Below are 144,179 nucleotides of genomic sequence, written 5' to 3' on the forward strand. Positions count from 1 at the left end.
ACTAAGAAGACTTAGTTTTATATTATTAATATGGTTGGTAACACAGTCAGTCTGATGGTAAGATTGGATCTGACATTTTTGTCCAACTATCAAGTCCTTCCCACAAACCTGGAATAGCAGATGTTGAGGGCGACAACTGCGGGGATGACCCTCCACCTCCACATAAACATAAACATTGTATCATCTTGGCCTTCTTTCCCCACCTGGGTCATTATCTGCCTTTTTTGTCATCAATGGATTTTTTCAGCCGGTTTCTGTCCCGTCATTGTGCCATCTTTTTAACAGCTTGACTAACCAGGACTGGTTTTCCACCATTTCTTGCGGTTTTTATGATATGATATATTCACGGACACAACTTCTTGGTTTACGAGATGCCCCACTCTCGTGGATATGGCCCCCCTCTCTATCGAGGGCCTACCTTGATGACAGATTTTGGAATCCCGAGAGGTGGCATGTGGCTAAGAGGGGGTTAAGGGGTTTTTTAAAAGGTTTTTTAGAGAAATTTTTAAATAATTTAAATAAGGGGTTTTTAGGGGGTCGGAGGGCTGAAAGGGATTTGGGAGAAATCCCATCAGATCCATGGCTAGACCTTATAAAGACTCACAGCAGGGACTCTTTTGATTCGGAGGTGGAAGAAGAGGCAGGAGCTCTATGCCATGCGGGTGGTGTTATCTGCACAGTAACTGGGAGGGGCAGATATGGCGGGAGTGGGGGCCCATATCATGTTCGGGGAGTGCGCGCTCGCTGTTTGCAAGTGATCGCGCCCTCCGATCCCCCTGACTCTTCCCGTTCCCTGAGTGGACTAAGTCCTCAGAGTCTGGGCCTTCGGTTGATGTTGTGCAATGCCAGGTCCATGGTAAATAAAGCCCCCCTCGTTTGTGATCTTATTCAAGAGGGGGGTGCGGACCTGATGGGCATTACGGAGACCTGGTTAGGCACGGAAGGGGGAGTTCGCCTGGTGGAAATGTGCCCACCAGGTTTCCGTGCATTTCATCAGCCGAGGGCCCAGGGTAGGGGGGGGAGTGGCGGTTGTTATCAACAAGAGTTTAGAGCCAAGGGAGACCACTGTACCACAGATAGCCGGATGTGAATCCCTCTTTGTGAAGTGGGGCCTGGGGGGGCAGGGGGGCTTGTTGATCACGTACCTAGCTCCTTGCTACGTGACAGCAGCCCTGCCCGAGCTGCTGGATGTAATCGCCAGGATGGCGGTTGAGACCCCCAGACTTATGGTCATGGGGGATTTCAACCTGCCATTGGTGGGTGAGGAGTCCATGGCAGCTCGGGAGTTCATGGCTTCCATGACGGCCCTGGACCTGACCCAGTTAGTGACGTGTCCCACTCACATCGGGGAAAACACTCTGGACTTGATTTTCGTCTCTGGACAGTGGTTGAATGATCTGGAACTAGGGGATATAGTTATTAAACCCTTGTCATGGTCGGATCATTCTCTCCTTCAACTCGACTTTCGAACCGCTGACCCTCACCGCAGGGAGATGGGACCAGTTCGCTGGTTCCGTCCCAGGTGCCTGATGGACCCGGAGAGGTTCCAGATGGAGCTTGGGCCGCTACCTGAGGACTTGGCCTGCGGCTTGACTGGGGACCTTGTCGCTGCCTAGGAAGGGGCGACGGCGGGGGCTCTGGATTGGGTCGTGCCTTTGCGGCCTCTGACTCGGTGCCGCTCTCGATTAGCTCCTTGGTATTCCGAGGAGCTAAGAGAGATGAAGCACTGGAGAAGACACCTGGAGAGTAATTGGAGGGCCACCCGCTCCGAATCTGACCGGACACTAATGCGGTCTCAAATTCAGACCTATCTGGTGGTGATGAAGGTGGCAAAACAGGAGTATTTTTCCACCCTCATTGCATCTGCAGATAACCGCCCAGCCGCCCTGTTTCGGGTAACCCGCTCCCTTATTCATCAGGGAGCATTGGAAGACCCCCTCCAGGGACGAGCTGAGGAGTTTGTACAGTATCTGCAAGATAAAATCGCTCAGATTCGGGAAGGATGCAGATTGGGTAGGGCCGGGCGAGATGGCGGAGGCTGGTCTTGATGTCTCCATCTGGGATGAGTTCGATTCTGTGACTCCTGAGGACATGGACAGGATACTGGGGAGGCTGAATGCAACCACATGTTTATTGGACCCGTGTCCCTCCTGGTTGGTGCTGGCCATCCGGGAGGTTACACGTGGCTGGCTTTGGGGGATTATTAATGCTTCTTTGTTGGAAGGGGTTGTTCCTTCCGCCTTGAAAGAGGCGGTGGTGAGACCCCTCCTCAAGAAGCCTTCCCTGGATCCAGCCATTTTGTCTAATTATCGTCCTGTCTCCAACCTTCTTTTTACGGCGAAGGTTGTTGAGAGTGTGGTTGCACGACAGTTCCCTCAGTACCTGGATGAAACTGTCTATCTAGACCCGTTCCAGTCCGGCTTCCGGCCCGGTTACAGCACAGAGACGGCCTTGGTCGCGTTGGTTGATGATCTCTGGAGGGCTCGGGACAGGGGTTGTTCCTCTGTCCTAGTCCTATTAGATCTCTTGGCGGCTTTCGATACCATCGACCATGGTATCCTGCTGCGGCGGCTCAGGGGGCTAGGAGTGGGGGGCACTGTTTATCGGTGGTTCTCCTCCTATCTCTCCGACCGGTCGCAGACGGTGTTGGCAGGAGGGCAGAGGTCGACTCCGAGGCGCCTCCTATGTGGGGTGCCACAAGGGTTGGTCCTCTCACCTCTTCTGTTCAACATCTATATGAAGCCGCTGGGTGAGATCATCCGTGGCTTTGGGGTGCGATGTCATCTGTACGCTGATGACACCCAGCTGTACATATCCACCCCAGGCCACCCCAACGAGGCCGTTGACGTCATGTCCCGGTGTCTGGAAGCCGTACGGGTCTGGATGGGGAGGAACAGACTTCAGCTCAATCCCTCGAAGACCGAGTGGCTGTGGATGCCGGCTTCCCAGTACAGCCAGCTTACTCCATTGCTGACTGTTGGGGGCGAGTCGTTGGCCCCCCATGGAGAGGGTGCGCAACTTAGGCATCCTCCTGGATGCACGGCTGTCTCTTGAAGATCATTTGACGGCCATCGCCAGGGGGGCTGTTTATCAGGTTTGCCTGATTCGCCAGTTGTGTCCCTTTCTGGATTGGGTTTCCTTGCGCACAGTCACCCATGCCTTCGTTACATCTCGCCTGGACTACTGCAATGCTGTCTACATGGGGCTCCCCTTGAAGAGCACCCGGAAGCTCCAACTGGTCCAGAATGCGGCCGCGCGGGTGATAGAGGGAGCACCTTGTGGCTCCCATATAACACCTCTCCTGCGCGGGCTGCACTGGCTTCCGGTGGTCTTTCGGGTGCAATTCAAGGTGTTGGTTACCATCTTTAAAGCGCTCCATGGCTTAGGACCGGGCTATTTATGGGACTGCCTACTGCCACAAACAGCCTCCTACCAACCTGTGCGCTCCCACAGGGAGGACCTCCTTGGGGTGCCATCGGTGAAACAATGTCGACTGGCAACCCCCAGGGGTAGGGCCTTCTCTGTGGGGGCTCCTGCCCTCTGGAATGAGCTACCTCTGGGACTTCGCCAACTCCCCGACCTTCGGACCTTCCGCCGTGAGCTGAAGACTCTTTTATTCCATTGAGCTGGGCTAGCCTGAATAAGTAATTTTAAATGGGGTTTTATTTTTTTGAATTACTTACTTTTTAATATTTTTGGCCACTATTTATATAAATTTTAGTCTGTTTTTAATTTGTATTTATTGTATTTTTTAATTGGCTGTGAACCGCCTGAGTCCTTCGGGAGAAGGGCGGTATACAAATGCAATTATAAATAAAAATAAAAATAAATAAATAAAAAATAAATAATGGTGTTAAAGGTAGCCTTGCAAAATGTAAGCAGTTCAATTGTCTTTTGCAATTGACTGATGGTGAACAACAACAACAACAACAACAACGATGGCAAATTCAGTATTCAGTCATCTGATGGAAAACAGTTTGTACCCAGTAGAACAAAAAGGAAATTACAAAAAATCAAGAGGAACAAAAGATCAGCTGCTCATTGACAAAATGTACTAAAAAATGCAAAACGAAGAAGAGCAAATTTAAATATGGCATGGATAGATTACAAGAAGGCATTTGACACATTACCCCACAGCTGGGTTAATGCCTGTCTGAAAAATTTTGGAATCAGCAAAAATATTTGTACATTTTTGAAAGCAAATATTCAAAAATGGAAAACAGTTCTAACAGCAAATGGGGAAAACATTGGTGAAGTCAACATCAGACGAGGAATCTTCCAAGGGGACTCTTTTGACACTACTGTTCAACATCGCATTATTTCCACTGACAATAATCCTATGAAACACAAAACTGGGCTACCAAATCTCAAGCCAACATGGCAAGATAAACCATCTACTATACATGGATGACTTAAAACTGTATGCAAAAATCAATATTCAACACAGTTCAACTGTTCAGCAGCAACATCAGAATGAACTTTGGACTTTGAAAAATGTGCTATACCAGTGGTGAAATGTAAAATTTATTACTGTGGGTGTGGCTTGGTGGTGGTGGGGTAATGTGACTGGGTGGGCGTGGCCAACTTTTTTTTTTTTTACTTTTAAAAGCATTTTTTCTCTGTTTCTCTGAGTTACCTGATCATCAGTCTGATGATCAGGCAACTCAGCTGGGATCACCAGAGGAGCCTTTTAAATGCTTTCAAAGGGTTCTGACGATCCCAGCTGAGTTGCCTAATCGCCAGAACCCTTTAAAAGTATTTTTAACAGCCTCTTTGGCCAAAAAGGTTGTAGAAAAATGCTTTTAAAAGGTTCTGGCGATCCCAGCTGAGCCGCGGGATCATCAGAGGCTTTTTAAAAAAAAATTTAAAAGCATTTTTTCGGTCAAAGAAAAAATGCTTTTAAAAGTAAAAAAACAAAAAATCTCTGATGATCGCGCGGCTCACTGGACATGGGAGGGGGAAAGGCAGGGATTTTTGCTACTGGTTCTCCGAACCACCCACCGCCATCGCTATGAACCGGGTGCATTTCACCCCTGTGCTATCCTATCCATGCAGCGAGAAAAAATGGGAAAAAAATAGAAGGAATAGAACTGGGAAATGAAAGCATCGTGAAAGCATTAGCAAAGGATGATGGTTACAAATACCTAGCATATTGGAAGCAGATAACATCTTGAATGGAAAAGTCAAAGAGTCAAGCAAAAGAACTACATCAAGAGGGTCCCCAAAATATTAAAATCAAAACTGAATGCTGGAAACATAATTAAAGGCATTAATACATGGGCAGTTCCAGTGATACGCTACTCAGCTGGAATCATCAACTGGATTAGTGGCTGAACTGGAAAACCTGGACTGGAAAACATGTAAACTTTTAAATATGTACCACGCTTTACATCCATGAAGTAACACTGACAGGTTGTACCTGCCAAGAACAATAGATGGCAGAGGGCTATTGCAAATCCATCAAACTGTAGAAGAAGAAAAATGTAGTTTGAATGATTATGTGAACCAAAGTACAGAAATATTGCTGTAGGCTGTGAAAACGAAAAACATTATAAAAACAACAGAAACAAAGGCAGAATATAAGGAAAAACAGCTGTATGACAGGTTAAATGAATGGAAAACCAAAACTCTGCATGGACAGCACTTGAAAAATATTGAAGGAAAATGTGATAATAACTTGACATGGGCATGGCTTAAGAGAGGAACCATCAAGAAAGAAACAGAAGGCTTAATACTTGCTGCTCAAAAACAAGCACTACAAACTAATGTTCTGAAAGTGAAGATACAAAAATCCACTGACAATCCAAACTGCCAACTTTGCAACGACAAAGTTGAAACTGTTTCACACTTGATATGTGAGTGCAGCAAAATCGTGCAAACTGATTACAAAGCTAGACACGATCGAGTTGCTAAATTAGTCCACTGGTCATTATGTAAAAAATATGCCTTATCTGTATCCGAAAAGTCATGGGAGCATAAAGTGGAAAAAGTCATCGAAAATGAGATGGTGAAGATCCTGTGGAACTTTTGAATACAGGAGGAGTGTCATTTGGAACACAACATGCCAGGTATCATGGTTGTCGAGGGCTGAAGCATACAGTTTATTGATATTGCTGTACCAGAAGATGCCAGAGTTGAAGAAAAAGAACTGGAAAAAATCATGAAATATCGTGACCTGGCCATCGAAACTACACGGCTATGGATGAAACATGTAACAGTGATACCCATTATCATCAGGGCACTTGGTACCATGTCCAAGAATTTTATAAGATACACCAACAAATTGCAGCTTCCTGCAGTAACACCAGAAGAACTGCAAAAAACTGCGCTGCTTGGAACATCATATATTTTAAGAAGGTACTTGGTTGATACCTAGGACACTGGCAGCAACCCGTATCAACCATCAGCACCAGTCAATGGTATTTGTGATGCTTTTTTGAATGTTCAGTTGACTGAGTTTCATGTTTAATGAATAAAGATAAATAATAATAATATTTATGAAAGGGAGAAAGAGCCACTACAAGGAAGATTTCCAGGTGGCCAAAAGAAACTGGATATCTTGGGCTCCAGTGACGTCACCGCTCCTGCTGGGTGCTCTAATAGAGCACTCCGTGTTAGAAGATTGTAAAAGTCAGTGAAACAGAAAAAATCACTGTTCACTGAGCTTAGCATACCCTCTGGGAAAAAGGGGGTTATGCAGAGTTGTGGAAAAGTGGCAGGTCTGACAGGGGGTTTGCTCTTAAGAGCGAATTTTCCTGGATTTATGATCCCACCGAATTCCACTCCCTCCAACTTCAAACACGCTCCTGTTTTTTATCAGGAAAAAGGAGTGGAGAGTCGCTTCTGCTCAAAAGGACTTATTAAATTGATTGATTTTCTAAGCAGACGGGAATTTCACAAGCGTTCGATCTTTGATGTAGAATCAGCACGGCAAGTACTGACTCCCTTTCTGAAACCTGAAACCTTTCTTTGTCTTTGATTAATTGACTTTTAAAATGGCGTCTGAAAGTGAAAGTAAAATTTTTTTAGTACGATAAAGTAGCGTTATTTGTGGATTGTTACAAGCGGAGTTTTTATACTGAAAGGAGGGAAGGAGAGTTATTAAGTTTGAATTCCTGATTCTTTTGAAGACAGAATGGCAGCTAAACCTTTAAAGCCTTCTGGAAGAAGGGGATCTGAACCAAGTCTTGAGGAAATATTGAAAGAAAGAACAATTAAAACTTTCTGAAGATAGGCAAAAAGAGATGATGGAGAATTTTAATGCAAAAATAAGAGAAGATATTCTCATGGCAGTTCAAGGACTGAGTAAAAAATTGAGGATTGGAAGGAAATGCAACAGATCTCTCAGTCAAATAAGCATTTAGAAGACAAAATGAAAGGTGTTCAGAAAAAGTGGATCAAAATGAAGATCAGGTTGTGATATTACAATATAAACTTATGGAAGGAGCTCTTAGAATTGTGGTATGCAAGAAGAGCGAGGAGAAGACTTAAGAAAAATTATATCAGAAGCATTGGCTGAATTTATTGAAGTGGACCCCAAGAGGTAGCTTACCAAATTGATAAAATATATAGAGTTAATTCTTGGATTGCAAGACAGAGAAAGCTTCCTCGGGACATTGTGGTTTATTTTGTGAAAAGGACTATGAGAAATCAGATTCTGCAAGTTTCATATCAGACAACTTTAAAAATTGGAGAACAGGAGTTGAAGGTGTTGAAAGAGATTCCTTCAAAGATGTTAAGAGATAGGAAGGAATTTGCTTTTTTTACACAAGAACTTAAAAAACATCAGATTCAATTCAGATGGGAGGTGCCAGTTGGACTGACAGTATTCTATCAAGGAAGGAGATATAGAATTGACACTGTTTTAAAGGCAAAGGATTTTCTTTCTACAGTTTTGAAAGTCGAAATAGAAGTGATAGAAAAACTTCAAGAGACTCAAGAAGGCGTGGTGATCCAAGAGCCTTCATTGCTGCCAGTATTAGAGGAACCACAAGAGCAAAGGGTGACAAGAGGAGCTCTTAAGCGTAAAGAAGAGCAACAGTCTCAAAGTAAAAGTCAGGATCCCAGTATGGAAGCTGTGGGAGGAGCTAGACGGAAGATACCGGAGGAGGAGCTTCCGTTGTCTGCTTCAAAGCTTCAGGAGGCCAGTAATGGCAAATAGAATCTTGTCATGGAATGTTAATGGCTTGAATTCAGCTCAGAAAAGAAGGAAAATATTTCACTACTTGAAACAATTTAAAAATGATGTGATTTGTTTGCAAGAGACACATATAAAATTATCAGACCAAAAATATTTAATTAATTCAAAATTGGGTAACCATTTTGTTGCATCAGCTTTGGAAAAGAAGCATGGAATTGTTGTATATATCAGGAAGGATATACCAGCTAAGTTAATTGAGGCAGATATTCAAGGAAGATTTATTGCTATTGAACTGGTGATAGATGCAAAAGACTTTGTTGATAGGTATTTATGCACCTAATCAGCAACAAGAAAAGTTTTACAAAATGTTACATGAGAGGTTGACCCTCTGGGATTATAGTTCGTTTATTTTATTAGGAGACTGGAATGGAGTAATTGATACAAGAAGGATAAGAGAACCTCCTCCAAGAAGATACCTATACATGCAAAATTACCAAAATCCTTTTTGAAATGATGGAAGACTTTGAGTTTAGAGATATATGGAGGTTACGGAATCCAGATGAGAGAGATTTTACTTTTTTCTGATAGGCATCAATCTTTTCACGTATTGATTTTATTTTAATTTCTAATGACTTGCTTTCTAGGGTGAAGAAAATGAAGATATTTCGAGGTGTTTAACTGACCATAGCCCAGTATGGATGGAATTATTACAAGGGAAAAAGGTGGTAGAACATGGAGGTTGAATGAAAATCTGTTTAGATATGAGGATAATGTAACTTATTGTAAGAAACAGTTAAAGAATTTTTGATTTTAATATGTACAAAGGGACACCTATAGGAACTGTGTGGGAGGCGAGCAAAGCGTTTATTAGAGGATATTGATTTACTTGGACAATAGGCAAAGGAATAATAAACAAAGGCAGCGTAGGTATTTGGAAGAAGAAATTCAAAGGAAGCAACAGTTATTAATTCAAAACCCACAAGATCATAAACTTAAAGAGGCTATAAAAATATTACAGAGTCAATTTAATATGTTAATGGCAGACCAGGTGGCAACGAATATACAATATGCTAAACATAATACCTTTTGTAATGCAAATAAACCTGGGAGATGGTTGGCATATAATTTAAGGAAAAAACAGAAAGCACGTGTCATACAAAAAATAGAATATAAAGGTAAAGAGATATATCAACAGGATAAAATTAAAAAGGCATTCTCAGAATTTTACACTGCATTATATGCAAAAGACAAAATATTGAATAGGGACATTTATGATTATTTGAAAGATTATAAGGTTAATATTCTAACATTAGAACAGAGGGAGGAGCTGAATCGGCCGATAGCTACTGGAGAAATAGTGGAGGCAATTAAACAATTAAAAATGGGGAAAACCCCTGGTACAGATGGTCTTACAGCAACTTATTATAAAAAAACACAGGATGAAATATTAGGCCCACTTAAAGAATTATTTAATCAGATACAATTAGGAGTGGGAATACCCCCGTCATGGAAAACATCTTTTATTTCACTGATACCAAAAGAGGAGCAAGACTGCTCTAAACCTGGTAACTACAGGCCGATTTCACTTTTAAATAATGATTATAAGATTTTTGTAAAAATAATAGCAAATAGATTAATGTTAGTTTTACAACAAAGAATTCATACTGATCAATCTGGTTTTATAAAAGGGAGGCAGATGAGGAATAATGTTAGACAGATTATTAATATATTGGAATATTTGGAAAAGAAGAATACTTCAGCAGCACTTATTTTTTTGGATGCAGAGAAAGCCTTTGATCGATTGCATTGGGATTTTTTATTTAAATTAATAGAGAAAATGCAATTTGGAGATTGTTTTGTTAGAATAATCAAAGCGATTTATGGAGAGCAAACAGCACAGATTATAATAAATGGTAGTTTGACAGAAGTTATTAAGATTGCGAAAGGAACGAGACAGGGATGTCCCTTATCACCATTATTGTTTGTTTTGACTCTGGAACCATTATTAGATAAAATACGAGAATTAACGAAAATAGAGGGAATTAAGATTAGACAATATGAGTATAAAGTTAGAGCTTTTGCAGATGATGTAGTGGTTACTTTAACAAATCCTATAAATTCAAGTAGATTTTTGTTGGAAGTAATTGATAAATATGGAAAGGTATCAGGATTTAAAATAAATCAGAATAAAACAAAAGTGATAATTAAAAATATGTCTATACAACAGAAACAAAAACTAGAGGAAATGACAGGATTTGAGGTAGTAAAAAAGGTTAAATACTTAGGGGTTTATATTAGCTCATCGAACAAGAAACTTTATAAGAATAATTATGACTTGCTATGGCAAAAAGTTCAGAATGATATGAGTGTTTGGAAAAAATTGCAGTTATCGTTATTGGGAAGGATTGCGGCTATTAAAATGAATGTGTTACCTAGATTTTTGTTTCTGTTCCAGATGATACCAATAATTAAAAGGATAAAAATTTGGAAGATTGGCAGATTGGGATTAACAAATTTATATGGCAGGGTAAAAAGGCGAGGGTTAAAATGAAAATAATACAGGACTCACGAGAAAGAGGTGGTTTAAGAATGCCTAACTTTAAACTATATTATGAAGCAGTAACCCTTTCAGTAATAAGTGACTGGTTTAACTTAACAGAGGAAAGAATTTTGAATATAGAAGGTTATGACTTGTTATATGGATGGCATGCGTACTTATTTTATGAAAAAAAAGTGGATAGGGCTTTTAAGAATCATGTGTTGAGAAGTGCTCTTTATGGTCTGGAAAAATATTCCTATAAATTAGATTACAAGATTCCTATATGGGCGAGCCCTAGACATGCAATAGAGAATATAAATATAGAACAGAAACAGGAAATGATTACTTATAAAGAACTTTTGTATGCTGAAGGAGGTAGATTGCAATTAAAATCATTACAGGTATTAAAATGAAGAAGGAGGAATTATACTTGGTTTCAATATGGGCAAATAAGTGCTAGATGGAAAGAAGATCAAAAATTGGTATAATACAAAGGAGGAAAATTTAATAAAGCAAATTAGAAATCAGACCCAGGAGCATATAAAGAGATTGTATAATGTGTTGCTTGAAATAGATTCGGAAAAGGATTTGGTAAAGGATTGTATGATAAAATGGGCACAGAATATTCAGGAACCAATAATGTTGGAAACATGGGAGAAAATTTGGGTTAGAAATGTTAAGTTTACACAAGCACAGAATTTAAGGAAAATTTTTATAAGATGTTTTATAGATGGCACTTAGATCCCAAAAAATTATCATGTATGTATCCTAATATCCAAGCGAAATGTTGGAGGTGTGATTGTGATGATGCTACATATTTTCATATTTGGTGGACTTGCAAGAAAATTAAGGTCTTTTGGATAAGAATTTGGTGGATTATTCAAAATGTACTGAAGAAGAAGATAAAGTTCCTGCCACAATTTTTCCTTTTGGGAATTATAACGGATTGTACAGGGATTGAGACTAAACTGATTCTGAATTTAATAACAGCAGCAAGACTGTTGATTGGACAATACTGGAAGAAGAAGAGGTACCTACAATAGAAGAATGGATACTGAAAGTTATTAATTTGGCTGAGATGGCTAAAATCTCAGCTTTTTTAAAAGACAATACGCAGGAAAGATATTTAATTGAATGGAAAAATGGATTGATTATCTACAAAATAGATATCAGATTAAGAAATATCAGATTGCCTTTGAATAATTAGAAAGTTATTTTATGTAATGGGGAGGGGGTTGGGAGATGAAAAGCTTTGGATGTGGTTATTTGGATTGGAAGGGAAAATTTTATTCTATGTTTGGTTTATGTATAACAATACCTTGTGATTGACCCGGGAAGCCGGGGAGGAGGGGGAGGTTTTTGGGAGGAGGGGAAAAAAGGGGGAAAAATGTTTTTGTTTTTTAAAACTCTTTCAATAAAAAAAAGAAAAAAAAAGAAACTGGATATCTTTCCTTATAAGGGGGCGTTTAACTCCATGGATACAGGCACTGAATTTGAGGAATACATAGGCACTCCAGCTGAAACACTTCTCATTTGTCAGCCATTGTGTGCGGTCAGATTGGCTGCCACAAAGAAAACGACCTTTCTTTTTTTTAATCTCATAGTCCCTTTGTATATAAAAGCTAAACATTAAAAAAAAAATCAATTCTATTAGAATTCAGGGAATTTCAGAATTTTTTTCTGATTCACAAATAAAAACATAAACATGTAGAGATATGAACAATCCTTTGTATATCCCAAAGGTGCTTTTTCAAGAGGCAACTGGACTTTCTGGTTTTTCTTTGAAGGCGTTTCGCTTCTCATCCAAGAAACTTCTTCAGCTCAAGATCAAAATGACTTCAAAGAAAAACCAGAAAGTCCAGTTGCTTCTTGAAAAAGCACCTTTGGGACAACTGAGACTCTCCACAGACAAATTCTTTGTATATTGCTCCCTAGAATAGGAAACTAAAATTTAATTTCTCCCAAAGGAAATAAGCATTCAAATAAGAAGCTCATACACCTCCATTTCATTAGTATTTTTAAACACAGATTTAAAAAATCAAAACCATATATGAGAGGTGAATGAAAAGAAATGCCTTCACTGTTATCAATTGTCAATTGTCAATGGATGGTGTTGGTGTGGCCCGCCAGCAGAGCTGGTGGCAAACTCAGACAGTGAGGAGATTGGGGAGGAACATGGGCCAGTCCTGGAGTCTGGAGAAGGCTCTGATGAGGGCTCTGTATTGGAAGCAAAGATGGGGCCAGGGCTGTCTGACAGTTGTCAGCTGCCTTCAGAGTCGGACATCAGTGGGGCAGAAGAATAGCTGGAGCTTGTTCCTAGTGTGCGCATGGGCAGGAGAAGGGAACAGCTAAGGAACAAGGGTCAACTCAGGAGTAAAGCCACAGATGGACGGTGAATGGCTCCTCCCATAGGGAATAAAGAGGAGCGAAAGGGGAGGGGAGTTTGCAGGAGACAATTAGTTCGCTTAATTGGTTTGTGACTCTCAGAGACTTCTTGTCAAGTTTTGAAGATATCAACCTGGCAGCTCCCCAAGCCAGATAAGGTCTGTGACTGTAAATTCTCCCTTGAAAGACTTTGCTGGATGTGAATGAGAGTAATTTACAGTAACTTAATAAAAAGGGTTTTTTGTCAGGATAAGGAGTCTGCTTCATGCTCTTGGGAAACCTAGGTCAGAACAGGTGTTACATGTTCTTTAGCATGTGTTGTTTCATTTCAGTTGGTGGAAAGTTGTGGAGAAAATGTTGGTATTGCTATTGTTCACGAATTTGTTAATAGTGGGTACATACTCATCCACAAACTTTAAGCAACAAGCCATGTTTGAATCTTTGATTGCCAGAGGAATTCTTCCAACTGAAATTCATCACCAAATATAGGTTGTGTATCCTGAAGACTAAGTATTAATGGTCATCGAGCCAAAAAATGTGAAGAGAGTGGACTAGGAAGAACTGATCTGTGTGATTAAGAATGAAATGGATGATTTATGGCAGCAACTGATAGGTTTTACATGAAAAAAGTTGATGAACTGGTTAAGGACAGTTGTGGGATCGCTCAAAGGGAAATTACTGCCAAGCTTGGCATTTTACAGGGACATGTGGTTAATTTATTGAAGTTCTTCAGTCTCGCATTTGTACAAGTTAGGTTCTTCCTATGCTGATGGGAGAAATGAAAGCTTCAAGAGCTGAAATTTGCCAGCATGTGTTGTCATGCTATGAGAAAGAAAGTGGGGAAATTCTTTATGACATTGTAAAATATCTGTCCATTATCACCGCAAAGTTTTATTAGTGGGAAAAAAAAGGCTTCAGGAGAAGATCTTATGGTTACAAATTTTGGGGATGCAGATGGCATTGTTCATCTGAATTTTCTTGAACCTGGCACCTCTATCCATTCAGAGTACTGCACTGCAACACGTAGCATTTTAAAACACTAATTTAATGTAGAGTTTGGATGGACAAAAAGGGAATTTTGCTGCAAGATGACAAGGTTTAGCTTCAAAAACCACTCCAAATGCAATTGGAAAGCTCGATCTCAGCATCTTACCCCACCCCTTGCCATACAGTCCAGTTTCCCCCCAGTTTGGAGGAATATTTTTGTGAGTCAAACTTTGAGATGGAATATATTATCGGAACCTGGTTGAAGAAACTTTTTTCATTACAGTTTTAAGAAGCTTGTCCATCACTGACAGAGAATGGTGGTGTCTATGGGGAAAAGTGAATATAAAAAAAGCTTATTTCAAGGACTGATTTCCTGTTTCATTTATTAAAATATCCTGAATTTAACTAAAGTTAGGAGGGGAGTGGCTTTTTTTTTTTTACATCCAACCCTCATATTTACAACCTTAGCACATCGGCCCAACTATGGTCTTCTTAACTCTGTATTTTCTGGCATTCAAAACTCTATTCAAGTATAATGTGTGAGTAGGTCCGTGTGTGTATGTGCAGGTGCCTTTGAGTCAGTTTTTGATTCCTGGCAACTACCTGGACAGGTCCCTGCAGTTTTCGTGGCAGTGTTTCAGAAGTGATTTGCTTTTGCCCCTATTTTAGGATTGAGAGAATGATTGGCTTAAGATCACCTAACTGAAGGTGGGACTGGAACTAATGATGAACAACCATTTGTCCAGAAAGGTGTATGGTCTCCTGCTCAAGAAGAGGGTTGAACTTGAAGACTTTCAAGGTCCTTCCAATCTTGATGTTCTATGTTCTATTTCCTGATTCCTTAATCACTACCGTACACCAAACTGTATTGTGTGAGTAACATACATAAACCCATATAAAGGACACATGGTCTTGTATGCAACTATAGAACTGGACTTGTGGATAATTGCTTAGAAATTTTTTCAACCTTCCACAACGAGCTACTTCATGAATCCCTACCCAACTTATATATAGTAAATGGAATACTATACTAGCAGAAAGAACTGTTCGGAATTTGTACAGTCTAATTTACTTCTAATGAATTATCTTTAGATATGGATTTATGGGGCAAAGGTTGTTTCATCTTTTTGGACAGTCCTACATACATGTAAGAAATAAAATTATAGATAACTGGTTTAAATTATATGATTATATAAATCACAAGGGTTTGTGAGCCAAACCTAATTGAAAACTATTTAGTAGCTGGATTCATATCACAGAGAAACAGTTTAATTTAGTGTTTGGGTTAGAAAACTGGAGACTGTGAGTTCTAGTCCTGAGTTAGGTGTGAAAGCTGACTGGGCGACTTTAGGCCAGTCCCTCTCTCTTGGTCCACAATGTCAGGCTTGGGGGACAAGATTTTCAGTCAGTTCTTGTCACAACCATGGGATCAACATTTGGTTGCTCTGAACAAGCAGACCCTGCACTTGTGAAGAAAAAAGTTAGGAAGAAAAAGCTGAACTCGTATCACACTCAGATGCCATAGTGCACTGCACACCAGAACAACTAGACACAAGAACAGTTTTTTCCCGAAGGCCATCACTCTGCTAAACAAATAATTCCCTCAACACTGTCAGACTATTTACTGAATCTGCACTACTATTAATCTTCTCATCGTTTCCATCACCAATCTCTTTCCACTTATGACTGTATGACTATAACTTGTTGCTGGCAATCCTTATGATTTATATTGATATATTGACCATCAATTGTGTTGTAAATGTTGTACCTTGATGAACGTATCTTTTCTTTTATGTACACTGAGAGCATATGCACCAAGACAAATTCCTTGTGTGTCCAATCACACTTGGCCAATAAAAATTCTATTCTATTCTATTCTAGTGTGATTTGATTTTTCTTGGTATGTTGAGTGAACCAAACATGATTTGTAAAAGCTTAAGGCTGTGTGCTCTCTCCACTTCTCTTCTCTCTATACACAAATGACTGCATCTCAAAAGATCCCTCTGTTAAAGTATTGAAGTTTGCAGATGATACAACAGTGATTGGTCTCATTCGACACAACGATGAATCTGCATACAGACGGGAGGTTGAGCAGCCTTGTGGCGCGACCGGAACAATCTTGAACTAAACACACTCAAAACCGTAGAAATGGTGGTAGACTTTAGGAGAAACCCTTCCATGCTTCCACCTCTTACAATACTAGACAATACAGTATCAACAGTAGAAACCTTCAAATTTCTGGGTTCTATCATATCTCAAGACTTAAAATGGACACCTAACAGCAAAAAACATCATCAAAAAAGCACAACAAAGAATGTTCTTTCTGCACCAACTCAGAAAGCTCAAACTGCCCAAGGAGCTGCTGATTCAGTTCTACAGAGGAATTATTGAGTCTGTCATCTGCATTTCTGTAACTGTCTGGTTTGGCTCTGCAACCAAACAAGACAGACACAGACTTCAAAGGATAATTAAAACTGCAGAAAAAAAAATAGCTACCAACCTACCTTCCATTGAGGACCTGTATACTGTACGAGTCAAAAAGAAGGCTGTGAAAATATCTATACACCCCTCACCTGTGGACCCTGGACATAAATTAACTTCTACCCTCAAAACGACGCTATAGGACACTGCACACCAGAACAACTAGATACAAGAACAGTTTTTTCCTGAATGCCATCACTCTGCTAAACAACTACTTCTCATAACACTGTCAAATTATTTACTAAAACTGTATTATTATTATTCTTCTCATTCTACCTATCTCCTCCCACTTATGACTATAACCTTGTTGCTTGTATCCCTATGATTTATATTATTTTGTTTCCTAGTATGATTTGATTGCTTATTTAATGACCTATGACTATCACTAAGAGTTGTATCTTATGATTCTTGGTGAATGTATTTTTTTCTTTTATGTACACTGAGAGCATATGCACCAAAGACAAATTCCTTGTGTGTCCAATCACACTTGGCCAATAAAGAATTCTATAAAGCAACATATAGTTTATTCTATAAGTAGCAATTAAGCAAACCATAGATTAGAGATATCTATGGAGAGTCTTGGTCATCCAGATCATAGTTGTCCCAAAGATGATTTTTTTTCAAGAGGCAATTGGACTTTCTGGCTTTAAAAGGCTCCTCTGGCCATCCCAGCTGAGTTGCTCCTCACCAGAACCTTAAAAAACATGTTTTCTACATGTTAAAACAATTATTTTAAGAGGTTCTGGGCTGCTATGAGGGAACTTCAGCTGAGATCGTCAGAGGAGCTGACTTTAAAACTTTTTTCCCTCTGGCGATCCCAGAGGAGTTTCCTGATCCTAGCAGGCTTTTAAAATCACTTTTTAACAGCCTCCACTTACAAGAGCCCCCACCCATGCCCACCCAATGCCCCCTCCTCACTTACCTATAATTACTGCTCCTTTCGGGGTGGCAACGCAATGCTTACTTCAGCTACTGATTACAGCCTGCTTTGACTGCCTGCTTTGCTGAATGAGGAACTCTGGGAATTAAAGTCTACAAACCTAAAGCTACTAAAGTTGGAGACCCCCTGATCTAAAAAAATAAATAAAAATAATAAAATAAAATGTTTGTGCAGCTTTCTGAGATTTGGTGTGTTTCTGTAGTGTTTCACTCTAACTACACAAACACACAAAATCTCACAAAGCTGTATGTGGCATTTTGTGTGTGTGTGTGAGTCTGCTGTGTTGTATGTGTGTAAAGTGAAAGTGTGAGGTTCCTGCTTGTTGCAGGGGCCATTTTGGGTGAAGTGCAGCTGCTTTTACATTGTGTGTGAGTCAGTTGTGTTGTATTGTGTGTGTGTAAAGTGTAAAAGTTGGTTTTTGGTACCGCTTATTGTTTTGTATACTTTCTTAATTATTTTTATTATTTATTGTTATTGACCACGCCCACCCAGTCATCTGACCACCAAGCCACACCCACCAATTAAGCCACACCCACAGTACAGTAGGGAAAATTTTTAGATTTCACCCCGAGTCTTTCCCAATCTGGGCCACTTTGAGACCCGTGGACTTGAACTCCTAGAATCTTCCAATTAGTCTGACCATTGCTGAGAATTCTGGGAGCTGAGGTCAACACATCTTAAAGTTGCAGACTGAAAAACACTGAGTTCGAATGATGTGTGAACAACACCAATTACGTGAATATGAAATAACATTCCCTGGATATCTAAGTGATTGTGGTGGTGATGGTAGTGATTTGGTGGAGAAAAACTAAACTACTAAATGGAACTCTTTGTGCTCAGTGAATCCCACATGTATGTTAGGAAATGTTTTTTAATGGATTGATATCAGCTGGGCTGGGAGTTTCACTTGGCAATGGCAGCTTTGGCCCATTGTGCCCCAAGGACTGATGTAACATACTTGCTGTGGCAACAAGTGAGTTGCAGACTCATTTGATGAGGCCGCACTGGCCTAATTGAGATGCCAATCCTGTCCCAATTTTCATGCTTTGATAGGAGAACTGTAATAATTAAGAGAGAATAAACATTCCATAAATGATTTTTGAACCTATCTCCAATCTCTATCCTGCCCTGTTTTCCTTACTCCCTGTTCCAGATGTGACTCAGGGAATTAATTCCCTTTCCCAAACTTCAAAAGCAGTTTGAGCATAATCAATAGTTGCCTTCTCTTCCAGTGACCTTCCAGTGCTGAAGTGCAGCATAGATTCATCGCCCCAGACAGAACTGAGGGTCTAGGTAACACTAAAATCTTTTCACCCCTCCCCTTCCACACAAAAGAGAATAAAATAAACACCTTCCACGTCCTTATTTCATGTCTTTACATTTGACTTGTAAAAATGCAAAATGGCGCAGCTAATTTCTGGGTGGAGATCTGCTAGATCAGGGGTCTCCAACCTTGGCAACTTTCAGATTTGTGGACTTCAACTCCCAGCTTTGCTGGCTGAGGAATTCTAGGAGTTGAAGTCCACAAGTCTGAAAGTTGCCAAGGTTGGAGACCCCTGTGCTAGATTATTGCATTGAACTGAGGAAAGTTCCTGCAAATGGAGAAAGACACAGAACCATAACATTTAAAATAAATGTGATTCTACTATGATTTCAAATACGCCAGAGCTAAACCAGAAACAAATCAGCTAAGTTCTTAAACGGTGCTGAAAATACAGGAACAGGGTAGTTTGGAGCTGATTTTAAAATGTCTCATTATCCTTGCATAAAAAATATTCAGTTTTTCTGCTTTTAACCCTGGAAGTAAAATTCTCACAGAGAGCTCCTTTGAGAAGCAATGTCATTCTAAAGGGGGAACTAAAATATAAATTAAACAGTACAAAATAAGCAGATAATGAAAAGCATTTGGAAATTGTGGGCTCTTTCCTGAGAATTGACCTGTTCATTTTAGTTAGTTAGGTTTATATCCTGTCTTTGCTCTCTCTCTCTCTCCCATTTTCCGCAACAGCAACCCAATGAAGTAGTTTGGTTTTGAGAATTATGGAATAGGCATAATAGTATTTATTTATTTATTTATTTAATTTATATACCGCCCTTCTCCCGAAGGACTCAGGGCGGTTTACAGCCAAATAAAACAGAGTTACAAAAATTAAAAAACATATTAAAAATCCAAATTCAAATTAGGCTGAAACGGATAAAACAATAATAAAAACATAATAAAACCCACATTTAAAATAAGTTAGGCCAGCCCTGCACGATAAAACAAGAAGGTCTTCAGCTCACGTCGAAAGGTCCAGAGGTCGGGGAGTTGACGTATCCCCGGAGGCAGCTCATTCCAGAGGGCAGGAGCCCCCACGGAGAAGGCCCTCCCCCGGGCGTCGCCAATCAACATTGTTTGATTGACGGTACCCTGAGGAGGCCCTCCCTATGGGAGCGCACAGGTCGCTGGGAGGCTATTGGTGGCAGCAGGTGGTCCCGTAAATAACCCAGTCCTATGCCATGGAGTGCTTTAAAGATGGTAACCAACACCTTGAATTGCCCCCGGAAGACCACCGGAAGCCAGTGCAGCTTGCGAAGGAGAGGTGTTACATGGGAGCTATGAGTCACTCCCTCTATTACCCGTGCAGCCACATTCTGGACCAGTTGGAGCCTCCGGGTGCTCTTCAAGGGGAGCCCCATGTAGAGAGCGTTACAGTAGTCCAGGCGGGAAGTGACGGACGAGGGCGTGAGTGACCATGCATAGGGAATCCCGATCTAGGAAGGGACGCAACTGGCGTATCAGGTGAACCTGATGAAAAGCTCCCCTGGCGACGGCCGTTATATGATCTTCTAAAGACAGCCGTACATCCAGGAGGACGCCTAAATTGCAAACCCTCTCCGAAGGGGCCAATGACTCGCCCCCAACAGTCAGCGATGGTATCAGCTGGCTGTATCGGGATGCCGGCATCCACAGCCACTCAGTCTTGGAAGGGTTGAGTCGAAGCCTGTTCTTCCCCATCCAGACCCGCACGGCCTCCAGACACCAGGACACCACTTCAACGGCATCGTTGGTGTGGGTCGGGGTGGAAATGTAAATCTTGTGCCGACTCCCAAAACTGAAGTTTAATTTAATGATGTCTTGGCCTGCTTCTGCCTTCTTTTTTGTTAGAGTTTATAGTTTGAGTACAGGAAGTCCTTGACCTACAACCATAATTGAGTAAACAGCAAATTTCTGTTGCTGAGCAGCTAGTTGTTCAGCGAGTTTTGCCCCATTTTACCTTTTTTGCCTTAGTTGTTAAGTGAATCACTGCATTTGTTAAGTGAAGGATGTGTGTTTTTGGTTTATTTTTATAGTTTTCTTATGTATGATGTACACTGAAGATGGCATTTAATTTCATTGTACAAGGTGCAATGACAATGAAATAAACTAAAGTGAAGAAAACGGGGTTGTTAAGTAAATTTTGCTTCCCACATTGACTTTGACAAAAGCCAGATGGGAAGGTTGCAAATGGTGACCACATGACCCTGAGACAGTGCAATGGTCATAAATAAATAGCAGTTGCCAAGCACCTGAATTTTGATCATGGAATGCTGCAATGGTCGTAAATATGAAAACGTGTCGTAACTTTAAATAATCACTAAATGAATGGCTGTAAGTTAAGGACTATCTGTATGTTTACACCAGTGATGAACTGCAACCGGTTCACACTAGTTTGGGCAAACTGGTAGTGATAAAAACTACCAGTTCAGGCGAACTGGTAGTTAAAAAAGTTACCGGTTCCCTGAATCGGTATTTCCATCAATCAGCTGTGCTGTGCAATTTAAAATTGGTAGAAAGCAGGAAATCCTGTTTCGGTGAATCTAAATTGCGCGGCACAGCTGATTTTCCACCACCCCGTTGTTCTACTTACCTTCTCAAGCCTTCTTTTGGTGCGTATTGTGCGTGTGCGCACAGAGCACATTTGGTGCACAGGCATGTGCACACAGCACGTGTTTGGCATGCAGCGTGCCTACACATGCATGCAGTGCATGCTTGGTGCACAGCCGCATGTGCGGCCAGCGAACTGGTGGCAAACCAGTTCAGATTTCACCACTGGTTTACACAATATCTAAATAAATATTCTACATATCTCAGGAAACTGAAACAGTATCTGCTGGGTTAAAGAGATCACTTGTGCTTCTCTCAGCCAGTGTTTCACCATCTTTGCTGTTTCCACTACTAGCTTCTGCCTCACTTTTCCTCTTTTCTCCCCTTCTTTTTCCTCTCCCAGTGGATGCAAATAATTTCAACTGAAGGATGCAAATAATTTCAGCTTGCTAAATGTCTTTGTGCCTGTGTTATTTGCAATAGCCTGAAAAGCAAAATACTGTAGGTCAGCGGCTTGGTGGCCTGGTTTGGGGGGTTGAGTGAGGACCTGGGCTGTGCAGAGGGTAGGCTGGTATGAACGCAGCCCTTGTGCAATTGGTGGGCCGACATGCACATGTGCAGCTTAACTTGAATGTGCAGTAGGCTGGGGCACATGCGCACAAGTGCCCACCAGCCCACTGCTCGTGCAAGTTGAGCTGCGCACACATGCATGTACTCCGGCCAGCCACGCATGCGGCCCAATTCCGAATAGGCCACGGCTTGTAGTGGCTGCAGCCTTGGCATTGGGGACTCCTGCTGTATCAACAGACAAGCTGTGCCCTTTCCTTGATCTGTGTGTTATGGATGGATTGGCCTTCAATGTGCTATGAACAATTTGTGAATGTTGCTGTTAGAAGGCGTAGGAGCTGCACAAACTGTTTTTTTCTTTCATTTTTTTAAAGCACCACTGTATATCAATATAATCTCATCTGCCTAACTGCATGATCCCATGAAAGAAACTTATTTTAATTATGACTCAGTTGTTTGGTTTAAAAAGAAAATAAATAGAAAGCATTTTTAGTGCTAATTACAGGGCAAAAATATAAATGTGGTAAGATACCACACATACTGCTACATTTTTGTTAACGTCTTTTTCACATTTTTGTATGATTGAAAATACTTTTTTGGGGGGTCTGTTCATGGAGACTGCCTGGACAAACCCCTGCAATTTTCTTGGCAAAGTTTTTCAAAAGTGGTTTGTCATTGCCTCCCTCCTAGGGATGAGAGAAAGTGACTGGCCCAAGTCACCCAGCTGGCTTTGAGTCAAAGGGAGAACTGGTTCTCCTGGTGTCTCACTTTCTAGCCTAGTACCTTAACCACTATACCAAACCAGCTCTCATTTTAAGTTAAATATGTATGTGGCTTTTAATTCTGTATCAAATCAAGGGTGCCGATTTTCCTGATGTATCAAAAAACAGGCTACAATCAGCTGAATTCCTTAAAAAATCTTTAAGTTTCTTTTGCTGCCCAGCGTTACTGTTGATTGTTACATGCTAATAAACAGCCTGTGCTAAACAGGTTGTCCACGAATTATGACCACAATTGAGTTCAAAATTTATGTTGCTTAAGTGAGACATTTGTTTAAATGAGTTTTGCTCCATTTTACAATCTTGGGAAAGAAATTAGTGAGCAAAACCTGAGTGAATATCATAGCTATTGACTCTGGAAACAGGCTAATAGGGAGCTCTGTTCTTTCCAAGCTGTTGCTGAATTCAAGGAGCACTTTCAGCTCTTGGTTCCATCTCTCCATCTTCTTTGCAATCCCTTTTTAAAAGCCCCACAAACTAATGAGAGGCTTTTCTAGTGTTTAGCTAAGGTGGGAAGTGGACAAGCTTTGCTCTCTTGTCAAGAGAACTGGAAAAAAGTATGACAAATAGTTCATTGTCAGTTTCTTGTAAATTTCTGATAAATTTCTTTAAGCTCATGCTCAGAAAAATTGGATGTGTCCCTTTCCTCTCCCACCCCTCCTTCCCTTGGGTATTTTGTGACTGTTTGTTTCCTAAAGTGCCAGGCACTTTAAAACCATCTGAAAGTTTTGGGGCCTTGCTCCCTTCTTCGTTTGCTGCCTTTAAAAACACATCTCCTTCCATTGAAGTAATTGAAATACAGAATGTCCTCAATGTACTACCAAAACTGAGCCCAAAATTTCTGTTTCGTAAGCGAAAAACATTTATTAAGTGAGTTTTGCCTCATTTTACCACCTTTCTTGCCACAGTTGTTAAGTGAATACTGCAGTTGTTAAGTAAATCTTGGCTTGGCTTGACTTGGTGTGGCTTGGCTTGGCTTGTCAGAAGTTTGCAAAAGCTGATCACATGACTCCAGGACCAGGCCACCGTCACAAATATGAACCATTTCCCAAATTTTGATCATGTGATGGGGGCTAGTGGTGCTGCAAGGGTTGTAAGTCTGAAAAATGGGCATCAGTCACTTTGTTCAGTGCCGGTGTAACTTTGAGCAGTCACTCGATGAAACCATTGTAAGTCGAGGACTACCTGTATAGAAAAGTAATTCAGAATGTCTTCAGAATAGGCGGCCAGGGAGCAGTCAGGGTGATGGAGGGCAAGGAGCTGTAGGCTGTCGCTCTAGAGCCCTGGTGGCCCTTTAAGGCTAACAGCCACCTCCTGGACCTCCTGTACTTCTTGCAGGTACAACTGCTTTGTACCTCGCGGAGGTCCTTGGGCTGCAGCCAGAATCGCTCCGAACAGAGTGCGCCGTTCCAGATAAAGGAAGGGTTTGAAGGCGAGCGGAGGCAGCGGGCGGAGCAGGGCTCGCTCCCAACCTCTAGCTTGGGAACCCGGAGCAGCTCCTTCGGGCTTAGTAGACTGTCTGCTGGCTAAGCACTCGGAGCTGGCAGCCTGCACGCTGTGGCGGAGCCGCTGCCAAAAAAAAGGCCACCCCCTTTTCTCCTCTGCCGCTGCCCTTCCCGGGACAGCCTCGCGCGCCCTCGCATTCTGCGGACGGGCAGCGGCGTCCTGACTGCGGGAGATGGAGCCCCGCTGGGAGGAGGAGGAGGAGGAGGAGGAGGCGCTGGCGAAGAAGCGGGACCCGGGCGAGGTAGAGCGAGGGAAAGCCAAGCGGGCCGGGGAGGGAACAGGTGCCGCGGGCATCGCGGCGCTAGGAGAAGGCGGCTCTCCTCCTGCAAGCCGCCCGGCGGAGGAGAGAATGCCCGAGGAAGGTGAGAGCCAAGGGCGAGGGGATTCCTCGAACGACGCCGTCCGGCGACAACGGCCCAACGGCTACAGCAAAGCAGCTGGACAGGAGGAAGAGCAGGAGGAGGAGGAGGAGGAGGAGGAAGGCTCCGCAGAACAAGGCGCCAGGCCCATCCGAGCTGGCTCGGTCCCAAAGGAAGATGTCAGGCTATCTGCCCCGGGGCAAGAGGTGATCATGTTAAGGAGAAGAGCGGTGGAAGTCCTGCAACCCACTGGAGAGCCGAGGGTCTGCGAAGAAGCCCTGATGGGGGAGCTCTCCGAGATGGTACACAAGGTGGTGAAGAGCAGCAGCTGGTGGGAGAGGCACGGCGTGGATGACACCATTATTGCGCTGAACCTCCTTAGCCTACCCTTAGGTAAGGAAGGGGTTCCCAACGGCCCCCGATGGCCCGTGTTGGGTGGGCGGGAGAGGCGAGCCCTATCATTCCACAGCTCGGTTTCTGTTCTGTCCATCGGGAAATCCACTCTGTCATTAAGCTGCCTGCCACAAGGTGGGTCCTCCTAGGAAGCAGTGGGAGGCTGTCCCTTTTCCTAGCGAAAGCGAGGATCAAATGTCCCCAGTTATCACAGGGAGAGGCATGTTGAAGGCAAGCTGCTTTGCAACAGTTCCTAAGGCAGGGGTGTTACTTCATCCACTGGTGTAGGCAAAAGACCTAGTTGCTGATCCGGTTGGTGTCTGTGTAGTAGATGATGTAACAGGGGAAGTCACTGAGGAACAATAACATAGCATGTGGCAGCATCTTAAAGAGTAACACCTTCATTACTGTACTGCAGAAGTTGGTACAGAAAAGAACTGTGATTCATGCATGGGTACCCTGGGAAAAAAAAGTTTTAGTCTTAAGATCTGACAACAATCTTTGTTGTTTTTGAGGGAGAAAATAAATAACAGCACAGCTACACTTTCGGAAACTAGTATGTAATTTCTGATGACTGATTAGCATCTAGCAGTGAAATCTTGTCCCACTTAAAAATTTCTTTGGAGTGTCTGACCATGAGATGGGCTAGATGAAATGGAAATGTTGTCTGATTCCAACTACAGCAGCCTGTAGCCCCCCCCCCCACCTCTTTTTTTTTTTTTGGCATGCTGACAACAATTTTCACGTAGCAACATGACTTTTTTTTTTTTTTGCATTTATATCCCGCCCTTCTCTGAAGACTCAGGGCAGCTTACACTATGTCAAGCAATAGTCTTCATCCAATTGTATAGTATATACAAAGTCAACTTATTGCCCCCAACAATCTGGGTCTTAATATTATATGATGTCCAATAGAAAAAAGGCTATATCTACACATCTATAAAAATGAGCATAAACACTGCTCCAGTGTTGTTATAATTGACAATGGAATAAAACAGATTCTTTTTAAGAAAATAAATTTTATGAAATATACAATTTAAAAACATTAGACATGATACGACTTGTCTGGTACAAACTTTTCTAACACTTTTTCTTTGTGTAGATTACAATATAACATTATGCATATTCCATATATACTTTTTGTACATTCAATCACACTCCAGTTATATACATATTCCTTTTATATCTATTCAAATCCTGAATAAAACAGATTCTTAAAGAGCTTGTCATTAATATGTGGTATATGTGGTAAAATACATTAAGCAAGGATAATCATAGTGGATGAACTTTTCTTCGGTGTTATAAAACTGCATTACCATGGCTTATTGTACTCATATCCCACAACCTTGTGAAACAGACTAGGTTGAGAATGATTAGCTGGGTAGAGTGTGCCCAGTAAGCTCTACAGTTGAGTGGAATTTGAACTTGGCTTCAACATCTTAACTATGACCCCACCTTTCTTTATTTTTTTTATTTTTTATTTTTTTTAATTTGCATTTATATCCCGCCCTTCTCTGAAGACTCAGGGCGGCTTACACTATGTTAGCAATAGTCTTCATTTTATTTGTATATTTATATACAAAGTCAACTTATTGCCCCCAACAATCTGGGTCCTCATTTTACCTACCTTATAAAGGATGGAAGGCTGAGTCAACCTTGGGCCTGGTGGGACTTGAACTTGCAGTAATTGCAAGCATCTGTGTTAATAACAGACAGACTTAGTCTGCTGAGCCACCAGAGGCCCTGGTGGTTTAAGAGTTGTTCTGCATGATAACACTAAGGTGCTGCTTTCTAGTGTGAGACAGCAAAAATAATGCCAGTTTGAGGAAGTTCTGACTGCATTTCCAACCCTTAATTTGTCTTGGCAATGGAAGAGACCAGGTGTTTTATCCACACCAGAAATAGAGAGGACTGGGAAACACCAGTAACTGGGTGTAGACGGGTCTGCTGGGATCATTTCTTGGAACTGGAAAACTGGAAACAAAGAAGCTTTTCTCCATTCCTCTCTCCCTCTTCTCTTGCTGCCCGGTGGGGAAAAGGGAAAGATATTTTTAGTTTCCTCTTACAGGGAAGAAAGTAGGATTAAAGTGCCATGGAAAAGCTACCCAGGGGTGCTGGCAGAAGAGCTCCAGGGATAGCTTTAATTTGGAAAATTTCACTCTGAGCCTTCTAACAGGTGTTGGCTCCCTGCTGAAGCTGCCTCTGACTTTTTCTATGAAGGAGTTATGGCCACAACTCTATGAAGAAACTGTGGGTCATTTCACTGCAGTTCCATAATGAAGCAGCTCATGGTTTCCTTGAAGATCTGCTAGAAGATCTGGCAGTCATATGAGAAAGACTATTAGAACAGGCAGACCTGTGAAGAACTCAACACAGAAATTTCTTAGCCCTATGGGGAAGCAGTGTTTTGTACAGCTATCAAACATTTTGCGGGTGGACTACTGGACATGTATCAGCTTAACATGAATCTGTGGTGCAAGTGGACCAGTGACACGTCAGGCATGGCCCTCATGACTTCAGTGTGGATGTATCAAAGTTATGGGGCTGGTTCTTTTTTTGACACATGCCCTATATCCAAAACTCTGCTGGTTCACTCTGGACTGATACACTAAAAACTTCTGCTTTAGTGCTGGCTATACTGAGGTGGCAGGCAGTTGTACTGCAGGAGAGCACCTTGCAGGAAACTTCTGTGGAGGGAGGAGTATCAGATCTTTTTAATGCCAAGACAGCTGGCCTCTCAAAGTCTCCTTCTTCTTTCCTGCATCCCGTAAGTTAGGAAGAGAAGTGGGAAACATGGGTGTTTGGCTCAGCAGAAAACCTTGACTGTCTCACTGCCAAAAGGTAAATGACTCTGAAAACCGGAGGCCAGGGCATGGAAGGGAGAATGGCCAATAAGAAGAGGGTAGGTGCCTTTTTCTGAACTTTGCTTAGAATTATTTGCTGACCGCTTGGCTCTGCTTCTGCCAACCGAAGTATGAAAATACTGTTTTCACAGAGGAGCAAGAAATGAATGGATGCAGGCTTCATGGGGGAGGACAATGCAATACCTTCCAGTTGAGAAATTGCACATGGGCAGTCCTCACCCCAGAGCAAGCAGGGCGGATAAGCCCTAAGTATCTGTGTGCTGTGGGAGTAGTACAGTTTTTTTTTTTTTTAATTGAAAGAGTTTAAAAAAAAAAAAAAACATTTCCCCCCTTTTTTCCCCCTCCCTCCCAAAAAAACAAAACAAAACACCCCCCTCCCTCCCCCACCCCTCGGCTTCCCGGGTCAATCACAAGGTAAAGTTATACATAAACCAAACATAGAATAAAATTTTCCCTTCCAATCCAAATAACCACATCCAAAGCTTTTCGTCTCTCAACCCCCTCCCCATTACATAAAATAACTTTCTAATTATTCAAAGGCAATCTGATATTTCTTAATCTGATATCTATTTTGTAGATAATCAATCCATTTTTTCCATTCAATTAAATATCTTTCCTGCGTATTGTCTTTTAAAAACGCTGAGATTTTAGCCATCTCAGCCAAATTAATAACTTTCAATATCCATTCTTCTATTGTAGGTATCTCTTCTTTCTTCCAGTATTGTCCAATCAACAGTCTTGCTGCTGTTATTAAGTTCAAAATCAATTTAGTCTCAATCCCTGTACAATCCATTATAATTCCCAAAAGGAAAAATTGTGGCAGGAACTTTATCTTCTTCTTCAGTACATTTTGAATAATCCACCAAATTCTTATCCAAAAGACCTTAATTTTCTTGCAGGTCCACCAAATATGAAAATATGTAGCATCATCACAATCACACCTCCAACATTTCGCTTGGATATTAGGATACATACATGATAATTTTTTGGGATCTAAATGCCAAATGTCAAATGTAGTACAGTTGATCGAAGATAATAAGTCAGGGATGTTCAATCGCTGAATACTTCAGAGTATTTTGCTGTATGGTCCTAGAGTTAGTGAAACTCTAAAATGTTTCTCTTTATATCAGAAAAGTCTGCAACCGGAATGCAGGGAAGAAAAGCATGAAGCCACAGCTTCCTCAGTGAACCTTCCTAAGGGCAGATTTGAAATGCTTTTCTTTTCTGAAGTAGTCATGAAAACAGAACACCTAAAATGCAATTGATGGGAGCAAGATGTCTCGATGCCCTACCCAATAACAATCCACCTGAATATTATGTATAGTATATGACAGCCTTCTCCAATCTGGTATCAGGCAGATTTATTGGTTCATAGCATCTTTTGGCCATAGCCAACATAACCAAATGCCATGCTGATAGGAATGGCCCAATTCATATGGAAGATATACAGGAAGGTGAAATACAGAATCCCAAACAATTATATCAGTAAAATTAGAACTATTCTTTTGACACAGCCTTCTGGAAACAAGTTATTTTTCTTTATTTTCTGGGGCAAATTACTCAGATTTAGTAAGAGGGCCCCAGTTCTGATTCATTGCTATCCTTTCATGTACCTCCATTGGAGACCTTGGGTTACCACAATCTTTTGGCCTTCCTTATTTATGTGGCATGTTTATTTCAAAGACAAAGTACCGCTGGATAATGCAATAAATTTCTTGAAGAAAGGGCAGGGCAGACATACAATATACATGCTGGATTCTCCTGTCTTTTGAGATAAAAAGTGGCTGCCACTTTCTCTGAGTGTATCTTATATGATTCATTTGATATATGATGAAGAGATTGACAACTAGGGAGAAATGTGGCTGTTTAATAAAATGCTTTGCAACTACAAATATAGCAACGTTATGCTATGCTGCAAGATGAACCCTGGTCCTTCAATTATTCCTAGGCTATACAAATATCCATTGAGACTATTAATAGGACAAGGTGCCTGCTTATACTGTTAATGGATTATTCCAATAACATTGCAATAATCGAACTGGATGCAAGTCATGTCCTGCAGATACACACTGTTTTTGTATTTAAGGTATCAGGATAATGCTTTCAAATATCAGATTAGGACCAGATGTGATAGCAGTTCTGTAAGAGGCTGAAATATGAAATCATCACTGTCATGTCATATTATCTGCTTTCATCCTAGAATGTGACAATGCCACCTTATCTCAAGGAATGGTCCTGCACAGACAGAGAGAATCATACCGAATGTTCTTTAAATTGATGGTTCAGCCAAAATAAATACATCATAGTGCCCACTAAAATGGGCAAAATTGGGTCTTTAGTTATATATTTTAGAGATTGTTTAGCAGAGGTAATTACAAACAGAAAAGGGATATTAAATTAGAGATTATCATACTGCAGCCTTCTTAACTTCTGCCCTGCCTTTCAAATAGGATTTGTGTTTCGAATCGGTTGGGGCTGTAATTCCTGGCAAACCTACCCCTGTTACAAGAGTTCTGGGACTTCAACTGAAATGCCCTGCTGGATCTTCCAAAAACAGGAATCTGCATAAAACACACTATTAGGCAATCATTAAAGCATTAAGCTTTGTTGAACTGTAAATAGCAACCCAGTCTCCTATCTCATTTTATTATTTATTATTTCCACCATCAAAATCCTACCATTTTCATCTGTATATACTAAATTAGTTTCAGTTGTGTCTCTTATATATAGTGCTATTCCTCTCTTCTTACATTGTGGCAATGAGGTAAAGATTTCCTCTAATTTTGGCTGAATCAAAAGATATTCCTGTTGTTTTTTAATGTGCACTTCTTGTAAACAAATTATGTCTAATTTTAACTTCTCTAATTTATGAAATATTCTTTTCCTTTTAATAGCCGAGTTAAGACCATTTATGTTCACAGTTATCCATTTCCTCTCTTCCATCTTTAAACTTTATAATTAGGATTTTTAGCTCTGGTTGATCGCACTTCACGTTGTGGCTTAATTTCCACCCACCGCGCCTTGTTCCTTTTCAATCATTGCTAACAACTCTGATTCCTGTAATTCAACCAATGTGACTTCTCCACTTGTATCCATTTCTTTCTCTTTAAGATATTCTACATAAAATTCTGGTTCTTTATCTATTAGTCTCCTATCTCATGACTATCTATCTAGAGACAACTGACTAAAGAATAGAAAACAATAAGAATAAATTGACATTTTTCACAACGAAGAGATGTAACTAGTGGGGACTCCAAGGCTCTGTTCTAGGACTGTTAATTAGCTTGACACTAAATTGTTCAGAATGGTAAAAACAATGAAGTACTGTAAACAGTTCCAAAAGGATCACTGCACCATGGGCATCAAAATGTCAGATGTTATTTTGTGTGAGTTCAATGAAAATGTTGACACAGAGTCAACATCTGCTATAAAAAAGGACAACAGCATCATAGGGAAAATAAGAAATGAGTTGTCAATATTGTAATGCCCATATCTAGAACATGGGTGTCAAACTCAAGGCTGACGGGCTGGATTTGGCCTCCAAGATGCTTAAATCTGACCCACAGGGCCAGCCTGGAAATATCAAAGGGCTGGCCACTGGTGCCTCTGCCAGCCAAAATGGGCCATGCTAAGGCCCCGTGAGGCCCCCACGCGAACTGTTTTTGGCCTTCCCAGCCTCCAGCAGCACTCTGCTGACCAAAAATGGGCTTCCACACGGAGGCCTCACAGGCCCTGTTTTTGGCCAGCAGAGTGCTGCAGGAGGCCAGGGAGGACAAAAACAAGGCATGAGGGGCCACATGTAGCCCTGTTTGGGCCGGCAAAGTGCTCCAGGCTGAAAACGGGGTGCGGGGAGACCACACATGGCTGCCCCACACCCTGTTTTGTCGAACAGAGTGCTGCAGGAGTCTCCCTCATGCTCCCCGCTGCCCCCCCCCCAGCCCACAGAGGGGAGCTACAGTGCTGATCTAGCCCTTGAAGAAATCCACTTTGACACCCCTGATCTAGAATATTCCTGTTGATGAACTTCAAAAGGATAGAGTGGAATTAGGGAAGATTCAGAGGAAGGCAACTGAGATGATGAAGGGGCTGTAGTAGCTTCCTTATAAAGAAAGTTTTCAATATTAGGTCTTTTTTAGTTTAGAAAGAAATGAATGAGAGGTGACATGACTGAGGTGTACAAAATTATGCATGGTATGGGTAATGTGGATGAAGAAAGCTATTTTCCCATTTCCAAAATACTAAAAACTGAAGTTCGCAGATGACACAACAGTGATTGGTCTCATTTGAGACAATGACAAATCTGCATATAGACATGAGGTCGAATGACTAGCCTTGTGGTGCGACTGTAACAATCTGGAACTGAACACACTGAAAACTGTAGAAATGGTGGTAGACTTTAGAAGAAACCCTTCCATACTTCCGCCTCTCACAATACTTGACAACACAGTATCAACAGTAGAAACCTTCAAATTCCTAGGTTCTATCTATCATGAGATCTAAAATGGACAGTTAACATCAAAAACATCATCAAAAAAGGACAACAAAGACTGTTCTTTCTGTGCCAACTCAGAAAGCTCAAACTGTCCAAGGAGCTGCTGATCCAGTTCTACAGAGGAATTATTGAGTCTGTCATTTGCACCTCTATAACTGTCTGGTTCGGTTCTGCAACCCAACAAGAAAGACACAGACTTCAGAGGATAATTAGAACTGCAGAAAAAATAATTGCTATCAACCTGCCTCCATTGAAGACCTGTATACTGCACGAATCAAGAAGAGGGCCATGAAAATATTTACAGATGCCTCACATCCTGGACATAAACTGTTTCAACTTCTACCATCAAAACGACGCTATAAGCATTACACACCAGAACAACTAGACACCAGAACAGTTTTTTCCCGAAGGCCATCACTCTGCTAAACAAATAATTCCCTCAACAATGTCAAACTATTTACTAAATCTACACTACTATTAATCTTCCCATTGTTTTCATCACCAATCTTTTTCCACTTATGACTGTATGACTGTAACTTTTTGTTGCTATCACTAAGAGTTAAATTGCAACCTATGACCATCATTTGTGTTGTAAATGTTGTACCTTTGATGAAGGTATTTTTTTCTTCTTCTTTTCTTTTATGTACACTGAGAGCATATGCACCAAAACAAATTCCTTGTGTGTCCAATCACACTTGGCCAATAAATTCTATTCTATTCTATTCTATTCTAAAACCAGAGGCTACCCAATGAAACTAAATCCCGGAAGAATCAGAGCAGACAAAAGGAAAAATAGCGATAGCAATAGCACTTAGACTTATATACCGCTCCATAGTGCTTTACAGCCCTCTCTAAGCAGTTTACAGAGTCAGCATATTGCCCTCAACAATCTGGGTCCTCATTTTACCCATCTCAGAAGGATAGGAGGCTGTGTCAACCTTGAGCCGATCAGGATTGATCTGCTGGCAGTCAGCAGAGTCAGATTGCAATACTGCATTCTAACCAGTGCGCCACCATGGCTCTTTGGTGTACACAAAAGCACAGTCAAACCTTGGAATTCATTACTCACAAAATGTGGTGCAGGCTACCAGTTTGGCTGGCTTCAAAAAAGGGTTGGACTTGAACCAATTCATGGAAATCACGGAGATCACCTTTGATGGCAGTGTGGCTGTCTCTGAAGACTTCTACTGGGGTGAAAAATGGGCTTCCTTGCTTGGTTGTCCACTCTGAGAACAGACCTCTGGATGAGATAGCCGGAGATCTCATCCAGCAGGACACTGCTTATGTTCTCATGCCTCTCGCCTGTAGCTTTGAACTAAATCTAGTTATCAAATTATATTTGTAAAGACTGCCATGGAAGATGATAAATGACATGAATTTGGGCTGCATTGTTGCCTTTGCTTATATCTGGAAAGATTCTAAGTGCTTCTTTTCCATTTCCAGGATTCCTGCTTTTACGTTCCAGCAATCCTTTTGTGTTCCTGGTGGGCATTGCTGTCCTGGGTGTGGCCCATTTTACCCTCGCTGTCAAGGCAAGCCACTTGGCTAGCCACAATGCTCTGGTGGAATCCAAATCATGGGGGAAATTATGGAGCATATTCTTCATTGAGGTTTGTTTTTAGCTATCCCATTCTCTGAGAGATATTTATTTATTTATTTATTTATTTATTTATTTATTTATTTGATTTCTATACCGCCCTTCTCCCGAAGGACTCAGGGCGGTGTACAGGCAAGAATAAAACAGACGGTACAATATACAAATTTAAAATGCAGTTAAATAACTTATTTTAAAATTGGCCTGAGAAGTAAAATATATAATAGAAAGATAGAAAGCAGGACAAGACTTCTGTGGGTATGTGATATTCGTCCAAAATGAAAAATGGACACAACCTACATAAATTACATTAGCTAAACCAAACCATCATATACATTTATTTCATTTGCTTTATACACTGCTAAAATTATATAATTTATGAGAGTTTATGATAATATTTAATAAGAAAGAGAACGTGGTCATTTTGAAACATGCCTGTCCTGATTTTCAAGTTTCAATACAGCCTGCTATCAGTGTTTCACTGCAAAATTATTTGGAAATGCTTGGGGATATTGCCAGATTCAGACAACTCAAAGTACAATGCTTTCCAGATTTATTTATTTTTTTCTTAGGTACTGTGGGAGAGAACAACTAGCTTAATGCTATATTGATTCATTGCTTGTGTGAATGCAGTAACGATGAATTAAATTAATTAATTTAAATTAATTAATTGCAGCTACTTAAAATCAAAGAGATGATAGCAGTTGCCAAGTAGATTAAATCTGCATTCTAGCTCTTTTAAAAAGGCATGTTATTTATATTGTGAAGAATATTAATATGTGGCACCTGATGTTGATATTGTAGATGCTGCATAAATATACAGTTGTTATTTGGACATAATCTCTTAGGAACGAAAGAGTTCTTTCTACATTAATTAACTAATTAAATATGTCAATTATGCTAGTCAGTAATCACATGTCTTATCTTAGGTCTAATCAAGTTTTCATTCCCCCTTTTTTGGATCTTGACGGATAATTGCATTAATATATTTGAAAATCCTTTCCTCCTTCCTCTTGTCAGGTCATAGAAAGTAATAACATTAGTGCCACAATTGGCAAAAGCTAGTTCTGTTGTATTATTGTAAGTTAGTAGAATTTGGAATATTTAATGGATTTTAATGTTATTTGCAATTAAGTGTAGGAAAATGTATTGCACATCACAGTAAAATGGAACTAAAATTAGCATTGTTCTGATTAGGGGGATTTCTGCACCACTGAAGGGCAGATGGTTGGAACAGCTTGAACTAAATCAATATCTCCAGTCAACAATCAATAATCTATTTCCTTCTCAGCAGCAGTCTAAGAAAGTCCAGAATATTTTTTTCATGTAGATTATAATTACATTTTTATTCTTTGTCTGAAAAGAATGAGTAGGAAATAGCCAGAATACATACCCCAAGAACAGAATGGGACAACTTGCCGCAGCCAACCGGCCACGGCTAACTCGCCACGAGACAACTCACCATGGCCAACTTGCTATAGGACAACTTGCTGTGGGACAATTCAATTTAATTAGTTAAAATAGTTAAATATATATATTAATTTTCATCATTCACCTTTCATTTTGTCCCTCCATTAGCATCCTTTCTTTAAGGATTCTATTGCACTATTTTTTCCATATTAGTGTAACTCTTGTCCCAGGGCGAGTTGGCCCGTGGCAAGTTGGCCGCAGCAAGTTGGCCGTGGTGAGTTGGCCAGAACAAGTTGGCTCTGGTGAGTTGTTGTAGACCCCTCCCCCCAAATAATGGCACTTCTTGGGGAAAAACAAACGAACAAACCACAGATTCATTGAATTGAGCCCAGTAATGCATTGCACCTGAAATAAATGTACTGAAAGGGAGTGAATGGAGACTATTTATACCTGATCCCCTGATTCATTTTGGAAGCACATTTATTGACATAAGTGAAGTGCTTTTGATTCTGTATCATAAACAGAGAAGAAAATATTTCTGGTCACAATTAGTACAACTGAATGACCTTCAGAGAACCGAAAATAGTTTATATTTCCAAACTTCTTTTATTGTGGATTATTGTGGACTAATATTAAATGCATATATACTCAAACGTATGAAAGTCTGCACTAAAAGAGCAACTTAGAGAGCCGCAATTGAAAAAAAAACACAGTTCTGAATCTGTTTCTATGGCTCTCAGTTGCTGCTTTTCTTGCACCAAGGTGGGTTTTCTGTTTCAAAAATGGCTGACAAGCCCTTGGCTTACAACCATTTGTTTAGCAACCGCTTGAACTTACAATAGCCCTGAAAAAAGTGACTTACAACCAGTCCTTATGCTTACAACCATTGCAGTAGCCTCACAAGCACATGATCAAAATTTGGGTGGTTGGCAACTGGCACATATTTACCACAACTGGATCAAGGGATGAACATTTGTGATATTTCCAGCTTGTTTCTGGCAAGCAAAGTCAACAGGCAAAGCTGGATTAACAACCACATGATTCATTAAACAACACAATTCACTTAACAACTGCAGTGATTAGTTAACTGTAACAAAAGGGTTGTAAAATCAGTGTGATTCACTCAATCGCCTTGCTTAGCAGCAGAAATTCTGGTCACAAACTGTGGTTAGTGATATTATGTTTGAATTCCATAGAATTGTAGAGTTGGGTAGGGATCTTTTGGCCCTCCAGTCCAATCTCCTACTTAATGCAGGAATCCAAATTAAAATATTCAGGACAGATGTCTCTGCTGTAGTCCCCACTTGAGCACATATAGCGAAGGGAACCAACACCTCTCTGCATGATTGGTTCCATTTTTTATTTCCCCCCTACTGCTTCAATAACATTTAATCATAATCTGTAGTGTGACTCCATTATTCTGTGTCTTGCAATCTGGAATGAGAGAGAACAAGCCTTGACCTACTTTGATCGGACAGATTTGTGGATACTGAAAAGCATTATCTTGGCATTTGTCTTTTCCCAAGACTAAGCAAGCCCAACTACAGCGATGTCTCTCTTCATAAAGCTACGTTTGAGTCCTCTCATTATCCGCACATTCTCTAAACTTTCTTTGAATGCTTTTAAAGTGTGGTGCCCAGAACTGGATACAGAAATCTAGATGAGATCTATCCAAACCAGAATAAGGTGGAACAATTACATCTCATATTTTCTAAATTATATTTCTAGTTATACTTCCCTTCAATCCCAACTAGTATGGCCAGTGGCATTTGGATGTGGAAACTGTATCAGAGTATCTAGAGCAGGGGTCAGCAACCTTAAACACTCAAGGAGCCACAAAGGTCCTAACCAGAAGCCCCCTTTCAATTCTGGAACTGACCAGAAATCCAGTTCCCCCATCATAGTCTCTTCCTAGTGCGGCATCCTTTTTCCTCTGCTGATCGGAAGTCCAGTTCCCCAATCATAGTTTTCTCCTAGCACGGTGTACTTTTTCCTCTGCCAACTGGAAGTGGTTCCCCCACCATAGAGTCTCCTTCTAGTGCGGCATCCTTTTTCCTCTACCTGTCCTAACCAAAAGCCATCAATTGTGGAGCCAACCAGCCACAGGGAGCCGCAGCAGGGGGATGAAAGAGCCACATGTGGCTCCAGAGCCGCGGGTTGCTGACTCCTGATCTAGAGCAAGGGTGTCAAACTCACAGCGTTATGGCATCATGTGATGTATCGGGACTTTTTCCCCCTTCACTAAACTGGGCACGGGCATGGCCAGTGCGTGACGCATTTGACCCACGGGCCGGGAGTTTGACAGCTCTGATCTAAAGAATAACAAGTTGAATACGTCTTTGATGTATATTTGTTTTATATGTAATTGGATGACATAGGCTGACTAAATGTCTGCATTGGTACATTATGGACTCCTGAAGGTGACTATAGTGAAACTGTTATCCCATCAATACACCTGTTTAAATCAAATGACTGTTTAAATCCAATTAAATGATTTGAAGATTTATTCTGTTATCAACCTTGTTTTAAAACTGCCACACACTAACAAGCAGCAATCAAATTTAGGAGGGCAACTTTAAAGATCTTCATTTTCAACGTGGTTCCTTCTAGCTGCCTTATTTTGGAATGCAACTCTGATTGTTGAGTATTATGCAGAAGTTCATCATTTTTTGGGTGATGGGAGCTATATTCTAACACATCTGCTGGGTACCATAAGACATACCATGTACATATGTGGGTAATTGCAGTGTTCTTTATTTACCATTTCTTTCTGTCCTAGGTTTGCTCCGCTTTCACAGCAGAACGAGGGTCCTACAACCATGTCAAAATGCACCATGCTTATACAAATATCATTGGCCTTGGGGATTCCAGTACATGGAAGGTTCCTTTCCTGAACCGTTATGTTTATATGTTCATCGCACCTATTGCTGTACCTGTCGTCACTCCTTTTGTAGCCATTGGTATGTTACTGTCCTCCGAATCCCCCTACTAATGAGCATACCCTTCTCTTCATTCGTTTTACAGTGTTAATGTTGAATGCAATTAACTCTCTTTGTTAATATTGTCTGTCAATATAGCTCACTGTATGTGGTATTCTGCCTTTGAAAGAATCAGAGAAGTAGAACGAATAAAGATAAACAGCAGCTTAAACCTTCTTCCATGAGATAAAGCTATTCACCCAGCAGCTTGCAATACAGATTATATGATGTGTTATTGGATAAGAACCTCTCCCAAATCCCTTTGCTCCTGTTTAATTAAAAAAAAAATCTATTCTAAAAAAAGAGAGTAGATTTTGAAAGATTACAATCAGATCCCTGGATTTTTTTTAAAAAAGAGAATTTCAAATTTGATCAGAGAATAAGCACCAGGGAAAGTGGCCTCTGATCCTTTCCCTTGAAAAATCAAAGTATTCCCTCCCACAAGCTATAATGTGTGTCTTAGAAGGGAAAGCCTTTATTTTCTTCTCTTGGGAGTTCCACCCATCAAAAAAATAACCTAAAGGACAATTGTTCACTCCTTCTTTCAAAGCACAAAATCTGTGGAGATTCACAGTCATCCAGTTCATGGTTGTTCCAAAGGCACTTTTTCTGCAGGCAACTGAATTATCTTGTTTTTTCCTCTGAAGACATTTCTCTTCTCATCCAAGAAGCTTCTTCAGCTCTGACAGTACACTGGGGAATGGAAGGATTTATATTCCTTGCAGACAGCTGGTAACCTGCATCCTTTTAGAGGGTCCTTGAATCACTTGGAGGTTTTTCTGTGTCCTCAGGGTCACCTGAGTAGCGCTCCTGGTTCTTGTAGTCTGCATTTTTTTTCTTTCTCGCGAAATCCTTTCAGGCTCCCACACCACTCAAAAGGTGTTCATCCCAAATTGTATAGTTAAAAGTCTGTAGAGATTCTCAATCATCCAGGTCATGGTTGTCCCAAAGGTGCTTTTTCTGGAGGCAACTGGACTTTCCTGTTTTGTCCTTTAAAGACATTTCGCTTCTCAGACTTTTAGCTATACAATCACGTGACAGTGGGGATGCTGCATTAGTCATAAGTGGAAAAACTGTCACTTTTTTTCATGCCGTTGTAACTTTGAACGGTCATTAAGTGAACTGTTGAACGTCGTTGTTGTACCTGTACAAGATATTGAGAAGAGATTAGAGGAAACATCTAGCCATTCCTTATTACTGGTAGTGATTTCTTTAGATAAGGTCTTTGAATTTCCTTTTCCAAGGCTGTGTGCACAATGGGCTAAGTGTCCATTTCTTTGACAAGCCTGTAATGTCCTTTCCCATCCCGATTGTTCGTCTGAATAACTACTCCCTTCCCTTTCTCAATCTCAGACCAATTACTTGTACTTTTTTTTTCCCTACAAAAACTGTAACAAGAAGAAACAGTAGCTTCCCAGTAAACAGAAGCTTAACTTATTGTCGTTTCCATAGGTTTACTCACAGAAGTAGAACTGAAAACTGCCATTCGTACTCTGTGTTGTATATTCATTGGTCTGTATGCCCATTGTTGGCTGCTGATTAATATCTCAGGGTTCCAGTCTATCTGGTCTGCACTCGTCTGTATGTTGATCACCCGTGCTCTCCTTGCCCATGCATACATCCATGTCAATATCTTCCAGGTAAGGTTATCAACCAGTAGTGAAATCCAAATTTTTTTACTACCGGTTCTGTAGGCATGGCTTAGTGGGCGTGATGTGGCTTGGTGGGCGTAACAGGGAAAGGATACTGAAAAATCTCCATTCCCACCCCGTTCCTGGGGGAAGGATATTGCAAAATCTCCACTCCTACCCCGCTCAGGGGGAAGGATATTGCAAAATCTCCAGCCAGAGGTGGTATTTGCCAGTTCTCTGAACTACTCAAAATTTCCACTACCGGTTCTCCGAACTGCTCAAAATTTCCGCTACCGGTTCTCCAGAACCTGCTGGATTTCATCCCTGCTATCAACCCCATGTTGTATGAAATAATCTATTAAATTAGCATCTCTTGGCATAAGTATCCAGCATTGTAAAAGTGCACATTTCCCCTTTGAGTATATTCTGGTTGCCCAGACATGCCATATGTCCAAATGCTGCTTATAGATGAAGTTCCCCTTGTTACAGTGTATTTAGCTAGGTTTTGCCCTTCAGCGCAGAAGATCCATCGAACTCTGATGGGCCATTATCCCTCAATCCATTCCCAGGAACCATAATTTATTTAAATTTTAAATATTACTAGTTTGCTGATATTAGTAGATATTTTTACTTTGGTACAATTTTAGATATTATACTTAATATAAAACACTGTTTATGTTATACACCACATCCTGGGTTTTATATTTTATATGTTAGATGCTAGTGAGGTCGTTTTACAAATGTATTTTAACTCTGTACTAAATTTTATTTGTCAATTAGTGCTGGTCTTCGATTGCAGTAAATCGAATTGAACAATTGATTGGAAACCTAAAGAGATTGAGAAAGGGAGCTTTAGAGACTCTGAAAAGATAATTGGAGCAACTATTTTCAATGTGTCTGCTATTTTTAACTATGTGATTTTTAACTATGTGATTGACTGAGGCTATGATCCTGTGCATAGTCATGCAAAAATAAGGATGCTTCTAGCTGTAGGCTTCTTAGAAGCAACATAATATTGGGCAATCATTTCATCATTCATTCTGAAAGAGGTATTTTTTTTAATTAAAAAATACATACTGGGAAAACATGGAAATGTTTCTGATCGTCCTATAGAAACTTGGTGAGATATAGTCTTAAATAATCTTGGCAAGATTTGCTTCCAGGTATTTGATTGTATTATTATTTTTAATTGAATGGTGAATACTGAGTATTTCTCAGAAAGAGTCTAATTTGTATTTGGGGAACTTGGATCTCCAAAAGTTGCTGAATTCCCAGCATCCTTCTCTACTGCTTCTGCTGGCTGAGATCAGTAACACATAGAGGGCTATAGGTTTTCCATCTCATGATCATACCTGTTCGCTTTTTGTATGAGTTTTTCTGCAAATATTTTTTATTTATTTTTATTTATTTTTATTTTTTATTTTGTCACACAGTATATATAAGCATAAGCATGAAATAATTATACAGTATATAAGCATATATATAAGTATGAGTATGTAATAACTATATTAATTGGATATAATGAAAGGAAACAATAGGACAGGAACGGTAGGCATGCTTGTGCTCTTATGCACGCCCCTTACAGACCTCTTAGAACTGGGGTGAGGTCAATAGTAGACAGTTTTTGGTTGAAGCTTTGGGGATTTTGGGAAGAGACCACAGAGTCAGGTAGTTTATTCCAGGCATTAACAACTCTGTTACTGAAGTCATATTTTCTGCGATCAAGATTGGAGCGGTTAACATTAAGCTTAAATCTGTTGTGTGCTCATGTATTGTTGCAATTGAAGCTGAAGTAGTCTTCGACAGGAAGGACATTGTAATAGATGATTCTATGAGTTAAAGTCAGGTCATGTCGAAGGCGGCATAGTTCTAAATTTTCTAAACCCATGATTTCAAGTCTGGTGGCATAAGGTATTTTATTGTATTTGGAGGAGTGGAGAACTCTTCTTGTAAAATATTTCTGGACACGTTCAATTGCATTGATGTCAGAAATGTGGTATGGGTTCCAGACAGTTGAGCTGTATTCAAGAATTGGTCTAGCAAATGTTTTATGTGCTCTGGTTAGTAGTGTAGTGTTTTTGGAGAAGAAGCTACACAAGATTAGGTTTACAACTCTTAGAGCCTTTTTTGCGATGTAGTTGCAGTGGGCTTTGGCACTTAGATCATTTGACATGAAAACTCCAAGGTCTTTAACAGGGGGTCATCTGTAAGGTAGTGTCCATCAAGCTTGTACTTAGTGTTTAAGTTCTTTTTTCCAATATGTAAGACTGAGCATTTCTGGTTGAGATTTGGAGTTGCCAAGTTTTAGACCATTCAGATACAAGGTCAAGGTCTTTTTGAAGGGTAATTGTATTGTTGGTGGTGTTAAATAGTTTGACATCATCAGCAAAGAGAACACAATTACTTCTGATAGGGTCACAGCGATCATTAATGTATAATATGAAGAGTGTTGGTCCAAGAACGCTGCCTTGGGGAACGCCACTTTTGACAGGAACAGGATTTGATAGAGCACTGCCAATTTTGACCACTTGTTGTCTGTTTGATAGGAAAGCTGTTATCCAATTGTGGAGGGGTCCTGAAATGCCATAGGATTTTAGTTTTAGGAGAAGTTTATCATGTACTACTGAGTCGAAAGCTTTACAGAAGTTTATGTAAATTGCATCCATTGCTTTGCCCTGATATTCCACAGAATGGAATCTATAACATTGCAAATGGCAAAGAAATTGGACAAAACATTCAGATAAGCTGGTGTTGGTACACTGGTTAGAATGCAGTATTGCCGATTAACTCTGGCCATAGCCAGGAGTTTGATCCTGACCGACTGTTGGAAGAGTTAGTCAGCAATACTGCATTCGGCTCAAGGTTGACTCAGCCTTCCATCCTTCTGAGGTCGGTAAAATGAGGACCCTCTCAGCTGGTCTAGGCAAGACCCAGTAAGGGGACAAGTAAGAGTCGGGACAATCATGCAACTGGGCCAAACTCTGCTTTAATTCAACCCCCAACAAAACCAGAGCCTCAGAACACAGCGAGCAGGAAAAAGAAAAGTCCTTGTAAAGTCAGCGCTAGGAGCGTCTGCCTCCCAGTGCCTTTTGAAGTCCTTGGGCCCCGCCCCCTGGCCGGCCCACAGCCATGCTCAGTAAGCTACCATCCGGCGGTGGCTGGTGTATGTCTGGTTGCTGACGCCCACGCGGTTGGGATGGCCCAGCTGATTGCACGTGGTTGTCATGGGAGCCTCCAGAAGCTGCCACTTTCTCAGCTGAGCTGCGCAGCGTTGAGGAATGTTCAGTGGGTGGCTCCTGGCCATCGTGGAGGCTGCCAGAAGCCATCGGATGCTCAGCTGTGTGATGCAGTTTGGTAGGTTGCTGCCACAGCCAGGCGTCATCATCTCCTCCACGCCCCTAGACATGTCGAGCCCTGAGCCAGGGCTCGACAGAAGACTCCCCGCTACCAAGAGTCCACCTGGAAGACAGGAGATAGATGTGTTAGACATGACCCTTATGGCATGCAACTCCACCTCCTTGTTTGGTGGGATACTGTTGGTGGTATTGCTGCAACAAGCATGTGGCCTTAAATCCCGCTCCGCTACCCAGGACGCCTCAGTGGCGGAGTAGCCCTTCCACCATACCAGGTAGTGGAGTTTACCCCTGTGTAGTCATGAGTCTAAAACCCCATCGATCTCATATTGGTCCAGACCCACTGGGCTTGGTGGCTCGGGAAGGGGCCAGACGTTGGTAGCCTCCATGGGTTTTAGCAGGCTGCTGTGGAACATGGGATGCACCCGGCCCAGCAAGCTTGGGAGCTTCAGTTCCACTGTCATGGGGTTTATTACCCGAACAATAGGAAATGACCCTAGGTACTTAGGCCCCAGCTTTTTGCACGGTACACTCAATCTAAGGTATTTCATGGAGAGATATACCTGGTCCCCGACCTTAAAGGGTTTGTGGGCTGCTTATTTTTCATCAGCCTGAACCTTATATAGGCTTCAGCCACTTTGTGCAGTGCTGCTTTTACAGCTCCCCAGGTCTCTGGTATCTTGTCTGCCCACTCTTTCAGGGTTCCTGGGCCCTGGGCCCCCTGGGTCCAGTCTGGAATGGATTAGACTCCACCCCATGCACCACCTGGAAGGGGGTGTACCCAGTGCTGCTGTGCACCATGTTATCGTATGCTACTTCCACGAAGGGAAGTAGGCCTGCCCAGTCTGTCTGTTGATATGAGACGTAACATCTCAGATAGCATTCCACCATGGAATTTACTCGTTCAGCGGCCTTGTTGGTGCTGGATGGAACGCTGAGCTCAAGCCTTGGGAGGAACCTATGAGGCGTGCAAAGTCGTGCCAGAACCTGGTGGTGAATTGCACCCCCCTATCCAAGATGATACATTGGGCACCCCGTGGAGATGGTAGATGTGAGGAATAAACAGTTTGGCTAACTGCCGTGCCGACGGTATCCCAGTGCATGGCATGAAATGTGCCTGTTTTGAGAACAGGGCGATGACTGTCCATATTACGGTGTGCCCGTAATAAGGTGTACTATGTGTACGCTATGTGTACATGGCGATCTCTTCCCATGGTCTGACAGGATTTACAACGGACTGCAGGAGGCTAGTGGTTTTTAAGGCCGTGCCTTCATTGCTGTGCACATCGGACAACTTTTTACATAGTTCTCAATCTCTTCCCTCATGTGGGGTGGAGGAACCCCAAGGAACCCAAAATGGCGGGCCTGTTTGACATTGTGGCATTGCTGCAACACAGTGGGTCTTAGGGCAGGTGGTATATATAGTCTGTCATTCCTTCATCTCTGTGCGTGAACAGTGTTTTGCTCTCCACCAGCCAGGAGTCCTTTAACAATGCTGAGTTAGGGCTAGGGGTTAAGATTGTTGGGGGTAATAGGTTGACATTTGTAAACCGCTCAGAGTATGCTACAAAGAACTATGTAGCAGTACGTAAGTCTAAGTGTTGGTGCTATTGATATTTCACAGATAAAAAATCCTTCATGGCAGACAGCATTGCTATCCCAAGAGTTTTGGTCTCCTGATGTCCTAATAAATTAACATTTGTGGTTTATCTTATAGCATATTGGCCTACCCATGTTTTCACCTGATAAGAAGCCAAAACGAATCCACATGATGAGCTGTGGAGTTCTCAATTTGCCTCGAAATCCTCTGTTGGACTGGACTTTTGGACACTCGCTCATTAGTTGTCATGTGGAGCATCACCTCTTCCCAGCTTTTTCTGATAACATGTGCCTGAAGGTGCGAGGTTGAATGGCAGATGGAATGGAGATTTGGAAGAGTAGGGTGGGGCAAAATAAATACCTGCTGTTTACTTGTAAAGAAAAGGGTACATGATTAAAAGCTGATGAGTTTCATATAGGCCAATTTTTTTACATAATTCAGAATTCTTTGAGATTGAAAGTGGGCACTGGGCAAATCCTATAGGAGGGCTGGACTAGATGACCTAAGGTCCCTTCCAACTCTGTTAATCTGTTATAGATGTCATAAATAAAGACTATAGACCTGAAATCGTATTTTCTAAAGAATAAGTTTCATTTTTGAATGATAAGAAATATATTTCACATTGGATATTGTAATCCTTCCTTCTATATATCATATGTACAGCTACAGTAATTTCATTTTATTTTATGGTACTTTACATCACAAAATTGTTGGTTCCTCTTCAAGAATTCTTCAAGTTCTTTTAAGGGAGCTAAAATGACAAGTATCTCAGAGGTTGCTAAAGCACTCTGTCTATACTGTTTAATTAATACTTATTTCAGTTTTATATATGTTGGGAAGCACCCAATCTGGCAAGGAGGAGGGCTCAAATGAAGAGTTAGCCTAGAGTCACTACACGCCCGTCAAAAGGCTATGATTAATAGCCAACTTCCAAACTTCTTGGAACCTTATCTATTTGTTCCCAAGAGAAAGCTGCCAGTCGGGAGATTCCTGTTTTATAGGTAGAACATAATAGTTAGCTTGAACTCTACATGTGTGGATCTTGTTGTTTGCGCCTGACAAGATTTCTGCCATTTTTAGTGACCAACAATGTTCTTTATATTTGGCTCTGGGCCTAACCTAATAAAAAATAAACATTAGTATTTACTGTAATACTAACGTTATCTTTCCGTTATATTCCAGATAAAACCTGTGGTTTCTCAGTATTTGAAAAAGAAGAAATTACGATACAATGAAGATTCTTACTGGTCCCGCTTGAAGCTATTCCTGGACAAATATGAAGAACTGATGGTCTATGCACCTCCTATTTCTGAACTTGTGGGGATTCAGTAATGGTACTTTTATGGCTAGAGCTAGGGCCTTAAGGCAGCATAGTTTCTTTTTCCAAGATCAATGCATTTAAAGTCTAAGTTAAGTTATCAGGGGAAAATAAGTACGTTATTTATGTCTTCCATATCAGTCAAGCAAAAATGGTCTTTAGGTACTGGATCCCACTGCCCAGTAATGGGTCATAGGGGAAAATCAATAGTTCCAATTAATTCAATTGTACTATCTTTGATTTTCTTCTCTGCTGTAATAATCTTTGCACACTGATAAACTGTATTTTATGGATCATTTCCATTCTGCTATTCTGCAACATGAGGGAGGGAAATCTAAGGGCTATTTAATGTTCTTCCTCTTAAATTAAAATAACTTCCAAGTTAAAAGACATTTGCACAGTACAAACTTTGACAAGTTCTGTATGGCAATTTCTTTTCCTCATCTTGGGATTTATGACAGCAAAAACATAGATCACTGCTGCTAACCGATCTGAAATCCACACTGCAGAAAATGCAAGCCGTCTTCACAATATCTGCATTTTTAGAGTAGCCTTCCTCAACTGGTGCCTTCTAGATATGCAAACTCCAGTGACCAGAATGCCAGTTAGCATCGGAATTTCTGAAATTCTAAAACATCTGGAAAGAACACTGGGAACGAAACTTATTAGAGGAAGCTTTTCCTAGAGGTTAGAAGAAACATGAAAAAGTTGCATTGACTGTTGGACTGATATTCACATAGCTCTAATTCCATGAGAATTTATACAGTAAAGAGATAGCGCCTATCAGATGCTTCATAGATTTTCATTTTTTAGCACCCGCTTAGCAGGTAGCAATCCCCAGCCTACTTTGACTGATCTGGGAAGCTAAGGAAGGTCAGGCCAAGAGTATGCTTAGTAGACCTGCATAGAATATCAGGCTTGAGGGCCAAACTGGGAAATCAAAACCCACCCTGGAAGACGGCAGCAGTAAGCCACTTCTGTACTGTTGCCAACTCCTCACTCCCCTTACATAGATCCGTTATTGCAGTTGCCAAGAGTTGAGCTTGACCTGAAGGAGACTTTACTAAAATTTCCCCTCCTGCAAAAAGCAAAAAAAAAAGGCTTATTTAAATTATGATGCTGAATGGTTGAAGGAAATAGAATTGTCATTACCAGCGGACCTTTTATTAACACAAATGATGCAAAGAAGGACTGTATAAAAGGTCCTGCTGACGAATGTGGTGATATCTATGCAAAGTAATAAATAAAAGTATGAATAAATAAAAATAAAGAGAGAATAAATTATTACCCAATCGACTTGTGTGGAGGGAGTGTGGTTTAATACAGGGGTCTCCAACCTTGGCAACTTTAAGACTTGGGGACTTCAATTGGGAATTGAAGTTTCCAAGTCTTAAAGTTGCCAACGTTGGAGACCCCTGGTTTAATAAAAGAAACAATGTAAATGCAAGCATATTAGCCAAGGAAAAGCAGCAAGTAGATATCCTTGAAAAAATATTTTGAAATAAACTCTAACTGACTTGATGAGCTGGCATGGCCCCCATGTTCTTTAGCTAGTAAAAACCAGTCCACACATTTATGATACAACATACAACTATTATTTACATGAAAATTACCTAAGCAATAACGTGCACTGGAAACCTACGTATTTTGCTGTTGTTTCTACCTAAGGGTCCATTTTTCCCCTTCTGGAGAAGTGCCCAATGATCACTGTTTTCTATTTCTGGAATGAAGGTGCATAGTGTTAGCTTTCTCCAGCTTGTTAGTAGTTTCACTTGAGATATATTCCTAACACTGCTGAAATATGTCTATCAGGAGAACATTCTTTTCAAATATGTGTTTGAATTATGTATTTACATAATTAATTTCTAAAAGCTGGTTTGGAAAAATCTGGAATATTACTAATAATGGAAGGGCTAATTGTGCATCAAGAAGCTGAGCTATGGAGAACAAAGAGAGATCACTTCACTATTCTGAAAATACGAATCTGTGATGGATGCTTGGTGGCGCAGTGGTTAGACTGCTATACTGCAGGCCACTTCTACTGCCTATCGGCTGCCTGAAATTTGCAGTTCAAATCCCACAAGGCTGAAGGTTGACTCGGCCTTCCATCCTTCTGAGGTGGGTAAAATAAGGACCCAGATTGTTGGGGGCAATATGCTGACTCTGTAAAACTGCTTAGAGAGGGCTGTAAAGCACTATAAAGTGGTATATAAGTCTATTGCTATTGCTATTACTATCTTTTGAACAGTTCTCATACTGTACAAGAAAAATGTTTTCTTTAATTACGTTTTAACTCATAGCAAAATGGAAGTGATTTTCCAGTAACTTTTTGTTGAATGCTCTTTTTGATTTTCCAGCTTAGCCTGCAACCTGCTGTGTACCGGAAGAATTCTACCCTAATACTCAACCTTACTCTACTTAGGGCAGTAGATGGACTTCAAGTCCCAGAATTCCCCCAGCCAGCTTGTTGGTTGGGGAATTCTTGAACTTGAATGCCATATGTCTTAAAATTCCTGAAGTTGAGAAACACTGGATTAAGGGTGTTACCTGAATTCAGTCAGTATGTCAAGTAAATCATGTAAGTTTAGCGTAGGTGAATCTAGGCAATTATGGTTTATTGAATAAAACATGCTTAACGAATCTGGTTTAAGTGTGATGTCTGAATCCAGCTATATACCTGAGTGGATAGTAAATGAAAATAAATCATAACTGATGTGTTCCGTTCATGACAAATGAAACAACAGGCATTGAAAGTCCGCAAAGCAAAGTCTATCTCTAAACATTCAGATACATTTCTGGAAATCCGCCTGATCTTTAAAAGGACATACAATTGGGCTTTTTAATTGACACCTTCAATTTGATGGGCACTGAGTGAAATTAAGGCTTTATCATTTCAGATTGGAAGTGAACATCACATAGAGAATAATCCTGAATTGGCAGAGCAGGGTTAGTTGACTTAATTTTCAATCGGTTTACATTTACTAATTTAATTATCAGCATGATTATCAACATGGATTTCTGTGATGGCTCTAAAGACTTCCCAATCTAGCAGCACAAAGATTAAAAAGGGGGAACATTATTCAACCCAGCTTTACTCTGATTTTGTTTGTGTGAAAAATCAATTCCACTCCTACATGCTGCTAACATAATTACAGTTCAGTTTGGAAATGGTAAGTTTGACCAACTCTAGCTTGTCTAGAATAAAAAGCATAACTGTGTGTGTCAACTTAGCTAGAATCAAATACCTTTAGGGCCAACAGACTTATTCATAGTTAAATAATTATAGTATTTAACCCTTAACAAATACTGATTAAAGTTGAATAAAGTATAATCTGTGGCTGGGTTCAGATGTCATGCTAAGCCAAATGGAATTTATTTGAAGCCAGCTGTGCATTATTTAATAAATCATAGTAAAACATATGGAGTCTTAACTAGTACTATATAGAACTGCAAAAATCTAGATTGCCACAAGATGGTAGCAGGCAGATGTAGAAAACTCTAATTCTTTCTGCCATTTAGTGGTTGCTTGTATTTTTGCAGTCCATATATGCTAGTTTATCATAATATATAAATCCACTGAAAGATATGTACTTGTCACACTATTCTGTGCTCTATGTAATGCTTCAGCAGCACATTATGCAGAGCACAAAAAAGGGGTGGAAAAACTAGTCAAAGAAATTAATAGTATGAAATAAAGGGGGGAAATAAATAAATATTTTACATCAGTACCTTTCGATATATCTTTCCATATCTTTTGGCTCTTGAAAATAATCTTTGTGTCTAAATGCTGCTTCACACATTGCTTTTTTTCTTTAAATTTATCTTTTTTCAGATTCTCATTATTTTCCCCATGGCACTTTCGGTCTTCCCTTTCCTGTCAATCCTTCACTCTTCATATAATTGTTGCACAGTGCCCCTCCTTCATGATCAAGCCATCTCAAAAGTATTTATTTCACGCTGATCTCTTATTTTTGCATTTATTTTAATTTCATTCATATTCATTCAGCACACATTCATCATTTTTCTTTTGAGAAACCCAACTCTAATTTCCAGCGTAACAAGCTGGCAGAAGAATACTTTTATATACAGCCATTTTTATTTTTATTTTTTTCAGTAACCATTCCTTTTGCAGAATAGGAACTTCTTTCAGTATTTCCCATGTCCTAAAATTTCTCTGTCCAATTTTCTTACTTTTATTAAATATATTGCAAAGACATAAACACTTATTTACTTGCTCTAGTTTTGCTATGCCATTTATAATTAAAACTAAAGATCTGGACAGAGTCATAAGGGAGAAGGCACTTTTTTTCAAATAGTCTCTTTCCAAGTTGTTTGGGGCCTTGTGGGTTATAGCTGGCATTTTGAATGTTGGTCTGAAACAGGACAAAATTTGTTTACCTTATTACAAGGCAGTAGTAATTAATGGTAAATTAAATGCTTTTTATCAGTAACTTTATCTCAACATTCCAAAAACTTTTCAAAGACAATTTATCCACAAACTGTGTGTTACTGCAAGCCAAGCAGTTGTAATTATGTACTAAAATGGCAATTCCTGGATCTGATTTTTCAAAGAGTGTATAATCCTACTTGACAGAGGCCAAATCCTTTTGCCTGGCCTTCCTTTTGCCTGGCCTTCCTTTTGCCTGAACAACAGCAACTGCTGCTAAAGCAGAGGCTAATTTTACTATTTCTCAAGTGGACATTCATAGAATTCTCTTGAAGATCGTATTGTTTAACACCACAAGGTCAAGGTTTTTGGGGCAAGGCCAACACCCAGGGACACAGTGCCCTATTTTGAGCATGACCCCTCACATATAAAGAGCACACAACGAGGACTTAAGGGAATTGAACAGTGGGGAAACGAAGGCAGATGCAGTATTTCTTTCTCTAGTACATAATCTACTGCCAGAGAATGTATCAGCAATCAATTCATAATTTAAAAGCAGCACTGAATAAAGCTATAGGTGTCAGCTAGTCCTTCACGAAGGAATCAAAGGAGAAAAAAAAGCCTACAGCAATGTTTCTCAATCTTAGCCATTTTAAGAGGTGTTGACTTCAACTCCCAGAATTCCCCAGCCAGTGATTCTTGGCAACTGGCGTGTATTTATAATGTTGCATTGTCCTGGGGTCATGTGATCAATATTTGTAACTTTCCCAGCTGGCTTCTGACAAGCAAAGTCAATGGGGGAAGCCAGATTTGCTTAATGACTAAATGATTCACTTAACAACTGTGGCAATAAAGGTGATAATGGGGCAAAACTCGCTTAACTGTCTTGCTTAACAATGGTAATTTTGTGCTCAATTGCTTATGTTTTATATTGAGGACTACCTGCAATTAAAATTAGTGCTAACAAGGTCAGCAGTTATTTGGTGAAACCAATGTGTGCTTAGCTTGCAGGGTTGCCACAATATTGTTGCAACAAGAGTGTCAAGGTGGTTTAGGAAGCAGACTGTTTTGCTAGAACAGTTTTTTCCCGAAGGCCATCACTCTGCTAAACAAATAATTCCCACAACACTGTCAAACTATTTACTAAAGCTACATGATGAGCTAATCTTCTCATCGTTTCCATCACCATTCTCTTTCCACTTATGACTGTATGACTGTAACTTTTTGTTGCTATCATTAAGGGTTAAATTGTACCCTATGACCATCATTTGTGTTGTAAATGTTGTACCTTGATGAAGATTTTTTTTCTTTTTTTTTATGTACACTGAGAGCATATGCACCAAAACAAATTCCTTGTGTGTCCAATCACACTTGGCCAATAAATTCTATTCTATTCTATTCTATTCTATTCTATTCTATTCTATTCTATTCTATTCTATTCTATTCTATTCTACTTATTCATATAATAAAGCAATGACCTAACAGCCACTTTAAAATGCAAAATCTCTGCCAACTTTTTATTCCTATGAAATTTGATGGGAAATGTAATTATAACTAGTTTCTTGACATTGGCAACTATTACACTCAGCCTGCATCTATCACATATATCAATACTGTCAATTTGGGGAGCAATGGAAACAATCACCTTAAAATGCCAGCTGAAATCCAAGTTCAATCATATAAGATATTTGTGGTTTGCAAAACAAAACGGACTGTATTTAAATAAAAGTTTTCAGTTTTCCCAGCTACTTACGGTAATTGAACAGAAAACTGACAATGTTAGGGCACCACAAACTGTGATACATTTTTCATTATTCCTATGGAAGTTATAAATATTCATAATTCTGCAGATCAAAGACCACCAGATGAAATACGATGTGGCAACTATGTGATATATTTTAAAAAGATAACCTTGCTTTAGTTTTCCATGGATGGCTTATCTAATGGACCTTTTAGGAAGTGGATATTTTTGGCTTCAAGGTCTTCAATAAATAGCATTTTTAAAAAGGCATAGTCTGGAAACAAGAATAGTTCTGAGACGGGTACAATATACTCATCCTTCAATGTATGAATCTACCCCAAACTGGGGTGTCTCAGAAATCTTTAGCTACAATTCCCAGAAACATGGCTGTAAAGGAATGGTTGAAATGGCAACCTCATAACCTCCCCAGGGCATCAAGCTTGTAAAGGTTGATAGATGATTGCCAGGGTGATTTGTTGTTGTGTTATTTTATATTTTTAATTTAAAAACAGAGATGTATTTTCAAAAAATATAATGCCTATAAAGGACAGGTCATTACTGAAGCTATACAACTAATCACTAGAACATTAGCAAAGTTTCCAGGCAGAACACATTTCTTTGTAGGTCTTTACTGTCTGCGATCAGATTTTTCTGATTTAAACATTTTATTAGATTATAGAATAAAATATAAAACACAAAAGCAAATAGTAAGACACAGTGGGGAGGAAAATGGGAAAGAAAAGTGAGGAGGGGAGGAAAAAAAGAAAAGAAAAAGCATTGACTTCCGACTCTCTGTTGCAGTAGAATAAAGCATTAACAGTGAACCTCAACTTTTTACTTTTCCATAATAATATAAACTAGCCATTTCTATAATACAGAATACATTTTGTTTTCATAATTTGAAAAAAAAAGTACATATAAAGGTTTGACGCCAAAATGCCCAGTACATTATTACAGGAAGTCCTTGACTTACAATCATTTGTTTAGCAACCATTAAAGTTACAATAGCTTGATAAAAGTCGCATATGACTGCCGCAGCATCCCCATGTTTCTTCCTGATGTGCACTGAACTGTTAGAAGAATTCCCAGAACAGAACTGGGAGGGAAATGGGAGAAGAGCAGTAAGGAAAGAGCAGAAATCCATTTGTGTGATGACAAAATTCACAGATAGGTGAATTCTGATATAACATTAAGCCAAGACTTTAAACTATAGGTAGTCCTCGACTTATGACAATTGAGCCCAACATTTCTGTTGCTAAGTGAGACATTTGTTTAGTGAGATTTGCTCCATTTTTCAACCTTCCTTGCCACAACTATTAAGTGATTAAATTATTAAATCATTGCAGTTGTTAAGTTGGTAACATGGTTAAGTGAATCTGGCTTCTCTATCGACTTTGCTTATCAGAAGATCACATGACGGCGAGACACTGCAACCATTATAAATATAAACCAGTTGTCAAGCTTGAACTCGTGGGGATGTTGCAAAGGTCAAAAGTGTGGAAAAATGGTTATAAGTCACTTTTTCAGTGCAGTTGTAACTTTGGTCACTAAATTAACTATTATATATTGAGGACTACTTATATTATGATTTGTTGAACAATCCATAGTGATCAGGTTTACAAATAAAGTTAAGCAAAAACAAATTGCATTATGATTTAGCATTCTGTATAAAGCAGAACATAGAGGCTACAATCCTAAATTAGTTAACTTGAAAATAAAATGACAGTTCTTAAGGGAACTCCCAGGTAAATATGCATAAGATCAGAATGGACATTTCCATGAATCTAATTTATTTATTTATTTATTATTTAAGGTTTTGGTTACTACCTTTAAAGCGCTCCATGGCTTAGGGCCTGGGTACTTACGGGACCGCCTGCTGTTACCTCACGCCTCCCACCGTCCCGTACGCTCGCACAGAGAGGGACTTCTCAGGGTGCCGTCCGCCAAGCAATGTCGGCTGGCGGCCCCCAGGGGAAGATCCTTCTCTGTGGGGGCTCCTACCCTCACAGAAAAGGTTGACCAGGTTCTCCACTTGATGAGCTAAGGAGAGACTGGTTAAGAAGTAAACTGCTTCTGTATTTTTCAAGTTGCCAAGGTTTAATATGGAGATTGGAGCCAAGAACCATCTCATTAAAATCATGAAGTATTCACTGAAATTGCAGAAATTATAGAATCATAAAGTTCAAAGAAGCCAGTTGTCTGGTCAAAGCCAACCTGCTACTAAGTGCAGGAATCCAAACTGAAGATGGTTGGCATGTAGCAAATTTCAAAAACCGCTATAGAGATATATGCAACCAAATAAAAATTGAATGCACAAATTACCACACCAAGCAAGAAGAAGACCTTCTGCGCACAAATTCCAATCGTGCTTTTTATAATTTTGTGAATAACAAACGTAATGTCTCAAGATCCATCCCACCACTAAAAGAATCTAACGGTAAAGAAAATAATGATGAAACAGTTAAAGCAAATCTCTTTAACACATTCTTCAGCTCAGTCTTTGTCAACAGCAATGCTCAAACCCAAAATATCCTAACCACACCAACAACGACCTAACTCATATAGATTTCACTGAAGAAAATGTTGAAAAAGCTCTTCGCAATTTAAAACCATCCCTATCTATAGGACCTGATGGACTATGTACATACTTCTTAAAAAAGCTTTCCACTTATATAGCAGAACCCCTAAGCATAATCTTTGAAAAAGCCTTCATGACTGGTTCCCTTCCCAAACTTTGGTCACTAGCCACGGTCATTCCTGTCTTCAAAAAAGGAGACCCCAGCTTAGTTGAAAATTACAGACCAATATCTCTAAGCTGTGTTACCTGTAAAGTTATGGAATCCATCATCAACCAATACATTACCCTCCACCTAGAAACAAACAACCTACTCTCTAATAAACAATTTGGTTTCAGAAAAAAATTATCATGTAACTTACAACTTCTTCATTGCAAAAACCTATGGACTACTAATCTTGATCAAGGTAAAGCAATAGATGCAATCTACATAGACTTCTGCAAAGCTTTTGACTCAGTGGTACACGACAAACTTCTCCTAAAACTAAAATCCTACGGCATCTCCGGACCCCTCCACAATTGGATAACAGCGTTCCTGTCAAACAGACAACAAGTGGTCAAAATAGGCAGTGTCCTATCAATGCAACTACATCGCAAAAAAGGCATTAAGAGTTGTAAACCTAATCTTACGTAACTTCTTCTCCAGAAACACCGCACAACTAACCAGAGCTTACAAAACATTTGCTAGACCAATTCTAGAATATAGCTCGCCTGTCTGGAACCCATACCACATTTCAGACATCAATACAATTGAACGTGTCCAGAAATATTTTACAAGAAGAGTTCTCCACTCCTCTGAATACAACATTTATTTATTTATTTATTTATTTATTTTTCAAATTTATATACCGCCCTATCTCCCTAAGGACTCAGGGCGGTTCACAGGCAGTTAAAATACATATAAATACAAATTAAAAAACAACAATTAAAAAACTTATTCTATTGCCTAATTTAAAAACAATATAAATAATAAAAAACCCCTTAAAACCAATAACTTTAAAATCTAATCCAGTCCCGCGCAGATGAATAAGTGCGTTTTAAGCTCGCGACGAAAGGTTCGGAGGTCCGGAAGTTGACGAAGTCCTGGGGGGAGTTCGTTCCAGATGGGTGTCGCCAGACGGCACTGCCTAGCTGACGGCACCCTGAGGAGTCCCTCTCTGTGGGAGCGCACGGGTCGGTGAGAGGTATTTGGAAGCAGTAGGCGGTCCCGTAAATAGCCCGGCCCTATGCCATGGAGCGCTTTAAAGATTGTCACCAACACCTTGAAGCGCACCGGAAGGCCACAGGTAGCCAGTGCAGTCTGCGCAGGATAGGTGTAACACGGAGCCCCGAGGCTCCTCTATCACCCGCGCAGCCGCGTTCTGGACCAACTGAAGCCTCCGGATGCCTCTCAAGGGAGCCCCATGTAGAGCATTGCAGTAATCCAGGCGAGACGTCACGAGGGCGTGAGTGACCGTGCATAAGGCATCCCGGTCTAGAAAGGGGCGCAACTGGCGCACCAGGAGAACCTGGTGAAAAGCTCTCCTGGAGACGGCCGTCAAATGGTCTTCAAAAGACAGCCGTTCATCCAGGAGAACGCCCAGATTGCGCACCCTCTCCATCGGGGCCAATGACTCGCCCCCAACAGTCAGCCGAGGACTCAGCTGACTGTACCGGGATGCCGGCATCCACAGCCACTCAGTCTTGGAGGGATTGAGCTTGAGCCTGTTTCTCCCCATCCAGACCCGTACGGCCTCCAAACACCGGGACAGCACTTCGATAGCTTCATTGGGGTGGCCCGGTGTGGAAAAGTACAGCTGGGTGTCATCAGCGTACAGCTGGTACCTCACACCGAAGCCACTGATGATCTCACCCAGCGGCTTCATATAGATGTTGAACAGAAGGGGCGAGAGAATCGACCCCTGCGGCACCCCACAAGTGAGGCGCCTCGGGGCCGACCTCTGCCCCCCTGTCAACACCGTCTGCGGCCGGTCGGAGAGATAGGAGGAGAACCACCGATAAACGGTGCCTCCCACTCCCAATCCCCCCAACCGGCGCAGCAAGATACCATGGTCGATGGTATCGAAAGCCGCTGAGAGGTCTAATAGGACCAGGGCAGAGGAACAACCCCTATCCCTGGCCCTCCAGAGATCATCCACCAACGCGACCAAAGCCGTCTCCGTGCTGTAACCGGGCCGGAAACCGGACTGGAACGGGTCTAGATAGACAGTTTCATCCAGGTGCAGAGGAAACTGATATGCCACCATACTCTCTACAACCTTCGCCGCGAAGCGAAGGTTGGAGACCGGACGATAATTACCTAAGACAGCCGGGTCCAGGGAGGGCCTCTTGAGGAGGGGCCTCACCACCGCCTCTTTCAAGGCGGCCGGAGAGACTCCCTCCAACAAGGAGGCACTCGTAATCGCCTGGAGCCAGCCTCGTGTCACCTCCTGAGTGGCCAGCACCAGCCAGGAGGGGCACGGGTCCAGTAAACACGTGGTGGCATTCAGCCTACCCAACAACCTGTCCATGTCCTCGGGAGCCACAGGGTCAAACTCATCCCAACAAATGTCACCAAGACCACCCTCAGACGCCTCATCTGAATCGCCGCAATTTTGGTCTAGACCGTCTCGGAGCTGAACGATTTTATCGTATAGATAACCGTTAAACTCCTCAGCACGTCCCTGCAACGGGTCATCCCGCTCCCCCTGGTGAAGGAGGGCGGGTCACCCGAAAAAGGCGGCTGGGCGGTTATCTGCCGACGCAATGAGGAGGCGTAGCAACGCCTCGCTTCCCTCAGTGCCACTAGGTAGGTCCTAGTATAGGACCTAACTAGTGTCCGATCAGCTTCTAAACGGCTAGACCTCCAGGAGCTCTCTAGGCGTCTTCTCCGGCGTTTCATCCCCCTCAGCTCCTTGGAGAACCAAGGAGCCGGTTGGGATCTGCGCCGGGTCAGAGGCCGCAGAGGCACGACACGGTCTAAAGCCCCAGCCGCAGCCCGTTGCCAGGCTGCGGCTAGTTCCTCTGCCGTGCCGTGAGCCAGACCCTCAGGAAGTGGCCCAAGCTCCGTCCGGAACCTCTCCGGGTCCATCAGGCGCCTGGGACGGAACCAACGTTGTGGTTCCGTCTCCCTGCGGTGTTGAGTGGCGGTCAGAAAGTCCAGGCGAAGGAGAGAGTGATCTGACCATGACAAAGGTTCTATGACTACATCTCTCAAATCCAGATCCTTCAACCACTGACCAGAGATAAAAATAAGATCCAGAGTGCCACCCCCGATGTGAGTGGGGCCATCAACAAAATACCTTATGCCACCAGACTTGAAATCTTGGGTTTAGAAAACTTAGAACTCCAACGCCTTCGACAGGACCTGTGTTTAATTCATAGAATCATCTATTGCAATGTCCTTCCTGTTGAAGATTACTTCAGCTTCAATCACAACAATACAAGAGCAAAAAAGATTTAAACTTAATGTTAATTGCTTCAATCTTGATTGCAGAAAATATGACTTCAGTAACAGAGTTATTAATACTTGGAACACACTACCTGACTCTGTGGTCTCTACTCAAAATCCCCAAATCTTTAACCAAAAACTGTCTACTATTGACCTCACCCCATTCCCAAGAGGTTTATAAGGGGCGTGCATAAGAGCACAAACGTGCCTACCGTTCCTGTCCTACTGTTTCCTTTCATTATATCCAATTTATATAGTTCTTACATGCTTATACTCATATATAAGCTTATATGTTATATAGTTGCTTCATGCTTATGCTTATGCTTATGTATGCTGTTATGACAAATAAATAAATAAATAAATAAATAAATAAATAAATAAAAATAGTTCCACTTGAACACATCCAATGAAAGTGGGTTCACCACTTTTCTAGATAACTGGATCCACTTCTGAACAGTGTTTATTGTTAGGAATAACATTTAACATTCAATAAAATTTGCCTTTCTCTAACTTAAATCCATTATTCCACATCTGGCACTTTGAACTAGGTTATGACCTTTTTTCCATGACATCCAAGTATTTGAAGAGAGCTATCGTGTCACCCCTCTCCAACCTTCACTTCTCAAGGCTAAAGTTGCTCAGCTCAATCTTTTTTCAGAAGCCTTTTTTTCCTAGTCCACTAGTCTTTCTCACGGCTGTTCTCTGAATTCATTTCAGTTCCTCTGAATCCTTACAGTGTAGTGCTCAGAAGTGACTACAGTAATCCAGATAGGATCTAAACAAAGCAGATTTATGTTTTTTATTCAGCCTCAAGGGACTTTTAAACAAAAAGCTCTTGGTACAGTTATATAAATTACAGCTATTTTTCTTTTGAATAGATTCTCGGAAACATTTTTTTTCTTTGTACATTTACATGAAATGTAGCCTAAGATAGTTTTTTTATCTCTGCATGCTTTCCGTGTTTAGTTAAAGTAGAAACAGCAAAATAATAAAGGAAAAAAATAATGCACAAATTGTATGTAAAGTCATGATAGAGTATTATGTTGCACCGGACACAATATAACCATACTCTGGAAAATCGCATAATTTTCTAGCTCACTTTTTTCTTCTGTATTATTCCCTATTGTTGACCCATATTCCCTGGGTTCACCATAGCTCATTAGAAGTTTGGCAAAAGGACATGTCTTCTTTTTTGTCCTCATGTTTTCAGTCTGGGAGGCATAAAATCAAATACTCTCTGGCTTTTTGAATGTCTTGGTTTTGTTTTAAATTGGGCTGTTTCATAGCAGTAGTCATTCAAACATTCATGTACTGAAACCTTATAAATTATCTGTTCTTTCTTTCCTTGTTCATTGACAGATCTGACAGCCTAGATTTATCTCCCCCCCCCCCCCCCGTCAAATCTACAATCATGGTAGTCTGGAAATCATATAATTCCTCATACATTTCCATAGTAAAAATTGAAAGGTAAGAAAGAAAGCACATCCCCATTGATTCTATATTATTGCATCTGTTATTGAGAAAAAGTGTTGGAAAATATTGCAATTGAACAACTAGACTTTCTGAGCAGTAAAAAGTAATTTCATATCCATGTAGACTTAACTACTGTACACGTTTGGTAGCGTTTTGCTATAACTTTGGACACAGATGCCCAGAAAGTTGAACATTCAATGTGTTCTCCTCTATCCCACTTGTTCTCCTTTCCAATTATTCATGTCCACCAGATGTTCAGATATCTGGTAACCCTAGGTTAACTATCAAAGCCATAGTTTAATACTGTATATCATAACTGACCACATATACATAGCATAAATGCTAGGCTAGTTTATAGTTCAATGCATTGTGAGAATCTAATAACCATTTTATTAAATCATTAGCCCCATTTGCAAACCCAGCTTATGAAAATCGAAATACCTAAAGTTACTAAACCTACGCTTTATACTAATTTCATTTATTTCATTTTATTTTATTTTTTATTTTGCCGAGTACATATTAAATAATATATATAAGTATAAGCATGAATTGAATACATAAAATGAATACAATAAAAGAGAACATTAGGACAGGGACGGTAGGCACGCTGGTGCTCTTATGCCAAAGATACACGATAGACTTTAACACCACTACTAAGAACAGAGTACATCCTGCGTTTTGTTTCGTAGACGCTCGATTTCCGGATTGGCCAATAAGGTCTCACGGCAATCGATGCGATAGGCATTTGACTTAATCGCGGGGGCGTGGCAAAAATAAGTTTTCCGGCGACGGGTGGGCGGACCTATGTTAATAATATATACTTTGCCTTCCGTGATTGGCTCCCTTGCGTTCTGATGAAAGCCGGGTAAAGTGGCGGGGTAAGCGCTGTGGTTTGACGCTGTCACGCCGCTCACACGATGAGCCGTACCGGGGGTATCCTCGGCTGCGGCCGGCGTCTTTCTGCGCTCGGGATCTTGCCGCCCAAGGGTCCTCTAGCTGGTGAGCGATCTCTCGTTTTTCTGCAGTTTGTGAATGTAGCTGGGGGGATTGCAGAGAGATTTTGCAGTCCAGGAGGAAGCTAGAGGCAGGGAGACTTAAAAACAGTGAGATTCAAAAGGTGCGGAAGAGCTCGGACTATGGAATGATAGAAGGATATCGAGGGATCCATAGTCCTATCTCCTTGTCTTTGCAAAAAAAGAAAAGAAAAAGAAAAAAGATAATTACGGTGGAAGGAAAGGGTGGGGGGGGGGAAGAGTCTGGTTTTTGGAAAGACTACCCGGATCAATTGTGCCGGCTCTCCCGTTCCCTCTAGAAAAGCACTTCAGGTCCACTTTACACTTATAGTCCAGTTTATTTGAATAAGATCAAGTCGAGGAAGTTGGTCCATATCAGGGGAAAAGATAAATGGGGATAAGCGTGGTGCTGTTGCTGTGTCTTCACACTTATGCATTTCTTCAATGTCATTTTTTAAGCAGAGTGCTTAAGTTGCAAATGTGCAGCCAGCTCTTTGAAGGCTCTGTATTATAATTTTAACTTCTCAGGGTGCCGTCCGCCAAACAATGTCGGCTGGCGGCCCCACACTCTGGAACGAGCTTCCCCCGGGTCTACGTCAAATACCTGACCTTCGGACATTCCGTCGCGAACTGAAGACACATCTCTTTATTCGCGCGGGGCTGGCTTAAATTGGATTTTTAATGCGAAATTTTATTAATTTTTAAACGGGTTTTTTAGTTTACGGTAATTTTAATTTCAGGCTAATTTAAATAAGTTTTTTAAATGGTATTTTAACCTGTATATTTGTATTGTTGGTTTTATCTTGCCTGTACACCGCCCTGAGTCCTTTGGGAGAAGGGCGGTATAAAAATCAAATAAATAAATAAATAAATAAATAAAAATGCCTTCTTCTAATGCTGGCATTGTAGTCCTGGGCCAGGCCACAGTTGTGTAATGCTGCTGATGAGTATCCATGATGTTTCCTGCAAAGGTATAATGCAAACAACTGTTGCACATATACACTTTAGTTTATGAACAGCTAATTAATTTAATAAAACATAGATATAAGTGCCCTTAAGGTAAGGGAAGGAAAAGTCTAATATTGGGTTTAGATCAATTTGGCTGTCAAAATTTTGGTGGGAGTCATTTGCACATGATCTTGGTTGACATCAGACATCAGGTTAATAAAGAGCATAAGAGTGTGATCATTGAGAATTGATTTGTTTCTGGGCACAATGTAAAGCGATGGTTATGCTCTCCAAAGCCATGGATAACTTTGTACAACAATGTTCAAAGATCACATACTTGTGTTAGACCCTGCAAAAGTTTGGGGCATCTTTCACTGTATTACTTCTATAGGGAGTACATTTGGGGAATGTGTAAGAAGTAAGGACTCTTCAGTGTCTGCACTCAGTCTGTGTAAATCCTTGCTGCGGAATAAAATATAGGCAATCCTTGAATTATGACCACAATTGAGCCCAACTTTTTTGTTGCTGAGACATTTGTTAAGTGTGTTTTGCCCCCTTTAACGACCTTTCTTGCCACAGTTGTTAAGTGAATCACTGCAATTGTTAAGTTGGCATCATGGTTATTAAATGAATCTGGCTTCTCCATTGACTTTGCTTGTCAGAAGGTCGCAAAAGGTGATAACGTGATCTCAGAACCATCATAAATATGAGTTAGTTGCCAAGCATCTGAATTTTGATCTCATGACCATGGGGATGCCACAACGGTTGTGTGAAAAATGATGCCATTGTAACTTCGAACAATCACTAAATGAACTGTTGTAAGTTGAGGACTATCTGTATTAGCCTGATCTCTCCTGGTCTCCTGTTAGCAACAGAAGACTGTGCTTAATATAGCAGTGAACACATCAGATGTATAAAGGCTGATATCCCCCATTTGAATCACTCCTGCCAGGATTTAGCCAAAGAAGTATAGGTAGTCCTTGACTCACAACAGTTCATTTAGTGATGTTATAATGGCACTGAAAAAAGTGACTTTTGGCCATTTTTCACACTTATGACCATTACAGCATCCCCATGATCATGTGATTTGCATTCGGATGCTTGGCATCTGGTTAACTTTTCTGACGGTTGCAGTGTCCCAGGGTCATGTAATCACCCTTTGTAACGTTCTGACAAGCAAAAGTCAGGGGGGAAGCCAGATTCACTTAACAAACATGTTACTAATTTAACAAATGCAGTGATTCACTTAACAAACATGGCAAGAAAAGTTGTAAGATGGGGCAAAACTCAGTTAACAAATTTCTCACTGAGTAACATATTTTTCAGAGTATTAAATGCTCTAGACTATAAGATGCACCTATCTTTTTTGGTGAGGAAAACAAGAAAAAGAAATCTGCCTCTGCCTCCCAGCACTTTTGCCTCCTTGCAACAGACAGCAAACAGCCTGCTTTACTTTCATTTTTGTTTTCAGCATACCTTAATTAGCACAAGAAAAAAACCCTGCTCCCAGCAATTTACCTCCTTGCAGCAAGCAGCAGAGGCCTGCACAGCAATAGGCAATGGCAATCCCTGCAGCCTGAAACAGCTGAGAGTCGGGAGGCCGATCCAATGGACAATCAACTTGTGCTAATTAGGCTGTGCTGAAGCTGAAATGGACTGTTTCTTCTTGCTGCTTGCTGCAAGGAGGTAAATTGCTGGGAGGCAGAGGCCATAGGGTGGGGGCCAATGAGTGGGCGGGGCTACATTCGGGGTATAAAATGCACCCAAATTTGCATCCCCTTTTAGGTGGGAAAAAGGCGCATCTTATACTCTGAAAAATACGGTAAACTCTGGGCTCAATTGTGGTCATAAGTCGAAGACTACCTATATTTATTCTTTTGTCTTCTGAAATAATTATTCTCCTGAGAATTATAGCAGTTGTTGTGCAAGCTATCTGAAGGAAACTAATACTTATCCTGTTATTGCCAACAATTTGTGACCCAATGGGCATAATTTCTCCAGGATAGTCTGTCAGGAATGCCTTCTTTGTGTTATTTTAAATTTTTGCTTGTGAGTTCACTGACTGTATCTAGCCATTTTATCTTCTCTCAGCCTTCCATTTTTAGAAGTATCAGGAGTCTTCTCCAATGACTTTAATAAAGCCTTTACATTGTGCGTCTAAAATATTTAAACTTGGTCTTCATTTTAATGCTTCCAGCAAGCACTTTTGGGTTTGCTTTGTCTACCATGGAATAATACGTTCTTGCAGTGCAGGTTTTTCTCAACATTTTTCTCTTTCCAGCATAAAGGTGAATGGAAGAGCTGAAAGGACTTAAACTCAAGTAAAAAGTAAAGATTATGTGTGAGATTATGTTTTTTCTCCCATGGCATCAATTTCTTGAGATCCAGAGGCAGAGAATGAATGATGGAAGCAGTATTTGTAAGATTCTTTTTTTAGCAACGTACTTGGATATTTCTTTGTATGTTGTAGTGCAAAAATAAAAGTCAATAAATGTCAAGGTTGTTGCACTGGGAAAAGGGCTGTCACGTCTAGGCCTTCACATCTCTGATTAACTCTATGATCTCTGGCCTCTGGATTTTTTTAAAAAAAAATTCTGTAATGAATGAAAGATTTTACACCACCGGTAGTGTTAGTGTTAAAGTACAGCATAAGGAATGTGTTTATGAAGGAATTTACTGTCATAGACAAGCACATTGTCAAGGAATCTGCAGTGCACTGGATAATGTAAATAACAGAGAGTGTAAAGTCATACAATGATACAAAATGGTAAGAAGATCATTCAGATGGATTTCATAATAATTAAGTGACAATTGTTGTTCCAAACTTGTACTAACCTTTTATTTGAACGTGTAGATAGCATTTTTAGAGATCTTAGTTTGTATATTTTGATTTCTATTTTTTAATTCGGAGCTTTCATAAGGATTTATAACTAACACCAGATGAATTTTTATCTTATCTTTGTATCTTTGTTTCTTATCTTTTTCATTCCTTGTTTATAATATAAAACTATGCTGAAATATAAATACATTTCAAAAGCCAAACCAATATCTAAATGCTACATGATGGGAAAAGAATAGCAGTGTGGAATTGTCTCTCATTTACTTGTTGCAGAAGTTGTTCCCAGGCTATATTGGTAAAAGCTACTGTAAAGGTAATGCAAAAGCAAGAATTATTGTATAAGACATGATTTTTAGAAAAGTAGTTCTTGACAGACAAATCCGTTGAATTGATGTCTGTTAGGTCACAGAGTTGGGAACCACTGAGCAACAATTGAGCAACAATTGCCAGAAAACAGCTGCATTCAGCTGTGGTAGTGCAGTAGAGTGCAGTACTGCAAGCTACTTCTGCTGACTGCTGGCTGCAGTTCAAATCTCACCAGGCTCAAGGTTGACTCAGCCTTCCATCCTTCCGAAGTGGGTAGAATGAGGACCCAAATTGTTGGGGTCAATATGCTGACTCTGAAAACGGCTTAGAGAGGGCTGTAAAGCACTGGGAAGCGGTATATAAGTCTAAGTGCTATTGCTATTGCTATGGGCAGTTCTTGGGCGTCCCTATGTTGGCCCATGTTACATCGCTGTTCCACCAGTTTTGCTTTCAGATTTAATTCAAGGTGTTGTTATCACCTTTCAGGCCCTTTGTCAAGTGCCAGGGAAATCAGGAGATTCAGCCAGTTCAAATGAGTATAATGATGTATTGCAAGCTTAAGCTCTCTACAGGAATCTGAGCCAAATCATACAAAATCATATCTGGTGCATCACGTTATTAAGCAGACCAAACCCCCTGTTATCTTACCATGGCAAGAGCTTGTAGTGTGTTAGTTTTTTCTGTTCAAGAAACTGAGGGAATTGGTCTCATCAGTTGGCTGGGTTGGAACTGAATTTGGAGGCAGTGGGCCATACCACGAAGAAGGTATCTTCTTCGTGGCTTACTCTTTTCTCTCATTCTCTCAGAGTTTATCCTATTTTTCTGGTAGATTATTCCAGCAGCTTCCAGATTGAACCTGGAGGATTACAGGTAGTCCTTGACTTAACGACAATGATAGAGCCCAAAATTTCTGCTGCTAAGCAAGATAATTGTTGAGCGAGCTTTGCCCCATTTTATGACCTTTCTTGCCAGAGTTGTTAAGTGAACCACTACAGTTGTTAAGTTAGTAACAGTGTTGTTAAGTGAATCTGGTTCCTCCATTGATTTTGCTTGTCATTAAGGTCACAAAAGATTGTGCAATGAGGACAGCAAAATCATCATAAATATGAACTAATTGTCAAGCATCCGAATTTTGATCATGTGACCGTGGGGATGCCGCAACGGTCATATGTGTGAAAAATGGTCATAAGTCACTTTTTTCAGTGCTGTTGTAACTTCAGACAGTTACTAAACAAAATGTTTGTAAGTCAAGGACTACCTTATGTAATTTCTTCTTTTTCTCTGCTCTCAGGTATCAAGCGGCTTCTTTCCACAGCGGAGTTCAGACCTAGAATATGTATTGTAGGCAGTGGACCAGCTGGATTCTACACAGCACAACATCTCCTTAAGGTAATGGGCACATTTACAAGACAAACATGTGGGTTCTTATCTCCCTGCTAGTTTATGGCCATTGAGAGCCTGCAATTAGTTTTGGAAGACAAGAGTTCCCTTATTGTAAGACTAGACAATTTTTGACTTCCTTCACTCCTGTCATTACGGAAGTGGCAAATAATTCTCAGAGATTTATTTTTATTTTATTTTTATTTTATTTATTTATTTATTCGAATTTTTATACCGCCCTATCTCCCGAAGGACTCAGGGCGGTGTACAGCTAAATAAAAACATAAGAATAATACAAATAAAAACAACAATTAAAAAACTTATTAATTAGGCCAAAATTAAAATATCACTAAAATAGTATAAAACCCCATTAAAACTAAATTTAAAACTAAAAACCCTAGGCTAGCCCTGCGCAAATAAATAGATGTGTCTTAAGCTCGCGGCGGAAGGTCCGGAGGTCGGGAAGTTGGCGCAACCCTGGGGGAAGCTCGTTCCAGAGGGTGGGAGCCCCCACAGAGAAAGCCCTTCCTCTGGGTGTCGCCAGTAGGCACTGCCTGGCGGACGGCACCCTAAGGAGTCCCTCTCTGTGAGAGCGTACGGGTCGGTGGGAGGCAATCGGTGGCAGTAGGCGGTCCTGTAAGTAACCCGGCCTTATGCCATGGAGTGCTTTAAAGATAGTGACCAAAACCTTGAAGCGCACCCGAAAGGCCACAGGTAGCCAGTGCAGTCTGCGCAGGATAGGTGTAACATGGGAGCCACGAGGGGCTCCCTCTATCACCCACGCAGCTGCATTCTGAACCAACTGCAACCTCCGGATGCCCTTCAAGGGGAGCCCCATGTAGAGAGCGTTGCAGTAATCCAAGCGAGATGTCACGAGCGCATGAGTGACCGTGCATAAGGCATCCCGGTCTAGGAAGGGGCGCAACTGGCGGACCAGGCGAACCTGGTAAAAAGCTCTCCTGGTCAAATGATCTTCAAAAGACAGCCGTCCATCCAGGAGAATGCCCAAGTTGCGCACCCTTTCCATCGGGGCCAATAACTCGCCCCCAACAGTCAGCTGTGGGTGCAGCTGACTGTACCGGGGTGCCGGCATCCACAGCCACTCCGTCTTGGAGGGATTGAGCTTGAGCCTGTTTCTCCCCATCCAGACCCGTACGGCTTCCAAACACCGGGACAGCACTTCGACAGCTTCGTTGGGGTGGCCCGGGGTGGAAAAGTACAGCTGAGTGTCATCAGCGTACAGATGGTACCTCACCCCAAAGCCACTGATGATCTCACCCAGCGGCTTCATATAGATGTTGAACAGGAGGGGCGAGAGAATCGACCCCTGTGGCACCCCACACGTGAGGTGCCTCGGGGCCGACCTCTGCCCCCCTGCAGAGATACAGTCCACTTTGCCTATTTATGTCTTTTTCTGTGCTGTAATGAATTTAGACATGACTGGAGAGTCTTGAATTATGCCTCAATCATTGACATTAAAAAAAAAACTGGTTCCAAGGCTGAATAATAAGAGTAACCTCTTATTTAAATTTGGATGGCCCCACCCTAAAGTCTTGAAGACCTGGTTCTTCCCTGAACATTGGGCCAAAATGTTGGATGAGCCCATCTTGCAATGGGATGGGAGCATGAAATATTACTGTGCTTTGTTTCAGCTGCATTTATTTTTTTTACTGTTGTTGGTTCTTGTTTTATTCTCTTAAAGTAAACCCTTTGCAAGTTGCCCAGAATGGGTGGGCACAGAAACACCTTGAATGAATGAATGAATGAATTAATCTGTATTTCTGGAAAGGTAGGGTTTGATAAAGGAAATAAAAAGAACGTTTTTTCTCTTGATGATTAGTATGGCAGATTTACAGGGAATATCAGAGCTGTAGACTAAACTGGGAAATTGACAAAAGACACCCCCCCCCTCAAAAAAAAAAGAGCGGCAAAGTACTTCTACATTGTGGCCATTTTAAATTTGGGTGCCAGCAGAAAGGACCTTGGTGAGAACATCATGCCTTTGCACCATGATCCCATCTGTCCTTGGATCTGCCTGTTCTTATCCCAGAAGAAGCCTAACTTGTGTGCACATCGTTTTAAAATGAAGAACAAATAGATCCCATATCCTGTTGGATTGATTAATGATACTCCTATGCTGTTGCCTGCTAACAATGTTGGAGAGGCTTATAAGAACAATAACGGGAAATTATTAACAACGGCAAATATAACATAGCATACAGAAATCTTGTGGCAGAGAATGAAGTTAGTGCAGGAGAGTATTTCAAGCGGCACAAAGAAATATTTTAAGCAAATATTAACCCTGATATTCAAGACCTTAGAAGAAAAGGGTAGAGATTTTAAAAGAGGCATTCTCTGACACCAGAAAAAACACACAGCAGGCCCAGGCAAGTTGTCAATGGATTGGACTATGCTATTGCAAAAGTCCTTCCCCACTGCCTCTTGTGCAGAGATATTGTACTAACTTTTTTCTTTTCTTTTTTAAACAACTTATTTAACTTTTTATTATTAACTAGCACAAAAGAATAAATACTCAAGTACTTTCCCCCTCCCTCCCTCCCTCCCTCCCTCCCTCTCTCTCTGTGTATATATAAAGAGAAGGAAAAATTAGAAGTTTCCCCCTTAAAATAGAACTAAATACTTCCTCATTCCATATCTCACCTTATTTTCTATAAACTCATCTTTAAATCTTCAATCTCCTTATTAATCAGTAAAAGTCCAGTAAGGGCTAACAGAAATAACAACTTTAATGCCATGTCTCCACTTCCATTTAAACAAATTCCCTCTGATCCCTCTCTTCAAATAACCAAAATCCAATTTCAATTCAAATTTTTCATTAATATATTTGTATCCTACCTTTGTTATTTTTACAGGCAGCAAACATATCCAACACACCTACTTCCTCTGTTTTCCTCATAACATCACTGTGAGGTGGGTTGGTCTGTGAGAGAGTGACTGCCCCAAAATCACCGAGCCTTTCTAGCCTGCTGTTACACAAAATACCTTTACAATTTAATCCAGTGAATCCAATTAAACATTGCCAAAAATATATATCATTATCTAATTTCAGTTTTTAAAAACCCTATATACCACAGATAGTTAGCCATTATTTTAACTATAATCAAATAAACCAATTTTGTATTTTTTTCTTCTTTCTGCAAGCAATGTTTAAATCCGACAAATAATATTCTAACATCTTTTTGTCTCTTTTCTCAAAATTCTTATCATCTTTATCAAAGTCCTTTTGTAGTTCTAGTGAAGTACCGTACTATAGTGCCAGTGAATCTTTTATGGTCCAATATCTTTGGTTTATTTGTATATCTTCTTAACTTTTGAGTTCATGAGTCAATTCAATTTGTAAAACCAGCTCATTTTTGTTAGTTGAAATTTTAAAGTCCACCTTAAAATCTGTTTTGATTTTATTCAGCAGGGCTTGTTCCTCTTCAATAATAGTTTTTGATTCCATTATCAAGTTAAATAGTGTGAGACTCTCTTGTAACCAGATGCTAAACTTATCCTTTAAAATAGTCAGCTTGTAAGTAAACATTTTTCCACACCAAAGAGGATCCTTTTAATTAACCTCAAAGTGTTTCTTTAATTCAAATTCATCTGATCCCTTAATCCAGAGCTCCCCAAACTTTTTGGCCTTGTGGATGGGTGGGGGTGGGGGATAAGAGGGGATGGTTCCACAGGTGGGCAAGCACGTGTGCTCAGCTTCATTTGCACGAGTGGCGGGCACGGGCACCTGCCACTCGTGCAAATGGAGTGCACACATGCTTGCCTGCTGCTCACGCAAGTGGGGATAGGCACTAATCTGCCAGTTCAAACATGCAATAGATTTAAAAGCCGAGATGAATTGGGTTGGCATCCTTTGAGATATGTGATAAAGAGGCCCCATCCATGGTTTTTTTGGGGTGGGCGGTGGACCATTTTATGATTAGGCTCAATTATCATCATAATCTGAGGACTACCTGTATAAACAATTGTGCAGCCCTTCGGGTTTGTGTGATAGCAGAGGTCCAAATTTCAGATATATTGCAAAATAACACTCAGAATTTCCAGACAATTCTAAATTCTGGCTGGGAAATCTATGTTCCATTTTATGAGTCTGCTGGGATTGAAAGAGAAGGATGGTGACATAGCCAGTGTCAAAACCAGCAAATAGAGATCTAGAGCCAAAGCCTTAGCCAAAGGCTTAGACGATGGAACTGAAGTGAAAAAGTACTGCTTAATAGAGATAGATTAGCAGAATACTGGAAGTCTAAGTTAAGCTTTTTTTTAATACAAGTTTTATTAATTTTTTTCCTTTCATCATACATATTTTATGAACAGTGTTGACCGGGTCACATCTTATACATCTTATACATAATCATAGTTATAATGTATTTTAATCTTTTCATTTTTTTCCAATATTCATCTTTTTTATATACCGTATATACTCGAGTATAAGCCGAGTTTTTCAGCACGTTTTTTGTGCTGAAAAACGTCCCCTCGGCTTATACTCGGGTCTATACGGCTTATACTCGAGTTTGTTTTTAAGCCCTCGCTTATACTCGAGTATATACGGCTTATACTCGAGTTTTTTTTTTTTTCACATTTTACCGGACGGCTGGGAAGCCCTGCGGTGCAGTGAGAGGCGGGCGGGGCCGCCAGCCTTCTCAGCTGAGGGAGGGAGGGTTTCCCCAACCGGTAGGTGCCTCATTTCCCACCCTCGGCTTATACTCGAGTCCCCAGTTTACCCCAGTTTTTGGGGTAAAATTGGGGACCTCGGCTTATACTCGGATCGGCTTATATTCGAGTATATACGGTAATCCTTTATCACAAATTAGTCATTTCTCACCATATCTTATTATTTCAACTTTTGCCATGTTGTTCTCTTTCCATAATTCTTTATCATTTTCAATTTTACTGACAGATAAGATCATTTTACGCCTTACATTTCTCCTCAGTTTCAATTATTCCAGTTATTTACCATCTTTCTTCATTTCTGGAAGTATGTTTCTAATTCCTTTTTCCCAATCATTAGCATTTGAATTATTCATCTTAATTTACATTGTTATCAAAATTGATAATGTTGTTAAAGTACTTATTTTCACATTTCCATCTGCTGAGATTTATCACAAACAAGTTCTATTCATTCTTTTTTACGATAATAATCACTTGTTATTCTCTTTACAATTGACATTTTAAATATTCATCTCAATTTACATTGTTAGCAAAATTAATAATGGTTTATCAAATTACTTATTTTCACATTTCTATCTGCTGAGATTTAATATAAACAAATTCTATTCATATTTCATCATTTCAAATTCAATGCTTTCACCTAAATAACATCACAGTATATCCTATAATTCTTCTCCCTTACCAATACAATAACAATTAAATTCAAGACTATCAAAATCACTATTTATTGTTATATTGTCTACTTTCCCATTTCCATTCATTAATCTACCATATTATCTATATTTATCTCATCATCATTTATCTTTAACCATCATCTCTCAATCTTTTCCCATTTTCTAATAGTTTTTTGCTTGACCCTTTATCTCGCTCTAACTTCTCAATTCTCTCTCTTTTTTCTTTTTATATATGTTACATTTCATTTTCTGGATTCCTTTTATCTTTTTTTGTTGTACTTTTTGAGCATCCCTTGCCAAGACTTTCCCTTGTTTCTCCCAGATATTTCCCCTTTTCCCTTTTAACTGTTTCTTTTTTGGGGGAAATTTCTCCCCGTTCCTCTTTCTTCTTTTTACATTCCCAAAAATTGCTATAATATTATCTATCTGATTTTTATTTTTTAATATTTTCTCTTCAACATTGTCAACTACTTGCTTCTCGTTTACAATTCCCCCTTCAAACTTCTCTTCACTTTCTTTTTCTATATCTTTCAGTGGATTTTCTGTTTCTTTTTTGCCTAATAAAGATTCACGCATACTTTTAAACATCAAAATTAACTCTTCATATATCTGCAACTCCATTTTGTAGCAATTTAAAAGATTATTAAAAACCTCCCCAATTGTATCTCTTTGCAATTAGCCAAAATTTAAGGTCAATTTAATTTTCTTATATCTCCTCTTCTTTTCTTCTTTTTCTTCTTCAATTATTCCTTTCTCCTTCAAATTTAAAATGATCTCCTCAATTATTAATTGTCCAAATTCAGCAACAGTCAAATCCAATTAAAAGGCTATCTTCCATGAGAGGAGGGAAATGAAATAAAATCTCAGATGTAAAACACAGCCACTCCTTAAATGTTCTCATATTGTCCAAATTATCTTTTTCTATATGGCCAAAGTCGAATTTTCAGCTGCTATTTCTTCTGTTTTGTCTATTTAAGTAGAGTATTACAGTACTTTTTCTTTCCTCCAGCAGATGGCACTCTATTATGGTTTCTATTCTGTTACAAAATAGTCTGTTAATTCCAATTAATTATCAAAATATCCAGAAATTTTTAAAATCCTCATGTAAGTTATTGTTTTCTTCCCAAAATCACTTTTTTCCCTTTTAAAATACGTTGCTTTTCCCAATTTTCCAGATCTAAAACGTCTTCTTAGGCTTTTTGTACTACAGTCCCCGCTTTTTCTTTTTTCTGCGTGTGTGTTTCCCCCCCCCCTCCAAATGCTAGATAGCCGCTAGTCCAAGCTCAGCAATTTCTTTTAAGACTCCAATTTCAATTTTTCCTTAGTATATATTGGCAATTATCTCACCCAGTTCTAGCACTCTCTCCAAATGCCGCTCCAGCTCAATTCTTAGGTCCAGTTGTCCCAGCTTCAAGGTGGCCACCATAAGATGGCTTCCGCCCCTGCTGCCGCTTCGGGAGAGTTGTTTCTGTTCCAGTGAGAAAATTGCCAATTCCTTGCAGTCCACGAAAAGCCTCTCCTTTCTTCATCGTCCCTGCAAGATGGCTCTGGCTCGAAAGCCTCCTGGCAGCGGTTCATCCGGCTGGGTTTCACGCGGCTCATCAGAGCCCGCTATTTTCCAGTCCATTCCCGCTGTAACATCAACGTCTCTAAGTTAAGCTTGATGTATCCAAGAAAGTAGTTCAATCACAGGTTCTGACACAGGTGAAATTGGCAGACAGATTGAAATGCTATATTGTCTCCAGCCTGATTCTGTTTTATAAAGTTTCAAAAAGTTTACTACCATGCCTATTTCCTACCTCAGCTAGCGCTCTTCATAATTTTGATGCTTAGAAAAGCCTGGTCCTGCAGTGTAATAGTCTTCCTTCTACTATTCAAAGTACTCAACTTAGAGACAGGATCTGCAAAATCTGAAGGGATTGCAAGGAGTAGATCTCTTGTTTCATCAATGTGTGTTCTCGGGCTACGCAAGTTAGAACTTACGGTTCTGGTATATTTGGACAGAGCCAGATTGTGGAAAAAGGACTGAAAGAGAAAAGCAAGGAAGAAACCAGTGTCTGAAGGATACATGGTTTAAACATTTGTTTCGATAGAGGTGAGGAACAATTTGGTCTCCTTTCAAGGAGTAAAATACCTTGGGAATTGTAATTGATATCAGAGGGATTAGCAGGCTGGGAAAAGCTGCTTTAATAGCAATAGCACTTAGACTTATATACCGCTTTTACAGTGCTTTACAGCCCTTTCTAAGCGGTTTCACAGAGTCAGCATATTGACCCCAACAATTTGGGTCCTCATTTTACCCACCTCGGAAGGATGGAAGGCTGAGTCAACCTTGAGCCTGGTGAGATTCGAACTGCCAAATTGCAGTCAGCCGGCAGTCAGCAGAAGTAACCTGCAGTACTGCACTCTAACCACTGCGCCACCGTGGCTCTTAATGGAATTTCCCTCAAGAATTACTCTTCTGTGAAAAGTTAATATTAATGAAAGTTAATATTATTGGCATGAAAACATTCCTCTCCTTATATTTACCAAAGGAAAGTAGTGTTGTTAAATTAGGATCTCTCTCTCTCTCTCGCTCTCTTTTTTTCTTTTCTTTTTGAATTTCAAAGCTTGACCTTGGTTCTAGCAGGGAAGATGCTGTTGCTGACTGTAGAGTCATGACAGATAATCCTGAAAGAAACAGGCTGATACCAGGAAAGGAAATGGATGTTGTGGCTCTCCTCCAGCTTTCAAGGACATTGTGTTCTTTGCTCAGGGGGGAAAAAAGCAACATTCTTTCTTATTGTTAACTTGTCATCCCTTTGCAGTGCATTTATAAAGTCTTCTGCATGCATAACCACACATGACTTAGAATATGAATATCTGATGGCGTTCTGAACTCTTATGCATCTGCCCATCAATTAAAGATCCAGTGCAGAGGCTCCCTTGAGACGAATGCATCTGCCAGTGAGATGCTGTGCTCAGCCAAAGAGAGAGTACATGATCATTTCCATCTCCCTGGCTGTGGAATTTCCTTCTCGTTCACTTCAGCTGGACCTGGCTTTTATCAGCTTTCAACGCCAACAGCTATCCCTTCATCCAGATCCCTGTCCAGACTGAGATTGCTGAGCCATCTATTCAATCAGTCGGTTTCAATTTATCATAAATGGCTTTTTTATGCTTCCCTGGGGATGTGCCTTTAATGAGGAAAGAAGACAAAATATGTTACAAATGTAAATAATGAAGGCCTGCCCTGGTGTTTGAAATCATCTTTTCCCACATATTTGTTCAATCCAATGTTTGCTTGGGTCTCGTGGGAAGGACCTGGAGACCTCATATTGTATGGCGCATCCTTCAAAGATGTAATGATTTAAAATAGATCTGGGTATAGCTACATTCAAAAGGTCACATTTTGAAAACTGAATAAATCCACCAAATCTAGTCAAGGTCTGAAAAAGGTACTGTAGTTTTTGGAGTATAAGACATACCTTTTTTCCCCAAAAAAGAGGGTTAAAATCTGGGTGCATCTTATATACCAAATGTAGCCCCGCCCAGCTTCTCAAACAGAGATTTCAGTTTGAAAAAAGTTTGATTTCAGCTGAAAAAAGCATCAGAAAAGAAGCTTCAGAAAAGAAGCCCCCAAACAGAGCTTCAGAGGCTTTTTTTCTGAAGCTGTTGTGGAGGCTTTCAGAGGCAGAAACAAAAGTTTTTTCCGAAACAGAGTTTCAGAAGTTCAAAAGCAGATCTACTTAACTCATATTTTACATCTGTCTTTACACAAAAGGAAAAAACAATCCAACCTATCAAAAACAGCACTACAAAAAACAGATTAGAAACACAAGTTAAAATAGGGAAGAAAATGGTAAGTGAACACCTGTCTACCCTAGACGAGTTCAAATCACCAGGACCGGATGGATTACACCCCAAGGTTCTGAAGGAACTGGCAGACGTGATCTCAGAACCACTGAACTATATCTTTCAAAGATCCTGGAGCACAGGGGAGCTGCCAGAGGACTGGAAAAGAGCTGATGTAGTTCCCATCTTCAAAAAAGGAAAAAAACAGATCCAGGAAACTACAGACCTATCAGTCTGACCTCAATACCGGGGAAGATTCTGGGAAAGATAATCAAGCAACGAATCACCAAACACCTAGAAGCAAACAAAGTAATAACCAAAAGCCAACATGGGTTTGTCAAAAACAGATCATGCCAGACTAATCTTATCGCGTTCTTTGACAAAATGACAAAATTAGTAGACCAGAGGAATGCTGTCGATATAATTTACTTGGACTTCAGTAAAGCATTTGATAAAGTAGACCATAACCTACTACTACATAAAATAGAAAAATGTGGGTTAGACAGCACCACCACCAGATGGATTCGTAACTGGCTGACCAACCGCACTCAGCGTGTAGTCCTCAAGGGAACTACATCCACATGGAGGGAAGTATGCAGTGGAGTACCCCAAGGCTCTGTTTTAGGCCCAGTACTCTTCAACATCTTCATCAATGACTTGGACGAGGGGATAGATGGGGAACTCATCAAATTTGCAGATGACACCAAGCTGGCAGGAATAGCCAACACTCCAGAAGATAGGCTCAAGTTACAGAAAGATCTTGACAGACTTGAACATTGGGCGCTATCTAACAAAATGAAATTCAACAGTGAAAAAAGTAAGGTTCTACATTTAGGCCAAAAAAACAAAATGCACCAGTACCGTATATGTGGTACCTTGCTCAATAGTAGTACCTGCGAGAGGGATCTTGGAGTCCTAGTGGATAACCATTTAGATATGAGCCAGCAGTGTGCAGCAGATGTTAAAAAAGCCAACACAGTTCTGGGCTGCATAAACAGACGGATAGAATCAAGATCACGTGAAGTGTTAGTACCACTTTATAATGCCTTGGTAAGGCCACACTTGGAATATTGCATCCAGTTTTGGTCGCCACGATGTAAAAGATGTTGAGACTCTAGAAAGAGTGCAGAGAAGAGCAACAAAGATGATTAGGGACTGGAGGATAAAACATATGAAGAACGGTTGCAGGAACTGGGTATGTCTAGTTTAACAAAAGAAGGACTAGGGAGACATGATAGCTGTGTTCCAATATCTCAGGGGCTGCCACAAAGAAGAGGGAGTCGGGCTGTTCTCCAAAGCACCTGAGGGTAGAACAAGAAGCAATGGGTGGAAACTGATCAAAGAAAGAAGCAACTTAGAACTAAGGAGAAATTTCCTGACAGTTAGAACAATTAATAAGTGGAACGACTTGCCTGCAGAAGTTGTAAATGCTCCAACACTGGAAATTTTTAAGAAAATGTTGGATAACCATCTGACTGAGATGGTGTAGGGTTTCCTGCCTGGGCAGGGGGTTGGACTAGAAGGCCTCCAAGGTCCCTTCCAACTCTGTTGTTATGTTATGTTATGTTATGTTATGTTACGTTACGTTACGTTACGTTACGTTACGTTACGTTACGTTACGTTACGTTACGTTACGTTACGTTACGTTACGTTACGTTATGTTATGTTATGTTATGTTATGTTATAAGTTTCAGAGGCAGAAAAAAACCAAAAAAAACAACCCCGCAAGGCACAGAGCTCACAACTAAGGAACCTGTTGCTAAAATTCACTTCTGGGAACAGCTGATTGGGGGTATTTGGGAGGCCAATCCACCTGCCAATCAGCTTTTTTCTTATTTTCCTCCTCAAAAACTAAGGTGCATCTTATACTCTGGTGCATCTTATATTCTGAAAAATACGGTAACCATTTGAAATGCTAAATGTTAGCTTCCATGTAAACTACATAGAACCAACATAGAAAAAAAAAGAGAAGCCAAACCTTAGATATGTAAAATTAAAAACAATCAAAAGAAATAATACTAATGAATTCCCCATTACCATAACACCAACTTCCAGCAAACTGAATATAAGCTTGCCCTTTTTGGTTGTCTGCCAGCTAAGTGTTTTAAAGTGTAGGGGGAATAATATGAAAGCTGTATTTTCACAATATTTTTTTTAAAAAAGTAGTTATATATTGTCTATCCTATACAAAAGTAGAAGCTTCAGATCTTATTGCTAGATTTACTGGATTCAGACAAATTAACATTGTTCTGTGTTTTTATCTCTCTCTCATACACACACATATACACACACACACACATACACACACAAACAAACAGAAACACCTCCCTACACAAACACACAGACCCCACACTCATACAAACACACACACACATGTTATGTGACAGCTAGTTTGGTGTAGGTGTTAACTCAGCAGGCTAGAAATCAGGAAACGATGATTCTAGTCTTAGGCACTAAGCCAGGTGGGTGATTTTGAGCCAGTCACTCTCTCTCAGACCTAGGAAGCAGACAATGGCAAACCACTTCTGAAATCTTGCCATGAACATGGCAAAGACCAATCCAAGCAGTTTCCCGGGTTCAAGGCTGACTCAAAGGCATGGAAAAATGGTATATGGATAACCAATATAGTTTAAGCATAGCTGGATACTGACAATAAAAACAATTTCTTTGGGCAGCTTTTTGCTGCAGAAAACATGCCTGTCCTCTGAATAGTCAGGGGAAAAATCTGAGAATGATTGGGATTTTGTATTAAGCTCTCTGTGTTCACAAGCTCATTAAAACTAATTTTTCTTTGTTATACATTTCAAGAACTTAACAGTAAACACCTGAAGGTTCCTACAATTCTGTGAAAAAAATGTGCCCGTTTTTGAATTTTTTGAATTCTTGAATATCTTTGCTATTTTGGTTCATTGCTACTTGTTTGGGTCCATACCCAGAACGAATGTGTTTTGTTTGAAGTACAACTTCTCAAATAGGTTCGGGTAGGAATTTCCTGAAAGCTGTTTCACACAGAAAACATTTTGCCTGTCCCTGATTTTGGTATTTCCTTTGTTGCTACCCTTAATAAATTGCAGGGAGTTCCAAAGAGAAGGAAATAAAGGCTTTGTTTCCAGATTAATGGGCATAACTTTAAACTGACTTATTCTGTTTCAGGAAGCTTTAATGTCATTCATCCAATTGATAGAAAGGAATTCTGTTTTGCGGTTGCCATTTTATCAATATTAGCACATCAAGAAGTTTTATACCCCTAATTTTGTTAAACTAACAAATAGTGCATTCTTTAAAAATATTATGCTCATCTCTGCTTCGTGAGCTGCACTGGTTGCCAGTCTGCTTGCAGGTTTAATTTAAGATGCTGGTGATATACCTATGTGACTCAGGGGTGAAATGCTCCCAGTTCGGACCGGCTCGCGCAATCCGGTAGCGATGGCGGCTGCTGGTTCAGAGGACCGGTAGAAAAAATCCCTGGCCCTGCCCCCTGCCTCTGCTGAGCTGCACCATCAGCAGAGGGTTTTTTTTTTAACTTTTAAAAGCTGGTTTTTCTTCAGCCGAAACATGCCTTTAAAAGTAAAAAAAATCCTTTGAGGATCCCGCCTCTCAGCTGAGATTGGCAGAGCCTTTAAACTTTAAAAAAAAAATTAAAGTCTCCTCTGGTGATCTCACCTGAGTTCCTCATCAGCAGAACCTTACTTGTATTCTTACTTGTAGAAAACATGTTTCTACAAGTAAGAGTAGAGATTCTAAGGCACTTACCTGATTATTGATGAACACATGGCTTTTTTTCCAGCCCGAAAGCCCCAGTTTCACTTTCAGCCAGATGGAATCAATTGCTTAGCTAATCTATTTTCTCAGTGATCAACTAATGCTGGCTGGCTTTGCTGGCTGAGGAACTCTGGGAATTGAAGTCCACAATAAAATAAAATAAAATAATAAAATAAAATATTTGTGCAGCTTTCTGAGATTTAGTGTGTTCCTGTAGTGTTTCACTCTAACTACACAAACACACAAAATCTCAGAAAGCTGTATGTGGCATTTTGTGTGTGTGTGTGTGTGTGTTTGTCAGTTGTGTTGTGTGTGTGTAAAGTGTGAAAGTTGGTTTTTGAACTTTTTGTGGCTGTGTGAAGTATGAAGTGCAGCTGCTTTTACATTGTGTGTGAGTCAGTTGTGTTGTGTTGTGTTGTGTGTGTGTAAAGTGTGAAAGTTGGTTTTTGGTACCTCTTATTGTTTTGTATACTTTGTTTATTATTTTTATTATTTATTGTTATTGGCTGCGCCCACCCAGTCATCTGACCACTAAGCCATGCCCACCAATTAAGCCACGACCTCAGAACCGGTAGGGAAAATTTTTAGATTTCACCCCTGATGTGACTAAAGGCATAGGGCCATAGGCCATGTTCCTTGGAGGTCTGTCATAGTTTGTGTTGGGCTAGTGAGTACCAGCAGAGGTGGTGCGCTCCAGGTCTATTCACTTAAACCGTTCATTCATTCATTCATTCATTCATTCATTCATTCATTCATTCTTGACTTCACGTGACTGCCTGGATTATTCCGTGCAGTTTCCTTGGCAAGGTGTTTTGGAAGTGACTTGCTATTGCTTCCTTATTAGGGCTTATTAGGGCTGAGAGAGTGATTGACCCAAGTTTACCCAGCTAATTTTGTTCTCATCAGGATTAGAATTTAGATTTCTGGTTTCTAGACTGGTGCCATAACTCTGGTGCAGTATCTCTCAGCACCTTTTACCCTGATACCTTGGAACTGTGTCTTCTCTATTGTGGCCTCTGATATTCAGAATGAGATCCCCCTGAAATCTGTGTGGCTCCCACTGCGTTGGTGTTTTGTAAATCGTGAAGATCTGGTTTATCTCCCAGATTGAGACAGATGGGGCCCCTGAGTGTGTTTTTAATTTTTGTTTTTTGTTTGTATATTGTGCCCAGATGCTCAATTCAAACCTTTATTGTCAGAGTACAGCATGTGTACAGTGAGATTGGCTGAGCCTCCCTTTGTGCACCCCCTCAAGCCAATACAACTCACAGTGAAGACAGTAAAATTTATTTATTTTATTTATTTATTTATTTATTGATCACATTTGTATACCGCCCTATCTCCCGAGGGACTCAGGGCGGTTAACAGGCATATAAAAAGAACATATAAATACAGATTAAAACACAAATAAAAAACTTATTCTAACCAGCCTGATTACCAAAACCAATTAAAATCAATATAAAATTTAAAATTTCAAAAATTTAAAAATCTAAAAAACCTAGTCCAGTCCTGCGCACCTAAATAAGTGTGTTTTAAGCTCACGACGGAAGGTTCTAAGGTCCGAGAGTTGGCGAAGTCCTGGGGGGAGCTCGTTCCAGAGGGCGGGAGCCCCCACAGAGAAGGCCCTTCCCCTGGGCGTCGCCAGACGGCACTGCCTAGCTGACGGCACCCTGAGGAATCCCTCTCTGTGAGAGCGCACGGGTCGGTGAGAGGTATTCGGTAGCAGAAGGCGGTCCCGTAAATAGCCCGGCCCTATGCCATGGAGCGCTTTAAAGGTGGTCACCAACACCTTGAAGCGCACCCGGAAGGCCACAGGTAGCCAGTGCAGTCTGCGCAGGATAGGTGTCACCCAGGAGCCACGAGGCTCCTTCTATCACCAGCGCAGCCGCATTCTGGACTAACTGCAGTCTCGGATGCCCTTCAAGGGAGCCCCATGTAGAGAGCATTGCAGTAATCCAGGCGAGACGTCACGAGGCGTGAGTGACCGTGCATAGGGCATCCCGGTCCAGAAAGGGGCGCAACTGGCGTACCAGGCGAACCTGGTAAAAAGCTCTCCTGGAGACGGCCGCCAAATGATCTTCAAAGGACAGCCGTTCATCCAGGAGGACGCCCAAGTTACGCACCCTCTCCGTCGGGGCCAATGACTCGCCCCCAACAGTCAGGCGCGTTTGCACCTGACTGTACCGGGATGCCGGCATCCACAGCCACTCTGTCTTGGAGGGATTGAGCTTGAGCCTGTTTCTCCCCATCCAGACCCGTACGGCTTCCAGACACCGGGACAGCACTTCAATAGCTTCATTGGGGTGGCCCGGTGTGGAAAAGTACAGCTGGGTGTCATCAGCGTACAGCTGGTACCTCACACCGAAGCCACTGATGATCTCACCCAGCGGCTTCATATAGATGTTGTACAAAGGCGAGAGAATCGACCCCGCGGCACCCACAAGTGAGGCGCCTCGGGCCGACCTCTGCCCCCGTCAACACTGTCTGCGACCGATCGGAGAGATAGGAGGAGAACCACCGATAAGCGGTGCCTCCCACTCCCAATCCCTCCAACCGGCGCAGCAGGATACCATGGTCGATGGTATCAAAAGCCGCTGAGAGGTCTAATAGGACCAGGGCAGAGGAACACCCCCTATCCCTGGCCCTCCAGAGATCATCCACCAACGCGACCAAAGCCGTCTCCGTGCTGTAACCGGGCCGAAACCGGACTGGAGCAGGTCTAGATAGACAGTTTCATCCAGGTGTAAGGAAACTGATATGCCACCATACTCTCTACAACCTTCGCCGCGAAGCGAAGGTTGGAGACCGGACGATAATTACCTAAAACAGCTGGGTCCAAGGCAGGCTTCTTGAGGAGGGGTCTCACCACCGCCTCTTTCAAGGCGGCCGGGAAGACTCCCTCCACCAAGGAAGCGCTCGTAATTGCCTGGAGCCAGCCTCGTGTCACCTCCTGGGTGGCCAGCACCAGCCAGGAGGGGCACGGGTCCAGTAAACATGTGGTGGCATTCAACCTACCCAACAACCTGTCCATGTCCTCGGGAGCCACAGGGTCAAACTCATCCCATAAAATATCACCAAGACCACCCTTGGACGCCTCCCCTGGGCCACTGCAATTTTGGTCCAAACCGTCCCGAAGCTGAACGATTTTATCGTATAGATAACCGTTAAACTCCTCAGCACGTCCCTGCAACGGGTCATCCCGCTCCCCCTGATGAAGGAGGGGACGAGTCACCCAAACAGGGCGGCTGGGCGGTTATCTGCCGGCGCAATGAGGGAGGAGGCGTAGCGCCTCGCTTCCCTCAGTGCCACTAGGTAAGTCCTAGTATAGGACTTCACTAGTGTCCGATCAGCCTCGGAGCGGCTGGACCTCCAAGAACTCTCCAGGCGTCTTCTCCGGCGCTTCATCCCCCTCAGCTCCTCGGAGAACCAAGGAGCCGTTTGGGACCTGCGCCGGGTCAGAGGCCGCAAAGGCACGACACGATCTAAGGCCGCAACCAGTTCCTCAGCCGTGTCGTGAGCCAGACCCTCAGGAAATGGCCCAAGCTCCGTCCGGAACCTCTCAGGGTCCATCAGGCACCTGGGACGGAACCAACGTACTGGCTCCGTCTCCCTGCGGTGTTGAGAAAAAAAAATCCCTAACCCAGTGAATCCTACTAACAAACACACAGTCTTATTGCACCATGAGAATTTATTGCAGATTGTGTCAGCCCCGCAAGTCAATTGTACTTTTTTTTTTAATTTGCATTTATATCCCGCCCTTCTCCGAAGACTCAGGGCGGCTTACACTATGTCAAGCAATAGTCTTCATCCATTTGTATATTATATACAAAATCAACTTATTGCCCCCAACAATCTGGGGTCCTCATTTTACCTATGTTATAAAGGATGGAAGGCTGAGTCAACCTTGGGCCTGGTGGGGCTTGAACCTGCAGTAATTGCAGGCAGCTGCTGTTAATAACAGACTGCATTAGTCTGTTGAGCCACCAGAGGCCCTTTGTTGTTGTAAAGTTATTTTCCATTCAGAAGCCTGACAGCCCACTGATAAAAACTGTTCTTCAGCCTGTTTGTGCGGCTGCTTATGCTTCTATATCTCCTTCCCGACGGCAGGAGAATAAAGAAGCACTGATCAGGGTATGAGTCGTTCCTGAGGATTTTCCTCACTCTTCAAAGGCAGCAAGCCCTAGCAATGTCTAGTGATATCAGGAGACAGCCCACAATGTTTTGTGCTATGCTCACCACCCTCTGTAATATCTTTTTATCCGCGGCTATCAAGCCAGCATACCACACCATAATCCACTGAGTGAGGATGCTTTCTATTGTGGACCGGTAAAAGGTGGTCATCAGTTGTTGTTCCACTTTGGTTTTTCGCAAGACTTTAAGGAAGTGGAGTCTCTGCTGGGCCTTTCTGGCCACCTGGGTTGTGTTGATTTTCCAGAGGCCTTCACTGATGCCATTCTTTTGGTTGGTATTGTTTTTTGTGAACTGTCCAATCTCAGTTGGAGTCAGGCAACGTCCAAACAGAATTAAATCTTAAATAGTTGATATATTTGAAGATTGCAAAGACAATAGGAAAAAATGTAATAAACAGTATCGATAGAACTGAATGCTAGAATGTTTGATTTAGAATGCAAATTCTATAATTCTTTCAGAAGAGTCATTTATGTGAGATGGGGGACAAACAGATTGAATAAAATAAATAATCCACTTAAATAATTCAGTATAATATGAAATTATAGCAAAATAATGGTAGATTTGTTACTGCCATATTCTTCCATAAAGTAATCCTGTCTTGATCATATGAAAGAGACTTGGCTGATGTGTAACACTGGGATCACCTAAAGGCTGTGATAGTTTACGAAGGTCAACTGTCTGTCTTACTGCATGCTTGAATTATGTAAGACAGCAAGTTAGTAGAGAGCATTTTCCCCCTTCCATTCAATTGTGTCAGATTCTTAAAGATTGCTGGACAGATCCCTGCAGTTTTCCTGGCAAGGTTTTTTGGAAGTGGTTTGCCATTGCCTCCCTCCTAGAGCTGAGAGAAAGGGATTGGCCCAAGATCCGTTAGCATTATGCTGAAGGTGGGCTAGATGTCACGTATTTTTATTCTTGCCTGTTGCCATAGCTCGCAGGTGTCAAACTCCTGGTGTCATGTTGCCATCACGTGACGTTTTGTGACTTTTTCCCATTAACAGAGCTGGGATGGGCATCAGTAGTGGGTTTCAATTTCGGCCACTACCGGTTTGCTTGTGGGTGCGCGCGACGCTTCTGTGCATGCACAGAGAGTCCGGATGGATGAGCAGAGCCTACCGCCACTGCCACCAGTTCGCCCGATCTGGGGCGAACCAATAGCAACCCACCACTGATGGGTATGGCCTGCGTGTGACGCATCCGGCCCATAGGCCACCAGTTTGACACCCCTGCTTTAGCTAATACACACAAATGGCTGTCTTGAGAGCATGTGTTCATAATTAAAAGTAAAGAGGCCCTCAAAGGATTCATTTATTTATTTTTACTTCCCTGGTTAACTTACAGCCTTGAGATATGGACAGATTGTCTATAGCTATTTTCTGAGGGAGAAATTAAAATTCTAAACATGGCTTATCACCTTGTTTCCTGAACTGTAATTAATTCAAATCATACAACCAAGTTCATAGCAATAAATAATTGCTAGCTAAAATGGACATAAAGCTTTTGATTTCTTTCTCATAGTTGCAACAAGGGAAGGTAGGGAGAACACCTGCAGGTATCTAAGATGTCTGTCTGTCTGTCTCTGTCCGTCCATCCGTCTATCCATCCATCCATCCATCGAAGCTATTTATATAGCTGACCATCTTCTAACCAACTCTGTTTGGCTCCCAATCAAAACAACAAATGCCACCATGTTAAAACTATAAATCTGAACTAATTGAAACATTAAAAACAACAAAAACTTGGTGCCAAGTCAAGCTTCTAATGTGCTGTCATCCAGTCTTGGGGAAAAGCCAGGCAAGGAGGACAGAGGCCTGCCTAATGTTCAGGTAATACTGGACATTTACCACAACATCTAAACTAGATTGCAGTCATTTTGTTTTTGTAATAATGGGGATTATCAATAGAGATGGAAGCATTTGGTAATTCATAGTTCACATCACTGTTGCAAATCTGTCCTATTTAATACTATGATTTTATAATTGTAAATTCAATTACGGTACCTTTCTAAAATGCATTGAACAAATATGTGCACCAATAGGATGGGTATATTTCTCTCTAAACACATTTGCCTTGTTGAATCCTTTATAAGTATGGATTTGGTCCATATTTTTTTTGGTGTGTGTGTGTCTTTTAATGACCCCGTAATCCCTTACATCGGGGTGGAGTCGGGGCAACTGAATGGAGTTGAGTGTTTACTGGCCGGATGCCCTTCCTGTTGCCAATGCAGAGTTCGCAGCAGAACTTTGGTCCATATTTTGGTTAAAACTTGAGGTGATCTCCCGGCTTAATGACGCTGAAACTGCTAAGCAGAAATGATCTGCACTCCAGCAGTTTGAACTCGGCTCCATGAGATAGAGTGAGCTCCTGTTGTTTGATCCCTAGCTCGTGCCACCTAGCAGTTCGAAAGCATGCAATATTGCTAATAGATAAATGGGTACCACTTTTGGTGGGGAAAAACCTAACTATATTTGAGTATGTGGAGAGCGGAAACCTGGACGGGTCCTAGCAAGATACAAGGCACCGCAACACAAGGCAAGGTGAGGGAAGATTGATGGAGAAGCCTGGAAGAGACAGCAACCTGAGTGCCACTAGTTAATTGGTGTAAAGCTACTTCACCCCTCACAGTGCACCAAGGTTAGGCTTGTAAGCGCCAAACAGAATAAATGAGCAATCTAGACTGTCAGGACTGCATTGTGTCTAGCATGTGTAGATTTCCCTGACATTGTGTGCCATATGCTAAATAAACAAGTGCTAGCCACTAGCAGGAAGTTCAACAGTTACTCCTTTGACACTCTGCATCTTCTTGGGGGCTCTGTTGCTTTGCAATTGGCTGCTACAGATTTATTGATGAATATAAGATATGTGCATGAACGCTTTTTATTCATTTATTTGAAATATATTTATGCGAATTTTCTGTGTATTTTTTAAAACTAGAGAGAGAGCCAGGTGAAGGGAAAGCAGCGGCAAATCTTACATCAGTTAGTTGTATGTGGCAGTTTTCTAAAAGCTGAATCAAGAAATCTAGAATCTGTATGCCTGGGACAATTTCTCTTTGTCTTTTAATGTAAGAAATATTTTTTGGTTTCAGCAGAAAAGCTGATGGTAAAATAGCATAACATTCAGGAAAATGTTAAGTGTAAAGCAATAATATTGATTTCCAACAGAAGTTTCTGCTTTGATACGACATCAAATTCAATGATGGTGTGAGGTTCTGTGAATGCTAAAATTGTGGAGAATCTGCTGTGTAGAAATGATTATAGAGAAACCTTCCAGTCTATTTGTGAATATATGCAACTGTGGCAAAATGATAGTCCTACATTCCCTTTTCAGTTGTTTGAAACTTGGAGAGTTAGATTTAAACGTGGGTTTAAATTAAATTAAAGAGTTAAATTCAACACACTCTTTTTATTTTTCCTTAAATGCATTAATGACTTGGGATGTCTTCTCCAGCATCACAAACAGACTCAGGTGGATATTTATGAGAAGTTGCCAGTTCCGTTTGGCTTGGTTCGTTTTGGAGTGGCTCCTGATCACCCAGAAGTCAAGGTTGGTACTAACTTTCTTTTCCATATTAGCAGTTCACAAAAGGGATCTACTAAGGTGGAGGCAGGGGAGGAGCCCCTGAAATTATTCCCTTTCTTCTTCTCTTCACCACCTTCTTTTCATTCACTTTTTATCTTGCCTTTTGATCTGCAAAGAACACTTAGAAAATATGAGATATTTTGTGAGTGATAACAACATACTATTTAAGCAAGATTTGGAAATATGCAATAGGGCTGGGCAAAGCATTTGGAAGAGGTGTTTTATGATGCACAGTACTATAAAAAAAAAACACCCCTCTGAATTGTGAAAGTAGCCTTTTGCACACTTTGTGCAGCTGCTTCCTCTTTTCTCTCAGTACAATACAGTATATGCTTGTGTGCCTACAGCCCCTTTGCTTCATTGGTGGCCTCAACCGAAGCTTATACCGACCACAGGAAACAATTTTGGAAGATGCCAAAAGAGTCTTCCAAAAGACACAGCTGCTTTAACAGTCTGAAAAGCAAAACTTTTATTTTATTTAACACTTTTCGCAAAGTACCTCTCTTGAACGTTTAGCACAGCCCTAATATTTCATGGCATTCTGAGGGTGTTTTTTGTTTTTTTTTAAATGTGTGATGTCTTGCTTTTGCCAGATGGAATGGACCAGTAATAAAGATCACTTGAGTTTGTCCAGGTAAACCTGATGATAATGCGCTGTGTTCTCCCGTAAGCTAGTTATGACCTTGTGTACAACTGGAATGTCCACCACTGGCAATAGGCCATATTACCTTCTTCCTGTGCCTGTATCTGGAAGAAAAATGTGCTATTTTAATGGAGCTGACTGGCCTGGCGCCAGCCTGAACCGCAGAGTGAACTGCTGCTTGAGATGCTGCAAAATCATCAGGCCTGGCCTCATTCCCTTGCTGTAGCCTCCTGCCTGGGCGCTTAGCCACTGGGGGCATGGTGATGGCTTTCAGCGGAACCTCTCTTGACCTCTCTCCCCAGAATGTGATCAACACATTTACCCAGACAGCCCATTCTGACCGCTGCTCTTTTTCTGGGAATGTGACTGTGGGGAAGGATGTCACTGTGGAGGAGCTACAGAAGGCTTATCACGCGGTGGTCTTGGTAAGTGTTCTTGTTGGTGGTTTTAATGGCCTCAAGAGAAGGAATAGTATTTGTGAGGACATGAAGGTACGTCAGGAGTGATACGTCAGAGCAGTGGTGAAATGTAAAATTCGTTACTACTGGTTCTGTGGGTGTGGCTTGATGGTGGTGGGTAATGTGACTGGGTGGGCGTGGCCAACTTTTTTTTTTAACTTTTAAAAGCATTTTTTCTACAACCTCTTCGGCTGAAGAGGTTGTAAAAAAACGCTTTTAAAAGGCTCCCCTGACGATCCCAGCTGGGTTGCCTGATCGTCAGAGGCTTTTCTTTTCTTTTAAAAGCATTTTTTTTTGCCTTTAAAAGAAAAAAAAGCCTCTGACGATCAGACAACTCAGCTGGGATCATCAGAGGAGCCTTTTAAAAGCATTCTTTTACAACCTCTTCGACGGAAGAGGTTGTAGAAAAAATGCTTTTAAAGGCCTCTGAAGATCCCAGCTGAGTTGCCTGATCATCAGAGGCTTTTTTTTAGTTTTAAAAGCATTTTTTCAGCCAAAGAAAAAATGCTTTTAAAAGTTAAAAAAAAAACCTCTGATGATCGCATGGCTGAGCTGGGCATGGAGGGGGAGGGATTTTTGCTACCAGTTCTCCGAACCACCTGCCGCCATCGCTACCAGATTGGGCAATCCGGTCCGAACTGGGAGCATTTCACCCCTGCATCAGAGCATACTGTGTTTTTTTTTAATTATAGAGTAGTCCTTGACTTACAACCATTCGGTTAATGACTGTTCAAAGTTACAACGGTACTAAAAAAAGGTGACTTATGACTGTTTTTCACACTTATAATCCTTGCAGCATCCCCATGGTCACCTGATCAAAATTCGGATGCTTAGCAGCTGACATGTATTTATGATAGTTACAATGTTCCGGAGTCATGTCACCTTTTGCGACCGTCTGTCAATGAGGAAGACATATTCAATCAGCAGCCACATTACTAACTTAACAACTGCAGTGATTCATTTAACAACTGTGGCAGAAAGGTCGTAAAACGGAGCATAACTCACTTAACAACTGTCTTCCATAGTAGTGGAAATGTTGGGCTCAATTTTGATCGTAAATTGAGGACTACCTATATTCCAGGAACGGCTGGAATATATTTCTGTCCAGATATTGGGGCCACTATCATAGACAGTATAAGAAAACAGTCATATTAGGTTTAGCTTGTTTTACTTTGCTTATGGGATATTTTTTTTCTTTTCTGCCATCCATTAGGATTAGGCCAGGTTAGCAATGTTGTTAAATAAATACATAGACCAGCATTGCACAAATCCTGGACCATCATCCCATCAGATGTGGGACTGAGTTCTTCACAGCTCTGCCTTGAATCCTGATGTTTGGATATAGCTGAAATAGACAAACGAACTCACTAAGCCTGGTTCACATACCCTGCTAAGCTTTGATGTGTTTAATTTGATTTAGGCTTAAGAGTTTCTTTGCCATTGAATTTTTGGCTGAGCTCACAAATCTTACCTAAATGTAATTTTTTCACTAATGTTTCTTCACCAAATCATAAGAGATATGTTCACATATGTTGCTTAATCCTAATAGAGGGATTCATACATTTCTCTGTGCAACAACCCAATCTCATCAGGGCTTAGCATGAGGTATGAATGCAGCAATGGACCGCATTTTGTTTCAGTCAAAGCTTGTTGAACAAATCCTTGTGACATGACATAAAGATACAAGTCTCGATAAACAAACTACAGTTACTGAAGTTATACATTATACTGAGGCAGACCTAACAATTGGCACAGAGGCTTATGCAAGCAGTTTTCCCTTGCGTGTGACCCAAGCGGCTGCGCATGTACATTCTGTGCAGAGGCAGGTGGAGATGACTCTCGGAGCAGCCTTGTGAAACAAAAGATGTGGCTGCTTTAATAATTCAAAGACAGGTATGTCCTTGCTCCCATGTGTTGCAAAGGACCTCCTCTGGAGGTTTAGTGAGATAGACACAGTTTCGCAATATGAAAATGAAATCTCTGGCACAATCCCCATAGCATGTTCTAATAACTTGCCATTTTAAAGGCGTAAGGTTTTTTGGGGAAAAAATCTATCTCTGTATTTCATCTAGATCTTACATAGTGCATCCAGAGTCCCTTGTGATGGAAAATGAGCAATTAAATGATTATACAAGTAAAAAGGAAAGGGAAAATGCTTATATAGATGCCAGGACTTTGACCTGCATCAGGAGAGTTAAAGCACAATTTCCAGAAGGACAGCCAACTGCAAAAGACGATGGAGTTTCTGCATCCCGTAGCTGCAAATCAGTGTGGCTTGTTCCTCTCCGGGGAAAAAAAAATCAAGATGTAGGATGTAATTGCCACCTGAAAAATTGGCTAAAACGTTTAAAGATAAATCAGCTAAATGCTGGAAATGGCAACAGATTCCAGGATCTTATTACCATATGTAGTGGACATGCCCAGAAGCGAGGAACTATTGGATTAAAATTAAAACATGGTTAGAAGAAATTCTTGAACGACATATAGAGTTAAAACCTGAGATGTTCCTACTGAGTATCCTACTAGAGAAAATTAGTAAAGAAAAGATATATTTGATTATACATGTAATAACTGCAGCAAGGATAGTATTTGCGCAAAGATGGAAAGCAGGAAAAGTCCCTTCGGAAGAGGAAGTAATTAGGAAAATATTAGATTGCGCAGAAATGAATAGATTGACTTTGATAATTAAAGAGAGAGAGGAGTCGGAATGTTGTAAGGTATGGAAACAATTTTATAATTGGTTAGAGAAGAGATATAGATAAATGTATTAATAGTAAATAAGAAAATGATATAATATATGAATTATGGGGAGAATGTTATAATAAAGGAGTGGGGAAAAATCAAGAAATGATGAAGATAGGAGGAAGAAGAAGACCAGAAGAAATACCTAGATGATACACTGAATGATTGATTATGTATTGTATGTTTGTTTGTTTACAAAATAAAAAATATATATCAAAAAAAAGATGTAGGATGTAAGAGCAGCAAGTTCTTAATAGCATGAATGAGCCCAATGTCTACCTTTGTTGCTGTTGCCTTTATTGTACCTCCCTTCCCAAAAAGCCCCTCAAACCTTGCCTTATGCTTTCCCACCTTTGCTATTGCCAAAGAGACAGGCCTAATTGCTCCCCACTCTGATTCCTTAGGTACAGAGGCCTCCCTCCTGAACTCCTCCAAAAATCATCCAGTTCATTATCTTATAACATCTTGGCTCAGCCCTGTCAGTTAAAAAGCCAAGAATAGTGAACAGTACTGTAACGCCTCTACCCATTTGCTTGAGAGAGCAGTATCTGTAATACACAACCAATATAATGGTGACATATAAAAATCTCGTAAGAGTTTTGCAATCAGCACACTGACCTTGAATTGAGGGACATAATAAATGGCTTCAGTGCTCCAGCAACACTCATGGGGATGTTCAACTATAACATAACATAACATAACATAACATAACATAACATAACATAACATAACATAACATAACATAACATAACATAACATAACATAACATAACATAACATAACATAACATAACATAACATAACATAACATAACATAAGAGTTGGAACGGACCCTGGAGGTCTTCTAGTCCACCCCCCTGCCCAGGCAGGAAACCCTACACCATTTCAGACAAATGGCTATCCAACATTTTCTTAAAAATTTCCAGTGTTGGAGCATTCACAATTTCTGCAGGCAAGTTGTTCCACTTATTGATTGTTCTAATTGTCAGGAAATTTCTCCTTAGTTCTAAGTTGCATCTCTCCTTGATTAGTTTCCACCCATTGCTTCTCGTTCTACCCTCAGGTGCTTTGGAGAATAGTTTGACTCCCTCTTTGTGGCAGCCCCTGAGATATTGGAACACTGCTATCATGTCTCCCCTAGTCCTTCTTTTCATTAAACTAGACATACCGAGTTCCTGCAACCGTTCTTCATATGTTTTAGCCTCCAGTCCCCTAATCATCTTTGTTGCTCTTCTCTGCACTCTTTCTAGAGTCTCTGCACTCTTTCTAGAAACCATACCTGACCTTTATTGTGCCAGTTATGTATTCATTGGGGTGTGTATATGTGTGAAAGGCTGTCTTAGAAAATAGGTCGTATAATATGTATTCGAGCCACTAATTTGCATGCTGTAAAGCAGGGGTCTTCAACCTTGGCAAATTTAAGCCTGGAGGACTTCAACTCCCAGAATTCCCCAGCCAGAAAAGCTGGCTGGGGAATTCTGGGAATTGAAGTCCTCCAGGCTTAATGTTGCCATGGTTGGAGACCCCTGCTGTAAAGCTTATTTCCATTCTTCTTGCAGTGTTATGGCGCTGAGGACAATCGGACGCTTGGAATTCCTGGGGAGGACCTTGAAGGCGTCTACACAGCGAGAACTTTTGTAGGATGGTACAATGGCTTGCCGGAGAACAGAAATGTAAGGATTTTAGTGTCGTCCCTCTTCCACCTCTCGAAAGTTGCCACCTGCTCAAGCATCCAGGGGAGAGACCTGCAGTTGGAAAAGAACACGTACAGTAGATACCAAATTATGACCAGAATGGTTTACGACTGTGAACCTGTTTGCATATCTTCTCTTTTGTCTGCCATCAAAAGGCTAGAAGAGAAGCTCTGGAGCTTGAGAAAAAAGAAAAACAAAGATGCTTGTAGGAGTGTTTGCCCTCAGGTGTGGAACATGGGCACAGCAGCCTTTGCAATGGACGTGATTAAGTTCCCTCCACTTTTGCCAAGCAATTTCATTCGTGAATAGTTGTCATTGTAAAAATAATGGAAGCTGCTGAGCAGTTTTGGCCCTTCAGTGCTCCTCAAATAAATAGTATTGACATGATAAACTCAGAAATGACTGGGAAGGGGTATTTCCTTATTAAACAGCACATCCCACATACTTTTCCATAGGAAGAAGTGATAAATATGAAGGGAAAATAGCCTTGTTCTGGTAACTTTTCCTTGTCTTACAATACTATTTCCCTGCAATACGTCTTTTGAAAATAGAAATGTTTTTCCGTGTGTTCTGTGTGATTGGATAGAATCTGTAGCATGGTGCATCTTAAAGGATATGAAAGAGCTTTCAGCATCTCAAGCTGAAATTATAAGGAAAAAATTCTGGTGCTGACTGCCTTGGATGAAAAACTGGAATGAGCCACTGATTTTCTGGCTGTTTCCCTTCTTCTTGCAGTGTGTTATGGTGCTGAGGCCAATCAGGCCCTTTAGAATTCCTGGGGAGGCATGAGTTGAAGGCTTACTGTGAAACGTCTCTTTGTTGTTCTAGCTGAAGCCAGACTTGAACAGTGAGACAGCAGTCATCCTAGGTCATGGGAATGTGGCGCTGGACATTGCACGGATTCTCCTATCGCCTCTTGAAATTCTTCGGGTAAGTTGTGAACGAGTCCTAGAGTGTTGGATGATGGTGAGGAGCCAAACAATGAAGTTTGCTATCGACCTGCCAGAAAATAACCTTTCAGGTGATGAAGGTTATGGACAGGATCCCTGATTCAAAGACCTACCTGACTGCAGCCATCCTGGAGTCTTGCATTTCAGGTGAACACTTGCCTGTTTTATTGGAGGGGGGAGGAGTACCTCTTGCCTCTCCTCCTGTAGGAGTAGGGTTGCTGCATGTGAATCATTCTTCCAAATCCCTTCAGGAGAAGACTTCCAGTTTGCTTCATATTCTGCTGCCTTCCTTTCTTTAAGGGCATGACTCTCTCCTCTTTCCCTGCTTTTCCTCGCCTTCCCTCTCTTTTGTCTTAAGGCGGTGGAGCAAATTTTGCTTCTCTTTCTCCCTCTGATGCTAGAATTCTTGGGAGCAATGAACAGTTTTTAGCTCTAGGAAATGCCACCCTGAACTCCCAAGTTTCTTATACTTCAGGTAAAGGTGACGGTGAAGGTTCCCCTCACACATACGTGCTAGTCGTTCCCGACTCTAGGGGGCGGTGCTTATCTCCGTTTCAAAGCCGAAGAGCCAGCGCTGTCCGAAGACGTCTCCGTGATCATGTGGCCGGCATGACTCAACACCAAAGGCGCACAGAACGCTGTTACCTTCCCACCAAGGGTGGTTCCTATTTTTTCTACTTGCATTTTTTACGTGCTTTCGAACTGCTAGGTTGGCAGAAGCTGGGACAAGTAACGGGAGCTCACCCCGTTACGCGGCACTGGGATTTTGAACCGCTGAACTGCCGACCTTTTTGATTGACAAGCTCAGCATCTTAGCCAACTGAGCCACCATGTCCCTACCTTCAAGTAGAAGGGGACAAAACTGCAAACCAAAGGCCAGATTGATCCTCCACCTTTTGTCTGTTTCTTCCCCAGACCTTAGGCCGCTTTCTTTTAGGCTTTGGAGGTGGAAAATACATGAAAGTGATTGCCTGGAAATTTTAGATGTTATCTCTTTACTGAGACTTAAAAATGTTGGTTTTAAGTCTGCTCTGAGTACGTTGCTAGCTGCTTGAATTCATTTTAAAGCAGGAAAATGAGATTAAAATATTGGTAATAAATGCATCAAGTGTTCAAGTTGCTGTTATTTGCCTGCGTTAATGTCTTTTTTCTCACATTAATAACTAATTCACATCAGTGTTGCCTCCCCCCCCCCACCTTCCTGTTCTCTCCTTTTCACCACTTTCCCTTTCCATCACAGTGTTGATGTGTTGTCAACAGATGCAGCATTGTGAAAAATTGCCCGAAAATGATGCATGCTGTCGTACCAAACTGTTCCATTACTATGGCATTAACCTGAGAGAAGGTCTTTGCGTTCAGTGCAATTCATTTGAGCAGATGGCTGCTCGTTCCATGCTGCCTGCCCTAATCCATGTTCCTCCCTCCCTCCTTCTAGAAAACTGACATCACTGAAGAGTCCTTCTCAGCCTTGGCCAGCAGTAAAATCAGACGGGTGTATCTTATTGGCAGAAGGGGTCCCCTCCAGGTGGCTTTCACCATAAAGGTAAAAGAAAAAAAAGGAGGAAGGGTAGTTCAGTAACAGGTCTTGATCTTCAGTAACAGGTCTTGTTCTACAAAGACAAGTTCACATTAAGACAGAAATGTGTAAGAAGGGGGCCACTGAAAACCCACCCAACTCCAAACTGTCACCCTGAAGCCCTCTGTAAAACTGCTGCTGACTGTAACTGACAATATAAACATTGTGAAATACTTAGGGGATAAGCGTATGCATGTACGTCAGCCTAGCAAGATAGACCAAACTAAGAAATAGATACAGATCAGACCCACATTTACTGTAATGGCTATAGTGACAGAATTCTGCAAGTCTGAATGTGCTTCCCTCCCCCCCCCCCACTTTATCTTTGTGTGCACTAAGAAGAGGATGTTCACCTTACTTTCTTGCTGAGCTCAAGACCCTCTTATCTGACTGTTGCACTGATAACAGCTCTTCCTCCTGTTTGCTCAAAGTCCTTCCCTATACCCTCTACAAGATATGACTATTAATTATTTTCACTTAATTATTTTTTTAAAAAAACTATTTATTAAATTTGCATTCCACCCATCTCCCTGCCTAAAGCTACACTTTTTGGTTCTGTTTCCTCTCACTTTGGAGAGACCAAGTGTAGCATACTAGTCACGGGACAAAAGAAGCATCCACATCGTGGTCCCTGTTAAGATTAGTCACTGACTACGGTTTGGAAATTGAAGTAGCCCCATCATATTGGATGCTCAAGCAGGAAGTGAATGTACTGCTCTGAGTCTAATGAATCTGATTCATGGTTCTGAAAGAGGAAAGGATGCCCAAGGTTCACCTCACCTTGGTTGATGTGGTAGGAGTGACTGTTCTCAGGATTGTTCATGGCACCTGTGCATCAGCTCACCTGATTGAAATCATATGATGGATGCCTATTATGAGCATCATCTTAATTTGCTTTTAAATGTTCTGGCTGTAGATGCAAGGGTTAAGCAGAGTTAGGAAACAATCTGGATCGATCACCGGGACCAGAGGTTTAGTCTTCTGAGCTTTTGGACTCATGCTGGAACCCCTCCTCGGAGAACTTCTCTCTAGCAGAGTGTATGCTTTGGGCTATTCTCTCTGTGATATTTATATGGTGCCTCGTTGTGTGTGGCTTTTTAGTTGTTGATTGGGGTGTTGATGGCCGGCTTTAAGTTGTTGGCTGTTGCTTCAGGATTCAGTTTGGGTGTAATTTCAACAATAATGTTGCAGGATCCAATCTGGGACAAGGATTCTCACCTTCATTCATTAGAATTAGGAAAGCTTTAGATCCAGGCATGCTATAATACTCAGGAGATTTTTCTTTTACTCTGAATTATACCTGCCCGGTGACATTATCTAGCCAGGTTTGGCTGGTTTTGGAAAACTAAACCTATCACCTTCTCTGTGTTTCAATGTCAGCCTTCCTGCATCACCTACACTTTTGCCTTGTGTTTCTGTCTCTGAAACCTTCAGGAACTGCGGGAAATGATCAACCTACCCAGCGTTAGACCTTTCCTGGATCCTGCAGATTTCAGAGATCTTGGGGATGCCATTAAAGGTGAGGATCAGTTAAATACCTGTTGATGAAACCAGCACAAACTAGCAGATGAATATCTGATGTCAGCTAAATCTTCAGTCTTTGTTTAACAACTGTAATTGGAACTGGAATTTTCATCACTAAGCAATGCAACTGTAAAGTGTAACATCACATGCCTGCATCATTTAGTGATAGCAGTCTCAACAGGCTTTGTTGTTCTTGTTAATTGAGAATTGTGGGTCATTAAGTGAGGACCTCCTCACAACTTCCTGCTGATTTCCTACAAGCAAAGTCAGTGGGAAAGCTGGCAGGAAGTTTCAAATCTTAGGGAGGTGCTGGGTGAAGGAGGGTGTGCAGGCTGCCACCATAGCACTGTGTGAGGCTGCTACCAGGTCAGGGAAGGTACAGAAGGGATCGCCACATGCAGGGGTATCTGTTGTGGGTACATGCATGTTCTACTTTGTACTTCTACTCTGACATATCACAGGGGTTTAAAGAATAGCCAGTGAGGAGGAGAGAAAGATTTTCAGGAAGAAAAGCAAGCAGGGCATATAAGCACTTTCAGATGTGGAAATGCTCAAGGAGACAGATAGAAGGAAGGACATGCTTCCTCTTGTCTAAGTGACTGGAAATTCAATCCATAGATTTGCATGGGAAGAAAACCTTCTTTGCTTAAAATTAAATGGAGTGGGGAATAAAATCTGTTTAAGATAGAGATATCTCCATACATCAGTCTGGGGGAAGAGTGAAATTGTCTGGCAATCTCCTCAAAGTAATCTCCTCTTATACAGTGTATTTGGGCCTACATTTGTCACCCCAGAGCTATAGCACCCCGGAGCTATAGCAAATATCCCAAATACTGTGAAGACATAAAGAGAAGCTAGGTTCTAAATCAAGCAATTTGGATTTGGATTAAGTGAATTATGGTAGGGATCAATAGGCTTCCAGATGTTGCTGAGCCATAAATCCCAGAATCCTTCTCCACCAACCATTTATCATGGAGTTGGCTACCATGAGGCAGAGGGATGGAGTTGCTGCACGTGCCCCGTACCAGCTTACCTCAGGGCCCCCACAGCCAGGCCAGCCAGGCCCTGACTATTGCCTAGCCTCACAGTAGTGGCTCCAGCAACCCCATTCAGCAGGACCCTGCATGGCTGCTGGCCCACTTCTTCTGCTTGCTTGCAGCCACAATGGAGCAAGAGGCTGAACAATGTGCCAGTGCTGCAGCCATGAGGCGAGGTGGGGGGTTGATGGAACAGCACCATGCACCCTGCACTAGCTTACCTCAGGGCTCCACAGACAGGCCATCTATGCCCCGACACTTGCCTCACCTCGCAGCTGCGGCACTGGTACTCCACTCCAGGCCATATATGCCTTGACACCTGCCTCGCTTCGCAGCTGCGGCACTTGTGTGCCGCTCGCCTGCTGCTCCATTGCGGCCGAAAGAAAGAAGTGTGGGCTTGCGGCCATCGTTCCTGCTGCACATGGCTGCTGGTGCTGCCATCATGAGGCAGGTGTCAGGGTGTGAATAGCTTGGCTGTGGGGTCACTGAGGTAAGCTGGTGCAGGGCCCATGGGCCAGCTCTACCCCCTGCCTCACGGCCACAGCCTCACAAATAACCAGACAGAATGGGCAGGTGGCTGGCTGCTCAGGGTCTCAAGTAGGGCTTATTTTGCGGGGAGGGCTTATATTAGGCACACGTGTAAAGACATTCTAGGGCTTATTTTCTGGATAGGTCTTATTTTTAGGGAAACAGGGTAGGTGTATTGTTGGGACAACATTGGAGAGTAAAGGTTTTCTACCCTAGTGTGGTTTTGATTTTCTCCTCACCCATTTCTGTGCTTGAACAAGCCAGCAGGAACCTCAGATGTGTTATTCAGATGGGAATTTACTAATGTTTTGAGTTAGTTCAGCAGCCAAGGCCTTGAATAAGTTGGATATTTTATAAAATATCCTTTGGCCAAAATGATCCAGGCCAAATGAAAGCAATTATGTTTTAGTCATTAGGTGTAATGATTGATGCCAGACAAAAGCTCATTTTGTCATTCTCTGGGAATATTGAAGATTCCATGTGAATTGTTATGAAGAGACAAATTTGTACAGCAGCCATTTTTTGAAATGGTTTAGTGTCCTGTGTTTTTAGTGAGCCAGATGTATCTCCTAGTTTTTCCTCATTTTCAACCAGAACATCTCTTTGTAATAATAATAAACTGCCACCTGTGTTGCCTGGTTGAATTACAGTGTTTGGAATATGCAGTGTGCTTTGTAACCTTGGGAGAGAGCTGGGACCATTCCCTGTCTGAGGTTTCTCCAGAAAGAGCATGTTTTCTGCAAATTGGGGTGGGTGGATGTTGAGGGTCAGAGGAAAAAAAAGCAGAAAAGTATGTGACAAAAGGTGCAAGTACAATGGTACAATATAAGGTACAATGTAAATTAGAACAATATATAAGTGGAATGTTTTTTTTTTTTTTCAAGAGAGTTAGGTAAATTCTATGCTTACATTTCTGTTTCAGGACTGAGCTGTCCTAAATTGCCTTTCTTCTTACATCAGTACAGTTTGTGCTAATTTGTTTCTCTTAATTTCTAATTTCAAAAGCCAGGCTTCTTCTCTTTGCTTTACATGTAATAATCCAAGAAAGAATCTTTTTGTGGACTCAATGGTTACATTTTCCACTGGTGATGAATTGTCAGTTTACATGGGTTTGACCAAGAGTGGATAATCTGGGATTTTTTTTTTCACCACACAACCTCAGTGGACTTCATTCATGGTGACTACTCACTTTTGTATTCTGAATACATCATTCAGCAATGCATTTGTCTTCTTAAATAATTACTTCCTAGTGGATTCCATTAATTTTCATACTTGTCCTGATGTCCCCAACTCTTTCCTATTGCAAAATAGGAAGGAATGAGCTCATATATGTGGCCATTTTTGATCCTTTCCACAAATGTTCATTCCTCACAACATACCACACATTAGCCCTCCCTTTCTACTAGCATTTGTTTGTCTTAAAACACTTCCACTCATTTTTCTATCTTTAGTGCATATTTTATCATGATGTGCAAATTCATAATTTTTGCCATTTATGTACACCTTGCAATTTCTCATCAGTTTTTTTCTGTCAAACACAACCACTTTCATCATATATTAATACATTCATTTTTGCTTCTTGTTGCCTCATACAACCTATCTAACATTCACCACCAAATCATACAGGTTCTCAGTCGACCACACGGAAACTTCTGCGTATAAATGCACACATTCACATTGCCAGTCAATCCAGTTCTAACTTCACCACAAGCATTCCTTTAAAAAAAAAAACAATTTCATTACGTTTCAAAAATAAAAAAAAGGTAAAATGCAAAATTGCAACACAAAGGGAAAAATGTGGTGGGGGAGGACAGCGGGGAAAGTTTAAAAAGTGACATAAAAACACACACCAAAAATAACATAGGAAAAGAAAGGGAGGGAGTAAGGGAGGGAGGGAGGGAGGGAAATGAAATGAAAATCAGTGCCAGACCTGCCACATCTTGAACCTCTAAGTAAGAACGATCCTTAACTCCATTTGTTGAGAAAGGTATAATTTACTAGAAGTCAAGTGATTACAGTAATGGATTGCCAGAACTCCATATCTAATTTTCCTCCTTCGTTGCCTCCATCATTGACCCCATAAGGTTCCATTCCAAGCTTGAAGCCCATCTCAGAGTGATACAGTGAAGTTTGGTTTCCCTAGAACATCCCCCTTCCAATGCATCCCCCCTTGAGTTCATGGCAGCTGATACTGAATGGTTGCGTAGTGCAAGCGAGAGGTGGCAGGTGACACTCAGTCCTTTTTCAGGTTATTCTGTTCAGCATCACTCACGCAGTGGTAACCTCTGCCTCCTGGAAAATCCCTTGTTTCCCAATACTTTTGTAATTTTCAGACATCCCAAGACCAAAGAAACGCCTGACTGAGCTGATGACCAAAACAGCTCTGGAAGAACCACCTGAGGAAGTGGGTGGCCGCTGGGCTTCAGCATCCAAAGAGTGGAGATTGAAGTTTCTGCGCAGTCCACTGGAAGTGTTACCTACCATGGATGGAAAGAGAGCAAGAGCGATCCAGTTAGCTGTCAACAGGTTGGAAGTACGATCTCAAGTCTTTTCTTTTCTGGGCCTTCAACTCTCTTAATTTTCCCCTTGTCCTTAATTTATCCCTTTAAGGTTGGCAACAACCTCCGCACACTGCCTCCTTTTAGCAATAAGTTAAATATAGTTTTATTTCTGCCCAACGCACCACTGCCTGTGGGACGCCTGTATTCCATGTCGGGCCGAGTTGGCCGCCCTCAGGGACTTCCTGGACAAAAACCTGGCCCGAGGTTCATCCGCCTTCAAAGTCCCTCTCGGCCCCGGTCCTCTTTGTGAAGAAGAAGACAGGGACTTGCGCCTATGCTGTGATTACCGCCGGCTAAACGCCATTACGGTGCGGAATCGCTACCCCCTGCCGCTCATCCCGGAGCTACTGGAAAGGTTGCGGGAGGCCACGATCTTCACCAAGCTCGATCTCCGGGGGGCCTACAACCTGGTGCGGATACGAGAAGGAGACGAATGGAAGACGGCATTCGGCACCCGATACGGACACTACGAATACACTGTCATGCCATTTGGGTTGACCAATGCTCCCGCCATTTTCAGCACTTCATGACCGACGTGTTCCGAGACATGTTGGATCGGTTCGTGGTTATCTACCTCGACGACATCCTGATTTACTCCCGGTCCAGGGAAAGCCACCTTCGACACGTCAGTCTGGTTCTGCAACGCTTGCGGGAGCAACAACTCAATGCGAAGCTGGAGAAATGCGTCTTCTTCCGGACTTCCATAGAATTCCTCGGGCATATCATCTCGCCCGAGGGCATAGCCATGGACCCATGTAAAGTAGAAGCTTTGTGTAGCTGGGAAGCCCCTCGTCGGGTGAAGGATGTTCAGCGCCTACTGGGCTTCGCCAACTACTACCGGACCTTCATCCCGGGCTTCGCCACACTGACAGCTCCACTTACCCAGCTCCTCAGGAAGAAGGTTGCATTCCGGTGGGGTCCCCCGCAGCAAGAAGCATTCACAGCCCTCAAGAAAGCCTTCATCACGGAACCCGTCCTGAGGCATCCCGACCCGCTCCGCCCTTTTGTGGTGGAACCGGACGCGTGCAATGTGGCTCTGGGAGCGGTGCTGCTACAGGCTCCGATGAATGGTGGCACACTTTTTCCGTGCGCTTACTACTCCCGGAAGCTCAACGCTTCCGAGCGCAACTACACTATCTGGGAAAAGAGTTGCTGGCTATCAAGGCTGCATTCGAGGCTTGGCGACACCATCTGGAGGGCCCGACATCAGGTGGAGGTCGAGCGGACCATCGGAATCTCGAGCACCTCACCACAGCTCGGAAGTTAAACCAGCGGCAGATCCGGTGGTCGTTGTTTTGCCGGTTCAACTTCGCGTGACCTACATTCCCAGCGGTCACAACCGGAGGGCGGATGCCCTGTCCCGCAAGCCAGAGTACCTCTGCGCCAAGGACCCCTTCCTCCACGGACAGTGCTGCGGCAGAAGCCTTGGCCGCAGCACGGAGCCAGTGGACTTGCGGGCCCAGGTGCGAGGCGCAGCGCCAGGACGCCTGGTCGCAGCAAAGGAGGCGGAGGTGGGCCCCACGTCTCCTTGGACCTTGGAGGAGGACTTACTCAAGTTTGGGCGATTATATGTGCCCACAGGACCACTCCGAGCCCTCGTCATGACCCAGTGCCACGACAACCCTGCAGCAGGACATTTTGGGTTCTTCAAGACCCTCCACCTGGTGACACGGACCTTTTGGTGGCCCAGTGCGGCATGATATACATGCCTACGTGACATCCTGCGTACCGTGCCGGCAAGCCAAGACCGCCACGGGGCCTCCCGGGCTCCTCCAGCCCTTGCCGACACCCGACAGACCCTGGGGCGATCTCTATGGATTTCCTGACAGACCTGCCGCCGTCCTCTGGGTTCACCACGGTGCTGGTGGTGGTGGACATGCTCACCAAGATGGCACACTTCATCCCATGCCGCGGACTGCCCACAGCCGCAAAACGCCCGTCTCTTTCTGCAGCACATCTTCCGCCTCCATGGTCTACCGGACAGGGTGGTTTCGGACCGCTGGAGTTCAGTTCACAGCCCGCTTCTGGAAGAGCCTGATGGCGCGTTGGAGGTGCAGGTATGTCTGTCGTCATCGCACCATCCGGAGACCGGCGGGGTACAGAGAAGGTCATCGGTATACTGGAACAGTATCTCCGTTGCTTCATCAACCAGCAACAGGACAACTGGGCCGACTACCTATCTCTGGCGGAGTTTGCTTTTAACAACTCTCAGCACACCTCTACTCAGATGACCCCGTTCTTTGCCAATGTGGGGTACCATCCGCGGCTCTTCCCTCTGGCACCACCGGACTCTCCTGTTCCCGAAACGCAGACCTTCCTGACGGAATTGCATGCGGTCCAACAGTTGGTACGTCAGCAGCTGAATCGGGCAAAGGAGGACTACAAACGGTCCGCTGACCGCTCCCGACGGGCAACGCCCCCGCTGGCAGTTGGAGACCGGGTGTGGCTCTCCACCAAACACCTCCCGTCCGGTAAAGAAGTTGGACCATCGATTCATCGGCCCGTTCCCTGTCGAGGCAGTCATCAACCCGGTAGCCTACCGACTGACCCTGCCACGATCCATGCGGATCCACCCGTTTTCACGGTCCCTTCTGGTTCCTGAGGCCACACGAGTCCCCTTCGGTGCCCAACAGCACCCGTCACTGTCGCCGAGGACGGGTCGGAGGAATCTGAAGTCCACAGCGTCTGAGACTCGCTGGCTAAAGGGTCGTTTCCAATATTTGATCGCGTGGAAGGGATACGGGACTGATTTCTCCTGGGTAGATGCCTCCGGCGTTCATGCCCTGACCTGGTGCAGGCCTTCCATGAGCAGAACCCAGCCCGACCGCATCCCGATCGTCAGCCCGGGGAAGGGCCCTGCGGTGAGGATAGTGTTGTGACCCAGGTTCCTGGACCCAGACTCCTGGACTCGGATGATTCAGAAAATGAGGAGAAGACCTGGCAAGCCCTGCTTCTCTTGAGCCCTCTCCCCCTCTGGCACCCACTCAGAGGGAGGGGCCGGCAAGGCCTGATTCTCCCGGGCCTTCTTCTGATTTGGCAACGCCCCAAGAACAGTTTTGGAGGGACGCAAGATTACGAAGGCTTGATCGGCGTGCGCAGCAGCGGAAGAGTTGGGACAAAGCCAAGTCATAATTGTCATGCAGTGACATCTGCAGAGACTATAAATAGGAGGCGGGACTTCCTGGTTTTTTGTCTCGGACAAAGCAATGAATTTGGCGCGAGCTAACTATTTCATGGAGGGAAGAATATATTCGTGAGTAATTCTGGCCTTATCTATAATTTCCTCGTTATCTCCAGAAACTTGGCAGGCCCGTGGGTAGACGTGGCCAGGACATGTATCTATGTAAATAAAAGGGGAAAAAAAGGAAGGCCTCTGACGGACTCTTTGCTGGGAGTATTGGGGGAAGGGAAACAGAACACCATCTATGCCCCGACACTTGCCTCACCTCGCAGCTGCGGCACTGGTACTCCACTCCAGGCCATATATGCCTTGACACCTGCCTCACTTCGCAGCTGCGGCACTTGTGTGCCGCTCGCCTGCTGCTCCATTGCGGCCGAAAGAAAGAAGTGTGGGCTTGCGGCCATCGTTCCTGCTGCACATGGCTGCTGGTGCTGCCATCATGAAGCAGGTGTCAGGGTGTGAATAGCTTGGCTGTGGGGTCACTGAGGTAAACTGGTGCAGGGCCCATGGGCCAGCTCTACCCCCTGCCTCACGGCCACAGCCTCACAAATAACCAGACAGAATGGGCAGGTGGCTGGCTGCTCAGGGTCTCAAGTAGGGCTTATTTTGCGGGGAGCGCTTATATTAGGCACACGTGTAAAGACATTCTAGGGCTTATTTTCTGGATAGGTCTTATTTTTAGGGAAACAGGGTAGGTGTATTGTTGGGACAACATTGGAGAGTAAAGGTTTTCTACCCTAGTGTGGTTTTGATTTTCTCCTCACCCATTTCTGTGCTTGAACAAGCCAGCAGGAACCTCAGATGTGTTATTCAGATGGGAATTTACTAATGTTTTGAGTTAGTTCAGCAGCCAAGGCCTTGAATAAGTTGGATATTTTATAAAATATCCTTTGGCCAAAATGATCCAGGCCAAATGAAAGCAATTACGTTTTAGTCATTAGGTGTAATGATTGATGCCAGACAAAAGCTCATTTTGTCATTCTCTGGGAATATTGAAGATTCCCTGTGAATTGTTATGAAGAGACAAATTTGTACAGCAGCCATTTTTTGAAATGGTTTAGTGTCCTGTGTTTTTAGTGAGCCAGATGTATCTCCTAGTTTTCCCTCATTTTCAACCAGAACATCTCTTTGTAATAATAATAAACTGCCACCTGTGTTGCCTGGTTGAATTGCAGTGTTTGGAATATGCAGTGTGCTTTGTAACCTTGGGAGAGAGCTGGGACCATTCCCTGTCTGAGGTTTCTCCAGAAAGAACATGTTTTCTGCAAATTGGGGTGGGTGGATGTTGAGGGTCAGAGGAAAAAAAAGCAGAAAAGTATGTGACAAAAGGTGCAAGTACAATGGTACAATATAAGGTACAATGTAAATTAGAACAATATATAAGTGGAATGTGTTTTTGTTTTTTTCAAGAGAGTTAGGTAAATTCTATGCTTACATTTCTGTTTCAGGACTGAGCTGTCCTAAATTGCCTTTCTTCTTACATCAGTACAGTTTGTGCTAATTTGTTTCTCTTAATTTCTAATTTCAAAAGCCAGGCTTCTTCTCTTTGCTTTACATGTAATAATCCAAGAAAGAATCTTTTTGTGGACTCAATGGTTACATTTTCCACTGGTGATGAATTGTCAGTTTACATGGGTTTGACCAAGAGTGGATAATCTGGGATATTTTTTTCCACCACACAACCTCAGTGGACTTCATTCATGGTGACTACTCACTTTTGTATTCTGAATACATCATTCAGCAATGCATTTGTCTTCTTAAATAATTACTTCCTAGTGGATTCCATTAATTTTCATACTTGTCCTGATGTCCCCAACTCTTTCCTATTGCAAAATAGGAAGGAATGAGCTCATATATGTGGCCATTTTTGATCCTTTCCACAAATGTTCATTCCTCACAACATACCACACATTAGCCCTCCCTTTCTACTAGCATTTGTTTGTCTTAAAACACTTCCACTCATTTTTCTATCTTTAGTGCATATTTTATCATGATGTGCAAATTCATAATTTTTGCCATTTATGTACACCTTGCAATTTCTCATCAGTTTTTTTCTGTCAAACACAACCACTTTCATCATATATTAATACATTCATTTTTGCTTCTTGTTGCCTCATACAACCTATCTAACATTCACCACCAAATCATACAGGTTCTCAGTCGACCACACGGAAACTTCTGCGTATAAATGCACACATTCACATTGCCAGTCAATCCAGTTCTAACTTCACCACAAGCATTCCTTTAAAAAAAAAACCAATTTCATTACGTTTCAAAAATAAAAAAAAGGTAAAATGCAAAATTGCAACACAAAGGGAAAAATGTGGTGGGGGAGGACAGCGGGGAAAGTTTAAAAAGTGACATAAAAACACACACCAAAAATAACATAGGAAAAGAAAGGGAGGGAGTAAGGGAGGGAGGGAGGGAGGGAAATGAAATGAAAATCAGTGCCAGACCTGCCACATCTTGAACCTCTAAGTAAGAACGATCCTTAACTCCATTTGTTGAGAAAGGTATAATTTACTAGAAGTCAAGTGATTACAGTAATGGATTGCCAGAACTCCATATCTAATTTTCCCCTCCCTTCGTTGCCTCCCATCATTGACCCCCATAAGGTTCCATTCCAAGCTTGAAGCCCATCTCAGAGTGATACAGTGAAGTTTGGTTTCCCTAGAACATCCCCCTTCCAATGCATCCCCCCTTGAGTTCATGGCAGCTGATACTGAATGGTTGCGTAGTGCAAGCGAGAGGTGGCAGGTGACACTCAGTCCTTTTTCAGGTTATTCTGTTCAGCATCACTCACGCAGTGGTAACCTCTGCCTCCTGGAAAATCCCTTGTTTCCCAATACTTTTGTAATTTTCAGACATCCCAAGACCAAAGAAACGCCTGACTGAGCTGATGACCAAAACAGCTCTGGAAGAACCACCTGAGGAAGTGGGTGGCCGCTGGGCTTCAGCATCCAAAGAGTGGAGATTGAAGTTTCTGCGCAGTCCACTGGAAGTGTTACCTACCATGGATGGAAAGAGAGCAAGAGCGATCCAGTTAGCTGTCAACAGGTTGGAAGTACGATCTCAAGTCTTTTCTTTTCTGGGCCTTCAACTCTCTTAATTTTCCCCTTGTCCTTAATTTATCCCTTTAAGGTTGGCAACAACCTCCGCACACTGCCTCCTTTTTAGCAATAAGTTAAATATAGTTTTATTTTCCCACTCTAATTAGAAGTATCAGGGTAACTGCCTGCACTCTGCTTAAAAGGGAGGCTCTCAGGAAGCCACTATATGTGTCTCCAAGGATTCATGTTCTTTGTAGCATTGTGGAAAGAACTCTTATCTGTTTGTTTTGTACTGATACCTGTGAAATGAGGGTGTCCTGATAATAAAGCTGATTACCCAACCAACATCTAGGAGAAGAATTGGCTAAGAATTGATTTGCAACTTTTTTTTTTTGTTAAGGCTCCATAGCATCTTAAGATGGGTTCCATTCCAAGCTTGAAGCCCATCTCAGAGTGATACAGTGAAGTTTGGTTTCCTAGAACATCCCCTTCCAATGCATCCCCTTGAGTTCATGGCAGCTGATACTGAATGGTTGCGAGTGCAGAGGTGGCAGGTGACACTCAGTCCTTTTTCAGGTTATTCTGTTCAGCATCACTCACGCAGTGGTAACCTCTGCCTCCTGGAAAATCCCTTGTTTCCCAATACTTTTGTAATTTTCAGACATCCCAAGACCAAAGAAACGCCTGACTGAGCTGATGACCAAAACAGCTCTGGAAGAACCACCTGAGGAAGTGGGTGGCCGCTGGGCTTCAGCATCCAAAGAGTGGAGATTGAAGTTTCTGCGCAGTCCACTGGAAGTGTTACCTACCATGGATGGAAAGAGAGCAAGAGCGATCCAGTTAGCTGTCAACAGGTTGGAAGTACGATCTCAAGTCTTTTCTTTTCTGGGCCTTCAACTCTCTTAATTTTCCCCTTGTCCTTAATTTATCCCTTTAAGGTTGGCAACAACCTCCGCACACTGCCTCCTTTTTAGCAATAAGTTAAATATAGTTTTATTTTCCCACTCTAATTAGAAGTATCAGGGTAACTGCCTGCACTCTGCTTAAAAGGGAGGCTCTCAGGAAGCCACTATATGTGTCTCCAAGGATTCATGTTCTTTGTAGCATTGTGGAAAGAACTCTTATCTGTTTGTTTTGTACTGATACCTGTGAAATGAGGGTGTCCTGATAATAAAGCTGATTACCCAACCAACATCTAGGAGAAGAATTGGTTAAGAATTGATTTGCAACTTTTTTTTTTGTTAAGGCTCCATAGCATCTTAAGATGGGCTCCCATTCCATTCAGACTTCCTTGAATGCTGTTTAAAACATGGAGGTTACCTGATCGTGCAACTGTTAGTCATTCTAACATTGTCCTCCGTTTTTTCCCATTCTTGGACTGTGCAGGGGGCAGGAGATGCTGTGAAAGCAGTTCCTACTGGAGAAATCGAGGAACTAAGGTCTGGCCTGATTTTTAGCAGCATTGGATACAAAAGCCTTCCAATAGATCCTGCAGTACCCTTTGACAACAAGCGAGGTGTTATTCCCAACAATTCGGGCAGAGTTCTTGGGGCACCAGGTTAGTAGAACTCGTGCTATGCCACGTAGTAGAAATTGGTGTGATAAAGACAATGGGGAATCAGAGAATTCGGCTACAAGGCTGAACGATGAATGGCCAGTGTGAATTATTGGGATTCCGACACACACCTATGCTATCCACTAAAAAAGAAGAAGAATTTAGTTTTTCCAGACTTCATTTTGAATACAGCTGGTGCAAGTATAATTGAATGATCTTCTCCCTGGCATTAGCAGGAGACTTTGAATGAATATGCCACAAGAAAGTGCAGCATATTCCTGGTCATTGTTTGGATCTGTTCAAAATAAAGCACTGGGTCTCAATTGCTTGGTTGGGAATTGTGTTTTTCAGGGCTCTATTGCAGTGGCTGGGTAAAGAGGGGACCCACAGGTGTAATCATCACAACTATGAATGACAGCTTTGACACAGCCCAGTCTGTGCTAGAAGACCTGCAGTCTGGTGCCTTGCAACTCTCCAGTGACAAGGAAGGCTTTGATTTAGTGAGCCACATCCTTCAATCCCGAGGTGTGTAAGTGACATATTTTGCAATTGCCTCTTAGTCTCACTAATACCCTGTTTTCCAATCCTTTTATGTATTTATTTAATTTTTTATCCTCAAAGATAAAATACAAAACAAAGAGAAAGAGAAAACAAACTTACAAACATCTGACACCGCCATTACCACCAACAAAAATGTGTAGGAAAAAAAACCAGATATTGAATATATCATTGATAACTAATATTAAACATAAAAAATCCACCCCACTGAATGCTGACAAAATACAACAAAAATCTGATGTATTCTCACCGCCTCACATAACAGGTCTGCAAACAGTTATAAACTTTCCCATCTATATTTTAAAAAAATATATTATATTACATAAACAGATGTCCCTTATGTGGAAAACTAATCGTCTACCCTGTTTCACCAAAAATACAACCTACCCTGAAAGTAAGTCCTAGCTTGATTTTTATATGTGCGCCCAATATAAGCCCTACCCCCAAAATAAGACCTAATTAAGATGCCACCCACTCCAGAGTGCACGGGTAAAAATTAAGTCTGGGGCGGGATGGGAAGTGGTGGAGCTGCCCTACTACTTACCTTTGGACAGTTGTAGCCAGGCCTCGCACACCCCAACACCTGCCTCACCAGCCCATTTCTTCTGCAGCTGGCAAGGCTGGCAAGGCTTTCCTGAAGGCCTCTGTAGCTGATAACAAAGCTCCAGATTGATCCAGAGTTGTTATCGGCTGCAGAGGCCTTCAGGAAAGCCTTGCCAGCCTTGCCGGCTGCAGAAGAAGTTCCTTAAGGCCTCTGACAGCAAAAAGGAGGTCAGGGGTGATGCACGCAAGTGATATCCCCCCAAAATAAGACCAGGTGCCTTTTTTGGTGGCAAAAAAAAATATAAGACAAAGTCTTATTTTCAGGGAAACACGGTAGTTATTGAATCGATCCAATGTCTGTTCACTACATTTTAAAAAAAAGAACAGTCAACAGGTAAAAGGTAAAGCTAATCTTCAAAATCCCTCTGTTAACCAACTGTTTTTGTATATAATGTATGGAAAGTCCACAATGACTTCCACTCTCTTATAATCTTGTCCAATCCATTGTTTCTAATCAAAGCAGCTAATTTTGCCTTCTCTGCCAATTCAGTTAATTTTAAAATCCACCCTTCAACAGCCCCTTTTCCTTCCAGTGCTTAGCATAAACCAGGGGTCAGCAACCCCGGTAGGCCAACCACGGATAAGTCCAAGAAAAGAAAAGTTTCAGAAGAAAACAGAATCTTTAATTCAACTATATATGCTAGTTTTGTGGCCGCTCAGGAAATAGTCAGGCACGGGAAGAGTTTTGTGGCTCCCGGAGTTTTCTTTTCTGTGGAAAATGGGTCCAAATGGCTCTCTGAGTGTTTAAGGTTGCCGACCCCTGGCATAAACAATCTTGTTTTCCAATCTTGTCAACTTTAAGGTGTGTGGATGTTAACTCCCAGAATCCCCCAGCCAAGGTTGGGAAATCTTGCTTTTATGCACAGTTGAAGAATCTGTGGCCAGCAAAATGCTACTAAAATAAACCATTAAGTAGCCTTCACTCTGCTGGTGGAAGCTCCTGAGTTTATATAACAACTGGAATGTGACAAGTTCCCCACTTTGTATTAGTATTCTATGATGAGTATTCTATGATACCCCAGCTAAGGAATGTATTTTAACAAACAGTAAAACTGAGTGGCACCACGTTTGCATGGCTATCTTCAATTCGCTTTATCTAGAACCCAAATCCCTATCTTAAATGTTTTGACAGGATCTCCCAGTGTTGTGACAAATGTCTTTGTACCCTTAGTCTGTGCTCACTGTAACGCTTTCAGATTGTTTACTTTATATTGTTGAATGGATATTGTAAGTGGGATTTTTTCCCCCCAAGCTGTCTTGAGGAGCTTGTGTGCTTCTTGAGTCTTAGAACTGATCTCTCTGGATTTTGCCCCTTTGTCTCAAGGAAACATACCTGCTTCAGGACACATCTTCCCAAATGTTGTCCCCAGGGTTTGCTAGTCTCTTCAGCTGCCTGTTCAGATAAAGGGGATGGGGAAGGAAGGGGGATATAAACAGAATATTGGACAGGAATGCTATTCATGTGAGATTTTTCTAATGACAAGGTATTTTGGCTTTTTGACAGTTAGCCCCCACTGCCTGCTTTTATGTACTTATGCTTACAAAAATCTTTGCTTGAACCTCTTATGCCGAAGTACCTCCTGAGATTGTAGGCTTCAATCTTAAATAAACATTCTAGGGATTAAGTCCCTTGCCTCTGTGGGGTTTATTTATTTCTGCAGATTTGCATAATATCCAGAGATTTGAATTTTAGGGGGACAAGGGGGTTCCTCAGAGCACACAGTTGGTATTGCTAGCTAGGTGAAAGACAGCAGAAAGCAGCTCCAGGGACTCCTTGGCACATGACAGATTTTCTATCCACATCTTTATTTCCTTGCGCTTTTTTTTTTTTTTTTTTTTTTGCTATATAGGAGGGCACAGAAGTGGTGTATTACTGTGAGAACTAGGTCTATATAAAGCAGCGGTTTTGATAAGCTTAGAAATTTAAGCAGATTGTCCTCCAGAGAACCCCGGGTTTGATGATTTCACAGTGACATGTGAAACCTGGAAAAGGCTCAGAGGAACAGAGGAATCTCTTTTTACGATGTGGTTGAATTTGAATCGGCTTTTGCTGTGGTCCTTTCCTAGTATATCTGGGAACACATTTTAAAGCCCAACTGGTTTTTTTATGGTCGTTTTATTTAAATGCTTTCAATTAGTGTGTTCCCTCTAAATTGATTCAAAATGTTTAAACGAACCAAAGGCAATTTGTCCCTGAAGATAGAGTGATGCTATTAGAAGAAACTTCCCAGAAACGGCTAAGTAATTTGATTTGACTGGGACTTTTGAGTCTGCCTAGTCCTTTGTGCGGAGAGCGTGTCTTTAATTCAGAATTTGATTCTGAGGAAGCCTCGGCACATCTGAGGGCTTCTGAGGTTTGTGTGTGTGTGTGGTTAATTTGGATTTTGATCTGTACTTCCCCTTTCTCTGCCAATTAATAGGGGTCCAGCCTGTTTCCTTTTCTGATTGGGAGAAGATTGATGCTGTTGAAGTGGCAAGAGGCAAATTGGCCGGAAAGACTCGGGAGAAAATAGTCGATCAGGAGGAAATGCTAGAATTGATTGGACAATGAGACCGGACTTGCCCAAGATTATCAACCTAATACTCCTACACAATTCAAAGGTTGCAACAGATTGTGCAGTTCCCTTGTACTGCTGTACAGATATACCACTAACAATATCTGTTGGTTTTGAATGTCTACATTGGTTGTGGGTACCAAAAGCTTGTTGCTGTCCCAAGCGATGGATTTCATCTATAGTCTGGTGCATCCATTGTGTTTTTTGAACTGGGGAGCCCTTTGTTACTCTGAAAATGCTCTAAACAGGAGCAGTTCTCTCTTTAGCTTGATCCCTGTAGAAAAGGGGAGGAGGAGCAGACAAAGTCTTTCAGAGTTTCAATTTCAGAGATTTATCAACTGGTGTAAGTGCCTTATCTGCCTTTGCAAAGATTTGAGGTTTGTTTTGTAGGCTAGAGTGGGGATTGAGAGTGGTGGTCCTGTTTTGTTTTATTCCAATCGCAACTCCACATATACAAACCAGTTGAAGAAACTTGGACATGATTTCCACCACGATTTCTCTTGTCACTGTATTTCTACTGGATTTTTGTCATTAGATCTGATGCCATGACAGCCTTCATTCATAGAAGAGTCACAATTAAATTCACATAGCATTCCACATCAGTTTGTCAGCCTTACAAATGCTTGAAGTAAATTAAATAAATGAATACAATTTATAGGTTGCTTTGAACATTCTGGATGTAAAGGTAAAAATCAGTGTTACTCTAGAGGAAAGGAGATAAATTTGGATTTAGTAATCATGAGGATAAGTCAGAGAGGAAAGGCAATATCAGTCACTTTTCTTATTAGCTCTGGAATTCTTTCCTGCTCACATTCTGACTTTGCTGTCCAATTGTGTATTGTATGATCATTTTTAAAAATAAAGCTCTTTCTCAAACGGTGAACCTGGGTCAGCAGTCTAGACTTCAGTTTGTTGCCAATCATGAATCTTTTAGTCACAACATATGCTGTTTATTCTACTGCTCTTGCAATTTAAGGAGATAGAAAATGCAGAGCTGGGCTTCACACAGTTGACTGATTCTTGCCCGATTCCTGTGCACACTAAGTGCTGGGAAATTAAAGAAATAGCTTCTTTTTTCTAGAAGTTCAAACTGAAGTCGGGTTACTGTTAACAGATAAAGTAGCATACATGTGTATGTAATAAGCTCATTCCTAAGAAATAGCATAAGAGAAACTTTGATAAACTATAACTGAGCCAACTAGTCCATTCCGCTACTGCAATTATGAATGTAAAAGTTGTAAAAGTTTTGGAATGTAATTGAAGAGAGTATGGTTTCACATCTTTCCCCACTTCTTATTTTTCTAAAAAATGGTTCCACATCAAGAAGCAACCATTTCCATCCATTCTAGTTCAGCTGCTTCTAAATTGCCGCTATTAGGACATGGCAGGATATTTTTTATTTATTCATATTGGAAATTCAATTTGAAGTTTGAGGTTAATGCTCATGTTGGAAGCAGTATCGAAGAACAGAAAGGCAGTCTTTTGGGCCTCCAACTTTGCACATTTGAGATAGTTGAATATCATATAAATCCACTCAATGGACTTAAAACCTTTGAATTGCCCTTATATTACTAGTTGGGGCCCTCTGGCCATCAGAAAACCTGGGTGTCCTCTCTTTCCAGGATAAAATTCCTATGGTCCAACAACTTCCTTGTCCTGAATGTTCATTAGGTGGCGCCATGAGGCCACACTATTACTTACAGCCAGCAAGAAACTTAGATGGATTCTAAAAAGTTTGTGGGAATTTCTGAAGTTTACTTAAAAGTCTGCCTTCCTGCAACCTGATGTCCTCCAGATGTCTTGGGCTTCTAACTTCTATAATCTCTTGTTAGTATGATTTTTGGAACCAGGAAGGCACAAGTTTTGAGGCTGCTTGACCCACTATATACTTTTGAAAAATCCAGCAAAGTTTGGTCTTCAAGCTGCTTTCTGATTACAATTCCTGATACTGGACTGAGGATTCTGCTTTCCTTATCCATTGCCATATTGATGGTGCTTCTAGCTTCCTGAAGAAATGATAGTGTAACAAATTGAAAAAACAGAGGTAAGGAAGATGAGCATGGGTCTTGAGGGATTAATATTGGACATTTCTCCATTTGAAATTTACAGCAGAACCATATTGTCCTGATGACCTCCATCTTCCTCCTTGGTTATATGACTCTCATTTCATTCTCTTCTTCTTAAACAACTTAAGTTACCATTTTGTGTACTGAAATATAAATAGCCTCTCCCTCCTCAATTTTACATTGTTCCCTGCACACTTCAAGATGTCAACAAAAAAAAAGTAATGTTTTGTCAACCATGATTTTGAAGAGAAGGCTAGGTGACCTTTTGTAAGTATGTTCAGGGCTGTACTTCAGAAAGCGCAGATGCTTCATGGCCCTTTGGGTCATTGACCAGGTGGCACTGCAGTAATTTCTCTTCCAATTGCTCTTTCCTATAACATTTTGTTTCTTCGGTTCCTTTCATCCCTTTACCATTCCCTTCCTCTTGTCTGTTCCTCCTTCCTTCTGCCCTGGCTGTCTCCCTGGGTATGTCTTAATTGAAGAGTCTAAATCAAAACCTGATATGTTGCATAGTTAATTTTAGAATTTTTGAAATACTCACACTTATCATTTGGAGCTGTCTTTCCATATGGGTCTTTATTTCATATTATTTTGAAAAATTGAAATGGGAGTGAGATGAAGACAAGCAAACTGAGCTACGGAGGCCCAGACAAAGTCTCCAAATTCCAGAACAGTACAATAAGCTCAGACTCACCCCCATTCATTCTGCAAACGATGCATATTTACCCGCTGGCAGATGATGCGTTGACGGGGATGACAGTAAAACCAGAGGATAAAGCTGATCATCCTGCCTGTAGCAATGTGTAAATCCCCCAAATCGGAATTATATAATTTCATAGAGAATCACAAATGATGTCACTCGGGCAAGATAGGATTGAGGTTCTGCATAGCCAAGTTTAGGATGAGATGTTTTGCTGCCAATGCAAGGAAGGCTCGATAAAATTTTAACACAGTAGGAAGGAAAGGTTGCCTTTGAATTGGGAAGCTTCTTGAGCTTGTTCTGGATGCATAATAGCCATGAAAGCAATGGTTTCTACTGTGCTAAAATCTGGGTATTTCAAATCTTGGTTGATTTATTTACGTATTAAAAAGCAGTAATATTAATCGACACAAGCATATCTTGATGGGTCAATGTGGACCACTTAGCTGTGGCTGCTTCTGAGAAATTTGAGGTGCTTTCATCTCTGATGGAATAAGTTCAAAACTAAACCCACATTGTATTCGTTTCAAAAACTAAATAATATTTCCAAAGTTGATATTAATGACATTATAGATTATGGCCTAAAGAAGTGGAATTTCCAATAATGGGATATCAATAGTTTCACGTCTTAAAAATGTTAAACCAATTTCATTGGAATTAAGATTAAAATTGTTTCATCAAATTCATTCTCTTCTGGGTACCCCAAAGAATGTATTTGAAAAGATGCATGTCAGATTTTCTTGGTTGACAGTGTAAAAAAATTGAGGGGCCTCACATAATTTGGTCTTGTAAGCAACTGATATCTTTCTGGAATAGTATTATTGTAAGTAGATTTGTAATATTAAATATGTTAATATAATGTTAAACTATGTCCCTAATCTCTGGAATTTGACTATTCATTAATAATGGCTGTATTGGAGAGATAATTCTTTTGAGGAATTGGAAAAATAGTCTTTATTCCTGAAATTAAAGATTGGATTTAAAATATTTTATCTGTTTTGGAAAAGCAATTTTAACTACTGATAAAAAATAATGCAATATGTTTCCTTTTGGCATAGGGTATTATTTGTTTTCTTTAATCTAGAATTTTTAAAATGTGGTTTAGTATTTGACGGATATGTGATATGTTTAGATAATCCTTTCTTTTTTCTATTTCTGTGTACCTTTTTGTAAACCTTGTTACGATTAAAAAAAAAACCTTATTAAAAAGCAAATTCATTTCAAAAGTGAATGTGAATTCCAATTTCGTATGTGCTCCCTTTCTTGTCATTTTTCTTACTTGGCTATGAAGAAGGCAGTTGCTACTTGTCGAGAAGCCAGAATGGGTGGGTTCATCAGCATGTTCTGCCAGAATCAGACAACTCACATTATGTCATGGCTGAACCTCTTCAGTGTGGCAATAAACAAACTTCCATTTCCACCTGTATCTCCAGCAAAGGAGTGTTTACTATACACCCGTGGGCTTTTTGTACAAGGCTCAACTGGTTTGCAAGCAAAAGACTTGGCTTCTGTGGCTTTTGTGTGTCTATTCTATTCATGCATATGTGGCTTTGATTATCAGTACAAGGCTGGTGACAGAGCACATCCCTCTACCTTTGCACTCTCTCTCCCTCTCCTCCCAGTTCAAACATAAAGCATTTTTTTTTCCTAGTGGGGCTTCTCAAAATAATATTTCATGTGTGCTCACAAGCTTCCAGTCTTTTCCAGGGGAAAAAATCCAAATGGATAATGGATAGATATTTTCCCTACAAGGAATACTCCTTCTTGTTCCTGCCTGAAGGTATTCATCTGTCTTTAAATCTGATCAAAGCCAGCGGGCTGGTTTTGTCACCATGATATAATTAGTTATACAACTTATACATCTGCTTATCTTATATACAGATAGTCCTTGACGTATGACCACAAATGAGCCCCACATTTCTGTTTCTAAGCAAGACAGTTGTTAAGTGAGTTTTGCCCTGTTTTACAACCTTTCTTGCCACCCTTGTAACCGGTAAATGAATCACTGCGGTTGTTAAGTAATATGCATGTAATCTGTCTTCCCCATTGATTTTGCTTGTCATAAAATGTGATCACATGACTCTGGAACACTCTAACCATCATAAATACATGCCAGTTGCCAAGCTTCTGAGTTTTGATCATATGATCAGAGGGATACTGCAACAGTCGTAAGTACGAAAAATGGTCATATGTTTCTTTTTTTTCATTGCTGTTGTAACTTTGGTCAGTAAAAGAAAGGTTGCAGGTTGAGGACTACCTGTACAGCTATCCTAGGCAGCCCATAATAAAAAGCAATAAAAACTATCATGTCACCCATATGCAGTGCAGTACACTCCCCGCTAAGATGCCATAATACCCTTCTGTTCAACTTCCAATCATAGGCATTTGCTTCAAATTACTTCCATGTGCAAATACGGACTGATGGGCTTCCTCATGCAGATGGTTGACCTCTGTGAGAAGACACTTCTAGACTAAATGGGCCAGGGATCTGATCCATCAGGGCACTGCCAATATCAGAATAGAATAGAATAGAATAGAATAGAATAGAATAGAATAGAATAGAATAGAATAGAATTTTTTATTGGCCAAGTGTGATTGGACACACAAGGAATTTGTCTTGGTGCATATGCTCTCAGTGTACATAAAAGATACCTTCATCAAGGTACAACACTTATAACACTTAATGATAGTCATCGGGTGCAAATTTAACACTTAATGATACAACCCTTAATGATAGTCATAGGCTACAATTAAGCAATCAGGAAACAATCAATTACAGTATAAATCATAAGGATATAAGCAACAAAGTTACAGTCATAAGTGGAAGGAGATGGTGATGGGAATGAGATCAATAGCACTTAGACTTACTGCACATACTGCTTCACAGTGTTTTACAGTCCTCTCTACAGAGTCAGCATATTTCCCCCAACAATCTGGATCCTCATTTTACCCACCTCGGAAGGATGGAAGGCTGAGTCAACCTTGAGCCTGGTAAGATTTGAACTGCCAAATTGCAGGCAGTCAGCAGACGTAGCCTGCAGTACTGCGCTCTAACCACTGCGCCACCGAGGCTCTTATGCTGGAGAAGAAGTTGGGAAGTCTCATATCTTGTATGAGCTTAGCCCAGGTTCAATCCTCAGCAACCATAGGTGACAAGCTGAAAAACTCCTGCCTGAAACCAAGAGAATGGAGATCAAGTCAGTCCTGACAGTATTGGGGTACAGTATATCAGTCTTTCCCAAGCCTTCCAGTTGTGTAAACTGCAGTGCCCAGATCTCAGTTAAAAGGCAGCTTCTGAAGTATGAAAACCAGCCTCCTGACTGATGTGCAAATTCTTCCGAATGGCAAATGTGTTTTTCTGCAAACTGGAGGCACCTCATTAAAGAGCTCAGGAGGAACTTGTTATTATGCCATTGGTTCTGCTTGTGTAAAAGCATCAAGCTCTGCTGAACCTGAACATGTTAATCTCCATTCATAAAGATGGCTTCCCTAAAAAAAAACAAAAAAACCCTACTTTTATCTGACAGTGATCAAACAGCACAGCACAAGCCATTTTTAAATGTTGTTTTAGATACTTCCTCAGACACATGAAGGTCAAGAGCAACAGCTAAAAATGTAATTTACTGCTATGAATTTCTCCTTGCACACATTTGGTACACTTTGGAGATACACTGCTGCCCCATAAAGAATTACATAGCCTTGAGAACAGAGATTAAGAAAGATGAATCTGTAAGACATTAGAATACTCTTCTTAAAAAAGTCTACATTTCCCAACTGAGATAAAGTTTTTACTGCTTAAAAGCATCAGCACCAATGCAAGCTTGTATTTCTTTAATTTGGTTGAATGCTCTACGAATTGAATGCTCTAAGTATTATTAAGTGTACAGTATGCTGCCTTTCACCATGTACTGTATGAAACACTGTAAAAGAAAAGCTCTTTAAAAAAACATGCAATAATGTAAAACTGGAGTTAAAAGGCCCTGTGTCTTCTTTTACCCAATTTGTGTACTCCTAAGCTTTAGCCACCCCTATAAAGTTCCAGGTGGGTTAAATAGATCTCAAGGGAAATAATATCCCATCTCAGCAGGTAGTTTGAAAGCAGAAAAGAATGTGGAGGAACTTGTAACCGTTTCTCCAGTGAGATTGACCTTTTCTCATTCCCAACTCATAATTGAGACAGCTTGGAGTCATTTTGAGCCGCAGACATGTTAAAAGTAGTGTTTTTCCCACTGTCCAAGGACAATCTAAATGTATATGAAATTCTTTAGTTTTCGTAACCTGGGTGGGAGGTGGCTACAGAAGCTTGAGAGAGAAAAAGAATCGACATTGAGAGTAGCATGTTTCATGTCTGTCCTTCTGACTCAAGGATAGGAAAAAGGCAGTTCAAATCAGCTCTGAGGGTTGCTGTCTATTGTTGGCACAAACCATATGCAGCAGAAAGTACACCCTACTTGGTGAACTAACACGTTGTTGTTATCTCCTGTTATTAACCTTGGTGCTTCTTGGAAGGCAGAGAGTATGGTAGAAGATTGGTCTTCTGGTACTTTTATTGTCACTTGGGAAACCAAGGGCAAAAGACAAACATCCAATGTGTAGTTTTCCAGCAAGAAGGAGAAGAACCTGAGTCTGGGCAATTATAGAGTGAGCCAGGATTGGCTTTTTCAATGAGGTACCATTTCTTAAAACCTCAAAAGTTCCCCGAGATGGGCACATCTTCTCCATTCTAGAGGAAGATTGAGCTTTGAAATAGGCACTTAAATTTGCAATACTATAAGACCTTGATTTTGTCCATGAATTATTTTTGTAAATCTAGTGTGGAAGAAAAAAAAAAGAGAGGTCCTAAATTTTTGACCATATTTGTTACTCCATCTTGATTAATTCCATTGTATCAAAGCATTTCACTCAGGCTACAGACACGTTTCTATTTATGTTGGTCAAAATCCTTACTTCCCAAAACCAATATTTCACCTTCTTGCTGCCTCATTCTGTACCTTCCTTAACAATATATCACATGAGATTTCAGTTTTAATATCAGACTGTTGTCATGAGCTCCATTTCTCTGCTATAATTCTGTCTTGCTATAAGTTTTTGAGAAAGCAATTATTAAATTGCTTGAAATTTTACACGTGACCCAGAGCAGAGCATATGCAACCTATATTTCCCAGTGCACACAGTATGACAAAACACACACAGATACAACCTGAGGGAAAGCAGAAATACAAAAAGACACACAATTACTATATGCATCTTTGTTACATAGAGATGCCTCCTGTAACCACTGCTGGTAAAAATGTTGGAAAGAATTTTGGAAGCTGTGGAATTTTGTTTCCCTCCCTTATTATGTTTTCCAAACCAATGAACTCAGTCCCTCAGTAGAATAGTTCTCGGAAAACAGAAGTGGACCAAATTTAATTGGCTCTGCCTTACCGCATTCAAATAAAATAAAATAAAAATCAGAAGTAGTCACTAACTCTTTTGGGGAGAGGCAACCCAACCAGTTGCTGTTAACTGAAATCCATGGGCAACCCTCCAAACTACATTACATTTATCACACAATATTTCTAAGCTTTTAATAGAAGGTATTTGTGCACGTTTTCTTCTTTTCTTTTCTTTTTTTGTATTTGAGTTCCAGAAATTACCTGCTCTTCTTTTGTGGTGAAGAAGGGCAAAGGAAGTTTCCTGGTGGATCCCCTTAAAGGCTTCTCTTATGTATATTTATCTTTACTATGGCAGGAGAGAGGATTTCTTTCATCAGCTTTTTTCATCCATCAGTTGTCAAATGTTTCTGCCTCAATACTGCAGGGTTTTCTTTGAGCCAGGAGTTGACAAGTCAATGGTTTCAAAAGATAACACAGACCTGGCTTTGGTTGTTTGTTTGTTTGTTTAATCAGGCTTTGACTAGGAAATCCTGTTTGGATAGTATTTTAATACACCACAGTCAACAACCTACAGTCACCTTGAGGTCTACATAGGATAGTGACCACAGTCAGACTTCGGTGGATTCATGGCAAAAGCACTATACTCCTAGCCAGAAATTGTGAAATCCCATTTAGACAAGGTTGGTTGTATTTGTTCAGTCAGTCAGTCAGTCAGTCATCTCCCAATGATCCTTAGCCAGCCATTTCTTTATGGGGACCTCAGATAAACTTTAGACCTGTATTTTGAGTGCAGAAAGGTCTCAGAGGCAATCTTTGTTATCACCAGTTAGAAGAAGACAAAAGAAATAGGATAAGAAACATCCCAAAGTGCACTTGAAACTCTGGCTCAACAATACTTGGCATAGCTGGCCCAGGAGTCAAGTATAATACAAGCAACCACAAACCAAATACAACAAACCAAACCAACAACCCTACAAGTATAATTTGAACACAGGCTCAACTCAGTTAATAACACCCAGTTAATTTAAACTGATTAAACAATAGCAACAATGTAGCAGCCATTTTCTGTAGTACAATATACAGCTTAATGGAGAGGGGAGAGAATAAAAATACACTAGATCCTGATGCATCCTTGATTGTGTCAAAATCGCCCATTCTCCAAAGCAAATGCCCGTTTTATTTTATTTTTGTTGTTGTTAGTTGAGAAGTCATGTCTGACCCATTGCGACCCCATGGACAACATTCCTCCAGGCTTTCCTGTCCTCTACCATCCTCTGGAGTCCATTTAAGCTCATGCCGACTGCTTCAGTGACTCCATCCAGCCACCGTGTTCTCTGTCATCCCCTTCTTTTGCCCTCAATCCTTCCCAGCATTAGGCTCTTCTCCAGTGAGTCCTTCCTTCTCATTATTATCTGACTCCAAAGTCTGCCATTCCTTCCCATTGCGTTTTCAAAACATGTTGCTCTGTGGAGGAGCAACAAATGTTTGGTGCTCTCTGACTGCTTAACTTCCTAATGTCTTCACTGTCTGCATTTTTTCATCAATGTATGCCTGGTGCTATCCCAGGAGTCAGGCTGCTTGGTTTCTTGGCTATTTTAATGCTTAGGAGAGCTGGAAGAATCGAGGGTCCAATCTCCATTTTGGACTAGGATGTGCATCAGGGTGATTCAAATGATAACGGAAACAGGAAGCAGCAAGCCTTTTCTTTCAAAATTGATCTGTTTAATTAAATCGTAGAAACAAATTTGCTAGATTACCCCCATCTGCTGGGGTGAAATCCCACTTTAAAAGTTCCCTGACATTAACTTCCATGAATCATCAAGCCAGCAGCCGGTTGGTGCATGGCTTCATGGTCCTTTGTTTAATGGCCCTTCATCCGACGAGCAGATGGCTTTGAAGGCTGCTGGCTCCAGAGGCTCCATTCCACTGCCAAGTTGGCCTGTGTGCAAGACCTGCCAAGCCTCTTGGAAAAGTGAGTGGAGTTGGAAAAGAAAAAAGCATTGCTTAGACCTCGTTTCTGCTACTTAACAACTCAAGGAATACATGGCTTGGGTTCACATTTGACACCAAGCCTAATTGGAATTTGTTTGGTTTGGGTTTAGCAAATTGTAATGGCATATGCATTTGGTTTGTCAGATTTATGGCCTGACATGTTGCCAAACCAACCAACTGTAGCTCTGTCAATAATTCATGGGAAAACTAACAGTGGTTTAACACTAACAGAGGTGTGGAACTCTGCAGGGAGAAAAAAAAAAGAGGACACACACATCGCTTAAACCTATGACATCAGGGGTGTCAAACTAGCAGCCCGTGTGCCGGATGTGTCATGCACAGACCACGCCCATCCCAGCTCTGTGAATGGGAAAAACACTGCGAAACATCACGGCAACATGATGCCGCGAGTTTGACACCTGTGTGTTACATCCTGAAGTGATCTAGGCAATAAATTGCAAAATATGTTTTTTTTTTCTTAATATTAAAAATCCATTCCTTTATCTTGGCACAAATATATAAAAGCAGCAAGTTTCTAGCTTTGGTGTCATTTTTGAAGTGCCTGACAGCAGCAAAATGAGCTTTCAGTAATAGGTAGGGGCCGGGCAATGGTTCTCAATAGGTGGCCCGTGTATCAGAGATAGTACTCAACTGGATGAGATGTAGAGTAATCACTGAAGCTTTAAGTCTTTAGAAATTACAAATATAATGACTGTCTGGAAAACTAGACATGTTCGGTTTTTTTTTAAAAAAGTAAGCTTTTTGTTTCTACAATGATCAAACCCAGATGGAGTGATGATGATGCGACTTAAGATACATAAGGCTGTTGCCTAGCCCCTTGAACTTTTTTCTAACCTCACTTCATTCTTGTTCACAACACAAATGGCTAATCTCCCAATCTTTCTTCTGTGACAAACAGCATGGTAATTTAAAGGATTGTTTGGGAGCATCACTATTGGCAAGCATTGATGATAGCAGGTATCTGTATGCAAAATATTTTATCTCTCTCTTCACAGTTGATTGTTGCTATCTTTTTTTTTCTTTTCTGCTCTGACTTAAGCAAATAGCACTATTGATCTCTGTGTATCACCTCTCATCTCCTCTTGTCTCATCTCTCTCTCTCTTTCTCTATGTTTTTTGAGACCAGAATCCCTGTATCTTTGTGCCCTGCTCTAGTCAAATCCCTTACGCCTTAACATTTCTCATTCTTCAGGGTTGTTTGCTGCAATCATCTTTTTCCTCTTTGTTTTCTGTTTGTCTGTTGCACTTACTCACATTCTCTGAATTCAAATTATATGTGTAGTGTGGGGGTGTCTTTTCCCTTTCTTTGAGTTTACATTGCTTTGGCACAACCAGAATATATCAACAAGCCCTTAAAAACTTTAAAAGGGATCAGAACAACCAAAACTGCATATCTGCTATCGCTGTATGGTACGTTTATCAGAAAATGTCCCAAAAGTGCTTTCTCAAGAGGCAACTGGACTTTCCGGTTTTTCTTTCAAGATGTTTCACTACTCATCCAAGAAGCTTCTTCAGCTCTGACTGGACGGTGGAGAATAGAAGGATTGTACTCCTTGCAGACAGCTGGTCATTTGCATTCTTTTAGAGAGTCGTTGAGGCCATCTGGAGGTTTATCTGTGTTGTCAGGGTCACCTGAGTAGTGCAAATGGGTGTGGACTTTTCTTGAAACTGTTGAAAGGACTGTGTTTGAACAGCCCTCTCTCAACAGAGGGGGAAGGATAGGACATCATCTATCTCCAATTTACAACACAATCCTTTCAACCTTTCCAAGAAGACTCCACACCCATTTACATTACTCAGATGACCCTGATGACGTAGATGAACCTCCAGGTGGCCTCAATGACTCTTTAAAAGAATGCAGATAGAATTTTTTTTTTTATTGGCCAAGTGTGATTGGACACACAAGGAATTTGTCTTGGTGCATATGCTCTCAGTGTACATAAAAGAAAAGATACGTTCATCAAGGTACAACATTTACAACACAATTGATGGTCAATATATCAATATAAATCATAAGGATTGCCAGCAACAAAGTTACAGTCATACAGTCATAAATGGAAAGAGATTGGTGATGGGAACGATGAGAAGATTAATAGTAGTGCAGATTACAATCTTTCTATTCTCCACCATCCAGTCAGAGCTAAAGAAGCTTCTTGGATGAGAAGTGAAACGTCTTCAAAGAAAAACTAGAAAGTCCAATTGGCTCTTGAAAAAGCACTGTTGGGACAACCATGATCTGGATGACTGAGAATCTCCATAGACATTCATTGGAAAATCTGTGTGAAACTCAGTTCAGATGAGGCTGTTTATTTTTCATAATTAAGCAGTTTATCTCTCAATTATGAGTTATTTCCTACTTTACTATCCAAGGATTTGAACTTTACAAGGTATGCTTCAGGAGAGTATTTCTCAGTCTGAAAGTGTGCCCATTTAAAAGCTTGTCAAAACTCATGTCTGCAGCTGGTGTCTAAAGCAATCTGCTCAAGAGACTGGCTAAACAGCAGATGGACTCAGTTCTGAAAATGATTTTACAAAGGCTTCAGACTGTTTCAAGGCAGAGTCCCCTGGCGTGCTCTGCTTTCTTAGATCATCCTGTGATTCTATGAGCTGTTAATGCCTTTATAACCCTATTATGGTGAGTTTAGGTTTCAGACAGTAATCATTTTAGCCATTGTCTATCCCCTGCAGGATGTAGGCCACTTCTGCATGTTTCCAACCTATATAGTCCTGGCTTTCTTTTGCCCAGTGGGCCCACAATACTTGCTTATGTCGTCAATCCATCTTGTTTTAGGTCTCTTTCATGGACACTTTTTATCAAGGTTTTTTCCCCCTATTCTATGACTGCCTTGGTCCGCCTGCTATCAGTTCTTGCTATGTGATCAGACCATTTCCATTTCAATTCTTTTACTCTCTTGATGATATTATATACTTTCGTTTGTTCTCTAATCCATGTGCAGGTCTTTCTATCTTGTCTTGTGATGCTGAGCATGTATCTTTCCATGGCTCTTTGAGTCATTTGTAGCTTTTGAATAGATTGTGAGGTTAGTGTTCATTTTTTCACTGGCATAGGTTAGAGCAGGTAGCACACACTGATTGAAAATATTTATCTTCAGGCATAGGGGGAGGTTGTTCTTGAAAATTATGCTTAGCTTGCCGAATGCCTGCCAACCACATTTAACATCCAATTCAATATTTTTATTGTATCGCCTTCCATTGAGATCCATTGGTCAAGGAATATGTAGTGGTTATATCTAGTTCTTCTCCAGATATATAAAAAAATTCGTTCTTTAGTCAATTTATTAAATATAACCTGGCTCTTTTCCAGCTTTTTTTAAAAAGCCAAATGATCCTCCTGCTTTGTGCAGCTTTTGTATGTGTCTTTGTAGCTCTTCTGGGTCTGGGAGAACCACATTATCTGCAAATTTTAAATGGTTTAAATAGGTGCCATTGATTTGTATTTCATCTTTTGCTCAGTCTAGTTTGTGAAATACTTCTTCAAGGCAGGCTGAGGAAAGAATAGATGATATTATCCTTTGGCTGTGCATAATTTAATGTTCTTAATATTCTTTTTGCTACTGTCTTGGTGAAAACCTTGGGTAATGACTAAATGACTAAATTGGGTAATAGTACTTTAAATCATCTTGGGCGCCTTTCTTGTGTATAAGAATCACTTCAGCATTTCCCCATGCATCAGGTATTTTTTCTTTTCTGAGGCATCTTGAGTATAGTTTTGCTAGTATCTTGTGTAAACTATGACCACCAGTTTTCAGCATTTCAATCATAACCCAGTGGTTTCCTGGGGGTATTGTTACTTTTGACTGATCTTGATCTTTGTATAACTCTGAATAGAATTTTCAAATTATTTCTAATATTTCCTGTCTTGTTCTACACACAGAGCCATCTTCATGTTTTAACGTGTTTTAGCAAAAACCTTCTTTCTTATATTTATAAGCTTGCATTTAGCTCTATTAATCCCTTTGTTTTCTTCAATTTTTATCTTTTTGCCTTTTTTACAAGCTTCACATTAAACTGACTTCTTGGATGTGTGTGTGTGTGTGTGTGAAAGACTGAGTGGGACACCTCAAAGTCTCTTCAATTTTGGTGTGGTTGTATGGTTGTTAGGTCTCAATAATGAAAGTATTGCTTCAGTCAATAAAAGGAAAGCTTGTGTCCTCCAAATATTCTGGATTTCAATTCCCATCAGCTCCCACCAAGCAATACTACTAATGGCAAGAGATTGGGAGTGGTGTAGCCCAAAACATTTACAGGGCATAGCTGACATAAGAGGTCAAGTCTGTCCAAGTAAAAAAGTGATCTTTTTTAAAAATAAGACAGATAGTGGGTCTCACTGGAAGAAGAAATGGAATTTAATTTCCCTCTTTCCTGAGAGAAATTTTTGCAGAAGCTGGAAGGTTTAAGATCAGGCTACAGATGAAGATTCTCAAAGCCATAATGGATAAGCAATGGAGTATTAATATGATGCTCAACCTATATGTATATATGTATAAATAAACACAGTATTGCAAGCATGCCTTCCAGTGTGTCTCATTCTGAGAAAAGTAGCCACTTCAAAAATTGAACATCTTGCAGTTTGTTACCACTTCAAGAACTGAGATGTAAACATGGCCATCACCTCTCCATCACAGTAGAGTTGCTAGCTTTATTAGTGCCTTTGTTCCCGTGCTTTTAACAGCCTGATCCAAAAACCTCTTGCTCTAGTGGTGGATCTGAAGGCATCCTTTGATCACTCCAAAAGGACAGTAAAGCATGTTTGATTTCATTGTCAAGGTGGCCGCATTAAAGTGGAGAAGGTTGGCAGAGAAAGTATAAAACACTTGTTTAAAATATTGAGAAAATGTATTCCACTTCGGGTTTTATTCCATTCATCATTTCAAAAAAACTGGATGAAGATTTTCTGATTGTATAATCAAAATTATGGTCTGTGCATGTGTTTTCATCTCCATTTCATTCCGTTTAAATAGCTGCTAAAGTATAACATTAAGACAGCTTCCCTCTGTGTTTCTAATAGCTCTCTAACTGCTAGGATATATTTCTTTTTTCTCCTGATTTAAACATATCAGCTTTTTGGGCTATCCCAAAACTGAAAGATCAATTCTTCATTCCCCCTCCCCACCAAAAGTGATTTGTACAGATAGACCTTGACTTAACAATCACAACCGGGACAAGAATTTTCACTGTTAAGCAAGGCAGTTTTTAAATGATTTGTGTCTGATTTCATGATCTTTTTGCCATGGTTCTTAAATGAATCACTGCAGTTAAGGGAATCATGTGATTAAGGGAGCCCAGATTCCAGCTTTGCTTGTTGGAAGCCAGATGGGAAAGTTACAAATGTATTGTTAATTTATTTATTTTTTTATTATCCTGCCTATACTTATTATTTTTACAAATAACTCAAGGTGGCAGACATATCTTTCCTGACTAAAGCGGGGCCTGGCAAAGGAGGAACATCCCATCCTGGGATGGTGCAACTCTCATAAATACATGTCAGTTGCCAAGTGCCCGAATATGGATTACATGACCATGGGGATGATGCAATGGTTGTAAGTGTGAGGACCAGCATGCCACTTTTTTCAATGCTGTTGTAGCTTCGAATGGTCACTAAATGGATGGTTTTAAGTTGAGGAGTCCCTGTATTTAAAACAGATATAAATATTGGAAAGATAATATACTGTATATGTATGGGCAGTCAAATAAAAAACAAAGAGCCCAACATTTTGGGAGTAATAACACCATAATACATGGTGGTCAAACTTACCGCATCACATTGCCTTCATGTGATGTTTCTCAATGTTTTCCCCATTTGCGGAGTTGAGGTGGGTGTGGCCTGCATGTGATGCATCCAGCCTGTGGGCTGCCAGTTTGATACCACTGCCATAATAGCACCATCACCTGAAATTTATCCAAACAAAACAAAATAATTTCTTAGGGCCCCTTCATCTGTTATAAGAACTTTCCTTCCTTTCTTCCTCCCTCCCTCCCTCCCTCCTAACTCAGAATACTGTAGCATTTTCAATTTCTGATTTGTTTGTTTTCAAGACACCAGCTGAGCAATGACTGAAAAACCTTGTTTAGAAAATGGATATCATTTTTAGGATAATCAGATACAAGACAGTACAACCGCAAATATGCTTACCATGAATCAATCACTACTGAGGTCAATAGAATTGCTTCCTGATAGATATGTTTAAGAATGTAGTTGAAGACAAGTTGAGTAATGCTTGGGGACAAGTACTTATATATAATAGAGAATTTGGCAGCAGCTCCTCTATAAACTTTAGGAACTGGACATTTCTGCTTCTAAATACCAAATTGATTAAATTTACAAATTATATCACACATTGAATAAATTAAAAATATAAATAACAACAAAAACAGCTTCTGTGATATAGCTGCTCTGCAGCTTTTGGTGATAATTTGACAACAGTTCCTCCCTGGAAAGTGACTTTAGAGGTCAATATTATATCCCATTATCATTTGTTATTTCATTGTAAATGGTATAAAGTATGCTTAAATAATTGGCCTTTTAGTTTGTGACAGTATGATCAGTCTTGTGTCTCAGAGAAACAAGTAGAGGTCATCTTTCTGCTAAAAACATTTGTTTAATTTGTTCTGTCCAGCTAGATGGATGGATAGATGGATGGATGGATAGATGGATGGATAGATAGCTAGATAGATAGACAGATGGATAGATAGATAGATAGAATTTCAGTTCTGCTTCTAATGAAATAAGGAAAGAATGATTCTTATGTCTTTCAGCTTTGCTTCAATCTCCATCTGCAACGTGGAGATAATAGTATAGTGAGAGCTCTCCTCTCAGAAGGGTTCCGATGGTGAACAGGATGATAAGATGCAATTTTTAATGGTCAATCAGATAATAAATATCTATGATAGGGGCTTTTATAGTGAGCCACTCTTGTCCTGAATCGCATTTTATTGCATGTAGTGAGATGCTGCAATTGTTTTCATTTCTTTGCCTGAATCCTCATCTTGGGGCTGACTCTTGTGCCAATTGTTGGACTGTAAATTTTCTGAGGCTGAATTTTATAATTTGAATGTTATCTTACACTTTCTTTTCTTTTTATTGCCATTTGTCTGACTTGCTTTCTTTCTTTCTTTTTTTGAATTATATAAAAAAGTGGGGAGAGTGACATCAGCAGCACAGCCCCCCCCCAATTATAAGGATTACAGAGAAGTAAATTAGAAGAGTTGTGTTTCTGATTGAAGGGTTACTGTCTTCTAGTTGGTCTCCCACATCAGTGAGATTGTCCCCAACATACAGTACGTGCTGCTGAAAATCCCAGATCTTTTAATTACCCATAATCCCTTAGCATAGCCTGCATCAGGCATTGTAGAAAATTAAAAATAATTCTCTGGAGCAAATCCCAGACACTACTGGCGAAGCATCAGAGCTACCATAGTGCCATGGTCCTGGTGCCTTAGCAGAACAGTACGACTGTTGCCTGAAGTTTTTTAAAAAACTTTTTTTTGTGGAAGAAAGCAAGGGCAACTACACCCAACCTGCTGCCCCCAAAAAAGGCTACATATCCATGAACTCCTGAGGAACTGAGTTGACTTGGAGAAGAATTTATTTTTCTACTTAGCAAAGGTAGCTTATCAGAGATGGCCAGTTCCAGTGCTATCAACTTCTAGTGGTCTATGTTACATTCACACCATTTAAATTCAGATCAGCATTTTTGTCCTTTGTTTACTCAGTCATTTCTACAATATCTACAAATTATTTCCCCCCCCCCGCCCCTCCCCACACTGGCCATTTGCATTTGTTCACCTATAGTACATGAATTAAAAGAAGCAGCTGTTATGTTTGGGGTATTGACGAGGCAGGAGACCAGGTTAGTGACAACAGCTCTTTAATATAGTGTGACCCAGCAAAACTCTGGAGAAAAACCTCTCCTTATATACACTTCAGCCTGAGGCTGCATCCAATCAGAGACGAGATATTTCCCGCCTAAAACTCCCGCCAAAACTTACAGTAATACATTACACTCCTTCCCTCCCAGAAGGCACTTTGCCCATATTTGCATACTACTTCTCTACGTAGTCCTGCAGGTACGTGGGGCGTCTCCTGACCCCCCCGGACCTGCGCAGTTCACTTTCTGGAGTTGAGTCGAGCGTGCCGGAGGGACTTTTCGTTCCTCTGAGCTCCTCCTCCCGGCCATCCGGCCCTGGATTATTCGCCGGCTCGGACCTGCTGTCCTCTAGAGGGACCGGAGGGTGTCGCTGGACCTCGCCTGACTCAGATAAGTCTCTGTTTGGTTCTTTGCTTACGCTTTCTGTTTGTTCTCGGCTCCAGCCAGCTGTGGGGTTAATTAAATCATAGTCAGGGCTGGTCTCGCCTAATTCTGCCTTATCGCTCAATCTGTTTCTTAATTGATCTATGTGGCGCCTCCAGACTCTGCCATCGTCTAGCTCCACTAGATAGGATTTGGGGCCCGTTTGTCTATGATTCTCCCCTCCTCCAGCTAGGGCCGTCGCTGTAATTATGTGCCCATACTGTGTCTCCTATGGCTATTTCTCTGAGTTTCTGGTTTAGTTCTGAACCCGTCCTGTATGTAGCTTGGGTGCAGCCGGTCTAGTGGGCATCTTAGCTTCGCCCCATTAGCAGCTCGGCTGGGCTGCGGCCAGTGGCCACACAGGGGTCCTATGTTGGACAGTTAGGAATCGTCGATTTGTGACTGCCAATCCCGGGCTACTTCGTGACAGCGCCTCTTCGCACTCCGAACAAATCGTTCAGCAAGGCCGTTCGACGCAGGGTGGAACGGCGCTGAGAGGGCATGTCGGATGCCCTCTTCGGCCAGGTACCCTTCAAATAATGCTGCGGTGAACTGTGGGCGTTATCGGACACGATGGTGTCCGGTAGCCCATGTGTGGCGAAAAGGTGTTTTAGTGCTGCAGTGACAGCTCCAGCGGTTGTGGATTTCATTAGATGATCTCCAGCCATTTGGAGAATGCATCCACCACAATTAGAAATGTTTGGCCGTGGAAGGGCGGCAAAATCAATGTGTATGCGGGACCAAGGGCCTTGGGGTTTCTCCCACTCCAACACTGGGGCCGTGGGTGGTAGTGGTCTGGATTCCTGACATACTTGGCATCGGCCAACCCTGTCACTGATTTCCCTGTCCATTAGGGGCCACCAGACATAGCTCCTCGCTAACCCTTCATCCTCACAATTCCTGGGTGACCCTCATGCAGGAGTTCCAGGACTTTTTCCTTAGTTCTCTGGAACTACCACCCTATCCCCCAGAGCAGGCACCCCTTGTACAGACAATTCCCTTTTTCTTTACAAACTCTTTAAAAAGCGTCGCCCGTAGCGGCCATCCCTTGAACCCATCCAATCACAGTTCTTAAAACAACGTCCCGGTATGAGGCCGAGCCACTTCCTGCGATGTGGCTGGGCCAGAGTCCAAAGAGTCAATTAGTAGAACGGGTGCCCGGGTGGGGTCCTCGATTTCCTGGCAATGGGCATCTGCTCAGTGCGTCCGCATGCCCCAGCTCCTTTCCAGGCCGATGCTGTAGTTTGTAGGAGTAGGCGGCCAGAAAAATAGTCCATCTGGTCAGTCTAGGTGAGAGTGCTACTGGCGTTGGGCGGTCGCCAGCCAGTAACCCCAATAGCGGTCTGTGATCAGTGATAATTTCAAAGTCTCGCCCAAAACGTATTCGTGAAATTTCTTCACGCCTGACACTATTGCGAGAGCCTCCCTATCTAGCTGGCTGTAATTTCTTTCAGCCGGGACATCGTTCGTGAATAGAACGCTATAGGGGCTTCAGTGCCGTTTGGGAGTCTGTGGCTAAGTACAGCTCCTACTCCATAGGGGATGCATCACAAACCAATACTAACGGCAGCCTGCTACTGTACTGTATTAACAGGCTTTCGCTTGATAGCAAGTTTTGACTGCCTCAAATGCTCTGTTTTCTGTCTTTCCCCAAGACCAAACAGCGTTTTCCTAACAACTTATGCAGCGGTTCAGCAACGGTTGCTTTGTTTCTTAAAAATACAGCATAAAAGTTTACCAGACCCAGGAAAGCCTGGAGTTCTGTCTTGTTTTTGGGTGCTGGGGCTCTCTTTATCGCTTTGACTTTGCTCTCAGTGGGGTGAATTCCATTCTTATCTATCCTATATCCCAAAATTCAACAGATTCGACCCCCACCTGGCATTTTTGCTTTAACTTTTAATCCTGCTGACCTAAAATGGCCAAAACTTTCCTCAGCCGCTCCCCAGTTCTTCCAAATCTTCCCGATACCAACACATCATCGAAATAGGGCACGACTCCTGGTAACCCTTGTAGGAGCCGCTCCATCAAATTTTGGAATAGCCCAGGGCCACACTCACCCCAAACTGTAACCGGGTGCATTTAAAGGCACCTCGGTGCGTTACAATGGTCTGGGCTTCAGCTGTGCTAGCATCTACGGGTAGCTGTTGGTACGCTTGTGCCAAGTCTAATTTGGCGAAAACTTGTCCGTGCCTAGTGAGTGCAATAAGTGTTGCACTACTGGAACTGGGTAGGCGCTCTTTTGCAATGCTTTGTTCAAGGTAGCCTTGTAATCAGCGCAAATTCTTATGGACCCGTCTGGTTTTATAGGGGTGACGATTGGCGTCTCCCATTTGGCATGGTCAACTGGCACTAGTATCCCCTGGCTGACTAATTTATCTAACTCTTTGTCGATTTTAGGTTTGAGTGCAAGAGGAACCCTCCTTGCCGTTAACCTAATGGGAGCTATTTGGGGGTCTAAATTGAAGGAGATAGGGGTCCCCTTGTACTTGCCTAAACGGTCCTCGAATACGTCTGCGAATTCCTCCATTAGGGTGTTTTGCAGGTTGCATCCGGTCCGGTGGACGCCAGTCACCCCCATTCCCAACGCCCGGAACCAGTCTAGCCCCAACAAGCTTGGCAAGGTTCCTCGACTAACGTGATGGGCAGGGTCTTTTCGTATGTCCCGTACTTGACCTCGGCGGTCGTTGTCCCTCGAACAGGGATGCGGTTGCCCTGGTAATCCTGCACCCGGGCCGTTGTTTCTGTAGCTTGCGCTTTGCGATGTGCGGCAAGGCTTTCACAAAAGTGTCCCAGGACATGATTGTGATAGCTGATCCTGTGTCTACTTCCAGTCGGCACGGTACGCCTTCAATGTCGGGTTTGTGAAGATCTTTTCTTCGATGCGGGTAGCTGCGTGGTCTATGGTAACAGTCATTCGGTTTGACTTCGCTCTTTCTTTCCTGGCCAATCGCGGGTCGCCTCGCCGATCTCGCTCTGATTGGCTGGTTTGAAATTTCGGAATGTGGGGTTTGCATCTCTGACTCAGAGCCGCTCTGATTGGCGATTTGAATTTTCGGCGGAAGGTTGGGGTGCTCGGCAGACTTGAGCCAGGTGCCCTTCCTTTCACACCGCCGGCAAATGGCGTCCCTGAACTTACATCTTTGGCGCTGATGTCGCCCGCAACTTCCGCATTCCTCCGGGTCTTCCCTTGTCGATTTTCCGGTGTAGTGGACTTCTTCCTCCTCTTCGCTGGTTGACTCACGATAGGTTTCTTCGTGGTGGACTGTGCTCGGCTTTGCGCCCGCCATCGGCGTGAGTCGCTTTTGTAAGGTGTCTGCTGCATGGTTGGACATCTCATGGGCTCTGGCTTCGTCCAGGCGTTTGCCAATGTCAGGTTGCTCTTGGCTAGCAACCGTCTCCTCAAACGGATGTCTCTGACCCCCCGTATAAGTTGTTCCAGCAGCTCTTCGTCCAGATCGCGGTACTCGCAATGCTTGGAGGCTTGTCTCAGGGCTGCCATGTAGTCGCTGATAGACTCGCCTTCTTGTTGCCTGCGCTCCCCAAACTCGTACCGTCGAACGTATTTGGACGGGGCTGGTGCGTAGTGATTCTTCAGGAGGGTCTGAAGGGTCTGCCACGATACGGAGTGTAGCGGTGTTGGCTCCGCTAGGGCTTCTGCGACGGCGATGACTGCGGACCCACAGTGGCTTATGAAGTAAGCCCGTTTACGGTTGTCGGAGACTCCCTGTAGCTCGTTTGCCTCCAGGAAACTCTCGAAACGGGTCATATATATTCCCCATGTCTCCTGGGCAGGGTCAAACGGAGTGGGTGGCGTGTAGCCGGTCATCGCTGCATTCTCCGTCACCTTGCTGGGTTTGATTCTCGTAGTGAGTTCAGCTCTGTTCTGGTGCTCTGCCTCAATATCCCACCTTCGTCGCCAATGTTATGTTTGGGTATTGACGAGGCAGGAGACCAGGTTAGTGACAACAGCTCTTTAATATAGTGTGACCCAGCAAAACTCTGGAGAAAAACCTCTCCTTATATACACTTCAGCCTGAGGCTGCATCCAATCAGAGACGAGATATTTCCCGCCTAAAACTCCCGCCAAAACTTACAGTAATACATTACAGCAGCTATTTTATTTTTGTAGGCTTACCTCTCGCCATCCATCAAATTGTTCTCTTTAAGGTACAGAATAGAAGAGGGGGTCACTTGGTGTCCTACTTTCCTGCTGCTGTAGGCATGAAGAGATTAAAGCTGGGATAACCAAAGGCCTCTCCCTTTGGGACCAGCTATATTAACAAACCACTGCATTGTTTCCAATAGCTCTGGAAAATTTTATATCGTTTGATAAAAATATGGATAACAAAGATCATTGCTAATCAGATTGCTGCCCTCTTATCTGTTGCTTGCTCATGTCTCTTTCCCTCACCCTGCTATTTCCTGCTTTTTGTCTCACTTTGTCAGTTAATGTTTTGATGTCTCTCTCTCTCCCTCCCTCCCTCCCCCCACCCTAGTTGAACTGAGTGGTATATGCGCTTCCTCTGATCTGGATATAGGGAGTGAGCTGGGTGCAAAGTAACTTATACATTTCCCATTCTTCCAACATCTTTCATAGCCACATGCCAAAAGTTTATATAAGGGGAATGGCAGGAAGGCTACTACCTTTCCCATTTCAAGTCCCCTGCCTGAGATAGTTTTGAGAGAAGTCGTTTTCAGCCCCCTTGTGCACGTATCTCTTGCATGCCAGCTTTAGTCATTATTTTTTATCAGTAGCAGTGTACCTGGCACTTTACAAGCTCTCGTGAAACCTGTTCCTTCTTAAAAGTTTACAGGGTCGTTCTAGACTAAAATAAAATCACTGCTGCTGAGAGAATAATAGGAAGCAGATCAGCAGCAACTGGAAACTCGATTTGCATTACAATTTTGAACGGGGAAAGATCAAGGGCAGATCAATGTGGAAGTATCAGAAAAGAGCTCTTGCACAAACAGCCCAAGTGGGGTGCAGGGCCAGGATTTTCCTGAGAACCCCTTTTGGTTACAAAGAGAGCAGCTGTGCGGCTTCATGTTGGACTGCTCATGTGTCATAGCAGTTTTCTTCTTGCAGATAGAAGCTGGCAAGTTCAGAAAACACTTAGTGCTCTTATAACTCTGGTCTCAGGTTCAGCCTGGCTTTCCTTTTTATCTTTGTGTTGTGATGGTAAAAGATTTACCTGTTTCCCACCCCTGTATATATGTCACTTGCATCCATTAACAAACCTCTGAGATTTCTGCCCCCCCACATAGGTATAAACCACTGAAAGTGTCCTTGAATTGACCCTGACTAGCAATAGAGAGAAGGCTCAGGCAGGAACCTGTGGCTCAGTTGCTTAGCAACCGTCCGAAGTTGTGACGGATCCCCTCCAAAAGCGATTAACAACCTGGTTTTGAACTTATGGCTGCTGCGGTGCCTCTGCAGTCACATACATAGAATTCAGGCAGATTCGCCCCTATGACCAACTGCAGAGACTTTGCAGCACCCCCCCACCCCCCCATGCCTTTCTTTTCCCCCATCCCATCCTATTAAGTCCCTATAGGCCTCACCCCCATCTCGGAAGCAGTTGCCATTTTAGGGGTGGCTGCAATGAATTGTGGCTACTCCAAAAATGACACTCGCTTCTGGGATGGAAAAGCCGAGAGGTAGAGTGGCTTGTTTCTTTTCCCCAATATAAACTCTGGAAGTAAGGTAAGGGAGTGATTGGAGGGTGAGAATAAGGGAGTGAGTCCTGGTGAGGGGGGAAGAAGGCTGTAGGTCTATGGAAACTCCAAGGGGCAGGAGATTCTGATAGATAAATAGAGTTGGAAGGCACTTGTAAGTCATTTAGTTCAACCTCAGCCCCCACTCCCCACCCAAGCAGGAGACCCTACATCATTTCTGACTGATGGAAATCCCATCTCTTCTTGAAAGCCTCCAGTGATGAAGCTTCCACAACTTCTGAAGGCAAGTTGGTCCATTGGTTGATTGTTCTCATTGTCAGAACATTTCTCCTTATTTCTAGGTTGAATTTCTCCTTGATCACTCTCCATCCATTATTCCTTGCCTGGCCTTCAAGTGCTTTGGAAAACAGGTTGACCCCCTCCTCTCTGTGGCAGCCCCTCAAATATTGGAACACTGCTATCATGTGTCCCCTGATCCTTCTCTTCCTTAGACTAGTCATGCCCAGGTCCTGCAACTGTTTTTCAGATGTTTTAGCCAGTGGTGGGATTCAAATAATTTAACAACCGGTTCTCTGCCCTAATGATTTATTCCAACAACCAGTTTGCCAAACTGCTCAGAAAGTTAACAACCGGTTCTCCCGAAGTGGTGCAAACTGGCTGAATCCCACCACTGGTTTTAGCCTCCAATCCCTTAATTATCTTTGTTGCTCTTCTCTGCACTCTTTCTAGAGTCTCAACATATTTTTTGTAGTGTAGTGATCAAAAATGAATGCAGTATTCATGCAGGTGTGGTCTTACTAAGGCTTTATAGAGTTGTATAAATACCTCATTTAATCTTGATTGTATCCCTCTGGTTTTTTTTTTTATTAAAAAGTTTTACAGAAAATTTCCACAAATGCCTCCCCTCCCCGTCCCTCCTCCCTCCCCCCCTCCCCTTTCCCACCTTCACCCCATCCCCCCACCCACCCACCCGGACTTCCCAAAGCAAAATATAGGGTGTAACATCTAACAATCATAAGCTAGAATACGCTAACTATCCATAAACTCCCAGCCCTCCCCTAGAGCCTTAACTCCCCTTTTACATAAAGAAAAATATACAAATACAATTTTTACTTTCTATTCATTCATAAGCTATTTGGTACTTCTTGGTCTGATATTTGTTTTGAATATAATTGATCCATCTTCTCCATTCCAGTATATATCTTTCTTGTGAATAGTCTTTCAGATACGCTGAGATTTTTGCCATCTCCGCTAAATTCATTACTTTTAATATCCACTCTTCCATGGTAGGCAGATATTCCTTCTTCTAATATTGCACTAGCAATAGTCTAGCTGCTGATATTAAATTTAAGATCAATTTAGTCTCTACTGCCATACAGTCTGTAATTATACCCAATAAAAACAATTGCAGAGTAAACTTTATCTTCTTTTTCAAAATATTTTGCATAACCCACCAAATTTTTATCCAAAATGCTTTGATTTTTTTACAAGTCCACTATATATGATAATAAGTAGCATCATCTCAATCACATCTCCAACATTTAGCTTGCAAATTTGGATACATACAGGCCAGTTTTTTAGGATTTAGATGCCATCTATAAAACAATTTGTAAAAATTTTCTCTTAAATTTTGTGCTTGTGTAAATTTAACATTCCTAACCCAAATTTTTCCCCACGTTTCCATTATTATAGGTTGCTGAATATTTTGTGCCCATTTTACCATACAGTCCTTAACTAATTCTGTTTCTGAGCCTATTTCTATCAATGCATTATATAACCTTTTAATATGCGATTGACTTTGATCTCTAATTTGTTTTACCAAATTTTCCTCATTTTGCATGATACCAATTTTCTGTTCTTCTCTCCGTCTAGCTTGCAGCTGTCCATACTGAAACCAAGTATGAATTATCCTTTCTTCTTTCATTATATTTAAAGGTTTCAATTGTAATTTACCCTTTTCCATAAAAAGAAGCTCTTTGTAGGTAACTACCTCTTGTTTTTGTTCTATATTTATGTTCTCTATCGCATGTCTGGGGATTGCCCATATAGGTATTTTATAATCTAATTTATATTGATACTTTTTCCAAACCCGCAACAAAGCACTTCTAAGTATATGGCTTTTAAAAACCTCACCCACTTTCTTATCATATAATAAATAAGCATGCCATCCATATAACAAATCATAACCTTCTATGTTTAATATTCTTTCTTCTGTTAGGTTAAACCAATCACTGATTAGTGACAGGGCAGCTGCTTCATAATATAATCTTAGATTAGGCATTTTAAGACCCCCTCTTTCACGCATATCCTGTATTATTTTTAACTTTATTCTCGGTCTTTTACCCATCCATTATTCTTTATTCTAGGTCTTTTACCCATCCAGATAAAGTTGTTAATACCTTTCTGCCATTCCTGCAAATTTGCATCTTTTTTAAGTATTGGTATCATTTGGAACAGAAATAAAAACCTAGGCAAAACATTCATTTTTATTACTAGATTGCATTGGCTTTTTTGGCTGCCACTGCACACCATTGACTCATATTTAATTGGTTGTCCACTAAGACTCCAAGATCCCTCTGACAGTTGCTGCTATTAAACCTGGTTTCACCCATCAGAAAGAGCAGGGATGGGGTCATTAAGTGAGGCAGTTACATGGTTGCCTCATTTAATGACCATCATGACTTGTGACTATGATTTGCAGGCTCTATTATGATCAGGACTACTTGCAGTAAGGTGGTCACACAGATGGATTTATCCAAAATATTCCAGTATCATGCTATAATGTCTACCGTGTCTGGCTTTTTCTTTTTCATTTCACTGCAATGAAATAGGCCAAAGATATATAAGCTCTGGTTCTGCTTTTTTTTCAAGGCCACTCAGCAAAGTTTCAAAGCTGAGCCCAGTATTGGGATCCAGTATAGTGCATTATTTTTTGCATGCATGCAAATAAAACCATGCTGTAGCCTCAGAATGATTGGGTTGCTTTAAGTGAGCCAGGTTTTGCCACAACAGGGTGTTTTATCTGTGGGATAGCATTCCGATCTACAGCTCTGCCACTTTCATTTGTACTCTAAATAAAATTCAGCGCAAAATTTTATCATGAGATTCTTTCCAAATATATAAAATGGGCCTTGTCTATTAAACAAGACAAGCCCTTCAGCTGTTACAGGAGCTGGATGAGATAGGTTCGCATAGACGCTGATTAAGTCATTATTCCATGTCAAAAGCTCATTATTTTCAAAAGATAAAGGAATGGCATTAGGTAGTGTGGAAAGTCATTTTCCATTTTCTTTGTAGCTTATAATGGAAGAGTCACACCTTTTAGTTTTGGGAACGGTCTCTATTGAAGAGAATATGTTCATGTAATGTTTTTAATATTTTTTCATTTTAACCATAGGTGTTTTTTTTTAATTTATTCTTTCATGATTTTTAAAATAATGACAAAAAGAAACATAAAAAAGAACAAAACGCAAAGATAAAATATTTTATATGGGAAGATATAATGAAATGTGGGACTCATTTAAACAAAATACAATATATTAAAAATGTATTAGAAATGTATATGTATTTAATAATTTCATTATTTAACTACATATAGAATTGTAACCGGGGTGAAATCTACTTACCTTCCTTACCGACTCGGAAGTGCACGCACCATGCACATGCGCTCGCTTGCACATCACATGCGCGCGCAGACCTTCTGCACATGCGCAAAACCTTTTGCAAATGTGCAGAAGGTAAAAAACACATTACTTCCTGGTTAAAACCAGGTAGTTCTGGTAGCTGATTACCAGAAGTAATGACACCGAATGGGTGGGCGGAGCTTTGCTCTGCCATTGCTACTGAACCGCCGAACTACAAGCTGCGATCACTACCAGATCGTGCAATCTGGTCCAATCCGGTAGCATTTCATCCCTGAATTGTAACTATTTACTATTAAAATGATATCCTTTTTATTTTGTTGCATTTTACCTGTTTTTTTAAAAAACACATTTTAATTCTTTTTTGTATTTTAACCATAGTTCAGTTAAACCCATGTGTTCGAATTACACATTCCAATAACGTAGCCTGTGCATATGGATGTATATTTTACTTAGCACAATGTGTGAATGTGGCTTTTTACCCACAGTTTATCACTGTTCTATAAATATCCCAGAGCTGCACTTATTCTTACTTAAAGCAAATTGCAGTTTAATACCTATTGAGAACCAAGCCAATATCAGTCTCTCACATGAACAACTACAGCTGTCTTAGCTAAATGCTGCTTTGTTTGGTTATAGGTTTAGATGGGGGAACAAAAGAAGAAAGTATCCAGAATTAGGCAAGGAACCACAATTGCTAAATTGCAATCAGTAAATAAATAGCTGTAGTTTACTGTGATTCTGCAAGTCAAATGACCCTTTACCACTGTGGTACAGTAGTATTTTTTTTCTTTGGTTGATCTCTTCCTATCAAAAAGCTATCAGATCTGGCAAGTAGTTATGGGATCTGGCTTTTAAATGAGTCCCCCTCTACCATGAGGGTTTCCAGGTATGCTGAACATTATAGCAATAGCATTTAGACTTAGATATTGCTTCAATGTGCTTTACAGCCCTCTCTAAGCAGTTTACAGAGTCAGCATATTGCCCCCAATAATATGGGTCCTCATTTTACCAACCTTGGAAGGATGGAAGGCTGAGTCAACCTTGAGCTGGTGAGATTCGAACTGCCAAACTGCTGGTAACCAGCAGTCAGCAGAAGTAGCCTGCAGTACTTCATTCTAACCACTGTGCTACCACTGTGCCACCCTTCATCCCCATGAGCTATCAACATGCCAACTAGAAAAACTAGTAGAGTTTTAAACAGCATTTTAATCTGTGTCGGTTTAATTTTTTAACTAGTTTTTACTTGTTTTATAACTTTGCAAGCCACCCAGGGTCACCTTGTAGTGGAGATGAGTGGCATAAAAAATATTATTATATTTTAAAAAAAGGAAAGTTGAAGTGTGTGATCCCCAGCTATCACCTTTAGCTCCTTAGCACCTGCTTGGGTAGCTGTTCAGAACCCAAATAGACATTGTTCTGGTTAACTAATAAGTAAAAGGGGAGAGACGAAGGTAGCTTAGTTTGCTATTGGAAGATTTTTCCCAGAGGTTAAGGAGGAGGCAGCTGCAAAGCTGGTAGAAATGGACTTGTGGGAAGAAAGAACTTTTAGAAAGAGATGGGGAAATGGAAGTACGGCAAACCAGAGTGGATTCCAGACAGATTTGGTGGTGGTAGCTTGTTGATTTTAAGGAAAAATAACGGCGATTAGAGATCCAGAGATAAATGGTTGTTGTTTATGGGGTGTCCTGAAGAAGACATCAGAAACACAAGAGGGTATAACCCAGAGAAAAGCATTGAATCACAAGATAATGGGCCTCTGGTGGCTCAGCAGACTAAGTCTGTCTATTATTAACACAGCTGCTTGCAATTACTGCAAGTTCAAGTCCCACCAGGCCCAAGGTTGACTCAGCCTTCCATCCTTTATAAGGTAGGTAAAATGAGGACCCAGATTGTTGGGGGCAATAAGTTGACTTTGTATATAATATACAAATGGATGAAGACTATTGCTTAACACAGTGTAAGCCGCCCTGAATCTTCGGATATAAATTCAAATTTTAAAAAAAAAGTTAAGCTGATGAGAGGGACAAAACTACTGAGACAAATGGTATAATTGAGGGAGAGTAAAAAAAGAAGTAAGGGATGACAGAGAACAAGATGGCTGGATGGAGTCACTTGCTGTGACCCAGACTCAAGCAGGTAGCAACAAACGCAGTCCTTAATGAAAATAAACTTTATTCAAGCAGCTGGGAATTGACCCATTCCCAGCGTAGTGAAACTCAAAAGAAAGCAAAGGCTTCTCACACAAAACAGTCTGTCATTATTTCCAACCTAGTCCAATTTAGATAATTGCCAAAGTCCTTTACAGATAAGTGTCTGGAGCAGAGAATGGAGAGCTGCCAAGGTCTTCTCAGAGAAACATCCAGAGCAGAGAATGGGACGAGCCCAGCTCCAACGTTGTTTTCCGGCAAACTGAGACACCGATGCCGGTCTCCTTTTAAACCTTATCGGAGGGGCCAATTATCTCTTGGCCCTACCCCTGAGATGACCTCTCTGCTTGAGCTGCTCCTGCCTCTTGGCAGCTCTTCTCATTCGGGCATTAGGGATAGGCTCTCCCAGTTCCTCCTCCTCCTCGCTACTCTCAGCCTCTGGAGGCTCTGGAGTCCGCACCTCACTCTCACTACTCTCAGGCCCTGGAGGCTCTGGAGTCCACATCCCATTTCTCGATGGCCCTGGCCTCGCCTCTACCTCCTCACTGTCCGATTACGCCACCAGCACTGTAGGTTGCTGACAGACCACAACATCACTGAAGCAGTAGGCGTGAGCTTAAATGCACTCCAGAGGATGGTAGAGGACAGGAAGGCCTGGAGGAACGTTGTCCATAGGGGTCGTGATGGGTCGGACACGACTTTGCAGCTAGCAACAACAAAAATTGAGATGAGAGAGACTGAATTCTCCAAGCCAAAGACTGGAGCCAGTGAGACAGAGACACAGAGAGAATAACTAACCTCTTTCTTATATTTAAGTCAAAAAGTTGAAACAACACATACAAGTAAACTATTTAGATTTGACTGACAAGCTAGGCTAAACACATAATGAGATAGACATGGCCCGAAGCAGGAAGCTTCACATATCTATTAAAGAATGCTTGTTTTAGAATGATTTCTCTCCTGCATCTGATTTATTATCGTTACCTTTTCTCTCCCGCTTATCAATCATGTGGCTGAAGAGAGCAGAGAGACGACTTTGGGCTTATCTAATTATAAATAACTCCTGCAAAGAAAAGCTAGCTAAAAGTGAAAGTGCAAGCCTATTTTTGGTTGATATTGATTGCCAGGTAATCAGGAAAAAAAATCACAAATGAAGTCTGATCCCATATCAAATCCCGAGAACCTGCAAAGACCTGTGACAAATCTGAAGACCAACAGGTTGAGACAGACATCCCCATTTCCCCTTTGGATCAGCCCAGTAAACGTTCTGTTATGTATTATTGTATATACCTTTAAATATTCGAGCGGGAAATCAGCACGTTGCTGATTGGACGAAGCCTCCACCAGAACTGTATAAAAGGAGAGGTTTTTCCCCCCAGCCGGTTGCTGGGTTCACCCTATATTAAAGAGCTGTTGTCACTACCCTGGTCTCCAGCCTCGTTACTTCCAGAACTTAACATTGGCGACGAGGATGGGATCTCGAGGCTAAGGAGAACCAGAACCGAGCTGAAGCACGATAGACCCGAACCCAGCAAACTCAGGGCAGAAAAGCGGAGATGGCCAGTTACACTCCGCCCGCACCGTTTGACCCGGCTAAAGAGAAATGGGGAACGTATATGACCCGCTTCAAAGCTTAGAAGCCAACGAACTGCAAGGAGTTCCAGATAACCGAAAAAGGGCTTACTTCTTAAGCCATTGTGGTCCGGAGGTCATTGATATCGCGGAAGCCCTGGCAGAGCCAACGCCATTGCAGTCGGTGTCGTGGCCAACCTTACAGACTTTACTAAAAAACCACTTCACACCAACGCCGTCCAAATACGTGCGGCGGTTTGAATTCGGAGAGCGAAGGCAGATGGAGGGCGAATCCATCGGTGACTACATGGCCGCCCTAAGAAAAGCGTCCAAGGACTGCGGATACCGCGACCTAGACGAGGTGCTCCTCGAGCAACTCATCCGAGGGGTCAAAGACATCCGTTTGCGGCGACGGCTGCTAGCAAAGAGCAACCTCGCAACGCCTGGACGAAGCCAGAGCACATGAAATGTCCA

General features: G+C 41.5%; 2 protein-coding genes across 2 annotated transcripts; both read left to right on the forward strand.

The window, feature by feature from the left end:
* Nucleotides 1–24,189: 24,189 nt before the first annotated feature.
* Nucleotides 24,190–51,714, forward strand: FADS6 (fatty acid desaturase 6). The gene is made up of 6 exons (XM_058173043.1): nucleotides 24,190–24,923; nucleotides 33,723–33,889; nucleotides 38,063–38,243; nucleotides 39,714–39,901; nucleotides 44,963–45,142; nucleotides 46,028–51,714. Exons 1-6 carry the CDS (start codon nucleotides 24,344–24,346, stop codon nucleotides 46,175–46,177), a joined length of 1,446 nt encoding a protein of 481 aa, XP_058029026.1. The 5' UTR covers nucleotides 24,190–24,343; the 3' UTR covers nucleotides 46,178–51,714.
* Nucleotides 51,715–60,629: 8,915 nt separating this feature from the next.
* On the forward strand, nucleotides 60,630–116,166 carry FDXR (ferredoxin reductase). The gene is made up of 12 exons (XM_058170721.1): nucleotides 60,630–60,768; nucleotides 66,167–66,264; nucleotides 86,853–86,948; nucleotides 87,930–88,052; nucleotides 92,385–92,498; nucleotides 93,348–93,449; nucleotides 94,905–95,012; nucleotides 96,480–96,564; nucleotides 100,468–100,667; nucleotides 108,313–108,484; nucleotides 108,833–109,006; nucleotides 112,063–116,166. Exons 1-12 carry the CDS (start codon nucleotides 60,687–60,689, stop codon nucleotides 112,191–112,193), a joined length of 1,485 nt encoding a protein of 494 aa, XP_058026704.1. The 5' UTR covers nucleotides 60,630–60,686; the 3' UTR covers nucleotides 112,194–116,166.
* Nucleotides 116,167–144,179: the final 28,013 nt, after the last annotated feature.

This window comes from Ahaetulla prasina, chromosome 2, assembly GCF_028640845.1.
Source record: "Ahaetulla prasina isolate Xishuangbanna chromosome 2, ASM2864084v1, whole genome shotgun sequence".
NCBI lineage: Eukaryota > Metazoa > Chordata > Lepidosauria > Squamata > Colubridae > Ahaetulla > Ahaetulla prasina.

Excerpts from the sequence above, each read along its gene's own strand:
- FADS6 (XM_058173043.1), top strand. The coding sequence starts at position 24,344 with ATGGAGCCCCGCTGGGAGGAGGAGGAGGAGGAGGAGGAGGCGCTGGCG. Across the intron at positions 33,890-38,062 it reads GGAGCATATTCTTCATTGAG|GTTTGCTCCGCTTTCACAGC; the intron begins GTTTGTTTTTAG and ends TTTCTGTCCTAG. Across the intron at positions 45,143-46,027 it reads CTGATAACATGTGCCTGAAG|ATAAAACCTGTGGTTTCTCA; the intron begins GTGCGAGGTTGA and ends GTTATATTCCAG.
- FDXR (XM_058170721.1), top strand. The coding sequence starts at position 60,687 with ATGAGCCGTACCGGGGGTATCCTCGGCTGCGGCCGGCGTCTTTCTGCG. Across the intron at positions 95,013-96,479 it reads AGGTGGCTTTCACCATAAAG|GAACTGCGGGAAATGATCAA; the intron begins GTAAAAGAAAAA and ends TGAAACCTTCAG. Across the intron at positions 100,668-108,312 it reads TAGCTGTCAACAGGTTGGAA|GGGGCAGGAGATGCTGTGAA; the intron begins GTACGATCTCAA and ends TGGACTGTGCAG.